Source organism: Conger conger, chromosome 17 (assembly GCF_963514075.1).
Source record: "Conger conger chromosome 17, fConCon1.1, whole genome shotgun sequence".
Classification (NCBI taxonomy): Eukaryota; Metazoa; Chordata; class Actinopteri; order Anguilliformes; family Congridae; genus Conger; species Conger conger.
The window spans coordinates 3617709-3736238 of NC_083776.1; the positions used below are offsets into that span (position 1 = coordinate 3617709).

A 118530-nucleotide genomic window follows, 5' to 3' on the forward strand; every position below is an offset into this window, starting at 1 on the left:
TTAATGTATTAAACACAGTTTATACATACTTATACATTGTAGGATTTATAAAAATACAAAAATCAGGATTTAGAAAATTTCCCTCAACAGTTTACACAGTACATAGATTAAGCAGATGTTCGTCTTGTATATCTCAACAAAAAATATTTTCAGTGCAAAAAAAAAGTTATTCACATATAAAAATGATACAATTTGCATGGATGTAAAATAAAACACAATATCAAATTGGAGATGTCAAAATGCTGCCAAGCTGTAATTAACTTTCACCAGTATGTTTCACAGAAACATCACAAGCCAGAAGTCCTAAAACACTTTATTGAAATTAACATATACCACATATGAATTCTTACCTTGAATAGCTACATATATAATATGTGTGAAAGTGTACTCTGTGGAAACCATCCTTCATTCTCAAGTCAATATGAAGCAATGTCTAATGCTATTAGCTTATCTCTATGGGTAGGGTGCAGAGTACACATATGCTAAGAAGAAGGAATTATAAACAGCTAGATACACTTCTATACTACCAGTTATCAAAGATTTTTCAAATAAAGTTTATTGGGCACATGAATAAGCATGGATTCAAATGCAGTTCAGTTTAAATGTATTCCAGCTCTGTATTCCTGACGTAATTAAGGTGGGAAGTAATAACAGGAGAGGAAAGACCTATGACTTCTCATTCAAAAAAGGAAATTGAGGGTGAAAAAGTAATGAATGGAAAAGATGTAATCACATTTCATTAGCTCAAGGAACTAAAAAAAAGACCTTGTTAGAAATAATGTCTCTACCATCAACTCTGCCAAAATAATCTGCGGTGTGTCAGATTTTCCCTTATTACAAAACCATGTGAGAGTCCACTGAGAGAGTCCAGTTGTGGCCCTCCAATACACTGTAAACGCGGCATTTCTGATGTAACACATGACTGGCTGTCTTCAGTATCCTTTTTCGGCAAGAGACAGTGTTCATGTTCATATTGCAAACTGGACAGCGATATTTACTCTGTAAAATCTCTTTGTGACAGTCCTCTGTAAAAAGGGCCATACAAATAAAGTTGAATATGGGCGGCCTGTAGCGTAGTGGTTAAGGTAAATGACTGGGACACGCAAGGTCGGTGGTTCTAATCCCGGTCTAGCCACAATATGCCCTTAACCCTGCATTGCTCCAGGGGAGGATTGTTTGCCACTGTACGTAGCTCTGGATAAGAGCGTATGCCAATAATGTAACGTAATGAATTTTGTTGCACAAAGTTTAGAGGATTAGGCAAGGAGTGGTTCAATAAATGTATGGAGACATTATCAGGGTAACAGCAACTGAAATAAAGTTGTGTCTTCAAATGTGAAGTATATTTTTGCAACATCTAACCTACAAAATGGCCTTGCTTCAATGCTGGCTAGTCAGCAAACTTGTGTGCTTTATTCTGTCTAGGTAGGCTACAAAACCAAAAGTTCATGAACACCCATTTTTAGCCACATAGCATAACCAATATAACCTTTTCAATATGAGCTTGGTGGGTAGCTTATTAGCTAGCTAATAAAGTAACTGTAGCCACTGAAGTACCTGCTTCCCAGGTAGTTGTCAACTAACTTTTTTTGTAATTAAAATTTTCTTGAGGGGAAGCATTATATCACACAAAAACAAGAAGAAGTAATTTCCGCATTCAACCATCCCATCCAAATGATATGAAGAGCAATTCACTAAAGGAAATGCACAAAGAGCTTATCTAAAATATGCACATATCTTTTTTTATCTACAATAGCTACACTTCTACATGTTGTTGTAATAAGCAATCACTATGCTTAGTTCCACAATGGATTGATAATATATTTATTCCAATTTACAAATTTAATTCTGCTATATAATCCATTGTGTATTTCAAAACACAAAAGTGGCAGGACGATATTCAATGAATCAGGTATGCCCCCAAAATCTTATTTTCAATCACACTTTTTATTATCTGATAGCTTTCATCATTCAACCAACACTTTGACCAACATAATTATGCCACCTAGTTTTAAATGTAAAAAAAAAAAAAGTCATGATGACAAATCCATTGAAAGACAATGCCACATTGAAAGTACAAACATAAAGGGATATTTCAGCATTGCTTCAATATGAATTCATCACTTTTTATAAAGCAAGGAAAATCTTTCCAACAAAATACATTTAAGATTTTAAGAAATAAGGGTTATACAAATTAAAGTAGAATCATAATCATAATAACACTTATGCATATTAATTGTACAAGAACATTATTTTAGAGGCCCATATTAAAATTTCAAGACAAGAAAATGTACAGACCTCCTTGGTTACATTACATAATTCTACTGTTGAAAGTTTTCCTTTATATTTTTTCCATAGGTATTACATATTACTGAAATTCATGGGAAAATATTCGTCTATTCGCTATTATTATTCATGAATAAACCGCTGCTCTAAATGAAATGCCTTCTTTCGGAGCAATGCTTTTTTTATTATCATAAATGCTTTGATTGGTTATTCTTCTGAAGTCTCCCAAATCCGCATCCGGGTTCACAGTTCATCGAACAGACAATCACTTCCTGCAAAGAAGCGATGAACATGGCGGAGATGTAGCTGTGAGGTATTGGGTTTACGGCAATAAGCGGAGGATGTACGCTGTGTTTTCATTAGGGCGAAGACGCCAACGTCCTGCCAAGAAGAACAGGGCGTAGTGCAAAAGAGGGGAGTTTCTATCCGAAGTGATCAGAGACCTCCAGATTCGCTAACTTTCTTTTTCGTTCCCCATCGCTGTAAACTGTTTTAAAATGGCCCCGGTGCAAATTGGTCCAGATGGCCAACTGGTCCCGGCCGGGGGTCCAACCTCAACGCCTCAGCCCCCTCCGCCTGGTGCCCCTGCAACGCACGGCGTCCGACTTAGCCTGCTGATCGAATTCCTCCTGCAAAGAACCTATCATGAAATCACCCTGTTGGCTGAACTGTGAGTATTGACAGATGGCCAGTTAACTTGGTCATCCAGCGAGCTTATTAGATAGTTTACAACAGAGTACATGTTTGGTTGTGAGCTTGCTGGAGCTATTGGTTACTGTCATGTCATCACTTTTCCCTTACTGTTGTTGATTGTCTGCTGCATCCATCCATCCTTCCATAGGCGTGGTTCAAGTACTATTGACAACTAGGTGAAGTTGTCCTCCTTCTGACCGGTCGGTTGTACTACCAGGGTTCCACCGATGGCAACTTATTTGTGCATTTCAATACAGTCCGATAGTTAATGGTAAAAAAAAATATCGTAAGTTGGCAAGCTGCCCAAAAGCCACACAGCAGTTTAACAAATTCAATCTGGAACAAACTTGTATTCATTAATGTAATGCAATGTATTCAGAGACTGGTCTGTAATGATCACGATTATGCATCCATCGAGGGATGATTATTGTGACTTATTTCTGCATCTGCGGAGCCTATTGGTGTGGATATTTTTTTTAATTTAGCCTCGGGTGTGTCAGTTATGTTTTCTTAAACATCGCTCAGCCTCCTAGACTGGATTTGCACTAAAAGTGGGGAGCAAATGTGCCTGAACTGTGCAGTGAACTACACTGCACCTGAACGCATTAGCTCCTTGTTGTTGCGTAGAGGTTATCGGATCCCTCTCACTGCAGTGGTGCGTTTTCAGAGGCCAGAGCCACGTTCAATTATAAGGTTTTGCTACATTTTGGGGGTTGAACGTTATGTTTCCTCCCAGCGATGTGCGACACTTTTCAACAGCTTTCAGCCATGTTTACTCCCGTTTGGTGGGTGTGTCGGGGGGGGGGGGGGGGGCGTAGCCCGAATCAATTAATGACGTAGGCCTATGCATCAACGCCCGGAGAACGTTCTTCTCAGATGCCATCGTAGCAAACCTGCAAATCAGTCCGCCCACTGTTTGCAATGGGATGTTCAACGCGCCACCGTTTCTGTTTACATGAACGTTTTGCTACATTGTATCGGGGCTGAACATGAGCCTGCAGTGCAGCACTTAAACCCTTCCCCCCTACTGTGTGACTGACGGCAGCACAGCTGGAGGTTCCCACGAAACTCCTTTAAAACTGCGCACCCGACGCAGGGAGTGTTTTCATACTGTCAGCCCCTCCCCGTGCCCGCCTGCTGCACGCGTGTGCCCCTGCAGCCCTGTTTGCTGTGTATGGTTCAGATACGCTTTCACTGAATGCAGTGGACTGCACATGCATATGTGTATGTATTGTATTAACCATTAATCACAATCTGTAAGTCCTGAAGAAAGTCCACAGTATTTGTTTATATCTGAGAGACTGCATCATCTGGAATATTCATTTGGAGGGTTTTGCACGATATTCTGGTTCTTCTTGGAGGGTCAATTGTGCTTTATTCTGGTCATGACTTAAGATTTCCCCCCGACAGCTATTAAAATAAGCTCTTTATTCTGTGTAGCCTTGTCCAAACATGGCTGGCACTAAAGTGTGGAGCTTTGTCCTATATCAATATCCTAAAGTAACTTAATCCAGAAGGGCCTGGCTGGACTGAGTTCTGACACTCCCAGTCCATGTGTCTTAAAGGTACAATACGTAATTTCAGACTCCTAATGGTCGAGAGAGGAATTGCAGCAACAAAAACCCTCAAACCACAACACTGTTTATCCCTCCCCCTTCTCTGTGAACACACTGATGCTGACACGCCATTGGCTGTGACAATTAGAACCAATTTTCAACCAATGAGCTGGAATTATTGTACGGCTGTACAATGTTTTGGTACAAAGTGTTGGTCCGTCAACTGTATATTTTGAAACCCCGAATTTAAGGACTATAAACACAGGCAGAGGGTGAGAAAACATGTCAGTAGGCATCAGTTTTTCAATGATAGGAAGGGATTCACAATGGTCTTGTAGCAATTTTTTAACACAAAAATCTTACCTATTGTACCTTTAATGCAGTGCACCCAGCAGAGATTCACTTGGGCTTCGTGCTGATGTGTCAGCAGCCCTCAGGAGTCAGGAAACCCAGTGACACCGAAATCAAACTGACTGAACCTGTTTTAACAGTTTTATTATGACTGATATTATTAGTCTCTATTGTAAATTACGACAGCTGCTGTGTAAAAACAGCATAATTAATTTAATAATGCGGAAGGAATTTAATAATGCAGAATCAATTTAATTATGTGACTGTAACTGCCACGGGTAAGGGGAAGAGGTTTGGATGAAGCTTTAATTTTGCATCGTTAATGAAATGTACCTTTTTGTGTTACAGGCTTCCCCGGAAGCCAGATATGGAAAGGTAAGCGTTTATCTTAGAAGTGACGAATAAGAACTGAACAAATCTACTGAGAGTATGTGGACTGTGGAGCCACCTTTGATTCTCAGAAACGTTTTTGCTGTGATTGTTCTTCGCTCGGTGTCCGTGGCTAAATTTGTGACGTTTTCCGGTTCTGACAGGAAGATCGAGATTGTGCAGTTTGCCAGTCGGACACGCCAGCTCTTTGTGCGGCTGTTGGCCTTAGTCAAGTGGGCAGGGAATGCTGGGAAGGTGGAGAAGTGTGCGGTGAGTGACTCTGCACCTGGGAATACTCTCAGTGCCACACACACACGCACATGAATGCACGCACACGCATGCTCACGAATCCACGCACGCACGCACGCACACACACACACACAGACCAGATCCAAATCCAAATCCACCAACAACAGGACCTTAAATCACACAAGACCAAAACTTAAAAAAATAAATAAAAAGGGGGAAAGGTAAACTAAATATATTCATATTAATATTAATACAGATCTAATATTCGCAATCCAGTTTTTACAGCTCTGAAAATAATGAACCAACCATCCTATATAAAAAATTTTTTTATTTTTTTTTAAGCAATCTAAGTTACTCCACTAAATATTGATGGTTGAATATACTTTTATTAATTTGTTATAAACTTGTTTAGTTTGCCTCATTCAATGTATAACAACACTGTATCTTTAGTAATTTTACCAGTTGTTATTTTATGCAAATAAATGCTCTGAATGACAATATGTTTGTTTGTAATTAAAATCAAATGTGGTCAATAGTTGAGAGAATATCAAAAGTTAAACTTTGCAGACGCATACCCATGAACTGTGGAACTGCAAATTTGACGTGGTCTCTTTAATTTTCTTCATCCAGAGCCATATATATTATGAGCCGTAGGGGTTTTTCAGTCAAGCTGAATATGCGCTGTTGAGTGTTTAGGAATATTCGCACGTGTGGTGTTGTGGGTATTGTAGTTTTTTTCTTCTTCTGAAATTCCACTTTGTTTCCCCACCTGCAGATGATCTCCAGCTTCCTGGACCAGCAGGCCTTCCTGTTTGTGGACACAGCAGACAGGCTGGCCTCGCTGGCGAGGGATGCCCTGGTCCACGCCCGCCTGCCCAGCTTCGCCATCCCCTTCGCCATCGACGTGCTGACCACCGGCTCGTACCCGCGTCTGCCCACCTGCATCAGGGTAAGCTGTGTGCAGGCCTGACACTGTGATACCTGCCCACCTGCACCAGGGTAAGCTGTGGACTACAGGTGTGATGCTGAGACTTGCGTGGGAGTGTTTTACGCGGCACAGATTTCAAGCTGTCTATAGGCCATGGTACTATTCATAGTAACCATGGTATGAATGACCCAGGGTACTTTCCTTCTCCCAGTGATGCCTGGAAGGCAGCAGGTTCAGCTCAGCCCACCACAGACTATGTGTACATACTACTTTGCAGGTGAGGATTAGTTTCCCCAGTTCTACAAGCTGCTGCCTTCCAGGCGTCACTAAGGGAAGGAGGGTACCTTGGGCATATGAATGCTGCTCTGTCTGCCGTTGGACAGTCTGTGAACACTGCAGGGAATGTCTCTGCAGGACAAGATCATCCCTCCCGACCCCGTCACCAAGGCAGAGAAGCAGGCCACCCTGGGCCAGCTCAGTCAGATCCTGCGGCACCGCCTGGTCACCACCGACCTGCCCCCTCAGCTGGCCAACCTCACCGTGGGTAAGCTCTGCCTGTTACTATGGCTACCATCTGTACCTCACTATGGGTAAGCTCTGCCTGTCACTATGGCTACCAGCTATACCTCACTGTGGGTAAGCTCTGCCTGTTACTATGGCTACCATCTGTACCTCACTGTGGGTAAGCTCTGCCTGTTACTATGGCTACCATCTGTACCTCACTATGGGTAAGCTCTGCCTGTCACTATGGCTACCATCTGTACCTCACTGTGGGTAAGCTCTGCCTGTTACTATGGCTACCATCTGTACCTCACTGTGGGTAAGCGCTGCCTGTTACTATGGCTACCATCTGTACCTCACCGTGGGTAAGCTCTGCCCGTTCCTATGGCTACCATCTATACCTCACCGTGGGTAAGCTCTGCCCGTTCCTATGGCAAACATCTATACCTAACCGTGGGTAAGCTCTGCCTGTTACCCAGGCAAACATCTATACCCTACCGTGGGTAAGCTCTGCTCCCTCAGCTGGCCAACCTCACCGTGGGTAAGCTCTGCCCGTTCCCATGGCTACCAAAGTGCCTGGAGTTCCCCAAAACTTCTCCGCGGGCCTGAGGGAAGCGTGGCTCAGTCTCTGCCGCTGAATGCTAATTCGTCGATGTTCCATCGGATTGCACACCGACCGTGACGACTCTCGCGCGTGTCTTCCTGTCTTAGCCAACGGGCGGGTGAGGTTCCGGGTGGAGGGCGAGTTCGAGGCCACGCTAACGGTGATGGGGGACGACCCGGACATCCCGTGGAGGCTGCTCAAACTGGAGATCCTGGTGGAGGACAAGGAGACCGGAGGTGAGGCTACGGGAATGTGGGAATGGGCCCAGTAACAAGTGCTCTTAGATATTAAATGCAATAAAATAAAAATAAAAATGCTGTGCTGGTTTTTGCATGTTTATTTACACCTGAATTCTGGAAAGTTCTATACAGTGGCCTCCAGAATTATTGCCACCCTTGATGATAATGAAGAAAAATGGCTGTATTTAGTAAACGGCACATTATAATTTATACGTTACAAGGAAACTGTACTTTTTTCAATATATTTACTGTCACGTATCAATGTTTTGATATATCTATATTTTTTTAAAAACATAGGTGTCAAAATATTCATCATAAAAAAAGCAAACAAAGTTAAATTGGCAGCGCAATGTTACTTCCTAGAGTTAATCTAAAGGAACTGGAATGTGTCATTCCATCACTTCCCCCGTTGCGCTGGGAGTATAAAAACGAGGTAAGGGGCACAGGAAAATGACCCCGTCCCCCTGCCCCGCACAGACGGACGAGCCCTGGTGCACAGCATGCAGGTGAACTTCATCCACGAGCTGGTGCAGTCCCGCCTGCTGGCCGACGACAAGCCCCTTCAGGACATGTACAACTGCCTGCGTATCCTTTCCCAGCCCGCTCTCCCGGCCCCGCGCCAACCTTAGGGCGGCCTGTAGCGTAGTGGTTAAGGTACATGACTGGGACACGCAAGGTCGGTGGTTCCAATCCCGGTGTAGCCACAAAAAGATCCGCACAGCCGTTGGGCCCTTGAGCGAGGCCCTTAACCCTGCATTGCTCCAGGGGAGGATTATCTCCTGCTTAGTCTAATCAACTGTACGTCGCTCTGGATAAGAGCGTCTGCCAAATGCCAATAATGTAATGTAATGTAACCTGGCACACTGCCTGCTGGAGTCTGTACTGGTGTAGGCAGAGCGCTACACAATCACTGAGCACTGTATCAGGAGTACTACTTATTCATGCGATTATCTAATCGGCCAATCGTGTGGCAACAGTGCAATGCATAAAATCATGCAGACATGGGTCAGGAACTTCAGTTGGGGATCAGAATTGGGGGGAGAGAAATTGATCAAAGTGACTTTGACTGTGGAATGATTGTTGGTGCCAGATGATTCAAGTATCTCAGAAACGGCTGATCTCCTGGCCAATTATGAACGGCTTAAACCTGCAAATGAATTGCAGCCAATGATTAAAAGCACAGGCCTTTCCCAAATCTATCAGTGAGTTTATACGGGAGTTTGAATCTGCTGTAGCCGTTGAGGGTTTCCTGGGCCTCACGTTGTTCACATGTCAAAGCTGAGTAGTGCACGGTCTCTTCTGAGAGAAGAAGGCAGGAAATGGCGAGTGTCATTCGCGCACCCCTCTCTAACAGCTTGTTGCGAATGTCTTCTTCTTTCTCTATTCACGTGTCGCAGAGAAGCGGCAACAATGGTAAACGGTAAATGGTTAAATGGTTGGCATTTATATAGCGCCTTTTTCCAAAGCGCTGTACAATTGATGCTTCTCCATTCACCCATTCATACACACACTCACACACCGACGGCGATTGGCTGCCATGCAAGGTGCCGACCAGCTCGTCAGGAGCATTTTGGGGGTTAGGTGTCTTGCTCAAGGACACCTCGACACAGCCCGGGCGGGGGATCGAACTGGCAACCCTCCGACTGCCAGACGACTGCTCTTACTGCCTGAGCCATGTCGCCAATGGACGCTGCTTAGTGCAGTGACTCACTTTAAAGAGTTAAGTGAGTCTGAGCCGTCTTTCTGGGCTTTGCGCAGGAGTGATGAGTCATGTCAAGTCCCTCAGCACCTGAGTGCATTAAGATTAGAGTCAAATTATGTAGTTCTGGGCTTTGATGGAACAGAAAGTACGAACATCTCTCACAGGCAACGACCTTGTTCATCTACCCTTCTGGGCCAATGTCTTAGTATGCAGCTCATAAAAAAAAAAATATATATATATATTATATGTAAAAAAAAATTAAATCCGTCGGGGATCTGTCGATTGACTGATCTTGGATCTCTGAAGCGCAGCTTCGCGGTGAACGTTGAATGCTAATGCTCTCTCACCGTGTGAAGTCTTCGTCTGTGAGACGTGGCGTGAGGCGGTTCTCGGGCGTCTCCCCTTCAGCCCCGTCCGCTCTGTATTGATCGGACGCTCCTCATCGTGATTTTAGCTCACGCCTCGTTACACTCTGTGCAGGCTCCTCAGGCACCTTGTGTTGGGTTAGAGCCGACCACCGTGGCCCGTGCGTGTGCACACTGACTCATTGATCAATAAGCTTTAAAGGAACGCACCGGTATTTGGGGAAATATACCTTTAAAATTCCCCCGACCTTGACGAGCCGTTTGACGATTTCGTTTTCATTTTTGTGCATTCACTGGCTCCGTTTCCGTGTTAGCATGGAACGAGCAGGCTGGATCTCATGAATCAGTTCAGCTGTGCCGCACTGAATCTTTTTTGCAGTGTTTTTTGGTTTGCGTGGCATTTATTTTTAAAAACCGTGAGAGGGGTGCCCTTCTGCGCAGACTGAAAAACAAGACGAATCAGGAATGTCAAGGTTGGCCACACAGTGACGGGCGTTTCCACGAGCTGGAGACATGAATGAGCCCTGTGTGCTGGATCTTCCCTGGGGACCACTGGGTGCTACTCCAGAACTACTTCAACACCTCAGAGTGCTATTGCATCTCCCGCGACCTCCACAATTCCAAAAACAAATTTACAAACAACCCTCAACACAGTGGGCCATCAGAACCTCAGGTTTAAACCTCCAGGCCACAGGACTGCATTCGAACTGGAAAAGCTCATCCTAGTTCACGGATTTGGATCGCTGTGGTCTCGGGTATTTAAACCTGTGGTTTAAAGGCCCAGCTGAGCACACTGCAACTGAACCAATGTGCACACACTGCCGGCCTTTCCTGCATGTGATCAGTGTATGTGGATTATCTTTATGTGGTTTGAAGACGCACACATTCCAGTTGCTTACTTTTCCTGGCCTCTTTTGATAGATGGTAAATGGTAAATGGTAAATGGCAGGCATTTATATAGCGCCTTTATCCAAAGCGCTGTACAATTGATGCTTCTCCATTCACCCATTCATACACACACTCACACACCAACGGCGACTGGCTGCCATGCAAGGCCCCGACCAGCTCGTCAGGAGCATTTTGGGGGTTAGGTGTCTTGCTCAGGGACACCTCGACACAGCCCGGGCGGGGGATCGAACTGGCAACCCTCCGACTGCCAGACGACTGCTCTTACTGTCTGAGCCATGTCGCCCCCTAGATGGAGCGCCCCCTAGATGGTGCGAGGGGCAAGAAAAGGAGAAAATGAAAGGAGAAAAGGGGGAAAAAAATAAGAGCTTGGACTGTGTATTTTCGCATCTTCGTTCAACTCTGTTGCAACTGAAACCCATGCAGACACAGAGCTGTGCTTTACGTGCTGATTGGGTGTTGGGGCCTGGCGGTGGTTTGTGTAGCGGAGGTGGTGGGCCAGTCTCGTTGTGAAAGAGGCGCGGGTGACGGCCCTTGACCCGGAGCTCCAGACTCGTTCTGCCTGTCGCTGCAGCTGGAGGTGCTGCACTCTCAGACCCTCACGCTGGTCCGGGAGCGCTGGGGCGACCTGGTCCAGGTGGAGCGCTACCTGCCCGCCAAGTGCCTCACCCTCACCGTCTGGAAGTAAGTCTCCGCTCCTCACTGGGACTTGGAAACGTCTGTTTGAGTTTGAAGACACTCTGATTTCCATGACCCTGTCTCTATTAAAACACACTCATCTCTGCAGTCCGTGATCCTCTTTCTGTTAACACACACTGTCCTCTCTGCAGTCTGTGATCCTGTTTCTGTTAAAACACACTCATCTCTGCAGTCCGTGATCCTGTTTCTGTTAACACACACTGTCCTCTCTGCAGTCAGCAGATCCTCGGCCGTAAGACCGGTTCGGCTTCGGTCCACAAGGTCAATATCAAGATCGAGGAATCCGACGGCTCGAAGCCCCTGCAGATATCCCATGAGCCTCCACTGCCAGCCTGCGACTCCAAACTAATGGAGAGAGCCATGAAGGTAACAGAAAAAAAACTGCTGTACTGGAAAACCTCCACAGAATGCACATAGCCTTGTGTGTCATCTGCCAGTTATTGGTATGGTGTTTGTGTGTGTGTGTGTGTGTGTGTGTGTGTGTGTGTGCGTGTGTGTATACAAATCTGGAGTGTGCGTGTGTGTGTACGGATCTGGAGTGTGTGTGTGTGTACGTGTGTGTGTATATGGATCTGGAGTGTGTGTGTGTGTGTGTGTGTGTGTGTGTGTGTGTAGATCCGGAGTGTGTGTGTGTGTGTACGCGTGTGTGTACGGATCTGGAGTGTGTGTATACGTGTGTGTACACGGATCTGGACTGTGTGTGTGTGTGTGTACGGATCTGGAGTGTGTGTGTGTGTGTACGGATCTGGAGTGTGTGTGTGTGTACATGTGTGTGTATATGGATCTGGAGTGTGTGTGTGTGTGTGTGTACGGATCCGGAGTGTGTGTACGCGTGTGTGTACACGGATCTGGACTGTGTGTGTGTGTGTGTACGGATCTGGAGCGCGTTGGCATGGCGACCTTCAGCTGCGGGCTGCAGGAATGCCGTCTCGCATTCCGATTGCGTTGGGCCCGTGAGAAACGGGAAGCCGGGGGGCCTTCCCCTCGCACAGAGATGCCACTGTGCTCCTCCTCCCCCTCCTGCCGCAGATCGACCATCTGTCCGTGGAGAAGCTGCTGATCGTCAGCGTCCACGCCCGCTCCCACCAGAAGCTGCAGGAGCTCAAAGCCATACTGAAGGGCCACAACCCCAACGACAGCTGTGAGTGTTCCCCCCCGTGGAGCCTCGAGATCATAGGAATAACAATCGTAATGATCACAATCGTCATTTTCGTCATTGAGCCGACACTTTACCCAACGCGACTTACAGTTGATTAGCCTAAGCCAGGGGACAATCCCCCCCTGGAGCAATGTGGGGTTAAGGGCCCAACAGCTGTGTGGCTCTTATCGTGCCGACACTGGGGCTTGAGCCACCAACTTTCCGTGTCCCAGTCAAGCACCTTAGCCACTACACTACAGGCAATGGAACAGATAATAATAATAATAATAATAATCATAATCATAATCGGTCATCTTCTCTTTCAGCCTTCATAGAAACCGCTCTGCCCACCCTGGTCATTCCCATCCTGGAGCCGTGTGGGCGCTCCGAGTGTCTCCACATATTCGTTGACTTGCATTCCGGAATGTTCCAGCCAATGCTGTATGGAATAGGTAAGTGGCAGGCTCCGCGCCTTGCCTGTTTCTATACCTCAGTAATTGAAATCGAAGGCTGAACAGGACACTTTGTATGCAAGGGAAATATAATAATAAATAATAATAATGTGTTATTTAGCTGACACTTTTGTGCAAAGCGACTTACAGTTTATTAGACTAGGCAGGGGACAATCCCCCCTGGAACAATGCGGGGTTAAGGGTCTCAAGGGCCCAACGGCTGTGCGGATCTTATTGTGGCGACACAGGGGATTGAACCACCGACCTTCCGGGTCCCAGTCATGTCCTTAGCCACGAGGCTACAGGCTGCCCGTTTCTAAACCTCAATAATTGAAATCAAAGGCTGATTACTCCCCAGCTAGATCCCTACTCCCCAGCTAGACCACTCCGGTCTGCCAGCTCTGGTCGCCTTACGATTCCCTCTCTACGGGCACCTGGCGGTCGAGCTGCACGTTCACGCCTGTTTTCCGTTCTGGTTCCTCAGTGGTGGAATGACTTGCCTACCACTGTCAGGACAGCAGAATCCCTCCCCCTATTTCGACGCAGACTCAAAACACACCTCTTCAAACTCTACCTTAGTCCCCCCTCCTGATTTACCCCGCCCCCCCCTTCTGATACCCCTATCCCTGTCTAACCCCCCCCCAAAAAAAATAAAAAAAAAAATAAAAAAATTTGCACTTATGATGACGACTATATGTTTAGAACAGCAGTCCAGGTGTATTTTTCTAGTTCTGGATGTGATGCTTTGACTTGTGGTAGAACCTATGCACTTGTAAGTCGCTTTGGATTAAAAGCGTCTGCCAAATGACTAAAATGTAAATGTAAATGTAACACAACGGAAATGTATTTAAATTTAAGCAGATGGTGAGATGGAATGGATCAGGTCAGGTATATTTGTTTGTTTCTCTCCAGAACAGTCCATGCTGGATGACATTGAGAAATCGATCAACGACGACATGAAACGGATCATCTCCTGGCTGCAGCAGCTCAAGTAAGACCCCGTGCTGACAGCTGAATGTATGTATGTATGGTGTATGAATGTGTGTATGAGTTTAATATTTATAATTCTGCTTGTCATGCAGGTTTTGGCTGGGGGAACAGAGGAGTGTGTATGAATGTGTATATGAGTTTAATATTATAACTCTGCTGGTTGTTGTGCAGGTTTTGGCTGGGGGAACAGAGGGGTGTATATGAGTATAGTACTGTAACTCTGCTGGTTGTTGTGCAGGTTTTGGCTGGGGGAACAGAGGGGTGTGTATGAATGTGTGTATGAGTTTAATATTATAACTCTGCTGCTTGTTGTGCAGGTTTTGGCTGGGAGAACCGAGGGGTGGATGAATGTGTGTATGAGTATAGTATTGTAACTCTGGTTGTTGTGCAGGTTTTGGCTGGGGGAACAGAGGGGTGTGTATGAGTATAGTATTGTAACTCTGGTTGTTGTGCAGGTTTTGGCTGGGGGAACAGAGATGCAGGCAGTCGGTGAAGCACCTCCCCACGCTCTGCAGCGTCACCTTCCACCTCTCTAACTCCGCCTCCCACCCGGTCGGCAGCCTATCCAAGCACCGCCTCTTCATCAAGCTGACACGCCTCCCGCAGTACTACATCGTAAGCCCCGCCCCTGGTCTCCCGTCACAACTCCAGACCTGCACACAGAGCGTTAGATATTCTGAGTAGAACAGGACCTCCAAGTGATGCTGCCAGGTGGTGGAGTGGACAGACGTGTCAGTAGATGCTCAGGTGGTGGGGTGGACAGACGTGTCAGTAGATGCTCAGGTGGTGGGGTGGACAGACGTGTCAGTAGATGCTAAGGCGGTGGAGTGGACAGACGTGTCAGTAGATGCTCAGGTCTCCCCTCCCGCAGGTGGTGGAGATGTTGGGGGTCCCCGGATGCCCCACGGAGCTGCAGTACAAGTACTACTTCCTGTCCACAACGCAGCTGGAGGGCCAGGAGCCCTTGCCCAGCGCCCAGCTGCTGCAGGAGTTCAAGCCCAACCTGGAGGAGCTGGTGCAGGACGCCGCCTCCAGCCGAGCCCCCCGGCCCGGAGCCAAGAGGAAGGTGGGTCTCCAGGAGGGCGCGGACCGGGCCGCTGACCAGAGCTGGGCCAAACACGACACGGTTTTCAATTCAAATACGATTGTTTGGTTTCTCGAAACCAATGAAGTACTCTCAAACAGCGCGAACCCCGCCGTCCGGTTCTCTTGGCTGGCTCAATCGCACCGGGCAAGATCAATCGAGCACAGAAGAGTATTTGAATCCAAAAAAATGTACGTATTTGACCCCAAAGCTGTGGGATCGATGCCCAGGTAGGACACGGCTGTTGCACCCTTGAGAAGGGTTAGCCTGCAGAACCTGACCCGCTTCAGTGACGTGTCCAGCCGCGCAAAGGGATTGCGTGTGAAAAGCTGTGTAAATCACTCCGGCTGAGAGCAGCTCTGTGTGTGGCTACAGCACTGCTGCAGGTTCCCTGTGTCCCGCTGAAGAGGGTTAGTCAGTCACCTCTCTCTGCGTGCGTCTGTCTCACTTCCTCTAATCTGTGCCACTGGAAGTCCCCCGACTCTCCTGAGATGTGCAAGATTATCACCATCATCATCATCATTATTATTATCACAGACCTCATGCCGTCATCTGCCAGCTGGAAGTAGAAAGCAACTAAATCTACTTGAGAACATAACAAATCTGTAACAAGAGCAACTACATTTGTTTCAGTACTAATCACACACGCGCAGGGGAAACGTGTTAGAACACGGGTTTGTGTATTGCCTGAGGCCATTTTCACAATGTCATTGTAATTGGCTGAAACTGTACTTGTGACACAGAGGAAACGCTACTGGTGCCTTCACGCCTGGGAGCTAATGCGCTGGCGAGCAGGCCACGACTGAGATTATGGTCTGGCTGTAAGCTACAGGCGCACCTGCTACAGACAATCTGCACTGCAACACTCATACATACGGCTGAAACAAGACGCTCGACACCAGCGTGTTCAAGTCAGAGCTGTACAGCCTAAATTTAGCTTGCGAGAGTTCACCTCTCGTTCTCTCTCTTCCTCTCTCTCTCCCCCTCTCTCCCCTCCCCCTCCTCCCTCTCTCTCTGTCCCCTCCTCCCTCCCTCTCTTTCTCCCTCTCCCCATTTCTCTCTCTCTTTCTCCCTCTGCCCATTTCTCCCTTTCTCCCTCCCCATTTCCCTCTCTCCATCTCCCTCTCTCTCACCTCATCTCTATCTCCTCTCCTGCCTCCTCCCTCTCTCTTTCCCCCATTTCCCTCTCTCTCACGCCGTCTCTCTCTCCATCTCCCCCTCTCTCTGATGGCCGACAGCTGTCTGGAGACCAGGCCGCAGTGGAACCCAAGAAGCCCAAACGCTCGGGGGAAATGTGTGCCTTCAACAAGGTGCTGGCTCACCTGGTGGCCATGTGTGACACCAACATGCCCTTCATTGGCCTGCGCTGCGAGGTGGGTGTGTTTTCACGTACAGCAGCTCTCCAACATCTGTGTGTGCAGTTCTCCAATGAGCACTGACAACGTTCTCCCATGTCTGTGTGTCCTGTGCCTCCAGCTGACCAACCTGGAGATCCCTCATCAGGGCGTGCAGGTGGAGGGGGATGGCTGCAGCCATGCCATCCGCATCCTCAGGTAACGCCTGACACACACACGCACGCACACTGCACACAGATACGCATGCACACATACACACACACACACTGCACACACATAGACACTGCACACACACACACACACATACACACACACTGCACACATACACCCACACACACACACACACACACACACAGCACACAGCACACACACACACTGCACACACACGCATACACCCACACACACACAGATACACACACAGACACACACCCACATACACCCACACCCACATACACCCACACACACATACACGCACACACACATACACACAGACATACACACACACACACTGCAAACATACACACACACACATGCATTCCTACTCACTCATGCACAGACATGCATGTCTGTGTGTGCCTGTGCTTGTTTGTATGTGCAGATGCTCATGTCTGTGTGTTCCTGTGCGTGTGTATAAACTTGTTTGTATGTGCATATCATTGACTGAGTGTGTGTGCGTATGTGTACGTCCATGTGCTTGCCTCCGGTGCTGAACTCTCTCTCTCGGCTCCCAGGATCCCTCCGTGTAAAGGGGTGAGTGAGGAGACGCAGAGGGCTCTGGAGCGCTCCCTGCTGGACTGCACCATCCGGCTGCAGGGCCGCAACAACCGCACCTGGGTGGCCGAGCTGTCCTTCTCCAACTGCCCCCTCGCCCGCACCTCCACCAGGGAGCAAGGTCAGAGCCCAGAGCCCCTCAGCACACGCCCCTGCCCGGGGGCCGAGCCTCCCGCAGCGATTAAACGCTGCCTGGCATCCTCCAGACGCTTCATAATGGTCAAATACCATGCTTATTTAACTTCAGTAATTAGTTATTAGTTATTTAAACGAGGAGGAAGATTGCCTCATGTACATCTAAACAGGCAGACAGACCGGCCGATAGGGTGGCGACTGAGTCCGACCGCACTGCCCAAGGTACTCTCCTTCCCTCAGTGATGCCTGGAAGGAAGCTGCCTGTAGAACTGGGGAAACTAATCGCGACGGGTTTAGCAAACTAGCTAGCTCAGGAACACAGATGCAGATAGATTTGATTTTGAAAAAAACATTAAAGAAAAGCGGCCTGCAAATTATTATGTACACATCATCTGTGGTTGGCTGAGCTGAACCAGCTGCCTTCCAGGCGTCGCTGAGGGACGGAAAGTACCCTGGGCTCCTGACCCTCAGGCAGTGCTGCTGGCGGTTGTGTATTTTATGCTGCCTGCGCTGGTGCAGGTCGGGGCTCAAGCCCACATCTTGGGCCCAGGGACCCCGCAAGGTCGGCGGTTCGATCCCCGGTGTAGCCACAATTGGGCCCTTGAGCAAGGCCCTTAACCCTGCATTGCTCCAGGGGAGGATTATCTCCTGCTTAGTCTAAATCAACTGTCAGTCGCTTTGGATAAAAGAGATGTAATGTAACGTAATGTAACATGCACAAGAACGCTGCCTTAACTGAATAAGCCACTCTGTGTGTTTAGCACACCTTTTCTAGTCGTTCAAAATGAATCCCGTTTTATGGGAAAGAAACCCCCAATTGCTCTACCTCAGTGCTCCCCTAGTGTCACTGCGGTGAGCAGCAAGGCTGGAGGAGAGTGTGGCCTTTTTTCTGGAAATGAAGTCCACTTTCTGGGCCGTTTATCCCGTCTCCTGACTGCAGTGTCTGTGGGAATGTTAGTCATGACCTGCACCTCCAGGCAGCATGACTGAAAGTGGAGCAGGGTTTTGAGATGAGCCTGTGTGGCTCTCGCTTGTCCCAACGGCAGAGCGTCCACACCCCCACCAGTGGTGGAACAACCTGTACAGAACCTATCCTTTGCCAATTTCCATTTGTGCCCTCTCGTTCTGCTAACAAAAGTCACCCTGAAGATTCGCCTAAAGCTCACTTTAACCCCTGTAAGGAATTGAAAAGCCTCATAATGGAGTGTAGATCAGCAGTTTGAGGGTGTCTTGGCACGCGGCCCACGGTGTGTGTTTGTGTGCGCAGCCTCCACGCGCTACGTGTACCTGACCTACGAGAACCCGCTGTCGGAGCCCGTGGGGGGGCGGAAGGTGGTGGAGCTGTTCCTGAACGACTGGAGCAGCATCAGCCGGCTGTACCAGTGCGTGCTGGAGTTCTCCCACGCCCTGCTGGGTACGCCCAACCCCGCTGTGCACACACAGTACACCAGAAACACCCAAACCCCGCTCCCCTCACGCACAGTACACCAGAGACACCCAAACCCCGCTCCCCTCACGCACAGTACACCAGAAACACCCAAACCCTGGAGCAGTGTGGCATTAAGAGCCTTGCTCAAGGGCCCAACAACCGTGCAGATCTTATTGTGGCTACACAGGGGCTTGAACCACTGACCTTCCAGGTTCCAGTCATGCACCTTACCCACTGCGGAAGTCACTCTACTTTGGCCTACCAGGGCTACGGAGAGCACACATTTCAGCATTTAGCAGATGCTTACTTGCAGTACATTTACACAGCCGGGTGTTTACTGCGGCAGGTCGGGTAAAGTACCACGTTCAAGGGTATGACGGCAGTGCCACAGCTGGGAATTGAACCTGAAGCCTCTGTGTTGTGAAACCCCCCGGTCTCAGACCAGCACTCCATCCTGTGCTGCTGCATGGCCTGTGGTGGATTCCTTCACTAGTCAGAGACCCTGGGCTGCACCAGGGGACGCGCTGTCTTTGAAAGCGACCGCCTCGTGCTTTGACGAGCCACAGGTTCAGGTGCCAAATGTGTTCGTTCTGAGTTTATAAAGGCCTGCTCCACCTCTCTCTCCCTCTCGCCCCCTCTCTCTACCCACCTCCCCCCCCCCCCTCTCCCTGTCTCTCCCTCTCTCTCCCCCTCTTTCCCACAGACTTGCCATCCTACCTCAGCCTCTTCTCTGAGATCCGGCTGTACAACCATCGCAAGCTGGTCCTGTGCTACGGCAGCACCAAAGGCAGCTCGGTGAGTGGGGGGGGAGGGGGGAGCTCGGTGAGGGGGGGGGGGGGAGGGTCATTGTTTTGTGTTAAAGGTACAGTAGGTCATTTTGGACTTCCAATTCGAATAGCAGCAACAAACGCCTTCAAACCGCAACACTGTTTATCCCTCCCCCTTCTCTGTGAACGCACTTGGCTGTGGCAATCACAATCCATTTTCAGAGGCAGAGGGTGAGAAAACATGTCAGTGCTTTAACGCTTTAATGCTTTAACACACAAATCTTACCTATTGTACCATTAAGAGAATAGTTTTCCCTCTTACCTGTTCCCAGTTCACTACTATACTGCTCTGCTCCCATTTAGTATTCCCAACTAAGTGGGAAATATTGGGGGTTTCATCATCATTCCTGTATTGTAATTTGTTATATGTTTCTGTAACTGTGTATTTGACTTGGTGCTGCCTGTCTTGGCCAGATCGCTCTAGAAAAAGAGATTCTTCAACCTTAACGTTTAAATAAAGGTTAAACATTCAGGCTTGTCTTCAGGAAGGGTCTGGAACTCGCCTCTCGCTAAACCTCACCCACAGACTTTGTGACACCTTGGCTGAAAGGTCAAACGTGTTTTCTGCCAGCGTTGTTGTCGCAACTGTTGTCGTGGTTGTGGCAGAATTCCCGGCAGCCGGAACAGAGCCCTGTCTGTAGCCAGCCGGGAATCAGCCGCTCACACAGAGAGCTCTCATCTTCACGTTATTACATCACAGGCATTTAGCAGATGCTCTTATCCAGAGCCACGGACAACACAGTGCAGATTGAACTCGGGGACAAGTGTGAAGAGGACCTGAGAGGACAGTGCAGTTCCGAGTCCTAGCGTGACCATACAGATACGCTCGGAACCATTGAAGAATACATCAACTTACGAACTAGCATACCACCATAAAATATCGAATACAATACAATACAACAATATTGATATATAACGTAAGTGCCATTATAATCTATGGCATATACAAGGCTAATCATGGTGTGCTGAGGTAGGGAGGGAAAGGTGCAGCCTGAGGAGATGAGTCATCTCCACTACTCTCTGCCCCAACAAATCATAGCGCCGCCGTGCAAATCTCTGGTTCCACAGGACTGTTTTTCATCGTGTGCCCAGTATTTCGGGGGAAAAGGCTTTTTGCAAGTTTGGCCTGTATGGACCCAGGTCACAGAGAGTCATGGCCTCGCACTCAGGCTCCTCCCCCCCCCTGATTCCTGCGCATTTCGGGGCTCGAGTCTGTCGTTCTGTCTCCTCCAGGTGACGATCCAGTGGAACTCGGTCAGCCGCAGGTTCCACATCTCGCTGGGCACCGTGGGCCCCAACTCCGGCTGCAGCAACTGCCACAACATCATCCTCCACCAGCTGCAGGAGATGTTCAATAAGACCCCCAGCGTGGTGCAGCTGCTGCAGGTACCTCACGTCACGTGACGCTTTCATCCAAAGCCACTCACTGTTGATTAGACTAAGCAGTTGGCAATCTTCCCCTGGAGCAATGTGGGGTTAAGGGCCCAACGGCTGTGTGGATGTTATTGTGGCGACACCGGGGGCTTGAACCACCAACCTTCCGGGTCCCAGTCATGGACCATAACCACGAGACTACAGGCTGTCCACATTTGCCGAGTGCGTTCATTCCCAGTGGCAGCACATACACCAGGGCTCCGGTCCACTGCTGGCTCATATTTAGGTCACACTATTGTTTCCAGCTCAGGTGCAGTCCTGAAGTCTGGGAAGAAGGGCTGCTCTGATCCATCTTTGGGTTGAGATCGAGACTGTTCAATCTAAGTCCTCAGAATGATTGGACTTTCTCAAACCTCTCTCTCTCTCTCCCTCCCTCTCTCTCTCTCCCTCTCCCTCCCTCCCTCCCCCTCCCTCCCCCTCCCTCCCTCTCTCTCTCTCTCTCTCTCTCTCTCTCTCCCTCTCCCACCCTCCCTCTCTCCCCCTCTCCCACCCTCCCTCTCTCCCTCCCTCTCCCCGCCCCTCTCCCTCTCTCCCTCCCTCTCTCCCTCTCTCCCTCTCTCCCTCTCTCCCTCCCTCCCTCCCTCTCTCTCTCCCTCCCTCCCTCTCTCTCTCTCTCTCTCCCCCTCCCCCTCTCTCTCTCTCCCTCCCCCTCTCTCTCTCTCTCTCCCTCTCCCTCTCTCCAGGTCCTGTCTGACACCCAGGGCCCCCTGAACGCCATCAACAAGCTGCCCACAGTGCCCATGCTGGGCCTGACCCAGAGGACCAACACGGCCTACCAGTGCTTCTCCATCCTGCCCCAGTCCCCCACGCACATCCGCCTGGCCTTCCGCAACATGTACTGCATCGACATCTACTGCAGCAGCCGGGGGGTGGTGGCCATCCGCGACGGCGCCTACAGCCTCTTCGACAACACCAAGATCGTGGAGGGCTTCTACCCCGCGCCGGGACTCAAGGTTAGAGACCCTGGGGCAGTCCCAGGCGGTCGTCTGGCAGTCGGGGAGGGTTGCCGGTTCGATTCCGCCCTGGGTGTGTCGAAGTGTCCCTGAGCAAGAACGCCTCGTCCCAAAATGCTCCAGAACGAGCTGGTTGGTGCCTCACACGGCAGCCAATCGCCGTTGGTGTGCGAGCGTGTATATGAATGTGTGAATGAGAAGCATCAATTGTACAGCGCTTTGGATAAAGGCGCTATATAAATGCCGGCCATTTATCGTTTACCATTACAGACCCTCCGTAACCCTCCGTGCTAGTTTTGTTTGGCTAGGTAAGCTGTTTATTCATATTTGCATGGTGCGGGGAAATAAATCAATGATCAGATAGTCCTAGTCCTCTGGATAAGAGTGTCTGCCAAATGCCATTAACGTAACGTAACGTAATGTCATGATGTACCTCGTAGACATTCCTCAACATGTTCGTGGACAGCAACCAGGATGCGCGGAGGCGCTCGGTGAACGAGGACGACAACCCGCCGTCTCCCGTGGGCGTGGACATGATGGACACCCTCGCCTTCCAGCTGCAGCCGGGCCAGGTGGGCGGGGCTCCGCATCTGGTGGGCGGGGCCCCGTAGCATGTGGGCGTGGCTGACCTCATCAGCGGTCTGAGTCACCTACTGTAGTGGGGAAAAGGAGAGTTAAGGAGGAGGTTAAAGGTACAATAGGTCATTTCGGTCAAGAGAGGAATAGCAGCAACACCACACCTTCAAACCACAACATTGTTTATCCCTCCGCCTTCTCTGTGAATGCGCTGACGTTGAAATGCCATTGGCTGAAACATATTGAACAGTTATACAATGTTTTCGTACAGAGTGTCGGACCGTCAACTGTATATTTTGAAACCCGAATTTAAGGACAATAAACACGGGGTGTGTCAGCATGTCAGTGAGCCTTTTTCAATGATAGGAAGGGATTTACAATGGTCTTGTAACTATGTTTTAACACAAAAATCTTACCCAGTGTACCTTTGAGTGCATTAAGAATAACAAAGGAGAACTGCTGTATAAGAATAAAGATGTTGCTGTGGCCTTAAATGCTTACTTTGTTGAGAGTTTCACCAGGGAGGAGGTTACTAGTAGGCCGGAAGGCATACTCAATAGTCAGAATGTTTTAGCCAATACTGAGACAGGGGACAAAGAAATAGTGGATAAATTACATAAACTAGGTGGGCGTGGCCTCACTGCACGTGACGAGAACCTAATTGGCCACAAGTTCGGCTCATTTACTCCTGTCTCTCTCTTCATCTCTCTCTGTCTCTCTCTGTCTCACTCTCTCACACCCGCTCTCTTTCTCTCTCTCTCTCGCTCTCTCTCTCTCTCCCAGTTTGTGAAGCAGCAGCCCGGCAGTGGGGTCTACCCCCCCCTCACATCCCCGCCCAACCCGTACCACTCCAACGTCACCCCCTCCCCCTCCATGCTGCCCACCCAGTCTCCTGGTAAGAGGCTTACCCGCCTGGCACTGCGGCCCTGCTGTCTATGTCTGCGCCAGAGTGTCTAAGGCACAGGCACTGCCCTGCTGGGCTCCTGCTGTGGACCTGACAGAGGCGTCTGCCCTGCTTTTTGTGCTTGCCTGTGCCGTGTGTGTGTGTGTGTGTGTGTGCGTGAGAGTGTATGAGAGTGTATGAGAGTGTGTGTGTGTGTGTGTGTGTGTGTGTGTGTGTGTGTGTGTGTGTGTCGTACTGCTGTCTTCATGTCTGCAGCAGGGGTCGACAAATCCAGTCCTGGAGGGCCGGTCTGTAAGCTGGTTTTTGTTCCAACCAATTCATTTATTTTTCTGACAGCTCTAGAAGTTGGTTCACTCGTGTGCTTGAACTAATTAACTAATTAAGAGCAGAAGTTGGCACAAAATCCTGAAGCGGATCGGCCCTTGCTGTGCACCCCTGGTCTAATGCACAGGGACTGCCCTGATGGGTCCTGCTGTGGACCTGAAAGAGGCATCTGCCCTGCTTTTTGTGGTTGCCTGTGCCGTGTGTGTGTGTGTGTGTGTGTGTATGTATGTATGTATGTGTTGCCTGTGCCGTGTGTGTGTGTATGTGTGTGTGTGTGTGTGTGTGTAAGTATGTGTTACCTGTGCCGTGTGTGTGTGTGTGTGTGTGTGTGTGTGTGTGTGTATGTATGTATGTATGTGTTGCCTGTGCCGTGTGTGTGTGTGTGTGTGTGTGTGTGTGTGTGTGTGTGTAAGTATGTGTTACCTGTGCCGTGTGTGTGTGTGTGTGTGTGTATGTATGTGTTACCTGTGCCGTGTGTGTGTGGTTGCCTGTGTGTGTGTGTGTGGTTGCCTGTGCCGTGTGTGTGTGTGTGTGTGTGTGTGTGTGTGTGTGTATGTATGTATGTATGTGTTGCCTGTGCCGTGTGTGTGTGTGTGTGTGTGTGTGTGTGTGTGTGTGTAAGTATGTGTTACCTGTGCCGTGTGTGTGTGTGTGTGTGTGTATGTATGTGTTACCTGTGCCGTGTGTGTGTGGTTGCCTGTGTGTGTGTGTGTGGTTGCCTGTGCCGTGTGTGTGTGTGTGTGTGTATGTATGTGTTGTCTGTGCCGTGTGTGTGTGTGCGTGTGTGTGTGTGTGTGCCTGAACATTAGTGCTCATGCGTGTGCTCCTGCCGTCTCTGTGCCCATTCGCAAACATCAAACGCGCTGGTCTTGCACCGGACTAGAGCGGGGAATCATGCACTCTGCATCGCCCCCCCGCCCTCCTCCACCCTCCTCCACCTGGCTTGGGGCTCGTGGCCCCTCCTGCATTGTCTCGTCCCCCCCCCGGCTTCGCCCTGCATGCGGCGTGACTCTGCCGGGCGCGCGCGTCTCTGACGGAGCCCCCTGGTTGGTTGATTGTGTGCAGGGAACATCCACGCGGCCAGCTCCCCTAGCGGCGCCCTGCGGGCCCCGTCCCCGTTCGGCCCCACGCCGTCTCCCTCCTCGCTGGGCATTACTATGGGCCAGACCTCCAGCTTTGCCAGTCCGCACGGTAAGTGCTCCAGCCTGCGTGGGGGTGGACGGTGGCGAGCGTCAGGTACCCCCCCCGGAGGGCAGGGATTGTTTTCGGGGAATGGGCACGTTCGAGCCCCAGAGCCCTTGCCTGCTTTCTCCACACTGTTCCGCTTGCTCTTAACACGGTAGATATAAAACCCGGGAGTGGAAACATCTGATTTCTGTTCATATCAAACTTGGGAGCTGGGGGCCAGGGGACAGGCAGGCAGTGTTTACTGACGGTGATGGTGACAATGATGTGTTTAAGAAGCACTGTGTTGGGTCCTGGAAAGTGGAGAGCTTCATGATGATGATGATGATGATGATGATGATGATGATGATGATGTTGTGTTCCAGGAGCACTGGAGCCCAGCTCGCCCTACGCCCAGCGGACGGGCACATGGCCCGGGTCGCCCCAGGTGTCCGGGCCCTCGCCTGGCGCCCGCATCCACGGCATGTCGCCAGGCAACCCCTCGCTCCACTCCCCCATCCCTGACGCCTCGCACTCCCCCCGCGCCGGGACCAGTGAGTGCCTGTGCTCAGCTTCCGCTTTCCAGAGCAGTCTGTTTGGAATGTTTGTTTTTTTCTCCAAAGTTCTAGCTGAGCCAGTGTTCTAGAACCAACTCTTGCTTTCACTTACCGGCGGTGATTGTGACATCAGCGTTAGAATGTTCGGTTGAGGACATTCCAATCACGCATCTGTGACCTCACGTCCTGAAAGCAGAGACAGGCGACCCTGGGCCTGAATGGAGTGCCAGTGCCAGACGTTTCTTGTTTTTGTTTTTGCTCCGTCCGTTCTTGATCACAGGAGTTTTGACAGATGATTAATGGCCTGAGCCTAAATATTCTAAATGATTAAACGGCGAGTGCCTCCAGCACATGGTCACCTGCATTAATTAAACCCGATCAATTAAAACCAATTAAAAGGAATCCAATTATGTAGTCATTGGACCATGGGCGGTGTCGGGCCCTGGGGGACCAGGGTTTCCTCCCCTGCCTTAAAGGGGTCTAAGTGGCTCCTCTCTTCCGCAGGCTCCCAGGCCATGCCAACCAACATGCCCCCCCCTCGCAAGCTACCTCAGCGGTCCTGGGCTGCCTCCATCCCCACCATCCTGACCCACAGCGCGCTGCACGTGCTGCTGCTGCCCTCGCCCACGCCCTGCCTGGTGCCGGGGCTGGCCGGCAGCTACCTCTGCTCCCCGCTGGAGCGCTTCCTGGGCTCCGTCATCATGAGGAGACACCTGCAGAGGATCATTCAGCAGGAGCCCAACGTGAGCGCCCGCCCGCCTGTCTGTCCATCTGTCCGTCTGTCCATCTGTCTGTCTGTCCACCTGCCCGTCTGCATGCCTGTCTGTCCGCCCACCCGCCCGCCCGCCTGCCTGTCTGTCCATCTGTCTGTCCGCCCGCCCGTCTGTCTGTCTGTCCACCTGCCCGTCTGTATGTCTGCCCCGTTATGTTATCCCATTCGGGTTACTGCATGATCATGCATTCGGCCAGTTAAAAATGTTTTGATTGGTTATTGACAGACTGCAGCCTCAATCATCTCACCCCCCCCCCCCCCCCCCCCCCCCCCCGCCCCCAAACCTGACGCTGACACTGTGCCGATGTTTTCTCCGCTCCTCACCCCTCTTCTCTGACCCCCCCGTCAGCTCTCCATCGTTAACTCTAACGAGCCGGGCGTGATCATGTTCAAGACCGAGGTGCTGAAGTGCCGGGTCGCGCTGAACCCCAAGACCTACCAGACCCTGCAGCTGAAGGTGACCCCCGAGAACACGGGGCCCTGGTCCCAGGAGGAGCTGCAGGTGCTGGAGAAGTTCTTTGAAACCAGGGTAAGAGGGGAGGGGGGCAATCCGGATGTGAAATATGTACTACGACAGGGTTTAAATTCAAATATGGGCTTTTAGGCATTTGCCTAAGTGTTGAGACGTCCCGTTTGAGCTGTGATTGGGCGTGTTGTTAGGCGAGTGTGGCAGCCCAAGTCCTGCGGCTCAGTCAGTCAGTTTTCTTTCGGAGTGACGCAGTGTGACGGGCAGTGTGTTCTGTGCGATCGTTCACCCGAAGTAATGAGCTAATGAACCTCTCGGGACAGCAGTCTAGCACTGAATGCTCATGAGCTCTGACGCATGCAGACGCCGAAGAGAGATTTCACAGTGACGTGGCCTCTCACCCATTTCTGACACAACAGGGCAGGCATGCAAAGTGTGTGTGAGTCTCTGTGTGCGTGTGTATGAGTGCGTGTGTGTGCATGCGTGTGTGTATGAGTGTGTGCGTGCGTGTGTATGAGTGCGTGTGTGCGTGTGTATGCGTGTGTATGAGTGTGTGTGTATGCGTGTGTGTATGAGTGTATGTGTCTGTGTGTGCATGTGTATGAGTGAGTATGTGTGCGTGTGTGTGCGTGTGTGTGTGTGTGTGTGTGTGTGTGTGTGTGTGTGTGTGTGTGTGTGCGTGTTTAAGATGCTGAAGCGACAGTGGCTTGGCTGTGTCAAAGGCACTGTTGTGGTTGAGATGTTTTGTCATTAATGCTTCCCCGTATAACCAAGGAAGATGATTCCAGCTTAAATAATGAATGTACTGTTGGTCTTGGCCACAAGCAGATCTGCACACTTCACAGGTTGTGTTGTTTTGTTCTGGCTTACAGAGGGTCATCTTCACAACTAATGTTTTAAACTGCTGGGATGAGAACTGAATCACACTGCTTTGGTTGTCTTTACATCGCGGTCCAGCAGGACCAGCAGAGAGTCTCTGATGGCACATCAATGCCATCCTTTTAACTGGAGCTGAATATTCATTCTCATGTCTGTAAAATGATTAAAGGCACTTGAATATTTAACCCAGGAGAAGTGCACGGGGACACTGATGAGAGCATAATTAGCCACCTGTCCGTTCAATGGCGTTTCCCACGACCTGGCTGTGTTTCCCCAAAATGCGTGCTTCACAGAGAATTATTATTGTTATAAGTTGACTTTTAAAAGGAGAGCGACTAACAATGATCATTTTGTTCAATGACTTAATCTTGTATCAAGAGAACAAGCATATTATCTTCATAACTTTGATGTTGTCTGGGGGCGACATGGCTCAGGCAGTAAGAGCAGTCGTCTGGCAGTCGGAGGGTTGCCGGTTCGATCCCCCGCCCGGGCTGTGTCGAAGTGAGCAAGACACCTAACCCCCAAATGCTCCTGACGAGCTGATCGGTGCCTTGCATGGCAGCCAAATCGCCGTTGGTCTGTGAGTGTGTGTATGAATGGGTGAATTAGAAGCATCAATTGTACAGTGCTTTGGATAAAGGCGCTATATAAATGCCAACCATTTACCATTTGTCAATGGGATTTAATTCATGTATTCAACCCAGTATTTGTGATTTAAAACAATATGGTGCATCTTTTGAGTCATGCACATGTCATTTACTAATATGTCTGCACTAGAACGGGGGGTGGTTGGGAAAATGATGGTATAGTATAGTATAGTTTTGGTATTTAGCTCTAACACAGAGCGAGTTACGCAGCTCACATTCAGCTACATACAATCCATTTATAGTTACAAACTGTATTATTAACTATATAGTATAGTGTAGTTACATACAGTATTATTCAGTTACATACAATCCATTTATACAGTTACATACTGTATTATTAACTATACAGTATAGCGTAGTTACATACATTATTATTCAGTTACATACAATCCATTTATACAGTTACATACTGTATTATTAACTATACAGTATAGTGTAGTTACATAAAATCCATTTATACAGCCGGGCGTGTGACCCAGCTCATTCAGGTCACCTTGCTCATGGGTACAGTACCCACGCCCCGGCTGGGAGAGGAACCCACAACATTGAGTTTCAAGCAGTTCCCAAACCGCTCAACCACACGCTGCCACTTGGCGGAAGATTGGTTTCCTCTTCCCCCCCCCCCCCACAAAAACTGAAGTGAATCCAGTAATAAGAGGGCAGCCTGTATGCCAGTTGAGAGGGAGGCTACGTAATGAAATGAACTCATAATGAGATTAATCTCTGGCCTGTATGCCAGTTGAGAGGGAGGCTACGTAATGAAATGAACTCATAATGAGAGTAATCTCTGCTATTCTGTCACCAGGTTGCTGGTCCTCCCTTTAAGTACAACACCCTCAATGCCTTCACCAAGCTGCTGGGGGCGCCAACGAGCATCCTCAGGGACTGTGTGCGCATCATGAAGCTGGAGCTGGTGAGTGTGTGTGTGTGTGTGTGTGTGTGTGTGTGTGTGTGTGTGTGTGTGTGTGTGTGTGTGTGTGTCTGTGTGTGAGAGAGAGAGAGTGTGAGAGAGAGAGTGTGTGAGTGTGAGAGAGTGTGTGAGAGAGTGTGTGAGAGAGTGAGTGAGAGAGTGAGTGAGTATGTGTGTGTGTGTGTGTGTGTGTGAGAGAGAGTGAGTGTGAGTGTGTGTGTGTTTGTGTGTGAGAGTGAGTGAGAGTATGTGTGTGAGAGTGTGCGAGAGTGTATGTGTGTGTGAGAGAGTGAGTGTGAGAGAGTGAGAGTGAGTGTGTGAGAGACTGTGTGAGAGTGAGAGAGAGTGAGTGAGTGAGTGAGTGAGTGAGTGAGTGAGTGAGTGAGTGAGTGAGTGTGTATGAGAGTGTGTGAGAGTGTGTGAGAGTGTGAGAGAGTGTGAGAGAGTGTGAGAGTGTGTGAGAGTGTGAGAGAGTGTGAGAGAGTGTGAGAGAGTGTGAGAGAGTGAGTCCCTCAGTTTCAGACACAGTGTGTGTGTAAAGGACCTGGGCCCTGGAGTTAGCTGGATAACTGCACGGAGTAAAACCCAGAACCAGAGCTGACGTAAAAAGAGCTGTTCCAGGGAGCAGTTATCCAGCGAACTCTGTGCGGCTGCTTTGTGAAAAGCCCCGCCTGGTCCCCCCTCTCCGTCTCACACCCCGCGCCCCCCCCCCCCTCACGCAGTTCCCGGACCAGACGGCCCAGCTGAAGTGGAGCGTGCAGTTCTGCCTCACCATCCCCCCCAGTGCCCCGCCCATCGCCCCCCCCGGGACCATCGCCGTGGTGCTCAAGTCTAAGATGCTGTTTTTCGTGAGTAAACCTGCGGGGGTGGGGAGAGGAGGGTTGCTCGCAGTATAGCAGGGGGTCCAGTCTCACGAGGCGGTGAGGGGCCAGGGAAATGAGGGCCACTTTAAGGTCATCCACTGCCCTGAGGGGCCTCACCCAGAAGCCCACTGATTTCTGGAACAACACGACCGAAGAACGTGGGATCTGGTTATTAAAGAGTACGACATCAAAAGGAGAACTGCTCTTGTAGCACGCCCTATGGGTTGAAGTTTTCATCTCGGTTCCCCTGCTGGCCACGCCTAAATCAGTGACGTGAAAGCGGGTATTTTTCCACTGACAGCTGAAGCAAAATACCTGTAATGACATCACTGATTGGGTGTGACCAGCAACGCAATACGGTTGAAAACTTTAACCCAGAGAACGCTGTGACAGCCGGTTTCTGCCCTGTGCTGACATTTCTTTAAACGCTCTGTTGTAAGGATGACCAGACTAGTCTCTGCATTAGCAAAAGGAAAAACAATAAAAGATTTGCGCTCACAAACCGTTTTTTCGTGCTAGTCTGGTCAGTCACTGTGTGATTTCACACAGTGTTTAACCGCCGTGTGTGTGTGTGTGTGTCTGTGTGTGTGTGTGTGTGTGTCTGTGTGTGTGTGTGTGTCTGTGTGTGTGTGTCTGTGTGCGTGTGTGTGTCTGTGTGTGTGTGTGTCTGTGTGTGTGCGTGCGCGTGTGTGTGTGTGCACGCGTGTGTGTGTGTGTGTGTGTGTGTGTATGTCTGTGTGTGTGTGTGTGTGTATGTCTGTGTGTGTGTGTGTGTGTATGTCTGCGTGTGTGTGTGCACGCGTGTGTGTGTGTATGTCTGTGTCTGTGTGTGTGTGTGTGTGCACGCGTGTGTGTGTGTGTCTGTGTGTGTGTGTCTGCGTGTGTGTCTGTGTGCGTGTGCGCGTGTGCGCGTCCCGGCCCCTCCCCCCCCACAGCTGCAGCTGACCCAGCGGCTGCCCGCGCCCCAGGAGCCGGTGAGCATCATCGTGCCCATCGTGTACGACATGGCCGCGGGGCAGACGCAGCAGGCCGACATCCCGCGCCAGCACAGCTCCTCGGGCGCCGCCGCCCTCATGGTCAGCAGCATCCTCAAGCGCTTCAACGACATGCACCCGGCGCGCCAAGGTGAGGCCCCGCGACCCGTGTGTGAGTGCACCAGCCCCACACTGACCCGTGTGCCCAGTACACAGCCCCACACTGACCCGTGTGCCAGTACGCCAGCCCCACACTGACCCGTGTGTGAGTGGACCAGCCCCACACTGACCTGTGTGCCAGTACGCCAGCCCCACACTGACCCGTGTGCCAGTACACCAGCCCCACACTGACCCGTGTGCCAGTATACCAGCCCCACACTGACCCGTGTGCCTGTACACCAGCCCCACACTGACCCGTGTGCCAGTACACCAGCCCCACACAGACCCGTGTGCCTGTACACCAGCCCCACACTGACCCGTGTGCCAGTATACCAGCCCCACACTGACCCGTGTACCAGTACGCCAGCCCCACACTGACCCGTGTGCCGGTACACAGCCCCACACTGACCCGTGTGCCAGTATACCAGCCCCACACTGACCCGTGTGTGAGTGCACCAGCCCCACACTGACCTGTGTGCCAGTACACCAGCCCCACACTGACCTGTGTGCCAGTACACCAGCCCCACACTGACCCGTGTGTGAGTGCACCAGCCCCACACTGACCTGTGTGCCGGTACACCAGCCCCACACTGACCTGTGTGCCAGTACACCAGCCCCACACTGACCCGTGTGTGAGTGCACCAGCCCCACACTGACCTGTGTGCCAGTACGCCAGCCCCACACTGACCCGTGTGCCAGTACGCCAGCCCCACACTGACCCGTGTGCCCAGTACACCAGCCCCACACTGACCCGTGTGCCAGTACGCCAGCCCCACACTGACCCGTGTGCCAGTACACCAGCCCCACACTGACCCGTGTACGAGTACGCCAGTGCAGGCATTTCAGGCAGGAGGGTACAAATTCAGTTTCCCTTGCTGTGTGAATTATAAAGGTGCTATAAAAACACTGAAATTATCAAAATGCACAGTCCCCAAATAAGTCCACACAATCGGTGAGGCTATGACATCACTACGAAGTTCCTTTGCTTCAGCCCGGCCCACCTTGTAGCTGGAACAAATCCGCTCGGCACAGACAGTGTTCAGTTAGTTGAAGCTAGTCCGCTCGCCACAGACAGTGTTCAGTTAGTGGGAGCTAGCCAGCCAATTAGAACAGAGGTTCACAGTCACTGAAACAGCCTGTTCTTGGTAAAGCTCATGAGAGGTGCCGTTGAATGGACATGTGAAACTGGATAAATTGGTTTTGGTACTGAAAACCACACAAACGCCTTCTTGCGGACATCAGGACCTAAAATAAAACACTGAAAAATACACAATTTGGGACCTTTAAAAGTGAAAGTGTAAAATATGTTTCAACACCTCTTCTGCTGTATATTTATGGACACTTATGTTTAAAAGCTCATGTCTATTTTTATATATATATATATATATAGATATATTTACTGTGTTGGTACCTCTCCCCCTCTCCTTCCAGGTGAATGCACAATATTTGCTTCAGTTCATGAACTCATGGCAAGTCTCACACTGCCCCCTGGTGGTCGCCCATAGCGCAGCATCCCTTGTGCTGGGAGGACAAACAAGATTACAGCGAACGCTGTATGGACTGGCTCCCTGATGGCTGAGAATGAAGACCTATTCTCTGCTGAAATCAGTCTGGTGTACTTTGCGTTAAAAAGGGAGTGAATTATGCTCAGTAATTGAACACTATGTTGTATAAAAACGCACGTATGTCCAATTCTAAAATGAAAGAGGCGGTTGCTTGGGGTAAAGCCCGTTTATAAATTATTTTGAAGAGCTAATAAGAAAATTATTTTTTTCCAGAGATGCACTTCTTGAATAACAGATTAATAATGATAGATTTGTTTACCTACTGCTGTACATTATTTTATATTTCACAATTTCTGAAAAAATTAAACAAGTTTTTTCAAGCTATTCAAATTCCTTTTATACTGCAAGATACAAATATTATTGAAGTATTGGAGATGTGTTCTTTTTGGTACTCTATGTAAATGTTTGTTTTTTTTCCCCTCCCATTCTTGATGTTGAGTTAAATTAAATGCTTTTTAGTTAAGCCTGTCGAGTTTTAGTTCAGGAAAACCAAGACAGACTTTATAAGCCCTACTTTATTACGGCTGCTTTTCAGTATGAAAGGAAGAATCTGTCCATCTTGGATGAATACTATTTAATAAATGGACACAGAAAGGTTTGTCAGCTGTTGACTTGTTCTTATTTAAGCATGGTCATGAAATACGGTATGTAAACACTGACAAAAAATGTAATGGAGGCAATTAATATGGAACATAGTTTTTGTACCAGTGACTCCTTGCTTCAGGCACTATTTTTTGGTGGACAATTCATGATTTGTATTAAGTTATAAAGACTGAAATCTATTTTTTCTCAGACACTTATTGGACTTATAGTCCATGTGCCCATATTTTTTTGATACCCTCGTTCTAAGGCCACGCCTAGACTCCCAAATGAGTCTCACACTATTCTGCAGCACATTATCTAACGTTTAGCATGCTTATAGGGTTACAATGTAGCTAGGAAACTGGGCTTGTAACACAAAGCTTATGGACTTGACGACTAGAGGGTGTTGCTGCTGGACCATTAAGCTAGCTGCCTTGCTTCAGGGAATATCCAACTGTATAAATGTAAATGCTCTGGGTCATAGCATCTGCCAAATACCAAAATGTAATCTAGAGATTACCTGGACAAGTGGCAAACAGACAAACTGTCATGGCTATTGGTACCCAAGCACACACACACACAATGGCCCACCATGATTTCGTAAAATTGACAGACCCTCATAATGTCCACACAATCATGATTATTCTGTCTTCTGATATAGTTCTTCAGTCTTGTCCTGCATGCGTCGTCTCTTCTTGGCAGTGCGTTTCTGCCACACCCAGTATGTATGCTAATGTTGTTCTAAATCGGATTCCTGTGTAGGTTTGTTTTCGCATTTACTCTCGGCTAACGCTAGTCACATTTTCACCTTTGCTCAAATCTCACCCATTGTCTTGAGCCTTATGTTTCGTTTTCTATGGAATGTTTATTTCATGAGACATTGGCTAATACAGTGTGCACACGTAGCCTACGCGATATTCGTTCAATGGTAAAATTGTATTTGGACAGAATATTTACATTTTAATCTAAAAAGGAAATACCAAAGTATTTCGCGACGATGTTGCTATAATCCCCATAATGCATTACAACCGAATAAACGAAACCCGGTTGTCCAAAGGCGTCATACTGCGAACATTCACCGACTCCAAAACCATCTCATCGGCTCGTTTCATTAGCAGTCGCCTACGTCGGAGTCGATCCACCATACATGCAGATCAGTGCAGATAATTTAGTGGCCCGTGCAAGACGCTCTGAAGCACATTCGACGAGACAGAGACGCGGAACTTGACCCCAGATTTGATCAATTCTGACATGACATTAATAGACATGTGTTGAATACATAAATTCTATACTAATAGATTTAGTTTAATTGATTGCTCGGACAAGACGATACGGAGACTTGGCTTGCTAGACAACCAGTAGGCTAACGTTACTTTATGAACAATCAAACAAGGCAATGCAGTTGCCGATCACAACTAGCGGATCTAAGTTGGCTGCTTAAAGTCGAAAGCTGTCCCAAAACAAATGCCAGTTTGCGAAATATTTAGTCTTCCACGCTTCATAAATCTCAGAGATGGTCCACGAGGAGTTATTCGCTCGTCTTAATGACATCGGATACAAAAACTGGCTGAAGGCAGGCTGCTGCCTCTTAAAAATTAAAGACGGACTGCATGGCTATGTAAACAAGGCAATGAAATGCTTTCACGAAATGCTCATCAACAATAACCATGTCTTGCAAAAGGGGCAACGATGCAATTACGACTGCAGACCAAAAGGCAACCAGGTAAGGGACCAGTCGCCACGAGAAGTATACGTCTTTGGTAAGAAAACTTGCTAGCGTTCCCAAGTCCCTGTATCGCTTGCACAGCGCCATTCCGGAAGCTTCTTAGGGAATAAGTTGGAAATTGGTAAAATCCTTAAAGGAACAGGTTATATTGTTGTGCATGTTTTCGACTGTCCCATACAATTCTGTTAGTGGTGAATAAAATATTTTCCGATACTTAAAAAGGCTTCAGACGATCGGTCGGCTAGATTAGGGCATCCACGGGTTTGTGGACAATTATAAAGCATGGAACTTCAAACAACTCCCAGAACATCCTACGCATGTTATGTTTTCAGAGGCTCTACACACGATCACATTAATTGTATAGTGTTTATACACATACAATAATATACATATTTCCTTAGCGAGATTTGCTCTTCACTCCCAAAGACGTGAGGGATGGTCTAGTTGCTGCCGGGATTCCCCCCGGATGTTCGTCAATATTTAAAGTCAGCCACTTAACGCTCAACTTACATTACATTATTATTTTTAAATTAAAGTTAAATTAATAACTAGCTGGACAAACTGCTTCAACTATCGAATAAATACTATATTAGTGTCAAGACCTTTAGGTAGATTACTGATTATGATCATTAAACCATCTTCTTATGCTAACGTTATATGGCCAGTTAACGTTACAGCTTCATACCTACAGTAACGTCACTTACAATGATACCACTTGATTTGGATCGTGTTCTCCTGGCATGATGAATGTCGTCCTCACTGCAAAATGTCTGCAGAGAATACAAACAAATAACGTTAACGCTAGCCAAGTTAATATACATATTTATTGTAGCTAATTGGCCTACATTGAAAATCCTCCCGATTAATACAAACGGAGTTAAATATTAGGCATAACGTTAAGTTACACTCCTTAACTAACGTTAGTGCAAGTTGAGAAAATGTCAATGCTAGCTAACGTTAGCTAAGTTAGTTTAGAATAAAAAGTAGCATAACAAAGACATTCTTCACTTCAGGTCATGCCATGGTTAACTGATATTATATAACGAGCTAACTGTAACAGGATGTTTAAGATAATGAAATACACGCACCAAAACTACCAAATATTTACTCGTAGTAATAGGCATAAGAAACAATAACGATATCAGAACCTCGGTCACTTTACTTTTTTCTCAATAGAAATTTTCGAGACTAGCTAACGAAAATAAAATATTTTCTTAGTGCGTCAAACAAAAATTTTGTCCATAACAAATGCAACCGCCATGCTCGTCCCAGCAAATTAGTGTCATTAGCTCTCATTATCAACCGGCGGATGACGTTCACAACGGTGTAATATAAATAGGGAGGGCCTTAATTGACAGTGCTTGGCATGGCTGTCTTTTAGCTCCCAATTCCTCCTGTTTATGTTAAAAATGACGGAGCTCCAAGGTAAAATTATTTAAAAAACTGGAGCCTTCGGCGCGCATTTAATTCATTTGAAGTCCCTTTTGGCGGTTGAAGGCCCGGTGTAACAAAGATAAGATCCTCACAGCTGTTGGGCCCTTGAGCAAGGCCCTTAACATTGCTCACTGCTTAGTCTAATCAACTGTAAGTCGCTTTGGATAAAACATCAGATAAATATGTATATATATTTATTATATATTTATTATTTTGAATAAATTATGAATGTGTAGTGAATTGACAGTTTTAAATTTCCCTCAAGCTATACAATCTCTGCAAGCTGTGCGAGGAATGGAGAGCAGAGATTTTAAGGCATCACACCAACAGGACAGGAGTGGTGAACTGGGGTAACTGCAAGCCCTGCCTGTGGCCATCCCACCACTGGGAGATCGCCAAGGTAGGTCTCCTCTCATCCTCGACAGGAAGGGAGGGCAGAGAAAACTCTACAGCTGCTAGTCCTGTATCACATAGAACAGGAAGGGCGATGTTTCACCTCTGCTGTTACCTTAAAAAGTGCTAGCATGTACCCTTTCAGAGGTTAACTGCCCATTGTGTGATAGTTTCCTTCGTGGACGTGCTCAAAAAATGGTATCCTACTTTACATTACATTACATTATTGGCATTTAGCAGACGCTCTTATCCAGAGCGACGTACAGTTGATTAGACTAAGCAGGAGACAATCTTCCCCTGGAGCAATGCAGGGTTAAGGGCCTTGCTCAAGGGCCCAACGGCTGTGCGGATCTTATTGTGGCTACACCGGGGATTAGAACCACCGACCTTGCGTGTCCCAGTCATTTACCTTAACCACTACGCTACAGGCCGCCCCAATATACTTTCCTTCACTACCACCATGTCTCCTATCTGGAAGTGGGGGGGGGGGGGGGGGGTGTGAGTGGAGGAAAGGAGGATTTAAAGTATTGGGGGACACCCACATCTACGGCATGGTGGCGTGGTGGAGTTTGCACGTTCTCCCAGTGTTCATGTGAGTTTAGTCCCATCGTCCATATGCATGTAGGCTCCTGGGTTCACTATTAGAAAGGGATGTTATTGGGCTCTTGCATGTTATCGGATTCTTAGTGACGACCCTGAATAATTAAATGTCTTTTTTTTGAGCATTGGTTCTATCATGCTTTCGGGGATAAAAACCCCTGTCTGTTCCTTCGAGGAACCTTTTCTGGCACAAGCTGAGTTTTGAGGATGTTGTCCCTGCAGGCGTACATGCCCCGGGGACTGGCCAGCGTGACCGGAGCGGAGCAGTGTGACGCGTCTGCACTCCTCAACCTGATCACCTTCTGCGACTACTTCAGCTTAATCAACCAGAGGCACGTGAGAGAGGTGAGGGCACAGGGCATGTCAACTGAAAATCAACTGTTGCAAAACTGGCAGTTTCTTTCAAGCCAACCATTGCAAACAAGCGTATTTTACCTTCAGCAACACAAATGGATGGAATTGAAGCCAACTGCACAACCTTGAGAGTTGCAAGCCCAGTGCCCAAACCATTGTGACATAGTGCCAACCCAAACATTTTCACAATGCAAAGAAATGGATCCTGCTTTGTGAAACGGGGCCCAGTTATCCAGCTAACTCAGTAATTCTGCTTTGTGAAACGGGGGCCCAGTTATCCAGCTAACTCAGTAATCCTCCTTTGTGAAACGGGGCCCAGTTATCCAGCTAACTCGGTAATCCTGCTTTGTGAAACGGGGGCCCAGTTATCCAGCTAACTCAGTAATCCTGCTTTGTGAAACGGGGGCCCAGTTATCCAGCTAACTCAGTAATCCTCCTTTGTGAAACGGGGCCCAGTTATCCAGCTAACTCAGTAATCCTGCTTTATGAAACAGGGCCCAGTTATCCAACTAACTCGGTAATCCTGTTTTGTGAAACGGGGCCCAGTTATCCAGCTAACTCAGTAATCCTGCTTTATGAAACAGGGCCCAGTTATCCAACTAACTCGGTAATCCTGCTTTGTGAAACGGGGCCCAGTTATCCAGCTAACTCGGTAATCCTGCTTTGTGAAACGGGGGCCCAGTTATCCAGCTAACTCCGTAATCCTGCTTTGTGAAACGGGGGCCCAGTTATCCAGCTAACTCGGTAATCCTGCTTTGTGAAACGGGGGCCCAGTTATCCAGCTAACTCGGTAATCCTCGTGAAACGGGGGCCTGATTCTTCGCAGCGTCGATCGTTGTTGCTCTGGTTGTGGCCCGTCAGGTCATCGGGAAGCGCAACGAGCTGATGCACTCGTGTGAGATGCGGGTGTCGGCGCAGTGGATGGACCAGTACCGGCGCAGTCTGGACCAGCTGCTGGACCAGCTCCGGCACATCCCTGAGCTGGCCGCCACGGGCCGGGAGATACACGAGGTGAGGGGGGGCCGCCGCGGGCCAGGAGACACACCGGGGGCCACATTGGCTCAGGCGGCAAGAGCAGTTGTCTGGCAGTCAGAGGGTTGCCGGTTCGATTACTCAGCAAGACACCTAACCCCTAAATGCTCCTGACCAGCTGGTTGGTGCCTTGCATCGCAGCCAATCGCTGTTGGTGTACGAGTGTGTGTAGGAATTGGTGAACAAGAAGCATAGATTGTAAAGGGCTTTGGATAAAGGCGCTATATAAATGCCAATATTTACCATTTATACACGAGGTGAGGGGGCAGTGACATAGCCATTCATTTGTGGGGTGGGGTTGGCTGAGAACGGCCAGCTACGCTTGTAACCCATTGCAAAAAGTACATAAAATGTCCTGTCAACAATATAATTTAATTTAATTTTTTTAAACTTTTTTAAAAGTTTGCCTTGTGTGATTAAAATGTAGCCGATAAAAGTCGGTACATAATGTGTTGTTTATTTAATAGAGTCTGTGTGTTGGATTCCGTGTCCTGGTGCAGATACTGTCTGTGGACTGGACGGTGTCCCCCCCCCGGGTGGACTGTATGGACGGGCTGGAGACAGACGATGTGAGCCAGCTGGTGGACGGGCCGGTGCAGGCCGGGCTGGAGGCAGGGGACGTGAGCCAGCTGGAGAGTGTGCTGCTGAGGGAGAGACTACAGGAGCTGCTGCACTGCACCCAGCTACAGGACCCTCCAGATCCGCAGGTCCAAGCAGAGCTTTTTACTGCAAGCATAAACGTACATACGCACGCACGCACGCACGCACGCACACATGCACACACTGGTGTGCACACAAACGCACACCGCCACACAACACATGCATATGCATGCGTGTGTGCGTGCGTGCACACTTACACATATGCATACAACGCACACACACACACGCACTCGGAAGGGCCAGACTGGTCAAAGCTGATAGGAAGGTGACAGTAACGCAAATAACCACACATTACAACAGTGGTGTGCAGAAGAGCATCTCTGAAGACACAACGCGTCAAACCTCTAAGTGGATAGGCTCCAGCAGCTGAAGACTTAATAAGTCTAAACAATCAGTCTAATAAATACCTAGTTCAGTGCTCACTGAGTGTATATTCTGAATCTCTGACCACCAACAGCCTTGGTGTGGAACTGAACAATAAGCCATCTTTCTCAGCAACACTAGTGACCAGGAGTTGTAGATTTCTAGATTCTTTTGCTAAATGGAAAGAAAATGCACGTTGAACTCAGCACTGCTCTTGGTCCCCAGACTGCTTCACTCTGTGACCTCGTAAGCATGGCTATTCTGCCCCCGTGTGGTGGAAAAAGCTATTGCAGCCTATTTCAGAAAAGAGCAAGTCTCTAGGGTTCAGTGCATTTCAGATAGTTTTTGATAAGCGACATGGTATCTTTTGCATGCCACTCCAAATCGTCTAGCATGCAACCAACATTTATTCTCCATTTAGCCCAGCGGTATCAATCTCCAAACCCAGATTGTCACAATTTCTGCAGATATTTGTGGTTTCCTTTCAATGGAGGCCATGAAAATAAATGCCATTCAATCGTGTTTAAACGGAAGGAAACCAGCAGACGCTGTGCCCCTCCAGGACTGGATTCTGGAGTTGCTTCACATTAGACCGTACATATCACACTCTGTGGCGGATAACAGAACTTAATGGTGAGAACAGGCCATTCAGCCCATGCCCACCTTTTCCTACCACTGAAGTGTGGCTACTGCTCAGGTTGTATCTCTAGTATAGTATCTAGCACCGTATCAAGCCTGGTCTTGCAAACCCCCAGTGTTTCTGGCTCCACTACTATGTCCTGGCAAGCTATTCCACACAGCGACCACTCACTGTGTGGAAAAATAATCGATTACTTTTCCCCGCCATAAGTAACCCCCCATTTTTTATTCTCGATCCGTTCTGCAGGGCTTGCAGGAGTTGCAGGGACTCAGAGATTTCCTCCAGAGCCAGCGGGACCTGGGGGAGAAGTTTCAGACTGAGCTCCTGAGCTTGGGGTCCGGGGAACCCCAGCCGCACCAGACTGGGACAGCAGCCCAACCGACAGAGTCCAACTGAGTGGGAGAGACTCCTGAGACAGACGACATCTACACAACTGCACAGGAAACCGTTCACTGTGAAGAGCGGAAACTTAAGATCTGTATAAGACACTTGTGTTTATTGTGAAATCAATAAACTATGGATTTTTTCCCCCCCTTTTTTGGATAGGATTGTATTTCTTTGCTGCCCATTGCTCACTTTAATAGTGCAGGGGCTAAAATGTGTGTTTCTGTCAGACTTCAGAAACATTTAGGAGTTAAACATGTAGGAGTTGTTGCCCTGGCCATGGTAAAAAAATTTCCCACAATCTTCCAAAGTTAACGTTACCTTGACGGCAAATATGCCCGAACCCTATGAAGGGAAACATGAAGTACACTGAATTTACTTGCACAATGAATGAATTAATGAAAGAGACTCACTTACTACCTCTACCTACCTGTATTTCTGTAAACTTCCATTAGAAATAATAGATGAGTATAACTGATAATACAATTACAATTATTTTCCGACATTTTACACTGAATAAATGATTTCATTTCATTTTCGCAACGAAAACTTCCTTGATCATCCATAATCATGGGCACCCCCGGGAAAAGGAAAAACTAGGCAGTACACGCATCATTATCATGTGATGTGGCCTGACTCAGTACACTGCCAGTCTTGCCGCGGAGGCGTCGGATACGATTCTCACTCCCAGGATCGGCGTAGTTCACCGGTGTATTGGCGCAGAAACGAAGAGACAAATAGTTTTCCGACACAAAAAAAGGGCGAACTGGAGTTGCCATGGCGTCCCACAGGCGATTTGAAGACGAACAGTACAAGAATTGGCTAAAAACTACAATGAGTCTCCAGCTTCTGAGGACCAGTCTCGGCGATTTCCTCGAAAACGAAACCGAAACCTTTCATAATTCTCTTAAGAATAAACTGAAGCAAGCAACCTGTAAAAATGGCTGTACCGTCAAAGCAAACTACAGAAATAAGGTACATATTTTAATTGTATGTATTGTCACATATTGGCTGGATGATTTATTGAACGATTTTCACGAAAAATAACAGTTGTCATTTCATCATTTAATATTTCAGAAATGAATGTGGGCTTATCGTTTCACCTCGTTCTCTCTTTTTTTGTGTATATTTGCACAGTGAGACATAAATCAGTGTATATGTTGTCAAAATAGCGAATGATAGGCTACTTGGCATCTGTCAATCTGGTATTGGCCGCACAAACTGTCCACGGCTCACTTTCCAAAATGGACCTGCATTGTCTTAAAGGTTACAGTAGCATCTGTTACGTTATATTATTACAGTGAAAATACAGTGCAGCATAACATTTAAATATTTCCCAATTGTCATTGGGCTTGTGTAATAAGCCCGATGTTGTATAATGTAGTATGCATTAGACTGAACTTCGTTCACTTGCACATGAGCGAAGTTGGGAATTGTGTTCAAATACTTGACTCCAGAAGTACAACTGATACCACTGTACACATGATAACGTTCAAATATTCCAAACACATAAAATGGCAATGCTTCCATGTAGGAAATGTGGCTGTTCAATCAGATCACTCTCGCCATAGGTTCCTGAAGTCTGTCCAGAGTGTAAACCTTGGGGAGAGGAAATCTTTAAAAATCACAACAATAAGAGAGGGGAAATTTATTGGAACAACAGCAAGCCTTGTCTGTGGTCATCTAGGAAATGGGAGGTTGCAAAGGTAAGACTCATGTTTTATACAGAAATAAAATACATTTTCTATTTGTATAAATTAATGTGCTTCCAAACCAAACAACATTTGGACTTGTGTTCAGGTACCATTGTGCCCTTTTTGCGAATATAATCTATTTTAACCTGAATTTTAAGAGCTCAGCCTTCAAATCTAATTCCATGCCGCCTATGGAATGAGCTAAAGCACTGGCCACTTGCCTTAATCTAACAGTTCTGTTTATGCCGTTATTTTGATAGGTCTACATGCCAAGAGGAAACAAGAACCACCATGCAGTGGATCAGTTTGACATTTCTGCCATTCTGAATCTCATGAACGTTTGCTCACATTTCAAGAACTTCGTGAAAGAACAAATTATTAAAGAGGTATTCCAATGTTTAAATGTAAATGTTCAACACAGCCCAGGTGGGGGATCGAACCGGCATCCCTCCAACTGCCAGACGACTGCTCTTACTGCCTGAGCCATGTCGCCCCCAAGAAATGTCATATTCTTATTCCTAAATGGAGCGCATAGAATACACATAGAGCAATATTTAGTGGAGACACAAAACTGGCTTATTAATCACTCCACATACATTAAGTGTACAGGATTGGGCATGAGAAAGGATAAGCTATATTGAAACTTTATCCCGTGATTATGATTTCTCGTCATTAAGGTAACCCATGTAAGGAACCAGATGATGCATTCAGCTGATATGAAAGTGGCAAAAGAGGACATGCAGAAACACCTGAGTAAAATCCTGGACTTTGTGAAACACCTGCAGGACCGAGTTCCACATCTGAACAACCTGAAGGACGAGATCAGCCAAGTAAGAAACGATCAACAACACACGATAGGGCCTCCATGTTACATGGTGTATTGAGATGGTGAAACTCGCAAAACAGGAATTGTCTGTCAGTCGGACTGGCCAGCAGCAACTGCGGGATGACACACAATTTGCTCCAGCCTCGGAGGGTTTCAGTCAGCTGGGATGACAGCGATATATAAGATATATAAGAAGTGGAGACGGCTTCCACTTGCTGGTTCCATGGATTCCTATGGGAGCTGCTCAGTGGTGCACTAAGCCAGTTCATAGGAAGGCTGCCATATTTGACTAATTGCCTTTTTTTTGGCACCATAGCATGCACACTGGGTACCTAAATGTGATGGGAGGAATAAGAATGAAAAGGAAATTGGTCACTGGAGAGAAAATTGTTCAGCGTATATATTTTACTTTTATAATTTAAAGGTACTGCCAAAAACAGTATTATTTCACTAGGATAAATTCAGTTTTGAATGGACTTAATGGGGAAATTTTATTTTGGCAACAGAGGCGAAATGAACTGCAATATCTCCGGTAACCACTGGATATTGTAAACTTCTCAGGGAATGTAAATACCTGGTCCCCTGGAGTGATTACACGCCAGTGGGCTCTGCTGGTCACTCGAGTGTCTGCAAGTCTGCCTGCTGAGCTGTGTGATGTGTCTTCCTCCAACTCATCTCTGTGCAAGCCCTACCGGGGAACTGCGGCGTGATAAGAAATGGCAGCTGACATCATGCTCCAGAGTAGAGTACATGCTAGTCTGCGCTCTTCCGAATCAACTGTGGAGGCTGTGCCTACGAGTGCGGATTGGGAATTTGGTAAAACAGGACTGGGAATTTCAAAACCGCAGAGATAAAAGGAAAAACTGAATTTGCTGTACACAATGTCCTTGCTGTCAAGTCTAACACTAGGTGCACAAGCTGTGCTATTTCGCAGATGTCTGTTTCATGCGACTGTGCTTGTGTATTTACACTACTGGTCCTTCCTTGTCTAGCTGGAGGAAGCAGAGCTCAACATAATGGTAGAGGGGCAGGACACCAGCCAAAAAGATGCTGCTATGAACTTAATGAACAAGCAGCAGATGCTTGACCTGGAACAGCAGGTCTTGAAGGAGAAGATTGAAGCCCTGGCTTCACGTCTTGAGGAAGACAAGGACCTGAATGTAAGGATTTCAAATTTCATTTTTTTATGACAACAAAGCTTTCTTACGGTCTTTGCTACATGCAGGCTTTAACCCACAGATTGGTGAATCCAAGAATGGTTTCTTTAAATTTGACGGTTAAACTTGAGTTAACACCCACTGTTGTGTTGACACCTCTGGCCCCATACTTGAATGGGCCCGTCAATAGAATGAGGAGCTGCAGAGGATGAAGGAGTTCCTGGATCAGAACAAGGACCTTCTGGAGCAGCTGGGTCCACACATGGAGAAGTTCAATGCAATTCAGGTGAAAGTTGAGCAACACGACCAACAGCTGACTGACCTGACAGAGACGGTGGACCAGCTCGTGAAGAAAACTGAAGGTGGGTATGTTGAGAAGGCTCAGGTGCTCAGCTTACACTGTTCATTGACATTTAAATTAATAAGCCTGAAAAGTGTGCAACAGATTTGCAAACACAAAGTTGTGTTATTTTCTACTTCCTAATCATGTTTTTAGTAAGTACTTTTAATATCTGCTGAGATTAATTATTTAGTTTAATCATGGATCAGGTCTGAATGATCGTCTGAATATGATCAATTGTCAACAGAACCAGCTTTCAGTGCTGATACAGTCAAATACAAGAATCATCTGTTCGAAGAAGCTAAGGAGAACAAATGGCCTGATCCCATGTTCAACGTACAGCGCAAATCTCAAGGTATGAACTGCTTGTCATATTTAATCCTCATCAAAATCCAGATAGTTGTGAAAGTGAATTTCAGGGATTTTATTACAATACATTAATTACATTAATGCAGACACTCTTATCCAGAGTGATGTACAGTTGATTAGACAATCATCCCCTGGAGCAATGCAGGGTTAAGGGCCTTGCTCAAGGGCCCAACGGCTGTGCAGATCTTACTGTGGCTAGACCGGAGATCGAACCACTGACCTTGCGGGTCCCAGTCATGTACCTTAACCACTACGCTACAGGCCGCTTTATATATCACCTACCATGGAAGTATTGCATCCATAAAGATACAAGTCATCATGTTGGCTGTGTTTTTCAGGTTATATCGGACAGGTGGTGGTCAATGGGCAAACTTTCACAGGTTGCCTTGTCCACCCAAACAAGACGGCTGCTCATCAGGAGGTATCAAAGATTGCACTCGAGCAGCTGCATTTGCAGTCAAAGGAAGAGGGCAGCCTCAGTCTTCATGAAGATGACCAATCAGCAGGTACAGCTCATTGGATTATTTTTTAAAGGAGCAGGGTTGAGTAAACTAAATGGTTTCACGGTATGATATTCGTCTGGTGAATAATGAATGGTAAATGGTTGGCATTTATGTAGCGCCTTCATCCAAAGCACTGTACAACTGATGCTTCTCATTCACCCATTCATACACTCACTTACACACCAACCGTGATTGGCTGCCGTGCAAGGCACTGACCGGCTCATCAGGAGCCATTGGGGGTTAGGTGTCTTGCTCAGGGACACTTTGACACACACAGGGAGAGATCGAACCGGCAACCTCCTGACTGCCAGACAACTGCTCTTACCTCCTCTGAGCTAATGTCGCCCCTGAGCTAATGAACCACCTCCCACAAGGACAACCATACAACGACTTTGGTAACGATAGTGTAAAATGTCAGTTTTAAGCTTGTATTCCAGCCTTCCATTCAATGCCTGGAGGCAAACAGTCTGGAACGTTGCTTATACAGCATTATACCCAAGGAGTCTGGGGTGAAAGAGAGCACTCTGTAATACACTGTACTGCACTGAAGTCTTGCTTCACCCAACTTGTGGTGTGTTTCCCGAATCAATTCCTATGATACCCACTGTCCAACTTTTCAAGACTAATTTAACAGGTTAGACACTGATGTTCCAGTGGTGCCATTATCTCTGCCATGACCATCCACACCTGTGACTGCTTTGTGTCTTCAGGTGTATAGACCAGCCACTGGTCCTTCTCTTGAAATGTAAAATGTAAATACCTTACCTGTGCCACACAATGTCAAAATGTTTCCTTTCTGAAGCAGCAAACTCTCTGTTCTTCGCGGAAGTGAAAGTGCCGGTGAAGACTGAGTTTAAGGGACCGGAAGCTGGCAGCTCAGAGGCCGCAGTTCTGGAAGCCTACAAGAGTCTGGCGCAGGCTCTCAACCTGGGAGATGCAGGAGCAGGTACCAGCAGACTCCCCCCCCATTACATTACATTACATTACATTACATTACATTAATGGCATTTGCCAGACGCTCTTATCCAGAGCGACGTACAGTTGATTAGACTAAGCAGGAGACAATCCCCCCTGGAGCAATGCAGGGTTAAGGGCCTCAAGGGCCCAACGGCTGTGCAGATCTTATTGTGGCTACACCAGGGATCTACCACCGACCTTGTGGGTCCCAGTCATGTACCTTAACCACTACGCTACAGGCCACCCCCCAGTGTCTGCGGTGTGTGCTGTCCCTCAAACACAGAGATGTAAGAGAGCGCTCTCCATTCTTCCTCAGGATGCCCTTCTGACGATGCCAGGGAGAGGGTTTGTGACTTCTTCAGACGGGCTCGTTGTGACCCCCCCAAAGAGTGTGTGAGCACCACGGATGGAAAGTTCATGTGCACATTGTGCATCGATGGGAATTTGACCTTTCAAAACCCAGGTGAGAAGTTTGGATTTGTTTCTGAATTGACCACCGTGACTTGAAGTAAGAGAAAGCAGTCTTTGTGCAATCTTGTGGAGACATGTGGCACTGAAATGAGGCACCGAAATCTGCATGGGAACCCCTGCCATAGTGGTCCTGGGTTTTGGGAGCCAACCCTACTTGATTACCACCGATATACTATTATCCACAAAGACCTGAAATGTCATTATTTTTGTTTAGGCCAATTACAAATACAGAGACTAGCTGTTTTTATCCTGCCTTTCTGTGTTTTATTTGGTTTAGAGGGAATGTCCAAAAAAAGGCAGGCAGAGATTGCAGCAGCTAAGGAAGCTCTTCTCCGGCTAGCACGGGTCCTGGACTGGGACCTGGCAGGAGTAAACGAGAACTACAAGGGGAGGCTGCAGGAGATGCTGGTCAAACAGGGGCAGGAGCTTCCTTCTTATCAGCCTGTGTTTGAACCTGTTCACACTGAGCCAAGCCACAGAGGAGCAGGTCCGTGGAACTGGCTTTCTGGGGACCATGTGGGCTCAAGTTTTAGTAACATACTGTACTCATGGAAACAAATGTCATGGATTAAAAGTATTTTTTCTTTCCAGAATCTGAGAAGAGTCTTGCTAGTGTCCCTATACCTCAGGCTGCAGTATCAGTTAGCAACATGGAAAGTCAGGCAAGAGCATCTGTTGATTCCAGCCAGTTTCCTCTTCAGGTACAAATGCCCAAGACTGAAGATCCAGGTACTTCTCTCACTGATTTTCACAGGCACAGTATCTTAAGGCCCGGACACACCAAACCGACAGTCGGCCGCGGAGCGCCGACAAAGATCGCCTCGCGTCGATACGCGTCGTTAATGTTGGCTGTGCCGAACACACCGCAACGACGGTCCGCCGACGGCCGAGTTGCACGTACGTTCTGCGCCTGCGTGAGAGGTAATAACTCTCCACACCAGCAGGTGGCGGTAGTCTGTATTTGTCTTTCAAAAAATGGAAACCGGAAGACCGGGGAATGCGTTTGCATTGCGTTGGACCTAGAAGCAGCCATTGTCTCGCTCACAACAAACAGTTTGCAGCAATTTCCTTGTTCTCTCGCTATTTAGTAATACTAATCGAAAATTATGTCTGGTAGTGATAGTAACTTTGGAATGGCTTGCTTTCGTCACTTCCGTTTCTCTTCTCGTGCACTGATTCGCTAGCTGGACAGCCAATCAGAGAGCTCTCTCTCATCGACGGCTCCGGGGGCTCCGACGCCGATTCAACATGTTGAATCGGCGTCGGAGCCCTCCAAAACACGCCGACGGAGTGTCGGCGTGCGGGACACACCGGAAAGACTCGGCCGACAGGGCGCCACCAACGTCCGACGGCCGACCGTCGGTTTGGTGTGTCCGGGCCTTTACGTGTGGTCCTCAACAACCTTTTGAGATCTTCAGCAAATAACAGTCTTCATCAAGATAATGGTATTCGTTCCCTGTTCAGCACCTGTGGTGGCCACTGTCCAACCCTCCGAGAGTAATTTAACTCAGAGATCAGACACCGATGTTCCAGTGGTGCATCATAACACAGCTGTTGGCCAGGCCATCATTCCTGCCATGCCTATCCACACCAGTGAGACCTCGGTGCCCTCAGGTTTGTAGACCAAGTGCTGGTGCTTCTTGTGAGACGTAACACGTGAATACCTTACCTGTGCCACACAAAGCCAATGTTTCCTTTCTCAAGCAGCAAACTCTCTGGTCTTCGTGGGTGTGACAGTGCCGGTGAAGACTGAGTTTAAGGGACCGGAAGCCGGCAGCTCAGAGGCCGCATTTCTGGAAGCCTACAAGAGTCTGGCGCAGGCTCTCAACCTGGGAGATGCAGGAGCAGGTACCAGCAGACTCCCCCCCCCATTACATTACATTACATTACATTACATTAATGGCATTTGGCAGACGCTCTTATCCAGAGCGACGTACAGTTGATTAGACTAAGCCGGAGACAATCCTCCCCTGGAGCAATGCAGGGTTAAGGGCCTCAAGGGCCCAACGGCTGTGCAGATCTTGTTGTCGCTACACCAGGGACCGACCACCGACCTTGTGGGTCCCAGTCATGTACCTTAACCACTACGCTACAGGCCGCCCCCCAGTGTCTGTGGTGTGTGCTGTCCCTCAAACACAGAGATGTAAGAGAGCGCTCTCCTTTCTTCCTCAGGATGCCCTTCTGACGATTCCAGGGAGAGGGTTTGTGACTTCTTCAGCCGGGCTTGTTGTGATCCCCCCAAAGAGTGTGTCAGCACCACGGATGGAAAGTTCATGTGCACATTGTGCATTGATGGGAATTTGACCTTTCAAAACCCAGGTGAGAAGTTTGGATTTGTTTCTGAATTGACCACCGTGATTTGAGGTAAGAGAAAGCAGTCTTTGTGCAATCTTGTGGAGACATGTGGCACTGAAATGAGGCACCAAAATGTGCATGGGAACCCCTGCCATAGTGGTCCTGGGTTTTGGGAGCCAACCCTACTTAGGACCTGTCTTGATTATCTCCAACATACTATTATCAACAAAGACCAGAAATGTCATTATTTTTGTTTAGGCAAATTACAAATACAGAGACTAGCTGTTTTTATCCTGCCTCTCTGTGTTTTATTTGGTTTAGAGGGAATGTCCAAAAAAAGGCAGGCAGAGAATGCAGCAGCTAAGGAAGCTCTTCACCGGCTGGCACGGGTCCTGGACTGGGACCTGGCAGGAGTAAACGAGAACTACAAGGGGAGGCTGCAGGAGATACTGGTCAAACAGGGGCAGGAGCTTCCTTCTTATCAGCCTGTGTTTGAACCTGTTCACACTGAGCCAAGCCACAGAGGAGCAGGTCCGTGGAACTGGCTTTCTGGGGACCATGTGGGCTCAAGTTTTAGTAACATACTGTACTCATGGAAACAAATGTCATGGATTAAAAGTATTTTTTCTTTCCAGAATCTGAGAAGAGTCTTGCTAGTGTCCCTATACCTCAGGCTGCAGTATCAGTTAGCAACATGGAAAGCCAGGCAACAGCATCTGTTGATTCCAGCCTGTTTCCTCTTCCGGTACAAATGCCCAAGACTGAAACTCCAGGTAATTCCCTCACTGACTTTCACAGGCATATTCTGATGTATGGTCCTGTACAATCTTCTTTAATTTTCCACAAATAGTCTTCATCAAGACAATGGTATTCTTTCCCTGTTCAGCACCTGTGGTGGCCACTGTCCAACCCACCGAGAGTAATTTCACTCAGAGATCAGACTCCGATGTTCCAGTGGTGCATCATAACACAGCTGCTGGCCAAGCCATCATTCCTGCCATGCCCATCCACACCAGTGAGAGCTCGGTGCCCTCAGGTTTGTAGACCAAGTGCTGGTGCTTCTTGTGAGACGTAACACGTGAATACCTTACCTGTGCCACACACAGCCAATGTTTCCTTTCTCAAGCAGCAAGCTCTCTGGTCTTCGTGGGTGTGACAGTGCCGGTGAAGACTGAGTTTAAGGGGCCGGAAGCCGGCAGCTCAGAGGCCGCAGTTCTGGAAGCCTACAAGAGTCTGGCGCTGGCTCTCAACCTGGGAGACGCAGGAGCAGGTACCAGCAGACTCCCCCCCATTACATTACATTACATTTCATTGCATTAATGGCATTTGGCAGACGCTCTTATCCAGAGCGACGTACAGTTGATTACACTAAGCCGGAGACAATCCTCCCCTGGAGCAATGCAGGGTTAAGGGCCTCAAGGGCCCAACGGCTGTGCAGATCTTATTGTCGCTACACCAGGGACCGACCACCGACCTTGTGGGTCCCAGTCATGTACCTTAACCACTACACTACAGGCTGCCCCACAGTGTCTGTAGTGTGTGCTGTCCCTCAAACACAGAGATGTAAGAGAGCGCTCTCCTTTCTTCCTCAGGATGCCCTTCTGACGATGCCAGGGAGAGGGTTTGTGACTTCTTCAGCCGGGCTCGTTGTGACCCCCCCAAAGAGTGTGTCAGCATCACGGATGGAAAGTTCATGTGCACATTGTGCATTGATGGGAATTTGACCTTTCAAAACCCAGGTGAGAAGTTTGGATTTGTTTCTGAATTGACCACCGTGATTTGAGGTAAGAGAAAGCAGTCTTTACGCAATCTTGTGGAGACATGTGGCACTGAAATGAGGCACCGAAATCTGCATGGGAACCCCTGCCATAATGGTCCTGGGTTTTGGGAGCCAACCCTACTCAGGACCCGTCTTGATTACCTCCGATATACTATTATCGACAAAGACCTGAAATGTCATTATTCTTGTCATTTTTGTTTAGGCCAATTACAAATACAGAGACTAGCTGTTTGTATCCTGTCTCTCTGTGTTTTATTTGGTTTAGAGGGAATGTCCAAAAAAAAGCAGGCAGAGAATGCAGCAGCTAAAGAAGCTCTTCACCGGCTGGCACGGGTCCTGGACTGGGACCTGGAGGGAGTAACGGAGAACCACAAGGGGAGGCTGCAAGAGATACTGGTCAAACAGGGGCAAGAACCTCCTTCTTATCAGCCTGTGATTGAACCTGTTCACACTGAGCCAAGCCACAGAGGAGCAGGTCCGTGGAACTGGCTTTCTGGGGACCATGTGGGCTCAAGTTTTGGTAACATACTGTACTCATGGAAACAAATGTCAGGAATGAAAAGTATTTTTTCTTTCCAGAATCTGAGAAGAGAAAATCACCTGATGATCATACACAGCATCTTCCAGATGTAAAAAAGCCAAAGAGAGAGTCTCCAGGTACAAGTTCCACTCACTTCAAATGCACGTAGTGAAAAATTTGTGACTCAAAAAATCATTGAACAACCGGATTTAATTTAATGTAAAACTGTAAAGTCAAGTACATTTCTTTGTGCAGTTGGGTATTTTGTGGAACTGCAATGCAAAAAAATCTATCTGTTTGTTTGAGACAGATTTTGGGAGAGTGCTGAGAATGTTCGGTCTGCAGCCTACATCAGTCAGCTGTGAAAACTTCAATGTGAAAGAGTGGTATATACTGACTGTGGAAATCAACCTGGTTAACTTCACCTACACGAACCAGCAGGGCTGCAATAACAAGAAGGAAGCCATTCGCAAGGCATACCTGATATTCGGCCAAGCCACTGGCATCTGTCAACCATGTACAGGTATTTCCTTTCTTTATTACCTATTATTATTTGTTATTATTTTAAGCACATGATTAATTTAACATTTTGTAATGGCCCAGTAATATATATGATGTCTTTTTTTCACAGAAGAGATCCAGGCTTCAATGGCTGTCAAACAGCACTTCAGTCAAAATTCATTTAGTCTTCCCACTGAAGAGGTTGTGGAAAAGGAGCAAAAGAAGTTCTACTGCTCATTGAAAGTGGAATCATGCAGGCTTTCCTTCGAAGGACAAGGTATGGCAGGCATTTATATAGCGCCTTTATCCAAAGCGCTGTACAATTGATGCTTCTCCATTCACCCATTCATACACACACTCACACACCGACGGCGATTGGCTGCCATGCAAGGCCCCGACCAGCTCGTCAGGAGCATTTGGGGGTTAGGGACACCTCCACACAGCCTGGGCGGGGGATCGAACCGGCAACCCTCCGACTGCCAGATGACTGCTCTTACTGCCTGAGGACATGCTTGGAACCAGCTGTACGATTCATGGGCCATAACACGACAACATTCCCAACTGTGCCCCTGGACTGCTGGCGATGGCCAAAGCTTCAAGTAACGTTGCATAAATTCAGTGTGCACATCAGCACTGGTTCACTCATACACTCAGTGAGCAAATTATTAGGTATTTATTAGACTTATTTCTACTGCCGTAGCCTATCCACTTAGAGTTATGATGCGTTGTGTGTTCAGAGATGCTCTTCTGCATACCACTGTTGTAATGTGTGGTTATTTGCGTTACTGTCACCTTCCTGTCAGCTTTGACCAGTCTGGCCATTCTACTCTGACGTCTCATTCACAAGACGTTTCTGTCTGCAGAACTGCAGCTCACTGGATTTCTTTTTGTTTTTTGCACCATTCTTTGCAAACTCAAGAGACTAGTGTGCGTGAATATCCCAGGAGATCAGCAGTTTCTGAGATACTCGAATCACCCTATCTGGCACCAACAATCATTCCGCAGTCACTAAGATCACATTTTTTCGCCATTCTGATGGTTTATGTGAACATTAACTGAAGCTGTCCATATCTACATTATTGTATGCATTGCATTGCTGCCACACATTTAGCTGATTAGATAATCGCATGAATAAGAAATAAAGTAAAAATGTTCCTAATTAAGTGCTTCGTTGAGTGTATATTGGATGAAAGTGGAGTGGGATAAAAGAAAATCTGCGAGGACACAAGAACCATTAGCATTACATTCGCCAATCATTGCCAATTCATCGTTTTATTTCGTGCAGGGGTAGAGCCAAAACGACAAAATACCGTATCGTCACTGTCCCAGCACCCTTTGCCTTTAACAGTACTGACAGATCAAGTAAATATTTCGAGTTTATTTAAACGAACGCCTTCTTCCCCAACAGGGGAAAGTGAGGAAGCAGCCCGGCTGGAGGCCTGCAAGCAGGCTCTCTCCCAGCTCGGCCAACTGTTTGACTACAAGTCACCCAGCAGCAGTGACACGGCGAGCGAGGAGAGACTGACCTTCCTGCTTGAAGACGCCGGTCAGGGGCCGCCAGCCTTCCGCAAAGCAGACGTACTGTATACAGCCGACGCCCAGCTTAATCTCAATGACTTCGCATTGGCGTGTAAAGGGCAAAGCAGCAAGAAGCTAGCCCAGAGGCAACTGTGTGCCCAAATCCTCGTACTTCTTGGACAGAAAGAGACAGGTAGGTAACGAGAACGCCCTGCTTTTTCACCCTCCCTTTACCTGGGACTCAGGTGTAAAGCCAGACTGGCCAATCAGGAGCACTAATTATAAAGGTAGGAGGAGGGCGGAGGAGGGAGGTTTTTTCAGAAGTCTATGAGCACTGCCATCATGTTTTTGACTCTCTTCTACCCTCAAGACTTTAACCTCTCTGCTAGAGAACATTTCTTTGGTCTTTGCTTCTTTTGCTTTCGAATGGCTTTACTCACGTCCAGTTTGGGCCTTTCCGTTGCTCAGTCGTGGTTCTGCACACTGCTCTGCGATGCCCTGGATTACAATGGTCACCGTAAAAATCCATTCCTTGCAGAGACATGCAGTGAGAGGAACCAGGTTGACGACTGGTTCAAGCAGAAGCAACTCCCACAGCCAGTGTTTGCGGACACAAAGGGATCTGGACCTGGCAAAAAGGCAGTATTTGGGATGAAGGCTACATTCTCGGCCCTTATTACCTTCACTCATCCAGGTAAATAATATTTAACCTCCCCTACACACACACACACACACACACACACACACACACACCCGTAAAACACGTAATCAGATCAAATGAGCAACTCAATAAGTGACAAGGGGGGCAGTTATGACATTAACAGGTAAACAACATTCTAAACATTCCTAATTCCAAAGTGAACATTCTAAATGCTGATGTAAACATCACTAGGGCTAATAATAGCAAACAATGGAGTTCAAGAACACCGACTGAGAATTTCTAAGAAACATTCCAAAAAAACAAACAAACAAACAAAGGGGAGAATGATGTGTTGTTTATTCCCTGGACAGACAGGAAAGCCAGTGAGGAGGAGGCAGTGACAGCGCTCCTGGGGGAACTGAAGAGGAGACTCAAAGCTTGTTGATTCCAGTCCAAAGACCAGCAGAATAGGGGCTGTCAGTAAGCAGCCATTTAACAAGGAAGACCCAAGAGTTCACTATCAGCACTGACTGGAAAGGCGTGGAGTTCTCAGTGCATTTTAATAAAAAAATGAAATCGACTCGTACGATATTGAAAATCTAATCTAAGACTTTGTTTACTACAAATTTTATGTCCGACTTGAACTTTGTGTGATATTTACATTACTTGATATTAGATATTTGGTGGACGTGTAATGCACTTTTTTAATTAGATTTTTTATGTCCAGCCCATTTACAGTCAATGTAACATTAATAAATATGAAATTAAATGTACGCATTCTTAAATTACGGTTTTAATCATGGCATCAATAAAGATATTAATTACGGTGTATACCAATTTGTGTTTCTTGCCTTTTTAGCATTGGGCGTTAGGCTACCGGTAGTATTTTTAAAAAAATCTATGAAAACATGACAGTAGGGTTGCCCATTCAGTTGGTAGACAATACAATTACAATTTTGAACGAATGATAATTCGTTTTTCAGTAATTATAACGGTAGGAGTAGTAGGCGTTAGAATAATTTAACATGACAATTACTAAGCTGAAAGATTTCATAGCTACCATGCAGCAGGTACATGCGTTCCAGACTGGTGCAACACCAAAACAATTCCGATAAGGTTGTGAGGCAAATTAAATCTTCTCTCGCCTTTCTTCTCGATGCGGGAAATTAATCGTAAACTCATGCAGTGTACCTGTATACGTGCCTATGAACAACCAGTACAGAATTGCATCACGTAATTTGACCCATTACAACAAGATTCGAATAATTTTAATTTGAGGACAATCTGGCAGAGGTTTCTCGGGACGAAACGTTATCAATTACGGAATGGCAGCAGTAAGCGTAACGGAACCGCTTTGTCAACCTTGTACATATGTTGCAAAATTCAAAGGTAAGACATAGCTTTCTTCTGAATACAAAGCACATAATTTGTGGAATAGCCTCGTTGAATGTAAATGCACAGTTGTACTGGTAGAAAGAATGTCAACTATAGATTTACATTCTAAACCGTACTCCTGAATATTAACCTCAGAATGTGCAACACCACAGGTGAAAATGCCTTGCTTTACCAGTAACAATAGATGTTAAATGGTACAACGTTTACTTTGCTTCTCCTGTATGGAATCTTGACATGTATCACGTCATCGCCCGTATCAAGTGGTGACGTAATGCCATCTTCGCGAAATGGCGCTGCTCGCCTTTGTTCAATTATGGAATCGCTCGCGTTGGTTGAAAAACAACTTTGCGCATGAATTCTCTTGTTTCTGCCATTGTCAGTGGAGGTTTACGTGAAGAAACCTCTAATGCCTGTTCACCTGAGCAGCAAACAGGTCGGGATGGAGATGCTATGCCTCTGTAGCCAGCTTGACCTCCTCATCAGGGCGCAGGTGCATCAGGTGAGGCGGCCAGATCGGTCCCTCTTGGGCAAAGAGCATTCAACCCACTGAACTGTAATGTTCGGTTTTGATCGTGAACTCCTCCCCTGCTCTCGTTGCCCCACAGTTCCAAGAACAGCTCAAACAGGACACCAGTCCAGAGGAGTCAGATTCTTTCCAAAGGCTAGGTGAGCCTCGATTCTCAGTCCCACGGCATCGTCCGTGTCTGTACCATACCGTAAACGCGAAGCAACATTATTGCCTTATTTGCAAGCATTTTCATGCTGGAACTATTCATTGAATTCACACAGGCGCCGAGATTATAGACCGGATGTACCTTTGCTTGGACCACCTGCCTAAACCATTGCCACAGCTGGAAGTAAAATGCTTCTATTAACTTACTTGATTCATCATGTGCTATACTGTAATGCCAATAATGGTAATAACAACAACATGAATGTCCAATTTTAATCTTACTCTGTTCTTGTATGTTCCTGAATATGAGGCATTTTCTTCAGGGAAATATGTCGGGTGTGGCGTTTTCTGCCCAGGACTATTTAGATGCTGTGGGATTGTCTGCCATGTTCCCACGTGTGGAAGTATTCCTGATACAAGGCAGCCCAGTGGATATGCTGGAAACCCCAGCCATGGATGGTGAGGGCCAGGGCAATTCATCTGGTGTAGTTCACCATCAGCTCCACCATCAGAGCAGTGCTTACACAAAACAATAATAATTATTATTATAAATTTTTTTGGAATACGTACCCAGCGCTTTTTATATTTTCCTTTCGGATAAATCAGTAATAAAGGTCAGAATGGTTCAATTTCTCACTTTAGGATGCAATGAGCTTGACTTGACAGTTTGCAAATATATTCAAAGCAAAATTGATGCAACTTTTCAATATATACACACAGGTACAAGACTGTCATTAGACGTCGGCAAATTGCAGTGTGGTTTAGGCAATTTATATACTTCCTCATAAACAGGGATATACTTAGTTTTAGCGCATTTCTTTATGGTACAATAGCTGTACACCACACTGATTTAGAACCCATTGATTTAAATAAATGAAGTCAAGTCTTGTATATATAAATATATAAAAGAAGTCAATATTTAAAGCTGGAATTATTTTTTGCAGACTACTTTCCTCACATTGGTAAGCTGAACCAGCTGCTGGTTCTCAGCCAGCAGCTCGAGGACGACGTGAGACATCTGGGCAGCCACAAGTACATCGCCTATCAGCTGGCCGTCATATACGTGAGTGGCACTTTGCATTAACCTTTGACCTCTTTGCATCAGTGCTATGAGAACTGACATGAACGGCAGTCTTATATGAATCTTCACAGGTTTTTTTTTTTTATCCAATACTTATCGTTTAGGCACTAGTTTGTTGCCGACACGTTGCTTTTAGGCACTAGTTTATTGACGATACGTTGCTTTTATGCATTAGTTTGTTGCCGACACCTTGCTTTAAGCCACTAGTTTGTTGCCGACATGTTGCTTTAAGCCGCTAGTTTGTTGCTGACACGTTGCTTTAAGCCGCTAGTTTGTTGCCGACACGTTGCTTTAAGCCACTAGTTTGTTGCTGACACTTATTGCGGGCTTGTTTTGTGTGTCGCAGCAAGTCCTCAGCTCTCTCAAAGGCATCCTGTCCCTGTCCGTCCTGAAAAGGGACATTGAAGCCAACTTCAAACAGCTGAAAATGTCCCTGGCGACAGAGGAAGGGTCTAAGACGGAGCCCCAGTTACCTGCACACTACGTCAGCTGGTAAGGGCCAGGCTAAGGACAGAGAACTCGGTCACAGTTTCGCAGATACAGATCAAGACACAGAGTCCTATACAAAACTCAGTTATGGATATTTTTTATGGCTATCTCCATAAAAAACTGCATTTAGTCCAGGACTAAGCTTAATCTGTGTCTGTGAAACTGGCCTTATGGGTGCTAGTGGGCTACTTAATTGAGCAGACTGGCTTGACAATCATCAATAAAGTTATAGGTCAAGCCTGAGTCTGGTTTTAACCATCATTAAAAGGGTGAATTTGGTTTCACTTGTGCTTACCTAAAGCAATCGTCCTTGGTACATTCGATTGATGTGCATGGTAAACTGGCCTCAGTGGTGGTGGGGGGGGAAGGGGAGGGGTGTTTAGTTGGCAGGGCAACCTCTTCCTGAGTATGGTGCCTGCAAAAACCTCACATCTTAGATGGTACGTCGCTCTGGATAAGGGCGTCTGCTAAATGTCTGTAATGTAATGTAATGTAATGTAATATAATGGGTGGATTGCAGAATCAAAGGAGCCAGCAACTGGCGGCACAGGTTTTAAAGTTCAGAGACAACTCAGAGACTGGCCCTCAGTTGTTATTGGGCATTCCACACGGCAAGAAAAATAGTTTTAAAACATTTACCGCATTCACGATTAGCCGGTCGACACGTGTGTTGTGTGTGACGATTTGCAGGATACTGGATATGACCCGCAGCGTCACATCCTCAGTTTCGTCACTGCCGGAGGAGCTGACCGAAGACCTCGGCCCTGCCATGGCCTTCGTCTCCAGCCTCACATGACGCCTGCACCGTCTCTCCTGCAGGCTCCCTGAGGGCTGGGCGCGGCCGGCTATCCGGACCACATTCTGCCACCGGGACACACGGAAATGTGGTCCTCCGGACAGGTCGTTCTGCTGCTTCTCATTCCTCCCCCTCTAATCAGGACCGACTCGATCCCGGGACACCATGGGCCTGTTCCACAGAGCAGGGTTACAGGAGTTAGCTGGATAACTGCACTGAGTCAAACCCACAAAGAAGGATTACTGGAGTTAGCTGGATAACTGCACTGAGTAAAACCCACAGAGCAAGATTACTGGAGTTAGCTGGATAACTGCACTGAGTAAAACCCACAGAGCAGGATTACTGGAGTTAGCTGGATAACTGCACTGAGTAAAACCCACAAAGCAGGATTACTGGAGTTAGCTGGATAACTGCACTGAGTAAAACCCACAGAGCAAGATTACTGGAGTTAGCTGGATAACTGCACTGAGTAAAACCCACAGAGCAGGATTACGGAGTTAGCTGGATAACTGCACTGAGTAAAACCCACAAAGCAGGATTACAGGAGTTAGCTGGATAACTGCACCGAGTAAAACCCACAAAGCAGGATTTCTGAGTTAGCTGGATAACTGCACTGAGTAAAACCCACAGAGCAGGATTACTGGAGTTAGCTGGATAACTGCACTGAGTAACACCCACAGAGCAAGATTACTGGAGTTAGCTGGATAACTGCACTGCGTAAAACCCACAAAGCAGGATTACTGGAGTTAGCTGGATAACTCCACTGAGTAAAACCCACAAAGCAGGATGACTGGAGTTAGCTGGATAATTGCACTGAGTAACACCCACAAAGCAGGATGACTGGAGTTAGCTGGATAACTGCACTGAGTAACACCCACAGAGCAGGATTACTGGGTTAGCTGGATAACTGCACTGAGTCAAACCCACAAAGCAGGATTACAGGAGTTAGCTGGATAACTGCACCGAGTAAAACCCACAAAGCAGTATTTCTGAGTTAGCTGGATAACTGCAGTGAGTAAAACCCACAGAGCAGGATTACTGAGTTAGCTGGATAACTGCAGTGAGTAAAACCCACAGATCAGGATTACTGGGTTAGCTGGATAACTGCACTGGGCAAATCCAGCAACAGCATTATTTACTTCAGTCCGTGTAAATGATTTGGAAGGGGTTGGGGATTTTACTCAGTGCAGTTATCCAGCCAACTCCTGAAATCCTGCTTTGTGGGTTTGACTCAGTGCAGTTATCCAGCTAACTCCTGTAATCCTGCTTTGTGGAACCGGCCCCAGGTGTTAAACCTCTGGCCAAACAGCAGTATTAATCGCTCATTTAACGTAGAGAATAAAACCCGGAGATTTCAGTATCCCTGTTCTACTAGATAGGCTACTGTTACAATTGTTGGGTCATCATTCAATTATTGTTGGGTAAAACATGTACAGACATTTATTTGTACGAGGAAAAGGACTGCCTTGTCCGCTCATTGTGCTGACATTTTTTCATTTTATGTTTAAAAATACAAAAATACAAAGTATACTCGGGCTGGACTATAAGTAGAAGCCTCTCAGTACAACCAGGCATATTAAAACAGATCAGCATTTTCTCTGTGCCAATGAGATTCTACTGTTTTTGCGGTATTCACTGTATGAATTTTGTAGCGTATTTAAGTGGACTCAAAGTGCTTTAGTATGTGACATATGCACCATGATACACACTGTGTGTTCTTTGGACACGCCACAATAGTCAAACCTTGAGATGCTCAACCCGGTCCACGGAAAGGCTAATGCTGCAAGATTCTGATTCCGATTCCGATTCCGATTTTCTGATTTTATTAAGCACAGGGAAAAGCATTCCAGCTGCATTATCAGTATACTGTCAGGGGTTAAAAACAGGCTCAGAGCCGAATGACCTTAAAGACACGTGAACATTTGTTCAGAGGTCACTGGAGCCATTTAACCTCCTGACCCAAACATTTGTGATCTACTTGTTCCCTTGTTCTTTTTTTTTCCTCCTAATGTTTTCCCTTTTTCTTCCAATTTGGTAGCCAATTGTACCCTATCTAATCAAATTAGTGTGAGCTGGGGGACACACCGCCCACACCCCGTCCCTCGGCGGCCCGGAGTGGTTTGGCGATGTGGTCTCAGAGCCCGGGGCCGTAACTCCGAGGCGCACGCGGCGGTCGTCAGCGTGCAACTGTCAAACTCATCCCCTTTAGCTGCCCCCCCCCTCTCCTTGTGCTTAATAAAACTAAAAGTTAGGTTCATCTTTGGTTCATCTGTTTTTATCTGTGTGAGTGAACGAAGGAAACAACTAATTCAACATAATGACCAACATCTGAACAACTAAAGGTGCCCCAACTAGGGTTCAAGGAATGCCAAAAGAAACGTGCACAGATGTTCCTTTCACAGTATTTCCCTCAATATTTCTTAAAATAAGTTTGTTAAAGATTGTTTCTAAATTGGATTGTAGTTTAATTGAAAGCAAAATAGCATAAATGTTTTTCCTCAAGCATTATTTCTTTGTGTAAGATTTATGATACCAATTTATTTTTTAAAATAAGGAATTGCTGTCTTCTCAAATTTCAAGCCTTACGTGATTCGAGATCTCATTTTACAGATACTTATCGCTACATTCAAAGAAAAAAAAGTTTGTTTCTAGGATTAAAATGAAATATTTAATTGTAATTTATTTTACAATCCGTTTCTCATAATACCAATTTATGTTGTGAAGCCAAGATCCCCCTTTATTTTAGAACAGGAACTCCTTAAACACAGACAGCTATGGGACAATACACAGCACTGTTCCGATTTCAGGTTTTGTAAAATGTCTCTGCAGGAATTCTGTTTAGTGGACATTTGTGAGATTCTTCCGCTCTTAACAGCTGAAACACAATCGGGTGAATGAATGGTTGGAGATTAACATTAACATTTGTCTGCAGTGCCAGCATAGTTGCAGGCTGTTGGTGTGATGACCTATGCACTCCACTTCCACCTCTGAGCAGACCATGAACATAAATCAGGGCTGTCGGTTTAACTCCAGTCCTGGAGGGCCGCAGTGTCTGCCGGTGTTTGTGGTTTTCATTCAATCAACAAGAGAACCAAGAGAACAGGGTATGTGGACTCTTTAGCCAGTCAAACACTTAAATGAATCACTGAAACACACCGAAAAGCCCTCCAGGACCGGAGGACAACACCCCTGATATAAACTATGACGTTATGTCTTCCCTCTGTCTGTACTGCACACTGTACGCAACTGAAGTACTGTAATCATTTAGTACCATTAAGACTGCAGACACCATTGCAATACATTTACATGGGAGCATGACACTATTGCACTTATCAACAAGTTAGACTGGTACGAACTGTACAGTTTTCCTGCTTTTGTTTTTCATAACAGACATAAGAACTTAAAACATCAAGCCTGTACCTTGCGAAAAATTAAGTGTCCATTTGTATTGCCGTACATGATATGCTAGTATTCTCACAATGCTTGCAGTGTAAATTGCAATTTTCCAAATAAAAGTACTACTCTGATGATTTGCCAGTTAGCAGCAGCGTATTATGCAAGTTAAATGGTCAAGTCAATAAAATTAATATTCAAATACATTTTTCGTCTTTTTCTCTCTCCCCCCCCATTTCAGTTTGCAACGTGAGGCAAACTTGGCTATAGCACTCGGCTGTGCTACCCCTTTAGCCACACAACAGATTAATAAATAAGTAATGATAATAAGTAATGATCAGTTTTTTAGCTGACACTTTTATACAAAGCGTCTTACAATTGACTAGACTTAGTAGGGGCCAAGCCCCCCTAGGGCAATGGGGTTAAGTGCCATTCTCAAGGGCCCAACAGCTGTTAGCTGTTAGCACCGGCTACGCAAGATATAACTGAGGAAGTGAATTAACTGCCAGCAGCCGGCGCACCGTTCAGCGTGAGGTTAGAGGCTCTCTCCATCACGCAGGCAAAAGGTCAACATAATTCTTTCTAGTCGGTCAAACGAATAATACTTTTTAGACTGGAATTACCAAACTGAGCTTGTCGTCAAATAGCCGCAGTGTTGTGAGAACGAACTCCAGGGAGGACCACTGTGCGTACACCACCAGTTTGTGACATTCTGTGCAAAGTTCCACTTTCTCCAGCAGAGGGCAGACTTTCTCCACATTTCGTGTCCGGCCCTGTGACCAGAGAGAAGACATGAGCTCTGTCTACACATAATGAACTTATTAATCGTAAAATATTCTGATGTTATTTGTGCAGTTACCACTCGACCATTGCGGGTAGTGCATTCATCATTGAAAACAAAAGAAAAATCGTAATATTTAATCGTGGTAAAAGCATGCTTTCAATGAACTCGGTAACATATGGGAAATCTATAGGCCATTTTGTAGATTATCTTGAGACTGCTGTTGATGAGAACAGAATTATGTCATGCATCATGGCAATTATTTGTTGACTTGCTAATATTGCATGGTGGGCTGGGATTGCACTGGACCTGTGAGGCCTTCAGGCAGTGTGACGACAGCCTTATATTAAAGCGCTGGGGGAAAAAAATAATAATATATATATTACAATAAAATTAAGTTGATGCTTCATAAACAAATAGTATTATTTACTAACTACAGAAAAATAACCGCCTTGCGGTTCTATGCGTCCGCCATCCAGTCAAGTTGCAGTTTACATCCCTGACTCATTGGTTTTACCTAGAACGTAAACAGATTGAACGTTGAATAAAATATTTTCTCATTACCACCTGCAACCTGAATATTTAAGAGTAGTGGAATGATGATGAAAAATTGTATGAGGCCCTTAACCCCACAATGCTCCAGGGGGGACAGTCTCCTCCTTGATTAGTCTAATCAACTGAAAGTCGCTTTGGATAAAAGCACCAGCTAAATAACATGTAATGTAATGGTTACTCACAAGAGTTGCAGTTTTGCCGCCAGCCTCCTCCCTTTTGCATTACATTAACGGCATTTGGCAGACGCTCTTATCCAGAGCGACATACAGTTGATTAGACTAAGCAGGAGACAATCCTCCCCTGGAGCAATGCAGGGCTAAGGGCCTTGCTCAAGGGCCCAATGGCTGTGCGGATCTTATTGTGGCTACAACGGCGATCGAACCACCGACCTTGCAGGGTCAGGAGGAGACCGCTCCCTCCTGAGTTTCGCCACCAAATATCACATGCCGTGTGACTCCGCTGGGAGGGAGATGCGGCACGGAGGGGGGGGAGAGAGAGAGAGAGAGAGAGAGAGGGGGGGAGAGAGGGGGAGAGAGAGGGGAGAGAGAGAGAGAGAGAGAGAGGGGGGGGAGAGGGGGAGAGAGAGAGGGGGAGAGAGGGGGAGAGAGAGAGGGGGAGAGAGGGGAGGGGGAGAGAGAGAGAGAGAGAGAGAGGGGAGGGGGAGAGAGAGAGAGAGAGGGGAGGGGAAGAGAGAGAGAGAGAGAGGGGGAGAGGGGGGGAGAGGGGGAGAGGGGGGGAGAGAGAGAGAGAGAGAGAGGGGAAGAGAGGGGGGGAGAGAGAGAGAGGGGAAGAGAGGGGGGGAGAGAGAGAGAGAGGGGAGGGGAAGAGAGAGAGAGGGAGAGGGGGGGAGAGGGGGAGAGGGGGGGAGAGAGAGAGAGAGAGAGGGGAAGAGAGGGGGGGAGAGAGAGAGAGAGGGGAAGAGAGGGGGGGAGAGAGAGAGGGGGAGAGAGGGGGAGAGAGAGAGAGAGAGAGGGGAGGGGGGAGAGAGAGAGAGAGAGAGAGAGAGAGAGAGAGAGAGAGAGAGAGAGAGAGAGAGAGAGAGAGAGAGACCGCAGAAACCTCTCACAGGTTGCGGGCAAAAAACATAAAAAAAGGGGCACAATAAAGTAAAATAAAAAAGGGGCAAAAGACAGTAAAACCACGTCAGCCGACCGGCTCCTGAAGGATAAACTGTATGAAATAAAACCGGCGCTCTGGAATGTTCTCCCGGTCTCAGCACACCTGCAAGCACCTGGGCTCCCCACCAGAGGCTCTCCACCGGACCCCACTTCACAACTTCATTTATGGATTTAACCCCCCCCCCCCGCGCCTGCACATCGCTTGGAAACAATATATTACAAGAATTCAAGCAACAATAATTTGCATATTCTTTAATTTAAAAAAAAAAAAAGTCACACAGAAGTATGATACAGTACAAAACAATGGAGAGCCTTAGAGACTGAAAGACATTATTGTGAATTACAAGGCACAGGTTTATTCTAATGCAATACAGACAGCTGCATAGGTGAGACATTTTCTTATTATCAGGCACCTGGATATTTTTGTTCATAAATACAGTCTGTTATTCGTGAAAGTATGCAAAAGTACCGCATTCTGTGTATGATTTTTTTTTTTTGGTTAATATCCCTGGAATGTTATATTAGCCAATTTCATGAATGACAAAATAAACAAATTGCTTATATACTTGGTGCACATTCAACAGTTCAAGTGTATTTCAGTGTTGAAGCGTTAAGTTCCAGTGCAGTGACCCCCAACCCCCAAAAGCCCCCAATACATTCTGTACACATCTATACCCCCCCCCCCCAAAAAAAAAAAAAAAAAATCACAAATTTGCATAATAAATACAAATACTACAAGCACAGCTATGTACAAACGGGTAAAGCACTCTCCTACTGGCCAATGAAAAGTCTACTGCGACTCCGCGTCTGTAAACCTGGGTGAACGTGACGTGTTTCACGGAGGGTACAGAACCAAGTGGAAGGGTGTAGGGGGGCAATGACAACACCGTGACTGACCGAGGGTATGAAAACAACACCGTCACTGACCGAGGGTCTGAAAACAACACCATCACTGACCGAGGGTCTGAAAACAACACCGTCACTGACCGAGGGTCTGAAAACAACACCAGCGTCGTCCCGTGAAGACGGCCCTGCTCACCGAAGCCACGCTGCTGCTGCCGGTGGTGGTGGTGACCTGGCAGCACACCCCACAGGTCCTGTGCGAGGGGCCTACGGGTCGGGAATCTGAAAATAGGGCCTCCTGTCCGCGTGCAGGCCCAGCTCGTTAGCGATGTGGCGCTCGATCGGGTCGATGGCGTCCTCGTACCTGCCGGACGAAGCAGAGAGTCACAGTTTTCCCCCCCGCTGAACTGTAGAAAAATCATCCAGAAGTCGTGATCCATTACGTCACATTACATTAGATTAGATTAGATTAACGGCATTTGGCAGACGCTCTTATCCAGAGCGACGTACAACCAAGTGCAAAGAGCACACCCATAACCAGGGAATCCCAGTCGCTGGAATAAGACGAACCTTCCTGGTGTGCAATAACGTAGCGATATATATGAACCTTTGTTTGACTAGGAAGTCACTTTGAGATTAAAACCTCTTTAGAAATGAGACCGAGCCACCACGGGGTCAAACGGCAGCATAACACTACAGAATCGCAATCACAGGTCCATTACAGTACAATACTACACGTAAGCAAAGTGCATTACAATAGGAACAATATGGCAGAACATGGCAACAGTGAATTAAACGCATCATCAGTGTTATTTAAAACAGTTGCAGCCAACAAAGAGGACATCCATAATTCTCCATTTAAAATTGTTTCATGAAATGAGAGAATCAAGAGGGAGCTTGGCCTGCAGCTTGTTCCAGGACCAAGGACCACTGTTGGACGAGCATGCTCTTCCATCCTCTGTACGAATGTCCAGTTCAGCTCCGTGCACGGTTCGGTTCGAGAGTCAGCTCGCGAATCTGTTCATTTCCTTCCGCCTGTTACACCCCTTCAGACTAATCACCTTCAGCTCAGTCCACTGAAATTCGCCATTACAATTACCACATTGTTTTTTTTTTGACCTGTTAAAACACTTAAAATATTTTTTTTTTACTGTAATAGAAAGCCACAGTGAATTATATGCCTTTAGAATTGAATCAAGTTCAAATTGTGTTTACGTTGAAGAGAGCTGTGAAGTCTTGCGGGATGTTTTCTGTGACAATTGCCAAAACGAGCTAACCCTGCCTACCTGTAGACTATATTTCCCAAGCTAGTACTTGCAGTAGAAGCTAAGCAAGAGCTAAAAATAACATTTGACAAGTACCAGCTTCACAATTCTTGGAAATCTTGACACTGTAACAAAGACACAAAGCCAACTGTCTGCATCGAGCCAGTCGCAACTTTAAATAAATCCTTACTGCATTACAACAGCTTTAGGAAATCTTCCATCTTTTGTTTCTTTCCAGTGCAACTGCTAAAACGCCACATTTAGTGTTTGGCAGGAAAGGCACAACGTTTCCTCTTTGATAAAGTCCCTGGCTGGTGAGAATTTCACTGGATGATGGCTGCTCACCCCCCACCTCTGAAAGGTGATGCCAAGGAATCGGCAAGAATTTCAAAAGCACGAAGGTGAAGTCGCACGCTGGAGCGATTACTGTCGCAGACGCCTGCTCCATCGGACCCGGCGTGCCGGGCGATACCATTTCAGCAGAGCATACACCAGCTGAGTTTGTCTGAGCCGCAACAAATTCCCGAGGGCGATTAAGATCAATCGGGGCCCATATTCTGGAGTGTGTACTCGTCGCCCAGATCATTGTGTCGATGAATCGTTGATGATAGCGGTGCTAGTTGAGAGGGGCCAGTAAGACGTCATTTCACCGCAGCGCTTTCATAGTACTGTACATGAGGAGAGAAACGTATTCTCACCCATCGTTGTACTGTTCATTGGCCGTCTCTTCTGCCACGAGGATGTCATACTCCTCAGCAGCGTACCTCTCCCAGTCCGACAGGTCCTGGCCCTCTGGCTCTCCTTCCTGTGGGGGGACAGAGACCACATTACCCATCAGCCCTCATTCTCTCCGCCTCAGGCAACAAGACCACATTACCCAACAGCCCTCATTCTCTCCGCCTCAATTAACAAGACCACATTACCCATCAGCCCTCATTCTCTCCACCTCAGGCAACAAGACCACATTACCCATCAGCCCTCATTCTCTTCACCTCAGGCAACAAGACCACATTACCCATCAGCCCTCATTCTCTCCGCCTCAATTAACAAGACCACATTACCCATCAGCCCCCATTCTCTCCACCTCAGGCAACAAGACCACATTACCCATCAGCCCTCATTCTCTCCGCCTCAGGCAACAAGACCACATTACCCAACAGCCCTCATTCTCTCCGCCTCAATTAACAAGACCACATTACCCATCAGCCCTCATTCTCTCCACCTCAGGCAACAAGACCACATTACCCATCAGCCCTCATTCTCTTCACCTCAGGCAACAAGACCACATTACCCATCAGCCCTCATTCTCTCCGCCTCAGGCAACAAGACCACATTACCCATCAGCCCTCATTCTCTCCACCTCAGGCAACAAGACCACATTATCCATCAGCCCTCATTCTCTCCGCACCAGTTAACCTGCAGCACCAGATCATTGCATTACCCTGACGGAGGACGGATCCTTCTGCTCGTGGTACAGGTACTTTTCGATGTTGAAGAACGTGTCGAAGAAGACGTGGGACAGTTTGCACCTCTTCAAGTCATGGAGGGTGATCTTTCCTGAGAACATCAGCGATGACACCAAATTAGGGACGATACTAACATAACAAATTAATATAAACGATGCCATTGCATACACGGCAATGAAACCGATGACACTTAAATATATAATATACATACTGTGCAGATTATACAGCATAACCCATTGTATAATACACAAATACATATTAAAGGGAACTAAGGTTCCATATTGGGGGCCAGTATTTAAGACAATATAATCAGGGGGGAATGATTATGAAAGATCATATCAACACCACTACTTGCATCCGGCGCAGCACTTAAGCACTATGCACACACACAAAAACAAAACAAAACAAAAAAACCCCACTAATGTTGTGTTGGAAGTGCATACAAAACCACCTCAAACATCCTGGCAGTTCAAGTGACCAAGATATAATTAGCAAAACACTGAGGTTACCCGTGCAGCGCTGAAAAGAAACAATACAGTTTCACTTATATTTTTTGAAATGTGTGAATACCACAGGGGAAATATCTTTGTGCATTTAGTCATGTAAACAACAGCCAGTTGTCACTGCAAAAGTTTTAGGCAGGTGTGAAAAAATGCTGTAAGATAAGAATGCTTTCAAAAATAGAAATGTTAATAGTTCATTTTTTATCAATCAACAAAATGCATGAACATGAAAGTGAATGAACAGAAGAAAAATCTAAATCAAACATAAAAACAGCATAAATTCTTCTAGGTATACTCGCACACAGTTTTTGAAGGAACTCGGCAGGTAGGTTGTTCCAAACGTCTTGGAGAACTAGCCACAGTTCTTCTGTCGATTTAGGCAGCCTCAATTGCTTCGGTCTCTTCATGTAATCCCAGACAGACTCGATGATGTTGAAATCAGGGCTCTGTGGGGGCCATACCATCACTTCCAGGACTCCTTGTTCTCGTTTACACTGAAGATGGTTCTTAATGACATTGGCCGTATGTTTGGGGTCATTGTCCTGCTGCGGAATACATTTGTGGCCAATCAGATGCCTCCCGGATGGTATTGCATGATGGATAAGTATCTGCCTGTACTTCTCAGCACTGAGGAGACCATTAATTCTGACCAAATCCCCAACTCCATTTGCAGAAATGCAGCCCCAAACTTGCAAGGAACCTCCACCATGCTTCACTGTAGCCTGCAGACACTCATTCTTGTACCGCTCATACCACAATGGATGCGTGGGAGAGACCTTGCTGATGCAGTATAACTACCTTGCGTCTTATTGCTGTGCTCAGTCCTGCCATGGTATATGAATTCTGACATTAAACTGTCTTCAGCAACCTCACCTTGGAAGCAGAGTTTGGCTGTTCCTCACCCAGTTTTACAGCCGTTTCTGTTTCAGTTAATGATTGTGTTTCAACCTACATATTAAATTGATGATCATTACCTCCTGCTTGGTTAATCACACACCTGACAATATGCTTACAAAACCCTTGACTTGTTTTTGAAGTGTACCTCGAAGAATTGATGCTGGTTTGAAGGCAAAGGGTGGTCACACCAAGTATTGATTTGATTAAGATTTTTCTTCTGTTCACTCACTTTGCATTTTGTTAATTGTTAAAAATAAACTCTTAACATTTCTATTTTTGAAAGCCGTCTTACTTTACAGCATTTTTTCACACCTGCCTAAAACTTTTGCACAGTACTTTATGTTTTTCAGTATGTTGGAAGACTAATTAATTTATTAAATGTGCACCTGCAAAATCATTAACTCTTGAAAATGGTTACTAAATGCTGAACCATGATTACCATACCACCATTATTTACATCCACATTCCATCTTCTTTTACAGAACACAAAAAGTGTAACATTACAAAGCATATTGCCATCAACAGCAAAACAGAAAATATCAAGGAAAGATGATGGTCCCCTGTTCTTTAATTCACGGTCCTCAGGGGCCAAAACTGCTGGTTTTCCAGCCTCCCTTTCCCTTGGAGTCAGGTGTGAAGCCAGTCTGGCCAATCAGCAGCACTAATGGTCCAGGTAAATTACCTGGGAGGAAAGAATACCAGGGCCGGATTTGGATTCAAGGGCCAGATTTGAGGATCCCTGTGAGGGACTCGGGTCAGACAGAATCACAGGTGCGATTTTGCGCTTCTACAAACGGGTTCATGTGTGGCACCCGTACACTTGGACCATGGGCGGTCCTGGGGATCGACAGACCTTTACCTGGGACCTCAGGACCATGGGCGGTCCCTGGGGTTCGACAGGCTGTTCCCTGGGACCTCAGGACCACAGGTGGTCACCTGGGGTTCGACAGGCTGTTCCCTGGGACCTCAGGACTATGGGCGGTCACCTGGGGTTCGACAGGCTGTTCCCTGGGACGTCGGGACAACAGGCGGTCCCCTGGGGTTCGACAGGCTGTTCCCTGGGACCTCAGGACTATGGGCGGTCCCTGGGGTTTGACAGGCTGTTCCCTGGGACCTCAGGACTATGGGCGGTCACCTGGGGTTCGACAGGCTGTTCCCTGGGACCTCAGGACTATGGGCGGTCACCTGGGGTTCGACAGGCTGTTCCCTGGGACCTCAGGACTATGGGCGGTCACCTGGGGTTCGACAGACCATTTACCTGGGACCTCAGGCTGCACCAGGTCCAGCATTTGGCACAAGCAGTCCTCAAAGAGCAGGGACTCGATGCCCATGGTCTCCAGCTTCTGGCACTGCTCCTGGTAGAAGTGCTCCAGCTCGTACATGGACAGAACCCCATCCCCGTCCAGGTCCATACACCGGAACCAGTACTCTATGCTGCAGGGGAGGGAAGACGGGTCACCTCGGGCTCAATCTGATAGCTCAACTCACATTTACTTCTCACTCATCCTGCATTTGACAAAGCAGGATGACCTACATTTGCTAGCCGGATAACTATGGCGAGTAAAACCCGGAACAGCCTATTTTTATTTATTTTTTTCTTTCTTTTTTATTTTTTTTTAAACTTCAGTCCATGTTCCAGTTTTGGGAAGGTTTAACTTCATGCACTTATCTGGCTAACTCAGTAATCCTGACTCTTGAAACAGGGCCCAGGGCAGCTAACCCTGGTGTGGAAAACATTCACCATAAACAACATACGTGAGGTCAAGTATAGCAATCAAGTATTGACACCAAAATATTTCAGATTGTAAAGAAGCATGGGTCATATGTATGATAACGTGGCATGAGGCTACATGCTAAATGTCAGCAGTTTATTCTCAAGCTTCCAGTTCTCCTTTTATGCTGGTACTGAATAATGTGGTTGATGCTTCAGTGGAAAACGGTGGCATTTAGGGTAAACCCACAGGACGGCATACCTGGTGGCACTTCTCTTGTCCTCCTCGGAGATGAGGAACCACACAAAGTCTGCGTAGCTCATTCTCCCATCTCTCTGCACTCTCTTGTCCCTGGTGGGAAGACAGAATCAGGATCTGAGAACCACGCACTCACTCCCGCTGGCGGAGTGCCCACCACGGCTGGCCAAATCCGCAGAACAAAAACAAGAGGTACGCTCACCCTACCTGGTCACTGTCCCCGAGAATATCCGTTCGATCATCTTGTGGGAGATGGCTGTGACCAAAATAAATAAAAGATCAGGATTGATTCGTGCATATTCTGAACCGCACAATATGAATAGAGCAATAAAGTCAATCAGCTCTACTGATGCGTGATGCAAGAGAAATTATTCAATCCATTTTTATCTTTTTCCATTTCATTTCATTGGCACTTCAGGCATAGGTTCTGGGTTTGGACATTACACACAGGGAATGTCTGGAACTGTGCTTTCCTCTAGGGTCCTGACTGTACTTGTCCCTGGGTTTGAATTGCATTTCATTGCGGCCTGTAGCGTAGTGGTTAAGGTAAAGGACTGGGAGACGGTTCTAATCCCGGTGTAGCCACAATAAGATCTGCACAGCTGTTGGGCCCTTGAGCAAGGCCCTTAACCATGCATTGCTTCAGGGGAGGATTGTCTCCTGCTTAGTCTAATCAACTGTACGTCACTCTGGATAAGAGCGTCTGCCAAATGCCAATAATGTAATGTAATGTAATGTAATTGCACTTTGCTCTGGATAGGAGCGTCTGCTAAATGCCTTCAATGTAATGTAATGCAATGTCTGAACAAATGGAACAAAGGACCATGTCATTGCTCGATTGGTCCCAATTCGTCTTCTGTAACACCACTGTGCCACAACACAAAAAGCGACACGCCAAGAGGGTTAAACAAGGAGAAATGAAACAACACTTTCAGGTTCTCACTTCCAGGTTCACACTGCGACAACAGTAAAACCACACTCTTCCACAACTCCACTGAGGGGGATAAGCGGGGGCAGGGAAGTCTACCTTGGTCGTTGTGCCGCGTGAGGTCTCTCTTGTCGATGTACAGGTCATGGTCCGTGTCCAGCTCCCAGAACTTACAGTAGATGACATAGAAATGTTCGTAGGAGAAATACTCTGTGAGCTGGTTCACATCATCCTCCTCCTCCAACAGGGCCACGTTCTGGGCAGGGGACAGCAGCACAGATTTCATTAGGGAGGCATTGAGTGAAGCATATTTTAGGGAGTTTACTCAAAGGTACAACGGGTAATCCTTGAACGGTAAAGAGAGCAACTGCAGCGACAAACACCCTCAAACCACAGCACTGTTTATCCCCCCCGCCCCCTTCTCTGAGACGTCGAAGCTCGATCCTGCTGTATATACTGACAGTACTGCATGTCGGAGACTGTAAGCTTGGATAAGAGCGTCGTCCATTTACCAAAACAAGTGAATTAGCTGACAAACCTGTGACTGCACCGAATAGAAAAGATTTGGCTCGGCCAAAATCGCATGAGCAAAATGGAACTTCTCTTAGCAGTTAGCCAGAAAAACATTTATTACCAAACTTACTATAAAACTGCACATTAATCCCATCTCAAATGGACTGCTTCTCTCCAGTACAGCAGCTGAGTACCACAGGGAGATACCAACAGTCTCAGTGCAGACCGAGCATCTTAGTCACAGATACAAAAACATCTCCATGGACACCATCCTAAAACCTGGAGACCACGGCTAGAGCATAGCATCTGTGATGAGAGAAACAAATTGGTGGAAAGAAGGAAAAACAAACCTGTAGAAAACTGCTTTTCCTGAGTTCTGAACATGTGATTCTTCCTGTCCATGACCTATTTACATTGTAAAATATCCTCTGAACGACCTGCCAAAGGGGAAAAACGGTTCTCTATAAAAGGGCATTATATCATTGGAAAAACAAGGCACATCTTTGCAGAATGAATGATTTACCAAATGGGAAAATTACATCGCATTACATTTATTTTGGAAATCTGAAATAATGTGCACATAATCTGTGCAATGTGTAGTGGTTCAGCTACAAAAACACACAATAAGCTTATTATGAAGCACCTTTTATACGGTTTACTGTACCCTCTGAACACGAAACATGGTTTTGGACTGTGAATACAACAAATACGAATTCAGGGGTCATATTAACGCCCTTACAAATCACAATTACACGTCATAAACGACATCGCGGCACAGGGACTATAGCTGAGCAACCAGCAACAACCGGAACAGGTACGAGCAGACTTCCCGCTTGCGGAAATGGGGTTATCAAGCCTCGGCTACTTACGGTTGTGATGTAGCGAGAATGAAAATCTGAGGCTTCTTTCAGAAACACCAGTCCGGTGTGCGAGTTCACCACATCCTGAAAAACATGGTTGGTGAACAGCGTCAGCCCTCTCCCACACACACACCAGTCGGGTGGAAAGGAAGTATACAGGACATTACATTTCATTCATGGCCTATTCGCAGACGCTCTTATCCAGAGCGACGTACAGTTGATTAGACTAAGCAGGAGACAATCCTCCCCTGGAGCAATGCGGGGTTTAAGGGCCTTGCTCAAGGGCCCAACGGCTGTGCGGATCTCATTGTGGGTCCCAGTCACGTACCTTAACCACTACGCGACAGAACGAGGAGCAAAGAAAGCATGATAACTGTGAAGGCACTCACGCGGTGTACTACCTGGGTTTTTCCTGATTAGGATGTAAACTCCGTGTCAGGCGGCCATGATTAAGGAACCGTTCTCAGGCCGGAACGAGGGACTTCAGGCACATAAACGGACACACCTGCTGCTCGCTCACAGTCCGTGCGTCCGTATTAAACCTCTCGATTCTGAGCGCACTTCTTCACACGGGCACTGAAACCCGCCGCGGCCTCAGTTTCCCCTTCTCCTCGGTGTCAGAAATGGGGACTTTTCGACACGTATGCGTGCGCGGCAATAAAATTAAAGCACCCCCCCCCGCTTACGGGGTTTTCAAATGAACAGAATGCCCCTTTCACCCTCTCTCCCAGCGAAATCGAATGATCGGGGGGGAAAAAACCCCCCCCATAAATCATTCCCCTCGACTCGGCAGCAATTCCCATTTCATTCATCAGAAGAGTCAAGAGTGCGCGCAGAGGCTGAATTAAACCAGCGGGGCGAACGGCAGCTCCACGGGAGACCGGCGGGCCCGTGCCACGGGTCCCTGGGGCCAAGAGCCCCATTTACATGGAGCCTTTTATTCCGTGCTTAAATGGCAAATGGTTGGAATTTATATAGCGCCTTTATACAAAGCGCTGTACAATTGATGCTCCTCATTCACCCATTCATAAACACACTCGCACACCAGCGGGGATAGGCTGCCATGCAAGGCGTCGACCGGCTCGTCAGGAGCAATTTTGGGGTTAGGTGTCTTGCTCGGGGACACTTCGACACACCCAGGTAAGTGAGGCCACCCGGAGTCAGATTTCTCTGGGGAGACTTTTTCTTTTGCAATCAACATTAAAAGGAACTAAAAATCATGAAACACTTTGAAGGTCGAAAGCCTCGAAAGATACTCAAAAAAGAAAACAAAGAGCCGCGGTGGGGCAACAGGCTAAGACGCAGGAGACTTGCGGTTGCTGTTTGCTGCAGTTGCACACCGGGGACCGGGGTTCGATTCTCGGTCCTGCCAAAAGCCAAGTTTGGCCGGCTCACGTGGGGCAGCAATAATTGGCTCGCTGCTCCAGAGGGAGGGACTTGGCAGGGTTATTAGATCGCCGCACAATAAGCACCTCGGGCGCCTCAGAATCACGGCAACGGGCACGAGACGAGACGGCTTGAAGAAGGCGTGTCGCTCTCATTCGGGCCGCCGAGGGACGGGGTACGGGCGGTACATCTAATACGACTACCTCCAATTGAATCAGACGAGGTACAATTTGCTACCAAATTGGGAGAAAAAGGGAAAAATCTGAAAAAAAAAAGAAAACAAAAAAGAAACGAAAGCGGAATCCACGGAAAACAGACCAAATAAAAGCTGTAAAAGTTTAAAGACTGCTAAAGGGATAAAAGGCAAAATAAAAAGTCCCGACCCAGCAAACGTTCAATTTTACAAATTTACGGATGAACTTATTGGAGATCGCGGTCAAGCCGCTCTCGTGCTGGCCTTCAATCGTCTAGTTCCAAGACGATTATATTCAGCTGACGCTGCTGCCTGAAAACTTGCAGCAGAAATGCAATTACTGTACCCAATTCACAACGCATATTTGGAGAAGTGCGAGAAACGCAAGAAAATTGTCAGGACACAACAGGGCCCTGACAGCCAATGAGGGGGTCCTACACTGACACAGCAGGGCCCTGACAGCCAATGAGGTCGCATTTCTCTTCCCTTGTGTTACTATGTGAAGCGTCATTGGGATAGCCTGCTTTGCGCTAGACAAATAAAATTGAATTGAGTTGAGTTGAGTTTCCGAGGCTGGGCCTACGGCAGAGGACGGTCTTTAACACAGCCCCTCAGCCACCTCCTTTTCAAAGCGCTCAAGAGAAATCAGACAGGACAGACACGGGAAAGGAGACATTTTCCACTTTTCCATGGCCGTCGGGGGCCATCGACTTCAGAGACTACACTCCTGGGACACAGGGGTGCCCCCCCCCCCCTCCTTACCTGCAGGAATGGAATAAAGTCTTCTTGTTCCAGATAATTACAGCCAGGCTTGGCCAAAAGGTGAACAAATATGGATGCGTCATCGTGACAAGTCTGCAGCACTCTGAAAAACAGGAACAGATGGTTTCGGGAATCGGCGGCGATTCATTCCAAGATCGCTCCCTGCAAATACAGCACAGCCAGCCCTCTGAAGGACCTTCCCCGTTTCATGAAACGACAACACCGGAATAAAAATCGACGAACCGATTTCCGCGCGATACCATTTCAGAATAGTAGCGTGTATTCTAAATGGCCCATTAAATCCCTATTCTCCGCAAAGGTCGAGCGTACCACCCCAGCTGTGCGCTTATTAGATGCACACCACACAATGAAGAATGAGAGCCTTCACTTGCATAACCCCATGACCATAAGAAAAGCCACATAAGAAAAGAACGGCCATAAATGCGCCAATTATGGGCTGCGGCGATCGTTTGGCCAAGAGCCCTAGCCAGAACATGCAGGGGGGGGGGGGGGGGGAAGAAAAAGAGCGTCTAACAAAAACACTACTGTCTTACTTCCTCCACATGGCGATGAACTTGTGAACGGACACACAGCCAGTCCTGTCGCCTCCAGCCGAGTTGAACAATGGAGCTTTCCAGTAGAGGGGGCAGTCGCAGGCCTGCGAAAAGAACAAGGGGCCCAGCACAGACCCGGGGTGAACGCCTCCCACAGAGCAGCAACACCAGACTGCCCACACTGTCTCTTTCACAGAGCGAGGGTGGGGGGTCTTACTGGCAATTAATGGAAATTATAAATGTCAAGCAAAGGAAAATGTGAGTTTAAAATAAAGGTGAAAAAAAAAATATATATATATATATATATATATATATATATATATATTTTTTTTTAGCGAAAATTATTTTAGAGATTTGGCTAAAACCATAAATTGGGACTGAAAGTCTTAAGGTGGTCACTAAAAAGGAGGACACCTAACTTCCTTATTTATTTACAAATCGTGGGACCGCAAGGCCGACGGCACGAACACGAACGCCGCGCTTTTTGGCCTTCGGCCAAATTCACACGGCTCTCTTCTGAAAGCCGCAAAGCCATTTTCCCCTTCCATCTGCTTCCAACTGTCCTGCTGAAGTCTAACCGGGGGGGGGGGGGGGGGGGGGGGAAAGGTGCCTTCATGCAGAGATGGGGCCGCCATTCCGTGCAAGCGCTCAACAGAAGAGGCAAAAAGAAAAAGCACATGGCCGAGTTAACCACAGGATGAGAAGACGAACACCTCACTGCCGCTTCAAACTAAAAAGGGCTCTGCATCTCCATCGAGTGCAAGCAGCCGTTCGTGGCAAAATGCGTTCCTGCACCTACCACACAAATGGCTTCCGTCTATTAATCGCACACCAAGCAGCAACTAAAAAAAAAAATATTAACCTGGCTTTGCCGCAGGCATTCCTCCAGTGAGCCGCCGGCATTACCGCCAGTGAATTCTCATTCATTCCCATTTGTGGTGCAAATGAAGTCAAAGAACTTCCAAGGGGCTGCTCTACTGTTGAATTTGTTCAGACGAGAGAAACTGCACATCTGACACACAACCACCTCAGATCCAAAAGCAAAAAAAATTTATAAATAAAATGTAAAAGAAGTCTAAATGGTGAGAGCCCTGGTGGATTTGAGAAGTGAAGTGCTGGCACACCGTTTACTTTGGTGGTGAAATGCGTAAAACGGGAGAGAAGGAGCGATTCTCTCGGTAAACGGCACGGTTCACAGCGATAACAGACTTCACATACAGACCTCCCTTAAGAAACTCAGTCACCAGTTTTATATTGACCCCTTTGGGTCACCAGTTGCATAGCGCAGTGTAGGTGATGCTATTTTCTATTGGTTTGAGAAAAAAAACAAAAAAAACTTGTGAACAGTTATAAACTCAAGTTAATGACACTAATGAAAATGATTTTGCAGGCCGATTGGAGACCGGGGCGCGTTAGAAAATCGCACCTACCTTGGCAACGCTCCCCATGTCCTCAATGGTCGCCCTTTCATTGGGGAATTGTGAAAATATTTTCTCAATCCTAGAAATGAGTGTGTCAATGTTGAGGTTGGCTCTCGGCCGTCCGCGCGGGAAGTAGAACTTTGGAATGCTTTCACTTAGCGCCGGGGTAATTGGCTCCTCTTTCTTGACCTGCGCCTGCCAAAAAAAACCCCCCCGACAGAAATAAACAGCGTTAGCCGGGAGCTCATCCACCGCGCAGCGTTTTCAAAAGGAATCACTGTTGCTCCAACAAACCCAATCCCTCTGAACCATTTTCTGTAATGGCCTTCAATTAAACGCGTGTGATGTGACACGAGGTTTGGGTGAAACGCTGCACCACGGGGCACGCTCCGCGAGAGGCTGACCACTCCGGCGGTTAATGCTGAAGAACGCGTCGCGCCACTCGCCGAATCGAAAAAAACGGAAATCGGACTGAACAGGAGAGGCGCGAACAAACGTACACCACAAAGGGCCTGAATGCCAATATGAGGATATAATACAGGATGATTCGCTACCAAATGGAGGGGTGGGCTGGTTGCGTGAAGTAGCAGCTGTATACTTCCCTCACTGTTACCAGCACAGTAAGCGAACGCACACTTAAACACAGGCAATACCGTTCAATTCTGGTGACATCACAAACCTCCTGCAGTCTGGGAACTGAATTCAATATTGCCCACGGTACTTTCCTTCCCTCAGTGACGACTGTTAGACACAAGATAGATTTGATAAAAGAAAAGCTGACTGTGAAGCAGTACGTACACAATCTGCGGTTGGCTGTGCTGAACCAGCTGCCTGCCTTTCGGGCGTCACTGAGGGACGGAAAGTACCCTGGGCAGTCAATATTCACTCAGCGGGCAGCCATATTTACTCCAGGTCAACTGACTATTCGAGAGAATGTTGTTTTTTTTTTTGATCCGGCTACGTATTAACACGCCTAAAATTAACTTCTAAACGCGTTAGCAAGCCGCGAACCGGCACAGCTGTGGGTTGCGGACGCACAGAACCGCCCCATGGGGAGCCACGAAGGGCGGACAGAGAGGCAGAGGGGGACTGGAAGCCACGGCCAAGTTTGGTCAGGGACGGGGAGAGGGAGAACAGAGATATCCAGTGACACTGTGTCGGCCTGGCCACAATCGCAGCCCATCCCACTCACCGAAGCCAGTCTTGGCGCGCACACAAGCCACTGATTAGAGAACAGCTCGGCGAGACTCCCGCGTCGCGGAAGACATCGCCGCACGTCCACTTCCACATCCACATCCGAACAGCCGATTCATCGAGGCCCAAGGAAGGACCCGTGCAGCGCGCACGCGACCGCACGTTAAACCAAACGACGCCCATCCTCACGATTCACGGAGAGGACTCAACCACACTCACCCAAAAAGTGTTTTTGAAGCCAGTAAACCTTCTCGGAGACTGAACCAAATGTGTATAAAGTGCAATCCGTAACCAGAAATACTGTCTCTCCTCTTTGTTGGGTTTTATAGATTATCAAGCCAAACTTTTATTTATTTATTTTTTTATCCCCAAAATTATAGAACTCCATTGCTGTCAGTTACACCTGTAGTGACCATGACAGTTAAAAACATTCTAAAGGCGCATTTGTGATCTTGCAACCTTCATAGGGTTCAAATATTCTCGGGCTACGGTGTGACCTCGACAAATACCAGGCGCAAACGTGCGTTTGTTCCAGGACGTCCGTCACTAACCCCGGGCGTCGTCTTCAGATGCCAGGACCTTCGGCCTCTCCCCGTCTCCTCGTGTTTTTACGAGAATGGCTGTCCCGTGAGAGCCCGGTAACCTTAAACCCAAAAATGTCGGGGCGGCAGAGAGCAGCTGTGGGGTGGCTCGACGCCTGACACCGTCCCAGGAGAGGGACATTTGTCCACCGTGGGGGGGCGGGGGGGCTCGTTGAGAAACGCTTACCACACCACTCCAGAGACCTCCATTAAGGACATCAACCAGCACCATAATGGAAGTTAAAATGAGCTACATTACAGAAGCCATACTGTGGGCTCAAGGACAGAACAGTCCAAACTTCTTCTTTTTTTTTTTTTTTTTTTTTTTAAACATAGTTTTTTAACAAGTTTTACATTTATATTGTTGTTTTGAAACATTTAAGCAGTGCAGCGTGCATAGTCGAATCCTTTTGTGATGTTGTCAAGCACTCTGAGATCAACTCTGTATGATGAAAAGTGCTATATAAATAAAATATTATTATTATTATTATTATTATTATTATGTTCTGCCATAAATGGTTTAACCTGGCATAAAACAGTACCAGTTTAATGTTAACTTTTCAAACAACCAACCAGCCTAAATTACAGGCTTCAAGCTGAAATGGAACAGAATACAGTAAAGTTTACCAAGTTTACTTTAAAACAAGCCACATACATGACAGTGTCAATTAAATTTTAGGGAGAGACTGAACTTAAAATTAAAATTTCACTTAATATTTAGCATATTCAAACAATACTACAAATGTTTTGTTCAAGTGTCAATCCAAATTTTTGTAAGACATTAAAAACATTTTTTTTATATGACTGCATATATGTAGCAATATTGATTCAATGTGTTTGTGTTCTTAAATTACTCTTTAATATGATGTTTTCCACAGTTAGTGCCAGGTACAACATTCACTTTAAAGTTAGGTTTGATGTGTTGCTCAATATTACACCGTCAGACAACATTACTGGTTGTCTCTAGGCAGCCTTCCTTCTCTATAATACGCTAAGACTGGATTATCTAAAAAAGCAGAATTCAATGCCCTTCTAGTGGTGTCGTTTCGAATGGAACTATTTGGAGGGTGAACACGAAATTCGATGACCACCAGTGACCACAGATGTCACTAAAATCACCAAAACTGAAAGCTCTCCATTACACTTATGATTAAACAAAAGTTCACACAATCCCGGCAAATACTCATACACAAAATCATCATGAGCTGAAACAAACCTCTTCATAAGCTTTAAAACAGTCAACTACATGGTCACTGGACACACCACACACGGCCTTGTATGCCAAACACGCTCTCACACTTCCGCTCGACACCACAATAACTAAAACCACGCCATGATGCGCAAAACTTGCAACCCAAGCATTGGCAGAGTAATTGAATAAGCAAGGTCATTACTGTCCATGTGTACCACTGTAACCCAAGATTACAAAATCTTGGGTTACAAAAAAAAGAATAAAAATGTTAGACACTGTGCCCGACATAAGCCCAAGAAGAGCTTCCCAGAGGAGCAGCCGGCCTGCTCACCAAAAGAGCCCAAAGTACCTACATACAGAAGCCTACATTCCAGGAGCGACTCCCCAATCTGCCCTAAAGCTTCAGTTACAGTTTATGAGTCCTGAACTTCATCAGGATTGTTTTTTTTTTTTTTTTTTTTTTTTAAGAAAGAATTGAGCCATAAAAACCATCCACAAAACACCCCCCTGCCCCCTAATAGCCGGCTGCTAGTGCCCCATTGAAATGTGGAAACAGGCAGACAGCAGGGAATCTGCCCAGTGTAACCTGGCAGAGGACAAGATAGCGGCTCTCCTGCGGTGTCAGACATGTCTATAAAAGGGAACGGACGCTTCCCCCCCCCCGGCTGCAGGAGGTGCCCCGTCCCCTCTCCACGCTCAACCCCCGCAGGGCTCCGAGCCCCGGCGCTAAGCCCCCCCCCCCCGCCACCTCACACACACACGGGGGAGGACGACACCGCCAACCGCGGGGCAGCCAGGTCCCACGAGAACCCGCAGCGCGCTTTCAACGACGAAAACACGAGCCTGCAGCGCGTTCGACAGCAAAAACAAAAACGCCACCAACGACGCCGTTCACACGCGCACGTCAAAGAGCCTACATCCAGCCCGACGACAGAGAGACACACAAACGGCGCAAAATAAATGAATAAACGAGCGTGACGCCCGGCGAACGGGACGGCCAGGGCGCCGGCGTGCCAGGCACGGGGGGGGGGGGGACGGGGGGCGACCTGCCTGTCCCTGCTGGAAGGCTCTCAGCCTCTTCTTGAAGCGGGAGGGCAGCACGAAGTCGCAGCCGCGGGCCAGCAGGGCCAGCTCCTGCCGCAGGTCGGGGTCCTGTCGCAGGGAGAGGTCCTTCATCCTCATGCCGTCGGCTCCCGGGGGGCCGCGGACGGCGCCGGATTAACAGGGGATCTCCCCCCCCCCTCCCCCCTCCTCCTGGGCTTGCCCGGGCGGGCGGTCCGGAGGTCCGGAGCGTTCCCGGGTTATCCGCGCGCGAGCAGAGACAGCCGCGTGTCGGGAGTGTTCGCCGTGCGCTGGAGCTCCGCCGTGCCCCACACAGAGCCGGTCTGGGTCCGTCTGCCCTCTACATCCGCGGCAGGCTGCCTGCGCGCACTCAGCCCTCGATCCTGAAAGGGGGGGAGACGAGACGGGACGTGTGTGTGTGTGTGTGTGTGTGTGTGTGTGTGTGTGTGTGTGTGTGAGAGAGAGAGGGGGGTGGGGTGGGGTGGGGGGGGGGGTTGTGGAGCCAGCCTTTTTAGTTAGCATTCCAGAGCTCACAGAGAAGGTTATGTAAAGACACAAACCTGTTGTTTTGCAGTGCTCTGATTGGAGGCCCAGTTAGCTCTTGGGATGTGGCAGAATGTCATGATTACAGTGGAGAGCCCCCCCCCCCTCCCCCCTCCCCCTTTGCTAATCTCCTTCTGTCAAGAGACTTAAACTGTCTCCTCTGACAGAGGAGTCCAACTGCTCGTTTGAAGTCTCTGCCCTTATGTTTTTTTTGTTTTTACATTTTACTTTTCACTACAAGACCGTTTGGAATGACCACTTTGGACAATGTTTACCACCCAGACCGCTGTTCCAGGCTCCTGAATAGGGTCTCCGGTTAACGCCAAAACATGCCGCTTCAAACCAAGGAAGCAGTCAGATAACTTTGCCTGCGAATGCCGCGCACGCTTAAGGCCGGTCGTTTTTAGAGAGCCGGTTTAAAGGAGCGCTTACTTCACTGCTCGGGTACTTGTGTAAGGCGATGATTGTGCCCCCGCTGAATTAAGAAACCTAATCCAAGTCACAGCTCGTATGAATGGTGAATGTCCTCATCTCCTCGCCCAGGGCTCCTTGCCACAGCATCTCTGATTACGCCCGATACGGCCCCGGTCAGGGGCATGTGCTGTACGGCGGGGTGAATTTAAGGAATGGCGGCTTGGCCAGTCTGGGACTATTAAAAGACCTTACTCGCTCTGTTTTGGGGGCGACCCAAGAAACAAGATCTGGGGGAAACAAGTTTATCTTTAGTTCCCTATAAACATCCGTTCACGGAACCGACCGGGATTTACATCGATTGCCCGTAAGAACGCCGATCTACAGCCGCTGTATGCGGGGAGAGAGGGTACTGCTACTGGGTGCGTTTAAATCCATTTTTAAAAATCTTACTAAACGAAATGAAGTTGAGCCACAGCAGGGGAAAAGGGGGAGAGATGGAGTACCCACAGACGGGAGGAGGAGGAACACATGACACGATGATGCCGAAATAAAGCAGGACCCCCCGACTAAATCTCCCGTATTTATAGATGACGGATGAGAGTCAGCACTCAGAATTCCACGTCCTGTTACCCACCAACAACAGGACAGGAAGCGGTTTCGACAAAGAGCGAGTTCACACCACTTTAGTGCGTACAGAGTACAGAGAGGCACTGGCGCAAACAACAGCAATTATCATTCATAATTTAAAAACGATCTCCTAATCAAGAGATCTACAGTTGTTCGCCAAGTTTAATTTCCACACAGGAATGGCTTCGCTTCTGAGCAAAGTTGAACAAAAAGAGCCTTCTCTGCTGTAGCCGTGGAAACTGGCACCGCCCTGAATGAAGTGGTGATGCGTCTGGTCAGGAGAGTGCAGCTGCCAGTGACATTCACACATCAGAACCACGTGTTTTTCCACATCGGACCGCGCCAAAGCAAACCGCCAAAACCCCAGGGCCGCCCATCCCCAGAACAGAAACAATACAGGGACCGGTCCTCAAAACGTGTTTCAAACAGAGGATTCATTTCAACCGGTAAATACACGTAAGTCACATAAAACCTGAACACTTTCTATTCCACTCCACTACATATCCTGCAAATTCAAACGTCCACCAAAACGGATAAAAATATTTTACTGAATAAAATGAAACGCAGAAAGTGAACCATCCCTTTAAGTATGACCCCCCCCCCCCCCCACACTAGTTGCCCTGTAACCAAGGTAAAAGAAGACAGATGCACTCATTGCTTTTCTGAAACCACCTTTGACACCCATCTCAGTACTGCGCCTTTCCAAACCACAAGCTTCATAATCCACCTTTCACCTGCACATAGAAAAGAAATGCCAAATGCCAGTAATGTAATGTCAAACTTCTGAGTGAGCTAATGAGTGTGACTGTTACTCAGGCAAAGGAAACTCTGACAGGTATTTGGGCGAATGCTGACCAGCGCCTAGCCCAAGAAGATGCAGCGGACACTCACACTCAAACACAATCATATTTTCAAGGGTAATAACAGCCTACCCCCTGTATTTAAAAATAGACGTCCAGAAAAGCACATAACTATTCAAAACAAAATCTGATAATTATCGCCATTATCCCGGTAATTAACAACGTACGGCCGAGAAGATTTCTCGATACGCTGCCGGCAAACACGAGCACTAACATCACACACTGGACTCCGCCCGTTTAATTCCTGCGCAAAAAAAAAAGGCCAAGGCTATCTTTATCAGCGTCTGGTGTCAAAGTTAGACCAGCTGTCCTGGCCGGCGTCGGCGTGACGTTAATTGAATTTTTCGCCTAATCCTTTGAAGAATGCATTTGTATTCTGGAATTTCCGCAGCTTTCTTTAAATAGCGCTTCACCGTAGGCCCGGGATCAGAAGTGTTTTAATGCACACCGGCATACTGTGGGCACAAGCCGCTTACGTCAGTCCATAAAGTACGAAATGTTCAGCAGTCGTTCAGTCCACTAAACACCGCCAAGGACCTCTGAAGTGTCTGAGGAAGGCAAGGCCTCATCACATCTGTGAAAGCTCCAACCCTTCACATTCGGGGGGGGTTGGCGGGATTAAGCCGAAACATAAATACAGCCAAGTTTATCGGAAGTTTGACGGCTGCAGACATCTTTAAAAAGAAATCTGAAATCTACGCTGAACACGAAAATTGTTCTGCAACATTACTCCGCACATACATTTCCACTTAAATAAATTATACATTCCACTCGTACACACTTCCACATATAACAAAGAATAAGCATTTCTTTCCAAACTTTGAATGGAACCGGTTTCGCATCGACCGCAGAGGTTGTGTAGGATCTGCAGAAATGAAATGCATGCTTCGGCAATGATAAAAGAACAGCGAGAACAGGAAACATCCCTCTCCCTCAAAAAATAAATAAATATTTAAAAGGCCTATAAAACACAGCTACACTGTAAACACAGTGTTAAAGGCACAAGGAATGGGTCTCTCAGCCCAAATGACAGGACCTCAAGTGCTGTAATCAGGACACCAGGTAGGGAAAGGAACTGAAGCTGATGCACTCCTGTCCAACGTTGTGGGAAATTAGTTTTTGGCCATTCTTACCCGTAGTTAGAGTAGATCGAAACAAGGACAAAATGTATAAGACACAATATTTCTGGGCTGCATGCTAGCTGTGCTCCCTCTATCAACGGCTGCTATCGGAAACAACGTTGGCTCTCAGAGAGGTGATGGAACTACAAGCATGAGTTGGGGGGGGTTGCCAGTTGGTGTGTCACCGACTGAACTTGTGCTGCCTCAGCCACTCCCACAGCAACCAATAGTACTGCATACCTGGCAACCCCAAATGCATGCTTCAAGTGGCGCTGCCCAACTGCTGGGCACTACACGCACTGGATGGATACACACATATTTGTCAGTTATAGTACTGACTTTAGCGGTCCCTAAAACAGCTAAGTTAAGCTACGTTTTTCTATTTTTATTTTTACCCCTTTTTACACACACAAGCTTTACATGTTCCCAGTAGGGAAAAAGAGCTATCCAATGTTTTTAAAGGTCAGTCAAATTTGATGGAAGTGAGGATCGACTAGCATATCAACTGCAAATGCTACCTGCTAATTGTTTAGGCTAGGGTTCATATCTCCAAGAACACAGTATCGTTAAAATCAGACTTTGCTGAATGCCGGCTGAACAAACTCCCAACGCATTCAGGTTAAAGTGCCTTACAGTACTGAACGAAATGCTTGTGAAGGAGACGGCGGACATGCCCCCATCAGGACAGTCTAGCTCGATTCACGCTGGTCTCTGACGTCAGCGTGCAGGAGCTCTGGGGGCGAGCGGAGCCAGCTGTCTGGGCAGCTCAGTGCCACCAGACTCCAGCGCCCTCGCGTTTCCACTCCTCCTCCGGAGCCGAGCTACACAGCAGTCAGCTATTCTCAATAGGCTAAAAAAAGGCTCGGACCACACAAAGACATTCTCCACCTCAGACGACAAGTCGCTAAAAGAACCGCCCTGCACCGCCTTGCGTTTCACTGCATTCTCGACTCCTCGTCACGCACTGAAGCCTGACTGATCTCTGCCCTACAAGCGGTTTCCTGGCAGACTGAAGAACGCAGACAGCATCCGAGAGATATTCACCCCCACAGAACTTTCAAAGCCCAAAAAAAAGTACAAAAGAATAAGTGACTTAAAATTGTATTGGTTTCCTTAGAGCACCAAATTCATAGCAACATTAGCCAAACTGATGACGATTCCTTAGTATGTGACATGTAAATGAATGAGAAAGCGGACCATCGTGTTGGGCACTGCTGCGATATCACATGCTTCAGAGGGGAGCATGCCCTGGATTGGGGCCTCCTGATTGGGGCCTCCTGTTTGGAAATATTGGGGCCTCCTGTTTGGAAAGTCGATAACATAATCAGACTTTCCAAACAGGAGAGGAGGGGATACAATCGTAACTTAAATAAATTTGACCCAACCTCAAAAGGTCCCATTAATTCCCAGCAAATGTGTTACACTGAAACACACGTGACATTACAATACATTATTGGCATCTGGCAGACGCTCTTATCCAGAGCGACATACAGCTGATTAGACCGAGCAGGAGACAATCCTCCCCTGGAGCAATGCAGGGTTAAGGGCCTTGCTCAAGGGCCCAACGGCTGTGCGGATCTTATTGTGGCTACACCAGGGATTGCGGGTCCCAGTCATGTACCTTAACCACTACGTTACTGGCCGCCCCACACAAAGGCAAGATGTCCTTCCCAGATGAGATTCGCTCGGCGGTAACGCCCAGGTGACCTGATACAATACAATACTTTGTTTTATTCTTGGCACTTCAAACTGTACTTCCCTCTCGAGTCTTTCAGCGCACTTGTCCCTGGTTATGGTTTTGCACTTTGTGGTACGTCGCTCTGGATAAGAGCGTCTGCCAAACGCCTGTAACGTAATGTTAAAGATGGACACGAAGCCCCGGCACACTTCAGCTAGCCCAGGAGAGAGACGCGTCGAGCCAGGGCTACCTAACCAACAGCGACATGGAGGCGAGGTCATCGTGGCTGAAGGCGCAGCGCCGGAGATGAGTCGCCACAGCAACCGAAGTAACGCCAGCGGCTGCTTAAGCACGACGGCGCAGCCTGCAGGCTTCCCCACATCAGATATCCTCCAAGCCAATAGCACAGGATGTTTGAAGAAGACACGGGTCGCAAACCCAACACGAGTTTACCGTTCGATGATGCGTGTCACTTCTCCTAAGTGTGAACCGCAGCGGGGTGGGGTCCTCGGTGACATCGCAGTAACCGAGAAGCGTTAGGAGCAGCTCATAACTGTGCACGTTCGTGAGTGTGAGAAGTGCTGCGACACAGATCGAGTGTTAACCATTTTGTTGGCCACAGAAATCCCCACAGTCCCTCGCCCTGCCGTCTACATTCCGCTGCAACAGCGACCTTAGTGACTTTTCCGCGCTATTAGCAGGCACGAGAACGAACACTGAGAGGCCTTCTCGAGCCTGCCAGGTGACTTCGGTTGCTTATACACCCTCCAAAATTATAATAGGAACTTTTGGAGTAAGAGCCTGACTTTACCTTCTTGGTGCCGAGAGATCGGTGCTGCGTCCTGCCACCGGAAGCACCTCGAACATTCCCACCAATCCCAGAGGGCAGAGCTGTGGAGGAGGGGCTGTGAGAACCGCCCGGAGACGACGACGCTCTCTCCGTCAGATTCCTCGGGGACGAAACGTTTTCACCGATCTTACGGTCTCTCCCATCGCGCAAAATCGAATCATTCGACTCTCCGTTCCTTACTCTCCTCAGGTAATCTGTCAGAATTTCCTGAGTGCCCGGCTCGCTCAACCAATACAGGAACAGTTCGTCAACCTTCCTTTGGAGAACTGGCTGGAGGTCTTGCGGCGATGGCATTTTTAGCTTCACTTACTTTCCACCTGAATGGAAAAGAGTAGAAAAAGAGGGGTGCGACCATAAGTAGCATTAATTGTAGCTGGTAATGCGATTTCTCAGAGCCCTATACAATACATAGTAGATATTCATCTTTTCGCATCTCAGTGGCGACGTCACACATAGGCCTACATTTCTATGTACAACTATGAAATGTTTCATACAATGCTGTAGTACCTTTGACATACAAGTAGGCCCATTCTGAAAAGTTGAAGAAATGCAAAGTATTTTACAAGAGCGAAGAAATCGTCTCTCCAGTCAAGGTATCCTGATACATACCTGTCGAATCCAACAAATGACCGCAAAATACAGTGTAAATGTACATCACATTTCTGACCGTGCAACGGCTGCATGGATGTTAAAGTCAGAAGTGTCCGACCAGTTGCCCAATTATGCATGCGCTTAATTGTTTAAAGTTGGTGTTTGACTAGTTGTTGACTTTGTGTACACAGTGGTAAAACAGTCACATAGCCAATTCACCTCTGAACCCTGCGGATTCATACTAAAAATAATGCCTTTGCGTACCACTAAATAACACGGATAATAAGAGCATCTTGCTAGCTGTCATAAAACCGACACACACACACTACGCAGGTGTCTGTCGCCACCCTTTCGAGACATAAGAAAAGCACTGCCGTTTATAGCAAGTAGCGACAGCAACACATGCCCGGCTAACAAGTAAACAATGAGCACATGCACTCGGTAGCATAACTTAGCAGCTATCTGGGCAGCATGCATGCATTGCATCGTTGGATTTTTCTGTATAGCTAAATACTCGTACGTAACTTAGGTAGTTCTGGGTAATGAACAGCCAGCTAATGTTAGCTGTCCATCGGTAGCAATCTGTTCGGTTCACTTTTGGTGTCGTTTTGCTGGCTAGTTGCACAGCTCTAATGTGCATCTTTAACAAGTCTACATAAACAAGTTGTTTCATAATACTGACAGGACGTTTGCTTGCAATGCACTGATAGCGAGTTACAAGGAGTCATTCAGAATTACAGTCTAACTGACAAACAAGACCTCGCGAGCTGGCAAGGAAGGTAAAGTAAATGGCCCAGTTAACTTAGCTAAGTTAGCTAGCTAACTAGCAGTGGTCGCTAACGATACTTTACCACTGGGATTGTGAATGCATGCGTTTGTAAAAAATAAAATGAATGCGTTTCTTCGGGAGAGAAGTTCCTACGTGCGCTGGTTATATAACGTTAACACTGTAAACCGCTTCCATCAGAAAGAATGCACATTTAACTGTAACGTTACCTATTCTCCGGTACGAAGTATTCACAAACACAATTTATTTAAACGCGGTAGCCTAGCTAGCGACATGTTTAACTCGAGTTCTAGTCCCGTTTCCCCAGGTAACCGGGAAACACAATTGTCGCGAGAACACCGCTCTGCACACGGGACTGATCATCAGCGGTCAATCAAGTATGAGAACCCTCGAGACTCTTCATAATCACTAAACGATTAACATTTGCATTTTAAAAGGTATACAAAGTACAACATTTCCACGTGTTTTATAAGCAAAATTCTACTTAATATGTCCAACAATATGTCTTAATACTTGCTGTACGAACCACGCGAAATACTGAGGTCTTTCGAAAACTATTTTTTATGCCATTTTGTTTTTTTTGTGTAATTAATAATTAGTGTGAAATCATGTCGTGTAGGCGGCACGGATGGTGCAGTGGGTAGCACTGCCGCCTCACAGCAAGGAGGTCCTGGGTTCGAATCCCGGTCGGCCGGGGCCTCTCTGTGCGGAGTTTGCATGTTCTCCCTGTGTCTGCGTGGGTTTCCTCCGGGTACTCCGGTTTCCTCCCACAGTCCAAAGACATGCACGTTAGGCTGATTGGAGAGTCTAAATTGCCCGTAGGTATGAGTGTATGAGTGTATGAGTATGTGAGTGAATGGTGTGTGTGCCCTGTGATGGACTGGCGACCTGTCCAGGGTGTATTCCTGCCTTTCGCCCAATGTATGCTGGGATAGGCTCCAGCCCCCTGCGACCCTGATCAGGATAAGCGGGTTCAGATAATGGATGGATGGATGGATCATGTCGTGTAGTAAATGGTTGCACTGCAGATGAGAAGCTTGCTGCTTTTTTAAAGTAATGGGATTATAGGAGTTCAAGTTTGATAAGAAGTACATAAGTATACTTGTACAAACCTTTAACTGTTTTGTCCCCAGTAGAATGAGTCTGGTGTGCTGGGTGGTTTTAACTTTGATAGCAAGATTGGTGGCGCCTGTGGGGAACCCTATATGAAGGCTTCTGAGGGAGGAACTCGAGAGAACAGTGTTCCATGCTACCCATGTTGCTTTTGTTAATAAAATCTTTTTTTATGTTTTCCCATTTTGTGTTGTGACAAGCCAAGGGGGCTGGTTGTAACAAAACATAATTCTTTATTTCATAATCAACTGTTAATAATGACATTTAACAATATATATTACATGACATTATTGTAATTTGGCTGACGCTTTTATCCAAAGTGACGTACAGTTGATTAGACTAAGCGGGAGACAATCCTCCCCTGGAGCAATGCAGGGTTAAGGGTCTTGCTCAAGGGCCCAACGGGCTACACCGGGGATATTGTTTCCCACAATATAAAAATGTCTTCATTTAAAAAATACATGTATCATCTTGGACTGCATTTATATAGAGCTTAAATCCAAAGCTCTTTACAATTATGCCTCTCATTCACCCAATCATATACACACTCACACACCTACGGCGATAGGCTGCCATGCAAGGCACCGACCAGCTTGTAGGGAGCAATTGGGGGTGAGGTGTCAAGGTCAGGGACATTTTGACACAACCAGGGTGAACCAACATCCTTCCGGCGGTCAGACGGCCACTTGCCTTATTCTCTCTAGAGCAGCCATCATCAAATCTGGACCACAAATCCAACCCCAGCCTTGGTTCTTCCCTCCCAGGTAATTAGCTGAACAATTAGTTCTACCGATTGGCCAGACTGTCTTCACACCTGACTCCCAGGAAAAGGGAGGGTGGAAAACCAGCAGTCCTTGGACCCAGAGGGCCATGATTTGATGATATAAGGAAAGTGACCACAAGGGGGAAACAGATGCTGCTCACACAAACCATCCTGTAAGGCCCTGCTCCTCAAAGCACAGTTCTTAAGGGCCACCCAACACCCTGGGGAGTCAGGTATGATGACAGTCTGGCCAATCAGTAGCAGTAATTATTCAGTTAATTACCTGGGAGAAAAGAAAACCAGGCCCAGATTTGAGCATCCTTCCTTTAAACTCACAAGGGGCCATTAGCTTAAGTTAAGAACATCTTACTTGTGTTTAACTTGCACATCATTGTACGTTGCTCTGGATAAGAGCGTCTGCTAAATGCCATGTAATGTAATGTAATGTAATGTAATGTCACATCATCCTGTGCCGATACAGTTTCCTGAGAAACTGGCAATATATGCATGGTTTTAAAATGGAGCAGAATCAAATCAGACAGAGATAAAACACATCAATACAAAATAATTTACCCAAGTAAAGAGAAAAGACCATTCATTTTGTAGTAAATGAGCATATTTCCATGGTAATATTTCTAAAACATACAAGCTTTGCACACAGAGCTCCTTCTGTAGATGTGTGGCTATACACGCACATGCACACACACACACAATTAACTCATACACTCATACATATAGTGTTGCACCACCGTGCCACACTTCCTGTAACCTTCTGTATTTTTCCCCCCAATTTTAGTCCACTGTATTCCACTTGGTTTAGACAGCTCTCAAAACTGTCACTCCTTGGTTCACTCCTTGAGGATCAGTAAAATCTTTAGGATACACTTGCAGTCTGCAGCTGTAACTGCTGTGTATACAAATGGTCAGATCAACATACGATTATGAGCCAATTCGGTAATTAAGAGCAGAAGTTAGCACAACATCCTGAAACAGATCAGCCCTTGTTGTGCACTCTACATAAATATACCACAATCTTTAAACCAGAGCTGCCCAACTGGAGCTGTTCCTGGAGGTCTAACGTCCTGTATGTTTTCATTTTAATCCTAATTTGGCACAATTTATTCAGCAAATTAGCATCTGAGCAAGATCTATTGCTGTTTAATGGGTTGTGCTTTGTCAGGGTTGGAGTAAAAACCTACAGCAGGATTTGGGCAACTCCAGTCCTGGAGGGCCGGTGTGTATGCAGGATTAACTCCAGTCCTGGAGGGCTGGTGTGTATGCAGGATTATAGCAGGATTGGCAACTCCAGTCCTGGAGGGCCGGTGTGTATGCAGGATTAACCCCAGTCCTGGAGGGCCGGTGTGTGTGCAGGATTAACCCCAGTCCTGGAGGGCCGGTGTGTGTGCAGGATTAATCCAGTCCTGGAGGGCCGGTGTGTGTGCAGGATTAATCCAGTCCTGGAGGGCCGGTGTGTGTGCAGGATTAATTACAGTCCTGGAGGGCCGGTGTGTATGCAGGATTAATTCCAGTCCTGGAGGGCCGGTGTGTACGCAGGATTAATTCCAGTGCTGGAGGGCTGGAGTGTATGCAGGATTTTGCTGCCACCAGTTACCTTGGCTCAATCAGCTAATGACCGACTCACTCATAAATTAGGCCACAATAATATACTACACGATAAGAAAATGTATCAGCTGCTGTTTATGTCACGGAATGTGGCTAAAAATGTCAGATCATGTAAATGATTGGGCTAGTTCAATAATTAAGGGCAGAAGTTGGTCTGAAATCCAGACAGGGATACTGCCTGTCTGGCCCATCCCTGGCCTACAGGACCATCTTCAGGACCATGATCAGGCAGCCTGCTTTAAATGCAGGCATGGCAATACTAATTTAGTGACAGATAAAGAAAATTCCAGACATGATGGGGGAAAACACAGGTGACATTCATTAAGCATGAACAATCTAATTTCATGAATAAGTCAATAACTATAGATATCATGCAGACATTAGTAGACAATATGATTGCACCATTTTATTGCGAGCTTGTCCCAAAGTCGCTCATTTGCGGAGATACATTTAGCTGAAGTGCTGTGTAAGCATTTATGGAATTTGTTCAAGTTCCGTTTTTGGAAACAAGCCCAAACCTGAAGCTTGGAAGATACACTCAACTGACTCCATCGTACTCTACAATATGAAAATAATTTCTGAGAAACTATTATAATACAACTAGCTTCACAGACACTCTAGTCTGGGGAAATATATACTGTTTATTTATCACACAATTAAAAACGGCAGAAAGAAAATAATTAACAAGACATTTGTAATGTATCACTGGGTACATTTAAATTCCACATTACTACACGCTACTATTTCTACAGAAAATATATTTTGCCCTTAATTGTATATTTTTACATACATTTAATCCTTAGTTATCCAGGTAGTGTAGGTCAAACTGGACAACTAAAATTATATTTTGCCGTAAGCACTCTTTTGTACTGTGTGCAAAATGCATGTCGATATGTCTCACCATTCTTTACGTTGTCGCATTCGCTTAGGCCTACTGCACGCATCAACTAAATAATTCAAGTGTTTTCCTGTCTTGCGCTTTCATTTACAACTGCAGTCTGGCGCAGGAAGTTTAGCAGTTTCAAATTTGCCAGATCAAATTCACCACAACCCTCAATCTGCAACAACACACGTCTTCCTAGCCCTAAGAAGCATACGTTTTCTCCGCCGGAGGAATGTTTCATTCAATATACTACGGAAAAATTAGCAGAGAGGAGACCGAGAGACTATTGGAAAAGTATGGCATGGAAGGGAGCTTTCTCGCACGCGACAGCGAGAGTGTTCCTGGAGCCTTCTGTCTCTGCGTGCGGTAAGTAGCCCCCAGCGCCTGGCTCTTAAACACGTTGAATGCTCGCTCACAACGCAAAGCAAATGTTTAAATAACGTGGCACTCAATCAGAGCTGTGTCAATGAACCACAACCCTCATATGACAAAGTTTGAACATTGCTCTTACTTTTAATCCAATTATATTGGATTTAAAACGTTCCTTGACAAGGGCGTAGTCATAAACTCTCGTGATAATACAGCACAACAGGCTCGTCTGTGTTCTACAAGTAAAATTATTCAGGCCTTTTAAAAAGGAGAAATACAATGTAGTTTCACGTGTCTATGTGCTTCAGTTTAAAATGTTAATCGAATCTTCATCTGAATGAATCCAGTTTACTTTTGCATTTTAAAAACATATATAAAGTAGGCTATGTATGATTTAACGTTTTTTTTTTCAGAACGAACGTTTTTAGGTTATTGTACAGCAGAGTGTGATACAAGGCCATGCGAATTGTCGAATCAACTCATTGTTTTTCAAATGGGCTTTACATTTAGTGGTGCTCTTTCATTAAAAGTGCACCGGAGACGTTTCTGCAAACCATCCATCACCCTGATCCCTGGATAAAACGCTGAATATTCCGTCTTTCTATGAATAAATGATTTTATTCGCTTCTATAATCTATAGTGTGTCTGTGTAAAGGAAGCTGAACCAAAGGTCATAAAGGAGTGAAAACATTTTATTATCAACATTTAAAATCGTATTCATGCCCCCACTTCCTCACCTCGGAATACACAGGAATAAGCTACAGCGAGAGGTGAAATAAGGAAGCGATTCTGTCAGGACGGCAAATGAGAAAAGGTGATCTTTTGTTTAACAAAAAGATGAAATGGCAAAACGAAGACGATGGAGAAAAAACTGCCTTTTTGTGCCATCTAGTAGCCAAATGTATACCCTATTAAAATGTAAAAATAACAAACAAGCCCACCCACTAAACAAGCCAAGAAATAATATCAAAAGAGAGATTTTACAACTGCCACACACATTCACAGTCATTACAGTGTATGGGAAATATACATTCTTGCATCAGTATTGAAAACCAAATCATATTTCTGATCATATTTCTTTTTATTTTAATGTTAGTGTTCTACATTTTACAGATCAATATAACATTTGTACAATACATTTTCAAGTTTTCTTTTAACACCTCAAAATGCAATTATATGTTGCAAGAGACAGAAAACAAACATGTTCCAAATAATGTGTCTTAACTTTCCGGTGCTGTTCCGACAAAGGAGGGCTTCATTCGTTCATACGTACAGGATTTACTGGTGTGCAGAGGGCTGGAGCATTAAGGTGAGTTTGGTTTACATTTACGGATTAAGATGCCACTGTTTTAAGCAGTGCCGACTCCAGATATGAGCAGTACGTGAAAGTCAAAGAACAGCATATGCTTTTCTTTCCAAGCCTTCAGTAAAAGTGATGGCACACAATACTTTCATTCAACTTTCAGTCTGAGTTGTACATATCTGGGGCTCGGATAAAATGGTCCTTGGGGGCATTTGTTCCATGCCATTGGTTTACAATTTACCCGAACATAGATTACTTCTAATATTGAAACAATGAAAGTCACCTTTTAAAAATATGTGTTTAGAATGTTTTGAACTTTTAAAGATTGTTTTTCCTGTTGTAGAAATGAAAAACGTTGCATTATTTTAGTTGAAATTTGTTTGTTTTTTTGCAATGCATGAGAAAATTATAAATATTATGGCTGCCATTTTGTCAATCATATTGGGAAAGAAACACTCATCAAGTAACTAGTTCTCTCTTTTTTTGACTTGAGATTTAAAAAACAATATTTCACCGTGGACATACTCCTCTTTGATTGAGTATAATAAGGTGAAATTCTAGAACTGGTAAATCAAATTGCAAGAGCAGCCAGTTGTGCCATACAAGCACAAATAAATGCATATGCACATGAAATGCAGACTCAAGAGCGAATGCCCACACTGATGCAAATGACAGAAAGTTAAAGTATAAATAAAAACTGACAGAACCACTGAGACCACTGTACACTCAGTTTCGTCCTCAACCTCTCATCGATCCGAGTATGAATGAGAACCCGTTAATCTAGATCTGATTCAGAGTCCTCTCTGTTCTGATCATCGCCGCGCTGAAGACCTCCCCCGAAGTGAAGATGCAGAGCTTCGAGACGCTGGACAAGCTCATCGACTGCTGCAGAAGGGGCGCCTCAGACAAAATGGCCGCCCTGCTGCACCCTCTGGACCGGAGGGCACTGCCACAGGCTGGTCCAAATAAAGGTACGCTGCTGTTCTCTATGGGAGCAGTGTGATTACAATGCACTGTACAGTGATTTTTGCCCATGAATGATGATTTTCAAGTCCTTAAATAAATTATGGTCCTGTCTGCCTGCAGAATGAACCACTTTTGTCATTCGTTTTATGAGGTAAAAAATATCTCCCTGTAGCATTCGGGCCAAGCTTGGTTTTATGATAAAACAGATATGTCTTTGTATTGAGAGAGTCATTAATAAGATCATTTTCCCCAACCAACATAACAAAAAACCTGACACATGAGGAATGGAACATTTAGAGATCTGGGATGCAATCAGACATGCTAGAACACAGACTGATTCAAAATTTTAATCAGTAACAGACGCATTGACAAGGTACAGGAAATATTTTATATTTATAATGAATTATAATTATAATTCCTGCACAAAACTCTACAGAGCATATTGTATAGTAGCTTTCTTTATTGGTGTAGCAGAAGATATTTTGAAGGGTCCGATCAGTCTAAAATACAGAACAGCAAGCTCAAGTGCTGAAGTGCTGTGCTTGGCTGTGTATATTAAGACTTATTAAGCACAGGAAATCCATTAGAACTACACGTTGTCAAAGTGTTTGGCAGAAATAGTAAACTTTCTGCATATGATGGAATTATTGATGGTTGCTACTTCATTGCTACATTGCAGCTACTTTGTTTGGCCATGTAAGCTGTTTATTGTTGTTCCTACAAAGAGTAAGTGTATATTATTCTTTAGCGTTGTGTTGTATAAAACTGGTGTTATAGATCTAATCCATTTACAGATGAATCTACAAGGCACAAATCCTTATTTTTGTTGTATTTGTGAATTGCAACTGGACTTCCCTCTATGGTATTTCAGCGCACTTGTCCCTGGTTCTGGGTATGCACATAGTTGTAAGTCGCTCTGGATAAGAGCCTGTATCGTATTGTAATGTAATGGTGTGGTTTGGTGCATATATGTGCTGTCAGAACACAGGTGCAACAGCGCTGTCAGACTGGTCAGGCTGCATTGTAACAGTGTCGCAAATTTACAAACAAGTTTTGATCATATGGGTTAGTTCCCCCCATAGAAGTTAGCTCACCATGTTCCAAACAGCGCAACGTTCATGACAAAAAACTTAAAAAAAATGACTTCCCGATTACCTTTGGTTTTTGTGTGTGTGTAAAGTATAATTCCTTCCGTTTTCATAAAAACTTGGTACGAGTCACATACACGATCCATTTCAGCATACAGTGATACGGTAATAGTGATCCACTGTGACATTGTGGTGGGGAAGCTGTTGCTAACAGGAGACTACGAACTGGGCAGGCTTAGCTATTCGGTGGTGTTTGGACAAATCGTGAGCTAACGCAGTATTCTGAACACAGGGAAGTTGTGCAGTCATTTGTCATTTTCTCCATAATTATTGGTCCACTTCGCAGCAGTCAAGGTGTTTTAGAGTCTGAGGCAGTTAATAAGCAGCCATAATCATACACCACATTACTTGGGAGAAAAACTACCATTGGACGGACGTTAGGTTCTGGTGGAAGCGGCTGCTTGCGAATTGGTGCCGCCGTCAGCATGGAGTCAGGAAACAGAATGATGTGGTTACACCTTTCATCTCCGGCGCTGCTCAGAGACGGATGCTCATGCCACCGCGACGACGGGCAAAGCTGCACATTTCCCCATAGCTCTTTAAAAATTACATCATAACAACACTTTCACACTTCTGTACTAATATAACAACAACAACACAGAGAAGGTAACAAACCTTCTCTATAGAAACCTTCGGTTTCATATGGTCCACAACAAAGTTGTTCTGTCGAGGACAAAAAAAAACACATTTTATGCGACTTAAGTTGCTCTCAGATGTTTGATTTCTTTTAAGAAAAGGAAAGTGTACTTTCCTCAAGGCATTGTTCGGTTTACTTTCCATCATATATTAATGAGAGAAGATGAACACTACATGCGCTATATATTCGCCCAGAGACTGATGTTGTTATCTTTGTTGAGTGTAAGGTTATAGCTTTTGCACTATGGACTTTGTAAGGTTTTAGTTTTGGACTGTGGAGTTTGTAAGGTTTTAGTTTTGGACTATGGAGTGTGTGAGGTTATAGTTTTGGACTATGGAGTATTTAAGGTTATAACTTTGTTGCATTATGGAGTGTAAGATTATAGCTTTTGGACTTACATTGCTTTACATTATTTAAATTGTGGTACTATCAATTTTTCAGCAATTGCCAAAATGAACTCTTTCATATCTAAGGCTGCTGTCTGATTATATATGATTCATTTATTGTTAAAGAAACTCTGATGAGCATTGTACTGGTGTCAGGTGGAGTCTTCACTATACTGTTCAGAGGGAGCTTGCAGAAGAGGACCTGAATAAGGAATGTGTTGCAGTATAATGAGTCCATAACCGTGTGTCTTTTTGGCATAATCTTCTGTATAAAAATAGCACATGGTCTTTTTGGCATAATTGTGTGTAAAAATTGTGGTCTTTTCAACGTAATTTTGTGTGTAAAAATTGAATATGGTCTTTTTCGCATAATTTTGTGTGTAAAAACTGAATATGATCTTTTTGTGTTGGCATAACCGTGTGTGTAAAAATTGCATCTGGTCTTTTTGGCGTAATCGTGTGTGTGTGTAAAAATTGCATCTGGTCTTTTTGGCGTAATCGTGTGTGTGTGTAAAAATTGCATCTGGTCTTTTTGACAGAGTTGTCGTACATGGAGATGTGACGGGGACCCAGTCGCTCAGACCACGTCTTTTTCCGAGGGCTCTTATTCGTCCTGCCCCGCTCCGTGGAGATGGCGTAGACCGTGGGGGTGTATGTGCCTGTACATCTGTGCGTGCGTGTTCCTGTGTTCACAGCACACCATGTAGACCACGGACAGACATGTCAAGCTGTGAGTACAGCATATACTACAATATACTTGTAAACTGAAATTACTGTGAACTATCTCTTGAGGAACTATCCCTGTGAAGTCCGATGCCGAGGACTTTATGAGTGTCTAAAACTTTATGCATTTGTCATGGCGATCAGTGTAAATGTACTCCAAGCCTATTGCATTTCAGTGTGAATCTGTTATTGAGTTAGATTTCTAAATTAGCCTGTTATGACATATGTACATTGGCACAGGATTAACATAAACTTCGTAGACATTCTACCTTCTTCTGTCAGGCGATTTTACTGGAGATAAAAGTAGCTAATGGCATTTGTTGCACATTCCTTTCTGTTAATTCTTGTACTCTGGTATAAGCTATTTGGCCTTATCAAATAATTATTGTGATATCTAGCATTCCATACCTTGGAGGAAAAGGCTTATTAGCTGCCATTTATACCATATTTGACGGTATTAACCGTTTTGCTTTGTTTTTGTTTTGTTTTTTGCTTTTAAGATAAAGGGAACCATTACGTCACATTTTCTAAATTACTTCATGGAATTAAACCAATTGCCTTCAAGTACGTTCCCCAGAAAATGCTGATGAACTTGTCTGATGTTTCTGTTAAATGTTGCTTTATCTGTTAATTTGAATCAAGATTCGAATCACATTTAATGACTTAAATGTGGGAACTGGAAGATTGTGTTCCATTTTCTTAAAAAAACGTAGCAAACATTTGGCAAGACACACCGACCAATTTTGTTTTGTTCCTTGTCGTACATCAACAGTAAGAGTATGTAAATAACCCAGATTAGTTGATTATGCCAAGGTCTGTGCGCTTTCTTCTTCTTCTCTACTTAAATAAAGGAGACCTGTTCTTCATCATCCAGTGCCTCACTTTTCAACACATTACCATCTCATCTTTCAACTCCAGGGCTCTGAATTGCACCTTTTTTGCATAACGGTACGTGATCTAAAGCGCTTCCACTGAGGTGCTTGCTGTGGAGGTGCAGTGGTGGACAGAAAGGGAAAAGCTTGGCGTGGGCTCCTCATCTGCTGGGGAAATCACTTCTGAACACCCCCCTACCCCCGTCAGTCTTCCACCTCCAGTTAAAACACTGGACATATGGAGGTCAGAGCCATGTATAGGGTTGATTAGAGCCTATGATTCAGATTCTCTCCCAGTAACACCTGTAATCTCTGTTTGTTTAGCAGTGCTGATTCCATCCGCTCTCTTGTTCCTGGTCAGGGTCACTTCTGTCGACGTAATAACCAGGGCTGAATAGGAATGACGCTAACACAATAATAGGAATAATGCTAACACAATAATAGGAATAACGCTAACACAATAATAGGAATAACGCCAACACAATAATAGGAATAACGCTAACACAATAATAGGAATAATGCTAATACAATATAATGAAGCTAAAGGCTTTAGAGAATTATGCTTTCCCTGCAACAGTGGTTGACCAATGGTAAAGGAAGGTAAGGGAACGAGCGCTGCATTTACAGCCAGACTATAACATCTCGAGTCCTACTCCTACCCTAGCACACTGTGATGATGTGCTTCAATTATTATCCAGCTGGGAAAAGTGCATAATAGGCAGAGAGCACTTTATTAGGTAGACCAGTACGCCAGCTTGTTAATGCAAATATTTAATCAGCCAATCATGTGGCAGCAACTAAATGCATGGTCGAGAGATTAAGCTGTTAAAACGTCAGAATGGGGAAGAAAAGTGATTTTGACCATGGAATGATTGTTGGTGCCAGACAGGGTGGTTTGAATGCCTCAGAAGCTGCTTATCTCCTGGGATTTTCACACATAGTCTTTAGAATTAGCAGAGAATGGTGGGGGAAAAACAAAAAACATCCAGTGAGCAGCAGTTCTGCGGGCAAAAATACCTTGTTGATTAATGAGAGGTTAGTGGAGATTAGCCAGATTGGTCAAAGCTGACAGGAGGGTGCCAGTAACATAAAGAACCACACATTACGACAGTGGTTTGCAGAAGAGCATCTCTGAACACACAATGCGTCAAACCTCTTAAGTGGATAGGCTACAGCGGAAGAAGAACAATACGTCTAAATATAGTCTCATATATATCGAATAAAGTGCTCACTGAGTGTACATTTGCAAGTTGCTTTGCATAAGGCTGTCTGCATGGCAAATGTATACTGCACAGTTGATACGTTTGTATAAAAATGTGATGAAAAATATACTGCACCTTGCAATATGAAAACAGGCCTTTACAAAGCACACATCTTTAAACTACACAGAAAACACAGGAGATCTGTTGTCAGGGTTACAGTTCATGGTTATATCTGAAGACTAGGCAAACCAAAAATGCCTGAAGTTACAGCAACTGAACAAAGGTTTTCAAAGGAACTTTAGGTCTCCTATTCAACAAACGTACATTTAAAAATATATTTTTAATGAGCAGGAGGAGAAAACTTTGCCTTATTTTCTCGATACATCAAAAGAAGAAAGCAGACCTATTGGGGGGGGGGGGGGGATGGTGGTGGGGGGGAGGAGGGTATTCCCATTATCACAACCAAATAATCTCCATAACACCATAAAGCACTGTAAAACATGTTTACAAAATGTTATTTTCAGCGGTTTTAATTGATCCAGCGGCATACTGCGGCTCTGAATGAACTCGGGAGCACTAACCCGACGCAAATGTATTCCGTTGGATAAACCGGGGGCCTGGCATCTTCAAACGCGAAAATGTGAGGATTGAGAGACCGCTCCGGCCCCGGCTGCCAAGCACGCCCTGGCCCGCGCTCCACATGGTGACATCACACGGTCACATGGTCCCCCAGCCCCGGCTTGGTCGCAAAAAACGCTCGCTCTGCCTCGCCTCGCTTGATGCTCAGCCCAAAGCGAAGGGGGAGGGGGAAAAAACCCGAAAAAACCTGGCAGTCCTTCCGATGTTAATGAGGCACTTAGTGCACCCGGGTCTCGATGCGTTTCCATGTTAGTCCCGCGCCACGCGCAGAAACACGCGCGCGCTTCCTGTCCGACGGGACGACGGCTCCGCGACGCGATGACACTGAAGCCGCCGCTTTAATGGCGTCGTCGTGCTTCACTGCCCCGGCGCCCATTTCTTAAGTGATTTTCTCTGTGTACGCTTTAGCGGGGGGGCCTTGTTAGCGGGAAAACGCCATCCGTCTCCGCGCCGGGGGCCCCCGTCATGTGGAAAGAGCGGCGGGGTTTATGCGCGCTGAAAAGGACGCGCACTTTTCACATCAAGGACGGCCGGGAGCCTGGCAGGGCCCACCGGAGGAAGGATGAAAAAGAGTCACCTAGTCGGACAGAATCAATGAAAAGCAATTACATTAGAGGCCCGGGGAGCCCGGCGCCGTGGCGGTACGGGGCCCGGGGCCCGGCCGGACGGGCGAGCGGCTAGGCCCTCCTCCGCGCGCCCACGCCCAGGCGCTAATACATACCAACAGCCAACAGGAGATTAATACCACACGCTCCTGGCAGCTCTGTCTGAGTTCTCTAAAAAGCACTCTGTCTTCGTGTCTGAGAGCGCGCCAGTGCATCCATCCACCGCGTTCCCGCGTGCGCTGTGTGTGTGTGTGTCTGTGTGTGTCTGTGTCTGTGTGTATGTATGTGTGTGTGTGTGTCTGTGTCTGTGTCTGTGTGTATGTGTGTGTGTCTGTGTATGTGTGCATATGAACATGCATGCATGGTTGTGTGTGTGTGTGTGTATACACATGTGCATGGTTCTGTGTGTGTGTGAGTGTGTGAGTGTGTGAGTGTGTGTGTGAGTGTGTGAGTGTGTGAGTGTGTGAGTGTGTGTGTGTGAGTGTGTGTGTGTACACACGTGCATGGTTCTGTGTGTGTGTGTGAGTGTGTGTGTGTCTGTGAGTGTGTGTGAGTGTGTGTGGAGTGTGTGTGTGTGTGTGTGCGTGTGAGTGTGTGAGTGTGTGTGTGAGTGTGTGTGTGTGTGTGTGTGAGTGTGTGTACACACGTGCATGGTTCTGTGTGTGTGTGAGTGTGTGTGTGTCTGTGTCTGTGAGTGTGTGTGAGTGTGTGTGGAGTGTGTGTGTGTGTGTGTGCGTGTGAGTGTGTGTGTGTGTGCGTGTGTATGTGTGTATGTGTGTGTGTGAGTGTGTGAGTGTGTGTGTGAGTGAGTGTGTGAGTGTGTGTGTGTGTGTACACACGTGCATGGTTCTGTGTGTGTGTGTGTGTGTGTGTGAGTGTGTGTGTGTGCGTGTGTACACACGTGCACGGTTCTGTGTGTGTGTGTCCACGAGGGCCCTGCTGAACCACTGTGTTGTCATAATTATCATTAATTAGCAGAGCGAGGATTCTCACAGCAGGGAAAACGGGCTTGAGTACCCACATATGGGCAGTTCTCTTGTGTCACCATGTGTGGCCTGTGCCTTCTGTAGATGCACATTGTTTATATTGATTATTTAGTTTCTCGCATAAATGCACATGCACACACACACACACACACACACACACACACACACACACACACACACGCAGACATTGTGTTTTGGTTGGCATACATTCCTGTAGTGCCCAAGTAGACCTCATGTGGCTGAAAACGACAAGAACCAATGCCAATGGAAATATTATATACATCACCGCACCCCAGACATTAGGACACGTCCATATATTACATATTGTTCCACCCGTTACGTTGAAGCCACAGGTACTGAAATAGGTTAGAATGAGGCACATGACTTGAGAGCAGACGATGTCTGTTCTCACACACCGTCTGGCTGTAACTACTCGACCGGCCACAAGATGGCGATATATCCCACGTCTCCCCAGCCGAATGAACACTCAGCCCCCGAGTGGTTCAGGAGAACTTTCAGCCCGTGACAGACCAAAAGGATTTTGTTTAAATAATTCTTTGTGACACTGGGGTTATCAAAACAAACCAACAAAGAAATTGCACCTGACAAAATGTTTTGATGTTTAAATTAGCCAACACTTCTAAAAATGACTGTCTGTGAAGGTGGGATTAAAACATATACTGCCATCAGAATAATAAAGATAACACAGGCTCACACATAGAGATGAAAGTTGATCAGAATAGGCTTAAAATAATCCAACGGCAAGGCTAATTACATATTAAATCTGCATTTTTCTTCAAGGTAAGGTAACAATTTAGGTGAATCTTGCGTTCATCTTAAACATTAAAAGGAGCATACAATTTCTATGATTCTAGTTAGTGCTATCCGTTACATAAAAACAAAAATGAATCACAATCTAAATATGTGTAATTCTCTAATATGTTTTTGTTAAGGCTTGCAAGAAATGCGCACAATTCAATGCAGTATATTTTCACAGCACAAATCTGTATGCCTTACTCTGCATATTATCCATTGTTGGGATTTGTGATTTACCCTTGTGTAAATTTTTTTACAGACAAAATAAGATTTAGAAAAATCACAGCAAACCATTCACCCCATGACGTCACACAACATGTATAAAATACAGATGAATATATTAATTCATAGTAGAATGGTCTGCTCTTGCCATGTGCAATATATGGATTTGACTTCACTAAGACCTAAACACACACACTAATGAGAAACGGGAGAGGAGAAAGAACATTTGAGAGAGAAGAAATAAAGAATTTAAGGTGTCTTTTTTTTTTTTTTGCTGAAGTCGAGAATCAATATACCCAGCACGTGACATTTTCCTAAAACAATGAACAGAAATCAGCCTGATATTAAATTGAACTACATTATTAGGTATTTACACAACCGTACGCAGCCTTTAATGTTATTAGGAAACACAACGGCTAACGACAGCTCGGAGCAGAAGCCTTTTAAAATATCCCCGATCCAATTTAACATACTCCCTCAGCCCAATACAAATCAAGACCCATTTACTCAAAATGTTCAAACGAAATAAGGAAACAAACAGAAAATGACAAACACCGAAATTGCTCCCAACATCCGGCGCTGGTCTGTGGGGGGTTGAGCTGGTGAGGCACTCTGACTGCGGTGCAGGGTGTCTGAAGTCCTCCGCTTATATCTATATTAACGATTATGCAAAAATGTAAATGGACGTTCAGTAAATGACCTATCAGAACTGCACGTTCCAGAGGCCGGTCATGCCACAGGACTGTGAGTGAGATCTCGTCTTCTCATTTTCCACGCTGCGTTTCGGGTGCTCACTGAATCCTCTCCCCTCCCCGGTACCTAACGCAGTCTCGCCATTCTACCCTCCTATTACGTTAAGATTTTATGACCGTTTTTATGTTTGGGGCCTAATTCAGCCCAACAGTTTAAATAAACACACAATTATTGTAATAGAAATATTTTGACACTTTGGATGTCGCCTGCTTACCGTTTCCAAAATGACGAGGCTTTTATCCATAAATACGAAACATCTGTGAGGATTTAATCTCATTTTAGAGCCTCAGGAACAGTGAAACAAAGTTTGGCACCTGTATGGGAAAGTGCCACCGGAAAATTTGGAGATAAAAATTAAATTGGTTGGAAATGTTCTTTCATTTTATACAGTTACAGAGGGTCAAAAGAACCCCACACAACACATTTGTATGCAAAGTTGGTACAGGACTGAGGATAGCAGTAGGTTTTATTGCATGTTTACCAGTTAATCCCACCAAGTTAGAAAATGAGGAAAAATCAGGGTTACCTGTTTTTTTTAGGAGATGTCAAACACTAAACGGGATCAAACTGACCCAAACCCTGAGAGGAGGGATGAAGCACGCTAGCCATGCTGAAAAGCACATCATTGGTGGCTTTTATTATGATGTCAACGCTTCACTTAAATAGCATTCAATATCTGCAGCAGGACCGTCAGTGGGACGTCAATACGACGATGCACAGAAACACTAAACGGCGATCCCTTCCCGCGTTGTCCAGTTAATCTCAACATTGATTTATCGAATGCGCTGCCATTTAGTGCGTTTAGACCGCAGCGGACGCTGTGCTGTTTGTGTTGCAGCGTGTTGTTCTGGGACTATCGACCCGTGCTTTTACACGGCTCTCCCGTGTCCGTCCGCAACACGCTCCGTCCGCGGCCGAGGCCCCTTCAGACTGCTCGTTTTGGGGGAAACGACGCCTGCCACAGCACTGACAATACAGGAAATCTATACAAATAAAATAAAATAAAACAAGTGGCGACAAAAATAGCCCGATGTGTGCACAGAAGGAACTCGTTAAAAATAAAATTTCGAAGCGCTATTTTTCGAGTCCTTAATTTAATTTATTTCTGAAAAAGCAGGCAAGCAGCTTTGCTGTGGTAAACTCAGCATAAGACAATTCTTTAACCTCGTCTCGATCCTTTCGTCTTAATTTAGCCCTCGGATCATCTTAATTTTTAAGTCTTAATTTAGCTCTCAGATCATCTTAATTCTCAAGTCTTAATTTAGCTCTCAGATCAGGCTCCTCAGGCCTCTTAATTCCCATGGCAAAGGAACGGGGCACAGAAGAGAGGAAGCTTTTGTACTTAAGAGTCTATCATAGTAGAATGGTCTGCTCTTGCCATGAGGAATATATGGATTTGACTCCGCTAAGACCTAAACACACACACTAATGAGAAACGGGAGAGGAGAAAGAACATTTGAGAGAGAAGAAATAAAGAATTTAAGGTGTCTTTTTTTTTTTTTTGCTGAAGTCGAGAATCAACATACCCGGCGCGTGACATTTTCCTAAAACAATGAACAGAAATCAGCCTGATATTAAATTGAACTACATTATTAGGTATTTACACAACCGTACGCAGCCTTTAATGTTATTAGGAAACACAACGGCTAACGACAGCCCGGAGCAGAAGCCTTTTAAAATATCCCCGATCCAATTTAACATACTCCCTCAGCCCAATACAAATCAAGACCCATTTACTCGAAATGTTTAAACGAAATAAGGAAACAAACAGAAAATGACAAACACCGAAATTGCTCTCAACATCCAGCGCTGGTCTGTGGGGGGTTGAGCTGGTGAGGCACTCTGACTGTGGTGCAGGGTGTCTGAAGTCCTCCGGTTCTGTATGTGCACTTTTCCCCATCTCCCTGTCCCCTCCCACTTCATAATTCATGCAAAATGCAAGGAAGACCTTATTTGCGATATGCAGATTCTTATGTAAAACAGCGTTACCTATGGAGCCTGGACGGCTTTGATCTGCGTCTCTGACATTCTCCCACTATGAAGAAGAAAAGAACTTAAGAAACGGTAAAAGGGCCTTAATTGAAGCAAACATAAAAGCAGATACATGGTGTTAATTGGTCTACGCTAAGAATAATCCAGGCCTTGGAGACCACTGTCCCTTACCAGCTCCCCCTGCCAAAGTGTCAAAATTTACATCTTTAATTCAAGATTTCCTTGTATTAATTACCTCTCTGTGAGTTCTGAATCACTTCATTTTAAAGTATAATACATTTTTTTTTTATTTTTTTTTTTAGTATATGAATATTAATTATCCTTGTTGGGCCGAAATAAAAGAAACCGTACTTCTCTTTTAGAAATGTTCATGAGAACCTGTGTCCCAGAGAACTGGTCTACGAGAGTGCTTTACACATATCATCTTCATCATCAGTGATTTATGTGAACAACTGATGCGGCTTCACCTCAAAAGGGAAAACGTATGAAAAGTGAACACACTTAAATCCTTTTATTTACAAATAAGTATTACACGTAAGACGCATCGAACGTCAATGGAGCAATTAGATCCACCTTAACCAAATTAAACTACGCAGTCAAAAAGAAAACAATGACTTGGGGGGCTTGCATGACATAAAATCATCAAACAATACATATTTAAATAAAAAATATGCAATAATAAATTGGCGTAAAATAATTATTATGGATTACCTGAGTTAATAAGTATTATGAGTTAACTGGGAGAGTGGACGCTATATCATAATTTGTATTATAACTGAACCACAGATTTTGTTGAAGGACTTAAAGTGGAAGAAGTTGCAATGTGGCGGAGCAGAACTTTTGGGTCTACGAGCTGCTTAAATATGAACATAATGAACATGATTATATCACTTATTTATTTAATCTGACAATGTGTTATGGCATCCAGTTATAAACTTAACAGGCAAATATTTATTTATTTCAAATCTAAAACTTGGTACTAAAGATATAATAATACAAGTTAGTCTAAGTATTATTATTCTTATTTTTCTTCTTATTATTATTCTTATTATATTTTATGTTCAATTTCACAATTCAGACTCATGTGATTAGGTTAATGTTCAATCCACATCCTTGTTGGTTATCGCACTCTATTGCTCTCTGTTCACCATTACACTAAGACACTGGAATAGAACACTGATTATATATCTCTGTTCACCATTACACTAAGAAACTGGAATAGAACACTGGTTATATATCTCTGTTCACCTTTACACTAAGACACTGGATTGGAACACTGATTATATATCTCTGTTCACCATTACACTAAGACACTGGAATAGAACACTGCTTATATATCTCTGTTCACGTTTACACTCAGACACTGGAATAGAACACTGATTATATATCTCTGTTCACCATTACACTAAGACACTGGAATAGAACACTGCTTATATATCTCTGTTCACATTTACACTAAGACACTGGAATAGAACACTGATTATATATCTGTTCACCATTACACTAAGACACTGGAATAGAACACTGGTTATATATCTCTGTTCACCATTACACTAAGACACTGGAATAGAACACTGCTTATATATCTCTGTTCACATTTACACTAAGACACTGGAATAGAACACTGGTTATATATCTCTGTTCACCATTACACTAAGACACTGGAATAGAACCCTGGTCATGGCTCCAACTGGTACACCTTCTCTTAACTGATACAGTACGGGACAGCAATGATAGTAGATACAACAAGCAGTCGTTCAACAAACAAAAGCATTCTGGGCCCAATATCAATAAGTAATATTTCACCAGCCATATTTAGCTGCTGCCAAAAAAGGCCCATCATGCACTGGTGCAAAAACATGAGGTGCTAAAATGTAGCAGTGCTGCATACACAACTACAGACATTCATACAAATATCTGATTGCAGAACTAACAACTACATTTATTGGATATGCACATTGTTTTAAGTAACAAACACATGTTTATGTAAATAGTTATAACAGCAAGGTTATCTTTAAACCTCCTTTAACTTTTAGAAGTGAATTTTGAGATTTAACAACAGTTTATTGGCTCAAAGTTCATCATCTCGTGTTAAAATATGATTTGCGATGGAAACCTGCAGGGACGTATTAATACAAAAAAAAAAGAGTCTAATTAACATTCTGCAGTGATTTAAAAATTGAATATCATTAGAGCACCAACCGTCGGGCTGATGAAAAGAGGCTGATGACAGAGAGATTTAAATTCAGAGGCTCCAGATAATACACACATAGATCAAACAAATAAACAGTGAGGGTGGGGGGGCAGAAGGGAGAAGTTTAATTTCTCCGCACCCTGAGAGCGAGCACAAAAGCCCTGAGAAAACGGCACTTCAACAACAACAGAAGCCTGAATGGAGAGGGCTGAGCCACCCGTGGCGGGAGCTGCCCTCCACTGCTACACCCCTCTGTGACTACACCCATCTGTGGCTACACCCCTCTGTGGCTACACCTTCTGTGAATACACCCCTCTGTGGCTACACCCCTCTGTGGCTACACCCCTCTGTGGCTACACCCCTCTGTGACTACACCCTTCCACTGCTACACCCCTCTGTGGCTACACCCCTCTGTGGCTACACCCCTCCACTGCTACACCCCTCTGTGAATACACCCCTCTGTGGCTACACCCCTCTGTGGCTACACCCCTCTGTGGCTACACCCATCCGCTGCTACACCCCTCTGTGACTACACCCCTCTGTGGCTACACCCCTCCACTGCTACACCCCTCTGTGGCTACACCTCCCTGTGACTACACCCCTCTGTGGCTACACCCCTCTGTGGCTACACCCCTCTGTGACTACACCCCTCTGTGGCTACACCCCTCTGTGGCTACACCCTGCCGCCATGCCATGACTCATCTTGAGCCCGCAGCCACTCAGGGGATTGATCAGAGGCGATTCGGTGCGCGTTCGCTAGATGAAAAACAAAATGGCGGTCCAAAAAAAAAGAAAAAAAAAAAGAAGTGATTTTGCCCCCCCCCCCCCCCCCCCACTCCTTCACCTTGAATGTGGAACCCCTGGCTGACCCCCTGCGTCGCCCCGGCCCATGTTCACACCAAGCCCCCGTACATTAAAAAGGGATTAGCATTTGGTCCCTGCAGTGCGTGGAGGATGCCAGAGAGCCTGTAATTATTATTCATTAGTATTCATTAGTTCCAGGTCCTGCCCAGTGTGTAACTCATGTTGAATCAGCTCCAGTGTTAGATTTCTGACGCAGGGCTGGATGCTCGGGTCAGAGCGGAGGCATTAATTAGGCCCACTAGTCACAAGCTATTTTCCTAATGCCTGTACTCAAGGTTAAGAGCACGACACCACTACCACTCTGCCGAATGAGACGCGAGAAGAATACATAAATAAAAAAAAACCCTGCCCGTCTCTCTCCCTGAGCTGCACGCTCACCGTTTGCAACGGAGAGAAACGCGCGAATGCGCAAACTTCCACCCGCCTTTGTGTCCGGCTGACCTTCCCCTGAGGGGGAAAAAACTTTGTTCTTTGACTTCAACTGAAAATGTGCAGTCCTCTACGGAAGTGAGCTTGATGTTTCTTTCATTCAAATGGTTGCCATTTATATAGCGCCTTTATCCAAAGCGCTGTACAATTGATGCTTCCCATTCACCCATTCATACATATACACACACACACACACACACACACACCAACGGCGATTGGCTGCCATGCAAGGCGCCGACCAGCTCGTCAGGAGCATTTTAGGGGTTAGATGTCTGGCTCAGGGACACTTCGACACAGCCCGGGCGGGGGATCGAACCGGCAACCCTCCGACTGCCAGACGACTGCTCTTACCGCCTGAGCCAACGTCGCCCCCTCATTCAAGAAAGTGTTTGGCAACACAGCATCATCAGGTCAAGATGCTGTTAAGTCTCAGAATCTTTTTTTTAAAGATATTTTTTAGGCCTTTTTCAGCTTTATTGGACAGTATATAGTATAGAGAGACAGGAAGAATGGGGGCGAGAGAGAGGGGAAAACATGCGACAAATGTCAGACGGTCAGATTCGAACCGCCGACGTCGCGGCTCACAATGAGCATGCGGTTAGTGCTCTACAGGCTGCGCCACCGAGACACCCAAGTCTCAGAATCTTAGCTTGATCATAGAATACTTCCTGTCCTGTGCAGCATATACAGGACACAGTGTGATTAGACCTTTGATATGTGACATTTTAAAATATGTTGCTCACAATCATTTGGAGAGAGAAACTGTGTTTTCATTCTCTGATGCGTAAATGAGTGTTACTGTGACTTATTGATTCAGTGAGTGTGCCCTCGCAATGGAAAAAAAACAAAAAACTTATTTTGCATAAACAAAACTATTTCAATTTTGACTGTCATATTTTGTTTTTAAGATGTCTCCATTAAAGATGAATCCATGAAAAATGTATTGGCTCATACCCGTTTCTGCAGATGTGAACAACGGGACCGAGCTAAACCATAGGGCAAGATGAAAACAGCAGGTAAAGTTATTGGCACCAATCCAGATACAGCTATCGCATTCTGCACAGACCTCGTCCTCCATAAATTAAACACAATTCTAACTGACAGCACCCCCAACGCACTCACAGCTTGACAAGGGCCAGACTCCTCCAATCAAAAAATTACAATGATCAGATAGAAGAGATTATCTGTCCCACAACAACTGCACTGTTTAATGGATGACTTCTTCTTCATCAGCACAGTGCAGTCCCACGGTATGTGACGTGACAATTATTTATGCATTTTATGTTTTCAAAGTTTTGAAATTCTGTTTTGTTTTGCTCTCCATACGGAGGTGCCCATTGCTGTACGGCTCTTGTGTCATTTCAGATGCTGTATTCAAGCTTTTTTGATTCCATGCATTACATAACGTTTCCTGATTTATTTGGCAAATGGTAAACGGACTGCATTTATATAGCGTAAAAGCAGGGGGAGAATTTGGGGGTTAGGCGTCTTGCTCGGGGACACTTTGACACACCCAGGGGTCCAACCAGCAACCAACTGACCGCCAGACGACCGCTCTTACCGCCTGAGCTAACGTCACCCCGTTAGATCAGGAGGAAATGTCCACGCCGTCGAAAGAGCGATGGGAAAAGTACGGAAAACAGTCGAGCAGAACAGAACATTAAAGGGTTACCGTTTGCACTGCTGCAATGCACCCACTGTCCCAGGACACAACCCCAAACAAAGGGGTTTCCCTTCCAATTGGCTACTAATCATGTGCTTCATTTGCTAAATCTGTCACAAAATCGGGAGAGCTTCTGCTGGTTGTGTATTGTTTAATCAAAACTTCATCAAGCAAAGAAATCATCTTTTGAAAGAATTCAGATGAAATTATGGTCCTTACAGCACAATTTGTTATTGGACCGCTTTCAAATAAACGCCCTTGTTAGTTATGATATAAACATTGCCTGTAACAGAAACACAGTCATATTTAAAGAACATTCCAATTATCATTAATAATTTTATTTATTATTATTATTTCGTTTTTAGGTTGAGTGCTAGTGCCTGATGCTGAAGCCACAGGGTCACATTTTTGGGGGTTAAAGTAACAGTTAACCCCTTTTCCCCCAAAGTTCCCACAATGTTAGTGAACCATTTCATGAGGATTCACTCATATGTCTCATTTCCTCCTCCTCATTAAAAACAGCAGCGGAGCTTGAATTCATGTTTAAAGCAAATGTTCCAAGAAAATGAAATAATTTAATTAATCAGCAGATGTTATTGAGCCTTACTGCGTCTTCGGAACGGCTCATAGGCCATGGGGTGAAGCCTCACCCCTCTATACTGAACAGTACCACGGTTTAGACTGGCATTAGTGCCAAGAAAGATGGGCCCGCTACTGAGTCTAGCCAAATATAGAATATTTCACAACCTGCCCTGACCCTGACACAGATGAATAAATGTGCATAGTGCACTGCTTAAATCATAACTTTATGTGTATAAAACAGATGGAGAGCTCTGTCGAACAGAATCCGTCAGTCCTCCAACCTGCTGCTGTTGTCAATGAGATAGCAGTTCTTGCCTTGGTTGCTTGGTAACCACCATAAACAAACTCTGGCTTATTGCAAAATGGGGCCGACTTTCACAGAAAGTCAAAGTGCCAGTCACAAGCCCGAGAAACTTTCAGGATCAATCTCCAATTTCCGACGCCATTGCCAGTGTTTTCCGCGAACTTTACTTCATATAACTCGAGAAAACAACTAATATGTAAAAAAAACAATGTTTGGAGTTTGCTGATTTACAAGGTGATTGGTTTATTTTTAGGTCTAAGTTGCATGTCTCACATCATAGGAGCGGAGTTATGCGTTTTATTTTTATGCTGACTGAACATTTCCTGTGATGAAAGTATTTGCTTACTGGCAAATAAATAACAAAAAACAAACAAGCATAAATAAATGAACACCTGATCCATCTTGAACCCATTGGGTCCTGTTGTGTTTTGGATGGGGATCTTTTGGACATCAATCCTTGCAACGGTGTCTTGACAAATCTTTAGTACACAGAACAAAATGCTTTCCTAGGATTAATTTTCAAAACTAAGCAACAGCAATCATACAATATCTGGCCAACCTATGGTTATTGACTCACCAGACACGTTACATTACAAGGCATTTAGCAGACGCTCTTATCCAGAGCGATGTACTACGAAGTGCAGAGGACAGACCCTAGAGGACGGTCCGGTTCCGAGTCCTGGCGTGAACGTACGGATACAGTTGGAGTTCTAAAAGAGCTTTTCTCAACTTTTTTTACTGTAACCAGGAACTCGCACACCTGATTTAATAACCGAAGCTGCAAAAAAATGCCCTTGATTAATTAAATCAGGTGAGTGAGTTCCTGGTCACAATAAAAAAAACCTTCTAGCAAGTGGGTCCCGAGGGCTGTTGTGCGAAGAACACCATCAGAAAATGGAAGATGAACAACACATACAGTGTGTGGAATAACTCTGCTGTTGGTGAATGTATTGTGCATTGTAACAGCACATTGATCCACACTGTGTCTCCTCCTTTGTTCTCAGCGGAAATTATCCGCACCATCTGGGGAAACAGATCGTTTTGAAGAGCAGGGTGAGCTCAGAAGAGAATATGAAACACCGCCCATATGGCCCTCCCAGAATTCATTTCCCTGATTATTTCTCTGAGAAAGAGCCACCCCAAAAAGTCAGCGACCCCGACTTCAAGCTCTGCTCATTAACCCCTGATCGGTCTGCTGTTTGGTGACCCATTCCAAAGCCGAGTGGTTACACAGCAACGAGGAGAAATACCTTTTATTTTGCTTTGAATGTTAACTTGTTACCTTGGTATTGCTTTTGTTTTTGTCTTAAAGAATACCTAACTGTGGCTGCATGGTCCAGGGAATTTGAGGGTTGAGAGGAAAAGGGTCACTAAAATACCAACCCGTACAGGTCACTGGGGTGTCCATAGATTCCAGTCAAAGTCACATAGTGTGAAAGGTCTTCCTCCACCTCTGCTATATGCAAGTGTAACAGGTGAGATATTTTACAGGTGGGATTTGAACCCCGGCCTCTCACCCATCCAAATATTTGTTGAACGAACGGGTTACCAGTCAGCTAAAGATGAACTCGCCTCTAGCCGAGGGCAAGGACGTTCTTTTTGAATTTGAGGGAGCGTTGTCGCAGTAACCAGCTACTAGCCTTCGCTTTCCTGCACTTCACTGTGTTTACGGGTGAACTAGCCGAGTTAACCACGCTAACCACGCTACAGATTAGCTACAGTCTGTGGTGTGAAAACAAATAGCGACGTACAGTTGATTAGACTAAGCAGGAGACAATCCTCCCCTGGATCAATGCAGCGTTAAGGGCCTTGCTCAAGGGCCCAACGGCTGTGCGGATCTTATCGCGGCTACACCGGGATTAGAACCGCCGACCTTGCGGATCCCAGTCGTTTACCTTAACCACGACGCTACAGGCCGCCCCACATCTACACTCATCTAAAACGGGCAATGGGGCTTGGGCGTGTGCGGGGCTGCAGGGGCAGATGACTGGTTGTTCCGGATTTCATCAGGCTGCATCGGCTCTCAGGACAGCTTACAGATTAGCGATGCGTGATGGTTGCCACTGGCGATTATCACATTTCAGAGTCGCAACGAGATTTGGTTTACACTCGAGCCGCAGACGACTATCTCTGCGATCGCAGCTGTGCCCGTCCCTGAGATGTCCCGGCCCAGTTGGCATGCCGACATCATAGGTCCCGTCTCCCTTAAAACTATATTATCTTTAGCGTTAAGTGCAAATGACTCCACTTGTTGTGACCGCTACGTGTTTATTACCATTTATGGGCTTGTACATTTCATGAGCCACAGCTTGCAGTATAAAGACAGGCAGTGATGGGATGCTGGTGACAACATAGCGATGTACATCGGGCAGTCGGACATCACCGAACCGCAAACTGCCCCATAAGATCGTGAAGTGGAGGGTGACTAGCATGCATTCTGAAGAGCGCACATCCTGAAGTGTGTGTTCTCCCTGAAGGGCACACATCCTGGTGTGTGTGTGTGTGTGTGCTCCCTAAAGGGCACACATCCTGATGTGTGTGTGCTCCCTAAAGGGCACACATCCTGGTGTGTGTGTGTGTGTGCTCCCTAAAGGGCACACATCCTGGTGTGTGTGTGTGTGTGCTCCCTAAAGGGCACACATCCTGGTGTGTGTGTGTGTGTGCTCCCTAAAGGGCACACATCCTGGTGTGTGTGTGTGTGTGCTCCCTGAAGGGCACACATCCTGATGTGTGTGTGTGTGTGTGTGTGCTCCCTGAAGGGTGTCACACCGTCATGGGGCAGAGCTATGGCTGTCGACACATCGCTTGTTTGAGGTGAAATAAATCATTTATTTATTCTTTAAAATCAGTAGCAATAGGACAAAACCTACCGTAGACAACATGGACACAGTGGACAGGGTTTTGTGCTGCTCTGATTGATACGTTCATCCTGTGCACCAGGTTACCAGCAAGAACTCTGAATCTGGATCTTTTAATACTTGGGAAAACACAGCTAATGTTGATGTTTGATGCTATCTTGCAGTCAAGCGGACATAGTTTCATTAAAATAGATTTTGTTTTCAATAAATGTAATAACAAACACAGACCACGCTGCAGGTGTGCTATCCCTGAAAATGAATTCTGTGGTAAGACAGCTAATTCACCGAATCAGCCAATCATCCAGCTCTCTTGCAGGGAGCACAGACTCACAGGCCTCGGGTGAGTAAGAGGTGGGAGAGAGATGTGTGAGTCATTTAAGGCCGTGGCCCTCAATTTCCACATTTCAAAATGGGTTTAAAGGAGCAAGTCGTCCAGATTCGAGGGGAACAAGAGGTTGATGTTGATTGACGGTAAACGAAACAAAAAACCCCCCAAAAAAAAACAACCTGAAGCTTGCGTGCTCCTCGGTGTTCAGTCCACCTTGAAATAAAGTGAAAACAATATCGAGACACACGCTGGGAAAGTCTGTGGAAATATTGCGTCATGCTGCACAACGGCAAAAAAAAAAATATCGACCTTAATTAGAAAGGAAGCCCCAAAAAAAAAAAACCTTTGAAAAGTGCCTTTGTAGATACGGAATGAAGAGCCACCTTTTCCCACACCCGCCCGTATCGACGTGGGGGCGCGTCAGAGCACCCCGAACAACAAGTGCGCACGTGGCGCCTTCCACACGCGCCTCCCGTGCTCCAGGTCCGCCTCACATTTACAACACCCCTCCATAGGTGCGCCTGACAGCTCTCAGATTGGAGCGGAGGGAAGAGAGGACTTTTTTAAGTGAGAGGGGTTAGCTCGGTAAATCTATCACGGGGTCCGTCCTGAGAGAGGGAGGGAGGGAGGGAGGGAGAGAGAGAGGGAGGGAGGGAGAGAGGGAGGGAAGGAGGGAGAGGGGGCTTTGAGGGGTCCCCGCTGTGAAGCAAGCATCCATGCTGAGCACATCCGTGGCTCCTGACAGCCACGTTCAGCCTTCGCCGCAGTAATGAATAAAGGGAACTCCCCGCAGATTACACATCTTCCATGTTTTGACATTGACCTTAATACATAATTTAACCACAAAAGCCTGAAGAGTGTGTAACAAGATGAGAAAAGACCACGGGAAGAGAGAGAGAGAGAGAGGAAAAAAACCACAACAACCAAGCAAACAAGACGATGCTCCCCATCGCGGTGTCCGCTCCGGTGACGGCCAGCGAAGGGGGGGGGGGGGGAGACGCCGTCTGAAACAGGGCGAGACCGAAAAACACAGGGGTGGGAAAGGTGAAGGCGCAAGTCCTGGAGGGCCGCTGGAGTCCTAAAGAGCTCTGGGAGAGGCAGGAGCAGACGGAGCGGGTTCCTGACGCGACCTCGTGAATAATTGCTGAGGCTGTCTCACTCTGAGGAAACCTCTGCCCGCTGCTCTCCTGCGCCAACACCTTCTCCGTGACTTCACCGGCTCGCTGAACCTCCTGCCACAACCACTCATCTGCCCCCGGCGTACCGGTGTGCTCCAGCCCCTCCCGGTGTACCTGTGTGTGATCCAGACCCTCCCGGCATACCCGTGTGTGATCCAGACCCTCCCGGTGTACCTGTGTGTGATCCAGACCCTCCCGGCATACCCGTGTGTGATCCAGACCCTCCCGGTGTACCTGTGTGTGATCCAGCCCCTCCCGGCGTACCCGTGTGT

At 46.4% G+C, this 118530-nt stretch overlaps 6 protein-coding genes across 15 annotated transcripts; 5 read left to right on the forward strand and 1 right to left on the reverse strand.

Annotated features, from left to right (window-relative positions):
- Positions 1-2558: 2558 nt before the first annotated feature.
- Positions 2559-33374, forward strand: med14 (mediator complex subunit 14). Of its 3 annotated transcripts, none has more exons than XM_061225624.1 (31): positions 2559-2956; positions 5235-5261; positions 5420-5525; positions 6280-6453; positions 6847-6976; positions 7645-7773; positions 8254-8361; positions 11301-11433; positions 11664-11814; positions 12478-12589; positions 12913-13038; positions 13951-14029; positions 14484-14643; positions 14900-15094; positions 16351-16485; positions 16589-16665; positions 17199-17359; positions 18641-18787; positions 19506-19597; positions 20863-21015; positions 21747-22016; positions 22457-22588; positions 23376-23487; positions 24886-25011; positions 25371-25538; positions 26046-26284; positions 26663-26842; positions 29111-29218; positions 29938-30063; positions 31014-31203; positions 32643-33374. In XM_061225624.1, exons 1-31 carry the CDS (start codon positions 2784-2786, stop codon positions 32714-32716), a joined length of 4293 nt encoding a protein of 1430 aa, XP_061081608.1. In that variant the 5' UTR covers positions 2559-2783; the 3' UTR covers positions 32717-33374. The 3 variants fall into 3 exon arrangements, with proteins under 3 accessions (XP_061081608.1, XP_061081609.1, XP_061081610.1); XM_061225626.1 differs by having other exon boundaries at positions 2893-2956; positions 5424-5525; XM_061225625.1 differs by lacking the exon at positions 24886-25011.
- Positions 33375-34415: 1041 nt separating this feature from the next.
- On the forward strand, positions 34416-41103 carry LOC133116247 (uncharacterized protein CXorf38-like). 2 transcript variants are annotated; one of them, XM_061225630.1, is made up of 7 exons: positions 34416-34743; positions 34851-35081; positions 36784-36918; positions 37734-37856; positions 38727-38876; positions 39398-39604; positions 40807-41103. In XM_061225630.1, the coding sequence occupies exons 2-7, from the start codon at positions 34872-34874 to the stop codon at positions 40954-40956; spliced, it is 975 nt and encodes a 324-aa protein (XP_061081614.1). In that variant the 5' UTR covers positions 34416-34743; positions 34851-34871; the 3' UTR covers positions 40957-41103. The 2 variants fall into 2 exon arrangements, with proteins under 2 accessions (XP_061081614.1, XP_061081615.1); XM_061225631.1 differs by lacking the exon at positions 36784-36918 and having other exon boundaries at positions 34416-35081.
- Positions 41104-41246: 143 nt separating this feature from the next.
- Positions 41247-55348, forward strand: LOC133116245 (uncharacterized). 3 transcript variants are annotated; one of them, XM_061225627.1, is made up of 27 exons: positions 41247-41919; positions 42516-42650; positions 42899-43024; positions 43316-43468; positions 44457-44624; positions 44812-44983; positions 45209-45316; positions 45669-45836; positions 46636-46779; positions 47107-47253; positions 47539-47748; positions 47853-47990; positions 48726-48875; positions 48969-49109; positions 49434-49580; positions 49878-50087; positions 50192-50329; positions 50443-50592; positions 50686-50826; positions 51149-51295; positions 51602-51811; positions 51916-51993; positions 52167-52379; positions 52488-52634; positions 53766-54068; positions 54414-54569; positions 54887-55348. In XM_061225627.1, exons 1-27 carry the CDS (start codon positions 41722-41724, stop codon positions 54958-54960), a joined length of 4272 nt encoding a protein of 1423 aa, XP_061081611.1. In that variant the 5' UTR covers positions 41247-41721; the 3' UTR covers positions 54961-55348. The 3 variants fall into 3 exon arrangements, with proteins under 3 accessions (XP_061081611.1, XP_061081612.1, XP_061081613.1); XM_061225628.1 differs by having other exon boundaries at positions 46639-46779; XM_061225629.1 differs by lacking the exons at positions 48969-49109; positions 49434-49580; positions 49878-50087; positions 50192-50329; positions 50443-50592.
- A 334-nt stretch (positions 55349-55682) lies between these two features.
- si:ch211-218d20.15 (uncharacterized) lies at positions 55683-60142 on the forward strand. Of its 2 annotated transcripts, none has more exons than XM_061225633.1 (8): positions 55683-55904; positions 56291-56409; positions 56516-56576; positions 56700-56767; positions 56907-57042; positions 57528-57646; positions 58011-58156; positions 58844-60142. In XM_061225633.1, exons 1-8 carry the CDS (start codon positions 55841-55843, stop codon positions 58947-58949), a joined length of 819 nt encoding a protein of 272 aa, XP_061081617.1. In that variant the 5' UTR covers positions 55683-55840; the 3' UTR covers positions 58950-60142. The 2 variants fall into 2 exon arrangements, with proteins under 2 accessions (XP_061081617.1, XP_061081618.1); XM_061225634.1 differs by having other exon boundaries at positions 56940-57042.
- A 5343-nt stretch (positions 60143-65485) lies between these two features.
- On the reverse strand, positions 65486-90192 carry ppp2r3b (protein phosphatase 2, regulatory subunit B'', beta). 4 transcript variants are annotated; one of them, XM_061227149.1, is made up of 14 exons: positions 90067-90192; positions 88441-88796; positions 78367-78552; positions 76937-77040; positions 76383-76485; positions 74051-74125; positions 73532-73618; positions 72768-72924; positions 71948-71996; positions 71744-71833; positions 71029-71204; positions 68346-68461; positions 67603-67709; positions 65486-66003 (listed from the first exon to the last, which is right to left on the reverse strand). In XM_061227149.1, the coding sequence occupies exons 2-14, from the start codon at positions 88771-88773 to the stop codon at positions 65907-65909; spliced, it is 1680 nt and encodes a 559-aa protein (XP_061083133.1). In that variant the 5' UTR covers positions 88774-88796; positions 90067-90192; the 3' UTR covers positions 65486-65906. The 4 variants fall into 4 exon arrangements, with proteins under 4 accessions (XP_061083133.1, XP_061083132.1, XP_061083135.1 ...); XM_061227148.1 differs by lacking the exon at positions 90067-90192 and adding an exon at positions 89922-89983; XM_061227151.1 differs by lacking the exons at positions 88441-88796; positions 90067-90192 and adding an exon at positions 82375-82765.
- A 4135-nt stretch (positions 90193-94327) lies between these two features.
- On the forward strand, positions 94328-100640 carry LOC133116993 (SH2 domain-containing protein 1A-like). The gene is made up of 4 exons (XM_061227045.1): positions 94328-94605; positions 95857-95917; positions 96741-96882; positions 99588-100640. Exons 1-4 carry the CDS (start codon positions 94472-94474, stop codon positions 99608-99610), a joined length of 360 nt encoding a protein of 119 aa, XP_061083029.1. The 5' UTR covers positions 94328-94471; the 3' UTR covers positions 99611-100640.
- Positions 100641-118530: the final 17890 nt, after the last annotated feature.

Coding starts and splice junctions, on each gene's coding strand:
- med14 (XM_061225624.1), top strand. CDS start 2,784: ATGGCCCCGGTGCAAATTGGTCCAGATGGCCAACTGGTCCCGGCCGGG. Junction 17,360..18,640: donor CACCTCCACCAGGGAGCAAG/GTCAGAGCCCAG, acceptor TTGTGTGCGCAG/CCTCCACGCGCTACGTGTAC. Junction 26,285..26,662: donor TCATTCAGCAGGAGCCCAAC/GTGAGCGCCCGC, acceptor CCCCCCCGTCAG/CTCTCCATCGTTAACTCTAA.
- LOC133116247 (XM_061225630.1), top strand. CDS start 34,872: ATGGTCCACGAGGAGTTATTCGCTCGTCTTAATGACATCGGATACAAA. Junction 35,082..36,783: donor GCAGACCAAAAGGCAACCAG/GTAAGGGACCAG, acceptor ATTTCCCTCAAG/CTATACAATCTCTGCAAGCT. Junction 36,919..37,733: donor ACCACTGGGAGATCGCCAAG/GTAGGTCTCCTC, acceptor TTGTCCCTGCAG/GCGTACATGCCCCGGGGACT.
- LOC133116245 (XM_061225627.1), top strand. CDS start 41,722: ATGGCGTCCCACAGGCGATTTGAAGACGAACAGTACAAGAATTGGCTA. Junction 49,110..49,433: donor CCTGGGAGATGCAGGAGCAG/GTACCAGCAGAC, acceptor TTTCTTCCTCAG/GATGCCCTTCTGACGATTCC. Junction 51,812..51,915: donor GCCAAGCCACAGAGGAGCAG/GTCCGTGGAACT, acceptor TTTTCTTTCCAG/AATCTGAGAAGAGAAAATCA.
- si:ch211-218d20.15 (XM_061225633.1), top strand. CDS start 55,841: ATGGCAGCAGTAAGCGTAACGGAACCGCTTTGTCAACCTTGTACATAT. Junction 56,577..56,699: donor AGATTCTTTCCAAAGGCTAG/GTGAGCCTCGAT, acceptor GAATTCACACAG/GCGCCGAGATTATAGACCGG. Junction 57,647..58,010: donor ATCAGCTGGCCGTCATATAC/GTGAGTGGCACT, acceptor TGTGTGTCGCAG/CAAGTCCTCAGCTCTCTCAA.
- ppp2r3b (XM_061227149.1), bottom strand. CDS start 88,773: ATGCCATCGCCGCAAGACCTCCAGCCAGTTCTCCAAAGGAAGGTTGAC. Junction 71,834..71,947: donor TTCTCGGGGACAGTGACCAG/GTAGGGTGAGCG, acceptor TCTTCCCACCAG/GGACAAGAGAGTGCAGAGAG. Junction 67,710..68,345: donor AGGATCCGTCCTCCGTCAGG/GTAATGCAATGA, acceptor GTCCCCCCACAG/GAAGGAGAGCCAGAGGGCCA.
- LOC133116993 (XM_061227045.1), top strand. CDS start 94,472: ATGTTTCATTCAATATACTACGGAAAAATTAGCAGAGAGGAGACCGAG. Junction 95,918..96,740: donor CAGAGGGCTGGAGCATTAAG/GTGAGTTTGGTT, acceptor GCCGCGCTGAAG/ACCTCCCCCGAAGTGAAGAT. Junction 96,883..99,587: donor ACAGGCTGGTCCAAATAAAG/GTACGCTGCTGT, acceptor TCTTTTTGACAG/AGTTGTCGTACATGGAGATG.